Below are 121,896 nucleotides of genomic sequence, written 5' to 3'. Positions count from 1 at the left end.
ATTTTATAGCTCCCCCGGGCTGAGCTAAAGGCAAACCACAAATTCACAAATGCTGTGGTAGCACGTCAGGCTCCCTTTGTATCTGGCACCGTGCACTTCTGTGTGTGACCTATCCTGAAGGCAAGAAGCCCCAAGTTCTGGGTGAAGTACGGGGGATGCTGCCGGAGGCAAGTGCGCTCCCTCTCCGTGGCAGAGCAAGGCAGAGCTGCCTGCTGGTGCCGTGATGTGTAGACCAAGGGGGACCACCGAAACCCAGTCTGAGCAGCTCGCAGGCAGCTGGACACGGGTTAACATTTCTATCCCCAAGCATCTGTCAGCCAAGCGCAAGGCATCCTGTACTGGGAACCGTAACACAGGGTCAAAGTTTGTCTCTTCTGTCAATATTGTGGATAGTTATTGAGTGTTCATAATCTTTATTACTGGGAAAAGCGCTATATTCCGCCATCTCAGGTAGGCAATGTTGTGTGCATTACGCTTTGCAGCGCAGCCAGGAAGCAAAGCAAACGCCGCAGAGCCGGGTGAGCGGCACCGCCCGCTGCTCAGCAGGGCAGGGCGCCCGCCCGCCGCCCCCACGCGCGCCTGCTGCCCCGCCGCCCCCACGCCCGCCCGCCGCCCCCACGCGCGCCTGCTGCCCCGCCGCCCCCACGCCCGCCCGCCGCCCCCACGCGCGCCTGCTGCCCCGCCGCCCCCACGCGCGCCTGCCGCCCCGCCGCCCCCACGCGCGCCCGCCGCCCCCACGCGCGCCTGCTGCCCCGCCGCCCCCACGCCCGCCCGCCCGCCGCCCCCACGCGCGCCTGCTGCCCCGCCGCCCCCACGCCCGCCCGCCCGCCGCCCCCACGCGCGCCTGCTGCCCCGCCGCCCCCACGCCCGCCCGCCCGCCGCCCCCACGCGCGCCTGCTGCCCCGCCGCCCCCACGCCCGCCCGAGAGGTCTCCCGCCGCGGCTGCCGTCGCATCGGGTGCAGCTCCCTCTCACAAGCCTTGAGGGGGTTTTTTGGGCGGGGGGAGATTCCTATGCGGGCAGTTATCAGCGGGGGAGGCGGCGGGGCAGCAGCGCGCTCCCAGCCCGCCTGCCCCTTCCCTCCCCCGCCGGCTCCCTCCGCTGCTGCTTTAGCCAGTTCAGTGAGTTTGGGGCTGACGAGGGAGCGCGGCGGGGGGCGGCCGCTCCGCTCCGCTCCGCACCGCTCCGCGGGCCCCGGCCGCCCGCCTGCTCCGCGCGCGGCGGGAGCGCTCCCGCGGCCGCGGAGGGGCTGGCCGCTGGCCAGATTATCGCTTCCCCGAGCTTTAAATGCTCGGCGGGTGGCCGCGGGGCGGGCGCTGCCCGGGCCCGCCGGACGGGCAGTCCCGAGGCTGCGGGGCGGCTGCGGAGGGGGCGTTTTTCAAAGTCTTAAAGGTAATGCATATAGGTATGTATTTCTATACACGTAATCGGTGAGGTGGGAGGGGAGCGCGGTGCGGCGGGCCGGAGCGGCGGCTGCCCCGGCGACAGGCGCAGGGTCTCGGGTCACTCGTGCGGTTCCTTCTGCCTCCCCGCAGAGCGGCCCCGTCTCTCTCCCGGGCCTTTGTCTGGATGGGAAGAAAAAGGATGGAGGAGCAGTGGTGGAGAGGGGAGCTGGCAGCAGACATCCACCAGACCTTGAGGACGAAGGTTGGGTCGCACTTTGTTCCTTTCCCTCCTCGCTTTCGCTCCCCGCCTTCCCCGCCTTCCTCCTCCGCGCAAATGCCCGGGCATCGCTGCGCCGTAAGAAGGGCTTTTAAAACGCCCGGGCTGAGGTTTTCCGACTGATATCGGAAAATTCACCTCAGCTCCCCTGAGGGGAGCTGGTTTGCCTAGCGCTCTTTGCCATGCTCTCTGCTCTTTAATCGAGACTTGTTCAAAAGCAGATCTCTTAAAAAAAAAAAAAAAAAAAGCTCAAATGATGAGATTTGAGTTAACAGTTGGATCTTGTTCTCTGATAGACCCTACGAGAGCTGAAAGATGTACAAACATGGCTTGTAATTGCTTTGCTAGAAGCTAGTGTGTCATGTACCTATGGGGTAGAAAACCCCAGTGAAATGTCTTGCACTAAGCAAAACAATCTGTTGGTGAACGGGAGCGGGTAGAGCTAGGGCTGTCCGTTTACTTTCTGCGTTTCTTTAGCTAGACTGCCAGCTTTGAAGAACCTCTAAATGCAATTAGTTGGGAAACATGAAAGAGCCCCCAGCAAAGACTGACCGGCTGTACCTGACAGAGCTTTTAAGTTACTGCTAGCCAAATTAACACTTTGCACACACGGCTTCCTTTGTCTTCCTTCCAGACATGGAGCAAGTAATTATGTGAGGTGATTTAATTGTTACCAGGTCTGCATGATGGGGCTGTTCTGTTCTCATGCCCTCTGGCTGGAGCAGGTCTTTCTGATTCTACATGATGGGGAGAAATAAGTGGGAGCTTAGTTGATAGGGTACAAAAAGGTGGGGGAAACTTTGCTTTTGTTTTGTCAGTCTCCAAGAAGTGCCTTTTGAATAAGCTTATTTCACTTCTCAGCCTGCTTTTTGGATGTTTTTGACTAGATTGCTTACAACTATTCTTTGTTTATGAGCGCTAAGCCAAAGCCAGCTGAAGTGACAAGAATTGGATCATCTGAGTTTACAGGAACCTGCAGAGAAAGAGAAGAGTCCCTGGGCTGCTCTTCTCTCTCTGCTGTGAGAAAGGTCTACAACTTTTTCTGTCTGAACAAGTTTTATGCTAATTCTGCCTACCTTGTAAGGATGTGTGGTGGGTTCTATGGTGTATTTTTTTTGTTTGGTGGAGTGTTTTGGTTTCTTGGGGGGGTGATTGGAAATACTATTTAAGAATGCGGAGTGCAAGTATGATGAGGGGAAAATAGTCATAGTAGTTGCCATCTAAGATCTGTTGATTCACTTTCTGTGAATTTCTACTAATACTTTCTAGAAAGCAATCTTAAGTGTACTTATGAGATTCTTTCTTTGATGTCCAAAACGAAAGAATTTACAGTAGGACTTTGTGAAACTCCTCCACAGGATGCTCCAGCAGAGTTTGCGAAGATAAGTTTTGAGCTACTTGACCATCAAGTGTTCTTAATACATTAAACACAAGAAAAGTCTGGAAGTTTAAAGAAAAAAAGGCAGAGGGAAGAGAGGAAGAGCATACTTTTGGTTTTAAAGAAATCATACAAAATCTTTTATGGAGTGGATAGGAGTTTGAGAAAGCGGTAATATGGAGATCAGTGGTTGAGTAAGTGTAATACCTGTCTTCTATTATTTCCTTAGGCTAGCACAGGTTTTGTCCTTTAAAAACAAAACATATGAATTTTGTGACCTATAGCTAATGCTGTGCCTGAAATGCTTCCCCCCTGCCCCAGTCTGATCAGCTAATCTAAAAAATCATAATCATTTTCCATCACTTTTATATACAGCCTTGGTACGCTTCTAACCAAAAAGATGAAATGGACCACTGATGTGTTTTAGAGGGAAAACAGTGCCGTGAACTTGGGGCTTGTAACAGCTGAGCTCTGGTGAATGCTGCTGTAGGTGCAGGTGGCAGAAAGGAGCGCATATCCGAGCCTTGGCCGCTTTGGTTCGGTCAGGGGCTGGACGCTGGGAAGGAGTTGGCGCCCTGCCTTCTGCTGTGGGTTGGTGACTGCTGGGGCTGGGTGGGTCAGAAGCTGCTGAAGCCAGTTTTGTAAACATGAATCAGTTGTAGGGATGTCTACGGCAACTTTACAGAAAATAAACTTGACTAGTGGCTTCCTCTGTAGGGTATTAAAGTATGTTACTGCATTATTAGTGTATTAGAGTGCTAATACCGGGATACAGAAAATTCAGGCAGCGGTGCCCTCAAGCCTAGGTGACCTCTTTGTTTTAAGATACTTGGTGAGGAGTTAGTCTGGAACAACATGCATCAACAGGTCTTAGCTTAAGTGGGTGAATGTGACAGGAAGATTACTTTGTAAGATGCTTGTCCAGGAGGCTGAAATTTGTCTTGCAGGCTATGTTACTTCTTGAAGAACAGATCTGTGTTTAGTACAAGGAATTAAGTGTCCCTTTTAAGCAATGTAACTTTTTTCTTAAAACAACTGAAGGCTCATTAGAAACACTTTTTCCAAGGTAGGCAAGACATGTAAGTATAGGAGATGTATGCCTACTATGAAACAACCCAGATTTTATGTTAACAAGTGCAAAAATATTATGCTACATTATTTCTCCACAAAACTGGAATCACGGGTTCTTCTGAATCTCATTGGAAGTTGGCGTCTTTCTGTGATAGATGGTCTGCGCTGTATCTGATAGATGTGCTCCGCATGAGAGCAGATATTGAATGCGTGTAGAATACCTGGCTTCTGATGCAGAGAGGGCTGAAAGATGCTGAGAGGCTTTGTGACTTCCCAAATACTCTAGCTCAATGCTGAGGAAACGAAAAGCCTGTGAACTGCCTGACTGGTAAAACATCAGTGTTGTGATTAGTATGATTAATGGGATGTAGTGTTTAGCTTAGCAGAGCTATAGTGCTGACCAAATGGAGCAAAATGATTAAATTCCTGTAGTAATACACACTCCCTTAGAAGTTAAATGAAAGTACAAGTATTTCTCTGGATTAGGCCAGAACTTTAACCTTTCACAAGACCGAGCCAGGAAGGAGGGGGGGGGGAAAAAAAAAAAGCAGAGGCAGAGCCTGCCATGCCAGCGTGTATTAAGAACGCTGAGCCAAGAAAGGTGAATGCATGTTCTTCTGGTACTTTAATAGTGCAGGGTAACTGCAGAAGTAAATGGTAACGAGAAGGTACTGATTGTGCTAGACGGCTAACTTCCAGGTCAAAAATTGGAGACCTATCTGAATGGACATGAAACTACTGTATCATATGGCCAACATCTATGCAAAATTCTCTGCCTCAATAGCCCTGAATGCTCTAGAAGTGTGTAAAGCTGATTAGCAAGTCAGTCCCGTCTCCACCCCCTGCTAAGAAGCTAATATTTTTTACTTTAGAAGGCAGTCTGAGTGTCCAAAGGTCTGAGATAGCTGGTTGCTTCTCATTCCCCCCACCCCCCCTTCTGTGGCTAGGTTGGGCTGTTTCCTTCCAGGATATGTTCATTTCCTGCAATTAATGAGAATTACTAGATCTGCCTGCGTTTCCTCTTTTATTCATCTCTTTGCATAGCTTCTCAGAACAGGGCCAAATTTTACAGGACTGTGGGTGAGCTTTAAAGGCTAACATTGCAACTTGATCTTTTAAAGGCAGCCTGAATTACTTTGTGAATGCACAGGCCTGCAGTTACTTTCAGCCAGGTGAGGGAAGCTGATCCTTTTTCTGCTAAAAGCAAACAGTCCTTTGTCTTTTAAGTGGTAAAAATGTCTGTGGGTGATTTCCTGTAGATGAAAGCTCCTCCACACCTGTCTCCAACCTCCTCCTAGGCCAAGTCCTTCCACTTGGCATTCCACAAGGGTTGTCTGCTCCCCAACTTCAAACATCTGAAGAGGAGATGCTGTTTACCACCGTGATGCATTTCAGTTGGTTGACATGCAACTTCTCCCTCAAGTTATGTCCGCGGTGTCAATTCAGACTGCTCTCTCTGAAGTAGGATTGTAATCCGAACAGAGCTCGGTGTGAGGGGCCCTGTTCCTCACTGCTCTGTGAGTACTCTCATTATAAACACATTTCTTGCAGTTATAAAACATGTTGCTAGAAGTAATGCAGGATCCTGTTATTAATTATGTTTATGTTCCCGTTCTTGAGTAGAAACACAACCTCTTCCTCTCTCTGCCCCCAGCATGTGTCCCTGTCTTTAGCATAGTTCTGCCAAAGCATCTGGTTTACTGGACCTACTGATAGCATGAACTTCTTGCTGTAACTGGTTCTGTTTTATCTTTTAGTCTGTACATCTGCTCTCATCCCTGCTATTTAAAAACTCCTCATTCCTTCAACACTTAACTAGTATTGATGGTAAATTTGATCTATCTGCCTGGCCCACACTGGATTCAGATTAGTACAAACCAGACAATTGCAACTGCTATGTTTGAACAGAGGGAAGGCGTTAGGGCATTGTGTATGTGGTGCTTTCCCTTTTTATTTTAAAAAGGAGAATCTAGACAAGAACTTTTGGGGTCCAGGATACATAAGGAAATGCAAATGGATTTCCTTTGTTTGTTTGTTTTCCTCATCAAGAGGATAAAACATTAATCTTTTGTTCTGATGCGCTCCTCCAGTTTGAATCAGCTGTAAAAAGAGCGTAGGCGTAACAGGCATTAAGTAGTATTAGTATCAGGCTCTTTTCAAGACTAGCAGTCCAGCAACAAAACATAATCTGTTCACTTAGAAAAACAAACAAACAAAACCAAAAAAAAACAAAACAAAAAACCCACTCACTCTAGCTTTTGAAAATCAGTAACAATAGCATTACTGGTTGCTAGCTTTAATTAGCTTGTTATAGATGGCAGCATATGTATGAAGCTGAAAGGAACAGGTGGCCTAATAAAGTACATGGTTTTTCATGGTCTCTTTACTTTTTTCCTCAAAGCTGGAATTCCAATTTACTCACTCCTTTCTCTGATCCTTCTCAGAGTAGCTGCCGAACTTCTGAATACTTTAAACTGTGTGAGGAGGACTTAATGAAATGCTTGATAAAATACCACGGAGGAACACGTGAAGTGATGGATTTTTCAAGCACAAAAGTAATTAAACCTCTCGGACTTGGAATGCCTGGCGCTGTTGTGAGGACGCTGAGCAGAGTGGATTCAAGCACAAAAGCTTTGAAGTACTGTTGAGATACTCTTCTGGTCTGCCTCATGTTTTTTGCATCTTGGTAGTATGCTGGAAGCTTAATGCATTTGAGTAATGGAGTCTGCATTCATCTGTGGATATTTTGAAAAGGAGATGTGGATCATAGGGGAGATGCATGAAGAATATGTAGTCTGAGATGTCCTTTTCTCTGGATAAAGAGGTGGAGGGAAACTATTGGAGATGCTGCTGTGCTTTGAAAGAGTCAGTAAAACAACTTAGTATAAGACAACGTGACCGAGTGGGTTGGAACTGGAGAGACGGGTCCTATTTGCTGTTGCAGTTTTGTTTTGTTTGTGTGAGTGTTGCTTTTGAACGTGCAGGAACAGCGGTAACACAAAAGAAAAGCTCAATTTATAGTGTTTCATTCATGCATCGAAGGAATTCATCATAAATCAGTAAGGGTAGCTACTGGCAGCACCAGTCTAGGCAGTGTAATTACTGGTTTTAAGCTGTCGCTTTGTCCCTACCTGATTTGGCACTGCTGAATAATTTTAAAAAATTGCATGAAATTTTGTCCGTGTGCCCTTCTTAGAAAATGTCCTCTGGATTTTAAATTTTCACAGGAAATAATGAGAGGAACTGTATGACGCTCTTTAAAATATGGTTCAGTCAGGCTTATGTCTCTTACTCCTACATGTTGAATCCAGACACTGTGCAAGACTGACCCTTCTCCTAGAGCCTGATAAAATTTGTCTGTTAGAACTGAAGGGGCTGCTCACACAACGGGGGAAACAATAACTTTTGGATCTCTCCGGCATATGTAGTTACAGCAGGGCTAAAAGCTAGAGTAAAGGATCGCACAGTGAATCCTAGACTGTCCCTTTTCACTTTGTCTTTTAACAGTTGTAATCATTGGTCTTTCTGTGTTGCAAGACAACGTGGCTTGTGCTTGCATAGACAAGGCACGCTGGCTCTCCGGGAGGCTTGCCACCCGTTTCTGCTCCGTGGGGGAACGCTTCCTGCTGGCCACATCCGCGGAGTGCTGCCCCGACTGTTGTCCTTCCCTTTCCCTTTGAGCCTGAATTTGCACGGCCGGCTTTGAGATTAGTAAAAGCCAAATGCACCAACTGTACTACTGGACTACTCACAAACACACTAACTCTTAACCGTTTTAACCTGTTCATTAAACTGCTGTCAGCTGCCTCACCACAGAAACACTTGCCAGGATGTTTCCTCCAAGTGGTTTTGTTATTTAAAGGCACAAGCACTGCAGCCTGCACAGGAGTAGAAGGACTGGTCCTGTGGGAGGGAGAATACCATGCCATTAGTTGCAGAATTAAACTGGTAGCATGCTACATATCCTACTGCAAATAGGCAAGCAAAAAGCTCTGAATTTTGAAGCTAGTATAGAAAATAGCAGAGGTTAAACTTCTAACCCTCTCCCAAACCTTGTTGTGTTCTCAATATTCCTGTGCACAGCCTTCTCACCTGCCTAGATAATGTCTTAGAGAGGAGTTAGCTTTTAGTGATTTCTCATGCTCTGTGCAAAAATTGTATCTAGGAGACCAGTTTGGCACCGTTCTTCCACAGCCGGAGGACTGGTTGGTTAGAATGTAAAATAGGAGGGAGTATAACTTTTTCCAGAGAAGAACTGTGGAAATAAAAGCATCCTAGGTAAGTTTTCCCTTTATTTTTCATGTGTGGATGTTTCTTGGATGAAGAAGGATCACAGAGATCTCTTACGTAACAGCTGCACTTTCAACTTCTTTTTTGGTTAATCGGAATCTTTTTTCACATTTCAGGCCAGGATGAGTGATAAACAGTCACGAGCTGAAGTAGTAGGAACTATCTTCTGGGTTCTGTTTGCATATTGAGAAACACAAGTGGGTAACAAGGTTAAAAAAGAATAAAAATGATAAGGATGAAGTTGATATTAGTAAATCAAGCTTGGGTCCATGGAGGGAAGTATTGCAACGGCTATTTCTAGAGGAGTGGGTTTCACTGCAGCTCTAGGTTTAGATGCTTCATTTTGTCCTGAAAATGACAAGGTGATTTGCCAGACTCTTGGCAGCAAGAGAGCACAGCTGTGGCTCATTGGAGATGCCTATGCGCTGCAGCTGGGTGTCTTGTGGTTGAGATCTCCGGGCTGTGGGGCATTGCAGCCTCTCCAAGGGAGAGATAGGGAGGACAGTAAGAAACACAGAGCTGCTGCAAGGAGTCAGGACACATTGCATGTTTGACCCCTGGGATAGACCAGACCCTGATGAGTGTCAGAGCTTTGACATGGTAGAAAATCAGCTTCCTTGAACATCTCCTTGAATTTCAGAACCCCAGGAGTATTTGTTACGCAGAGTTTCATTTTTCTTGTCAAGATGCCTGTGAATTGTTCTAAAATACCTTGATGAATTCCACCTTTGTTCCCAGAGCTTATCATTATGAGTATGACTTAATGCCACATTACTTGCTAATTTTTCTACTGCTTATCAGTTCACTGCTGGCTTTATATGAATGTGGGAAGATCCTTACTGAAAAGGAATTGGACAACAGAAATCCTTGTATGAAATTTATTGCCATATTGAACATCAAACTGCCTAAGACAGTATGCAAACAAAATAAATGCTCGGCAAACTGGTACATAACACAACTGCTGTCTTAAGGGAGCTGGAGGATCCTGTTAACTTTTCCTCATCCTCTTCAGTCTCTGGTTGGCTTAGTTCAGACAGAGAAAGCCTTAAATTTCACGTGGTTGCTCAAAGATTTTAGGCTTTTGTTGCATAGCTTCTCTGGGGATGAATTCTGAAGTGCCTTTGCTCAGCCCAGCTACAGAAACATGCTGAGCACAGACATCATCTCATCTGTGAGCCGAGGTAGCGAATAGTTGCCCACTGAAGTGGTCAGGTTACTTCTTGATGGGCTGTGATGAATGAATAGCTAATGTCTGGAGCCTGGCTGTCTTTCACATGTGATTGCTGAGGAAGGTTTGTCTTCTTTAACACCACTTAAAAAATGTTTACACTGATTCCTGCCTTTTAGGAGGTCAAGTCTTGAGGTTGGTAGGAGATGGCTTATAAATTGTCTTTGTCCTTAAGCTCTCTTTTGCAGTCCATGATACAATCGTATGAGCCTTCCTTTTCAGTTTTTGAGATTAAGAGGTGATCCTTTTAAATGCTGTGCTCTGTCTTTCTGAAGGGTTTTTGTGGAGAGACACTAATCAATATGTTGAGTAAAGCTTGTTAAGTAATTTCCAAGACACCTGTGAGCCTCTTAGGCTGCTGCTTTTAGCATTTCAATGTGGCAGTTTTCAGTAGCCCAAAGCAAAGTTGTTGAAGTGGATAAAAATGAACAGGTCAAAGAAGTGGAGAAGGAGCATATGAAAGGGCCATTCTAGCAGACAGCTGAACACCTGGTTTCTTCTTTTTCTTTACTGGAGATGGGGAAAGTTTTAAGCATTGGAGAGAGAAATGGTTTATTTTATTCCTGTTCTCCAGAATATTTTCCACTGAGTTGAGGTTGCTGATCCTGCATCAGCATCCCCAATGTATCAAAGGCTTTTTTTTTTTTTTTTTTTTTTTTAATTTAAAGGAGTAGTTCTCTTCCTATTCCTTGAAGAACTTAGACTAAAGAGCAGTGGGGGAAAGAGTTGCTGGAAAGGCATGCCTATCCACAGCCATATTTCTAGCACTTCTCATATTGTGTAGATATTTGAAGCTTCACAAACATAACTCTGTAAGCCTGCTATCCAGCCGCATTGTTTCGCTGTGTACCACCACCATTTGTTTGAAACTGTCTCATCAGGTGAGACTGATCTGTCAGTATAAAAGCAATCCTGCTGAAGTACTTGTTAGCCGCTTCAGCCTGCGGGCGGGTAAACCTCTGCCTTGTCTGCACACAGATAATTACCCTGGATCAATTAAAACCTAGGAACTTGACCTTGTATGAAGCCACAGCACATGGCTCTCGCACTTCTGCTGTTGCTCCTCCTAACATTGTTCTTGTAGTTGAGCCTTGTCTGTACTGTTACCGACCCCCATATGGTTTTATTTTGGTGCACAAAATCAATGCCTTTTGTTTTCACTTACACTTTTACTAAAAAAAGAAAACGTAAAAAACATTTAAAAACAAGATGATTTTATATAGGAATAAACGTCTCTGTTAGACTCGCAGCAGAATAATCTTATTGGCTTAAATTCAGGGGCTTTGACTGGTCTTGCAGTTTTCCAGCAAAGCAGGCTGAGCAGGGGTAATTCTGGAAAGAGGTTTCTGAGGATCCGGATATTTGTGTCTGGCCCTTGGATCTCTTTCTCATTCTGAGCTCATTTTTAGACCTGTTGGGTTTTTTTGGCTAGACGTGTAACTGGAGTTACTCTTGGTTTCTCGCACTTGCTGTTATGGTCTAAAAAGCAAGTTTCATTTTAAAAAAGCTGAACTTCAGTTTACCTAGCACTTAGGTTTTGCCGGGAGACTTAGGTGTTGAAAGAGCAAAGACACTTCAGAAAACAAAACTTGAAACTCTTTGTCACCAAGAATGAAACTTTTCAGAGCTGGAGATGCCACCTGTTCGTATGATAGCTTGGACTTTGTGTTGATGTAATATGAAATACAGCTGTTTTCCTTGATATGAACCTTGAGCTTGAAACCATTCCTGCCAAAATACTTACAGAGGTTCAGAGCAGGAATTCATAGCATATTCATAATGCATGTCAGTTGTATTGACACATTTAAATCTCAGTACATAAGGCAATTAAAAAATTAGATTTATGGGAGTTCTCTGGGTATGAAACCACAGGAGGGAACATGTTCTATTGTCTCCCTTTTTATAAATTGTTACTGATGGGGGATTTTTTTTATAATCTCCCCAGTGAAGGCTGCCCCAGGTTTCAAAGGGCTGTTTGCCTGTCCACAGCATGTGTCTGTTCAGTCCGGAATATGGTTTTTCACTGGCTCTTTTAAAAAGGCCTGGGAAGCAACCATCCATAACAGCGCTCTGCTTGCTGTCTTTGTGAGCTGCTTTTGGTGATGGAGGCTCTCCGGTTTCCAGTTATCTGCGCCCCTCTGCGTGTGATTGTGTTGCTATTTTCTCCTGATAAGTTGAACCTCCATGGGGAATGTCCGGTAGGAGGGCTACAGGGAGCGTTGGCAGCCGCTGCGCCCGCTGCAGGAGGTGGTGTCTCTTAATGCTGGAAGTGCTGTAGCTAGTGCAGATGCTTCCCCGAATGCTTTTTTTAAGGCCTGATTTGTTTAGCGGAATTAACTGCTCTATGTGCCACTTTGTATTACAGTATAAAGCATGTCTATTTTGTAGCATTCTATTACTTTATTTTTGTACATGCATAATGCAAAAATGACATGGTAATTATCTTCCGCTTAGGAGATGTACCTTGCTGAGACGGTGCTTTTTTATGTACGTATATATGTGTGTGTGTCTATCAACATGTACTTATCCCTTTTCAATTTGAGTTTGTCCAGGACAGCTGCATTAGTATATGACCACGTCTATAGTAAAAGTGTCAGCTTTTAAAAAGCATTAGCTTGGTGTGGGTGTTCCCGAGTTCTTTAATCCATCCCTTAACCTACTCATTGAATACTGGCTGCAAACTTGTGTTTAAAAACCTTTTAGCTGAAGTGATCTATTTTCCCAGCATAGAGGGACCAAAATCAGCAATAATTCTGCCTTTCATATGAAAATTTTCATATTACATGTGAAATAAGGTCTGTCAGCTCATTAGTTAGCTTTTATAATGCTAAAATATGCTAGTACAAAAAATGCTAACAGACATGGTATTTGTTTCAGTGCCTCTCTTCCCTCCTGTTATTTTTCCTATAGGAACTTAAGCTGCCTATGTATAAGGCCCATTCACCACAGATTGGGATGCGCCGTTACTTCATTGATCTCTTGGCTGTCCTCAGCAACCGTTGTAATCTCTGTCCTACAGCCCGGCATCTTGCTATCTACTTATTGGACCTCTTTATGGACCGCTACGATATTGCTGTCAAGCAACTGTATGTCATTTCGATTGCCTGTCTTCTTCTAGCAAGTAAGTTGGCTGCTGTCTATTATGGCATGCATATTTTTTCTGAGCAGGTGGTTGTTTTCATTAGGTATGATGTACTTAAAGTGTTACAGTATCATTAGATATAGATATTAGGTGTAAGGCCTAATGAAGTCCAAGGAAAGGCATGAAATAGGCTGTTAATAAAACTGCTTGACTTCATAGCTTGGGTTTCACATCTGTGTGCTGGTGTAGAGGAGGTTTTGACAGCTGAAGCTGGGTCACAGGAAAGGTTCAATGAGGATTAGGGGGTGACAGGGTGGGAAGGAAGTGGCAAGAGCAGGAAAGTTTCATTTCAGAGAAGAGCTGGTAGTAAGGAACGACATTTGTATAATATGCAACCTTTCGTGGAGATCTGTCCTTGGACAGTTAGTGCCTGTGTTGTGGTCACAGAGTATAACCAGTTCCCTGCAAAACGGATATTTCTTGTACGTGATCCAAAAGAAAATTGCTTCTTGAGGCACTTAGCAGGTGTGTGTATGCTGGGATGTGTATCTCTTTTCTAGGCTGTCAAATAGCCCCTCATTGGCATGTAATATTAAAATCTCAGTATTTGACATACATTTGGCAAATGGTCTTGAACATATGTCATCAGTACTTTCTTGAAACCCTTCCAGCAGTCAGTGCTGTGGAAGTGGGCGAGAGCAAGGCTGGTGCCTCAGGGACTTGCAGTCTATCCTTGCAGACTTAAACTAAGTTCCTAGGTAATGAAGAAGTCATCTTGCCGTATGGGAGCCAAGTAGAGCAATACAGTATTGTTATGGGCAACAAAACTTGTGCAAACTTAGTGTTAACGGCTGAAAAGTGTAAACAGCCATGTTAGCTAAGATAAAATATTGTGGAGAGCCAGAAGCTATTTGTTGAAGAAATACAGTGATAGTATATGTTCTCCTTGCAGAACGAAGGATTGGTACTGCTTTTTCTTGATAGGTGTTTTCTGAACAGCTTAATCTGCAGAGATAAATGATCATTTTCTCATCATTTTACTGTTAGTATATTTAAGGACTGCTGTCTTTCTGTCTCCAGAAAAGATGGTCAATTACATGGATCACTTTCTACAGAAAAGGCCAATATTAAAATGAGAACAAAGTGGAATCTAAGTACTTGCTGCCCGTGCAGTTCCATGACACCTTTAGTGAATCTAAGTTAGGGCTATTCTGCAGTTCTGCTGTCCTGACCCTTTGGTGAGCTGCTTCAGGCCTGTAGATTGCCAAAGAAAACTAACCCAGCTGAGGAAGTGACTACTTTTCTCTCCGTTTATCAGAGAGGTGTTTTTTCTGAGGGGTCAGACAAGCTTCAGGGAGGGAAGAAGGTGGAGGAACTTGGGTTGATTTTTAAATTGTTGTGAAACCACACCACGTTTGTTTCAAACATGCCAGACTGAGGGATTGTATCAGGTTTAGGTAGCCTGGACACTAATACCTATTCAGAAGTGTGCTCGCTCAGCTTGTGGTCCATTTCTTATTTCTTTCTTGTGAAACTTCATAATTGCAACCTGCCTCACAGCATTGCTTAAAGTTGTGAGGGGGTGGGGGGGAGGAAGGGGCCTCCAAATGTTTGAACAAAAGTGACCTTCAGGGAAAGAGCACAGGATTTACTTGAAAGCATCAGACATATTTAAAGAATACATCTCCTCCATTTTTCCTGACCTCAACAATTATTGTAATAATTCTTCAACTAAATTTAGAGGAAGGAATGTGTAGCCATAACTTAAATTTCCACTGCTATGCAAATAGGATAGGATGAATATGGTACCCTTAAACTTTGTATAAATTGTGAAAGCTAGGGATGTACTTGAAAGATCTTGGGCAGAGGTTTGCTATAGGAGCTTTGGAGGGCTGAACTGCTGACTTCTGTAGCTTCTAGGATTTAAAAAGAAGCAAAAAGAAACCTTTTGAGACTGTCCTTATGTAAACAGGAAATGTCAAATGCAACTTAAGGTCACCTCTAAGCAACTGTGAAGCAAAAGGAAGTTCATAAGCTGCCTTAGGACAGTACTAGAGGGAAATATTTTGCAAACCCAAGTCTAGTAAGCTCAAGGGTATGAGAATCTTCCTAAAATTAAGATTTGAGCAATACAACAACATTCACACACCCTGGTCTGGAATTAAATCAACTATTCCCTTACAGGAGAAGGGCCTGCTGTTATAAAGGCAGCTTTCCTACCAATATGTAGAACGAAACATTAAGAATTGTACCAAAGCAGTTTTGTACAAAATTAATGCCTAACTAACTTGTGTAGATAAGGCTTTAAATGTTACTACAGCTCTGAGGCTCAGTCTGGAGATTTTTGGGAGCATAGTGCGCTCTATTTACTATGTGGATCACCTTAATGTGCACTAAGGATATTTGTTTTTGGTATGTATTGCTGTGGGAGTGATGCAAGTCAAATTAGGAAAAGCCATTTTACAGTAAGTGGGATTTCCTGGGTTTGTCTTAAATTACTCTCAAAATCATATGAAATGAAAGAAATTCTGCACTATGATTTTTCTTATATTTTGTAGAAAAAGATTCTGAGTAGGTAAGAAGAGTTAACCTAAAATAGCATGAAATTTCCTGTTGTATCGAAGAATACAACTGTTCCTCGCGAGTTCCTATGGTAAAATTTTGCAGAAAGTTCTGTTTGCTACATCTGCAGGAAGTTGCATAGCTTTTCAGCAGAAGATCGCAGTAAAAGGACTCTTCAGTCTGTGTAGTAAAACACCTATACATCTAACCAATAAGATACCTTTACTGTAGAAAGCAAAAAAATTAACCTTTATAAAAAGCAGTTCTGTTAGCTATTTTTTTAAATTTTGGGTGTTACCTCATTAAGATGAATGTTTAATGGAGAACGTCTTTGAATAAATAGCATAAACACATATTGAGAAATTTTTTGTCTGGGACTTCTTCCTGCTCACTTCTTTAGAAAAGCAGTTGAGCAAGAGTACAAGGGTAGTGCACCGCCCACAAACAAGATGAGTTGTAGTTAGAGGTAAGATTTCTTATTTCTGCTAACTACTTAAGTGTCTGTGCGGTGGGGAGGAGAATAGAGAATCTTTGGGGCACACAAACTCTTCCTTTAGCTCTGAAATTGAAGCAGGAAACTTCAAAATTAAATGTAAAATTGAGGACAATTGTTTAAGCTCAGCAAAACTTGTAAACTTGTTTTTAGCTTTTAATTTTGCTGCTTCTATTTCAGAGCTAAAGGAAGAGCTAGTGTGCCCAAAGCCTTGTCTGTTTGTTCTTGGGTTGTTTTTAATTCCCCCTATCGCAACATTGCCTTAGCCTGTCTTAGATCCGCGTGCAACAGGAGCGTTCTCATGATGCAGATCCTAGCATTTCCCTAGATGTCTTTTAGTTAGAGAGAGCTAATTTCTCTTACTGTTTCCTAAAACGCATTTTGACTGGCTCAGTAGTTTCCCTAGGCAGGGAAATGGGATTATGAAAGTGGGTCTTTGCTTCCCAGTTCAGTAATAATTGCAAAAGAGGTTAGGGAATGGGAAGATAAGGCTATTCCAAACAAATTGCGCTGGCAGCCAAGTGATGTTGAAGCCTGAGCTTGCTACAGTTGAGAGCAATATGGGTGTGTGTCCCTTCACTCATCTAGTTGCTCACTAGCCAGGAGATGTGTGTTTCTTTTGCAATGTAGGCCTTGGAGAAGGCCTCTGGAAGTTCCTGCCAGATAGCTGTGCTGAGAGGCTACACTGTAAAAGTTTTGAAGTTCACTAATGTCATCAATAGTTACTAATTCCTCTGAAAGTGAATGATAAAAATCATTCACAGTAGCGTAGAGGTAAATTGAAAGTCATTGGTGGTGGGGAAATGTTGCTGGAAAAATTGCTTCCAAAAGTTACTTTAGGAATAGATTTAGAGCAGTCCTTTGAATTCCTTTGCATTAAAGGAAGCAGCTTGCTCCAAACCAGAATTGTAAACTAAACATGTTTTTGTAATACAGTAAGACCAGTCCATATGCATGCTTTGGCTAGGTATGCAATTAGAGGACAGAGGACCTCTTTTGAGGTCCAGCTGTGCTAATGGAAGGGTTGTCAGTCCCTGCTGCTTTGAGATGATCATCAGCCAAGCCCAGGAGTTTTAACTGCTCAGGACAATTCATCTGCCCCCTGCCTGAAGCAGGCTAGCGATTACCCAGGTTGACTGCTTTGCTGTTAGGTCAGGGAGATGGCGGCTTTTGGTGAGGGTTAATGATGGGCAGCAGAGACTGGTCAACCTCAGGCTGGCACTAGAGCAGGATAGTTACTAGTGTACCCGCGTGGAAGCCAGAGCGGTGTCTCGAGCACTGAGGTCATGGACGAATGCTCGTTTTGCAAACAGCTATGCTGGCTGGAAATGTTACTGCCTTCCTTTTCCCCCCAGCATCCCCTGTTTCCCACCCCAACGATGTGTTGAGGAATCTGACTTTCTCTAGAGAAGACCAGAGATGATGTTTAAATAGTTTCAGCAAATGGATTGAGCTAGTCTGGGTAATGGTTTGCCTGAAGTGTGAGCTGAGGAGCTGACATTGCTAAGGGGAAGGCCGCCCCATGCAGAGGAGCACTGTTGAGCAGCAGCAGGCTGTAGTGCTGTAAACTGCATCTGGGTCAGGGAATTATCACAAAAAGAGGTTATGGCATGTTAAGGTGCTCGAGCCCTAACTGCTCCATTGGAAAAAAGGATTATATAAGGACTTCCCATCTGCTGTAGTGCTACTTGGCTCAAATTGCCAAGTTCAAACCAGCTGCCCCAAAGTAAGTGAGATGCATTGACACAATCCATTCAGCTGGTCCAGCTGCAGGAGCAGTAAACTCTCAGGAGACAGCAAGCACCTGGGGGCAGTACGTTTGAAACTGCTGCAGCTATATCTGCTGTGAGTTTTATAACTGTGGTACAGGTGGACCATGCCTTCATGGTGTATCAGAACAGTTAAAGCAGTGCAGCTTTTGCCAGTTGCTGTAGAATCCTACCTTGCTCTTAGAGCTGCTCCATTCTTCCGTTTCTTGAAGAGCTAACCATCTTCAATACCTGATAAAAGCAGGGGCTCCATCTGTGAGCCATTCGGGCTGCTTTCAGTGTTCCTGCAGTTCACGTTCTCGTGGCTGCTCTTCCTCAAGAGGGTTCTGCTGCTATGGAGACACAACAGTTCTTGGATTTGAATATTGTTTTAAGCAAAGCTCACTTACTGTTCAGTGTATAAATATATATATATATAGTGCTTCCCTGCTTTACAAAGCACTCTAACTTTCTTGTGGCTTTTCTTGGCTTTATTTTATGTCCAACTTTTTTGCCCTCTAGCGGATTAAAAATCCAGTGAAGTGGTGGATATTCCAGTAGCTGAGCTAACTAAGAACAATAAAAGAAATTAGAGTGAGAAAGACATTAGTGGGCTTGATTTAGGGCATAGATAATCATTTCTAATAATTCTCCATTGAGTATGTGGAGCTGTTGTCACCCATCAAGAAGCTTTTCCACTGGACTGTGCTTCATGATCTGTTCTCCATGTGTTCTGCCACTATCATCAGCCGGTAACTGTTTTGGAAAAAAGAGTTGAGGTACTTATTTTTAATAAAAGATTACGATGGGGGTAGTCCAGGAGATAGAGTAGTGTAACACTTGTTCAGCTTGTGGTTTTAAATTTTTCGATTTTTTGGTGCTGTAACAGGGACAGAATATTTTTTTTTAGTAGTAATTAAACTTTACTATACAAAGGTATTAAAAACACTTGAGTGCCCTGAACTAAGTGGTTAGCATGTGTCCTAGGTATTGTTCAGGCAGAGGAACAATCCCTGACAGCTCACTCTGCAAGAAATTGCAGAAGAAGGAATTAAGCTGGATATCTCTAAAATATTGGCTATGTCTTTTTTGCCCTGCTTAGAGGACAGTTAGAACTTGTGTTTGTACTTGGGGGTGGCAGGGGAAGGAATCTCAGAAGTTTGTTTTAGCACCTTTTGGAACAGTTGAGCAAGAAAGAAAATCAATCTTTCGGCTGTGTAACATATGTAGCCTTCAGGTCTTTCCTATATGCTAGGCTAGACGGGTTTGACTGATCTGTACTTCTTTTAGATACATTTTAATTGTTAAAATGTATGTACTCTGTCCCATGAACAACTCCTTAAATTGGCAGTCCGTTTTTTTCCTCCTCTTTTCAAGGACCAGGAAAATGTAATAAAACAAACTGCCTGCATGTCCTGCTTTTATTTTGGCCCTCATACAAAACCCTGGGAAGGCCATCTACCCAGTAAACGCCAGTAAGCCCTCTGAACCGCACGCTGTGCAGCTAGGCATGCCAAGCAACTCCCGCTCCCTCGAGTGGGTGAACCAGTACTTCCAGGTACCTTTGACAGCTGTAATGCTCCTCTTAAATGTTCATTTTGTCTTGGTTAAAAGCTGATATGGATGGATAAGCTGTTCCGATCCTCTTGTGACAAAACACTCTCTTTATAGCTTAAGTCTATTCCTCTTGGCAGCTGCACTTGCTCAGGTTTTCGTTCATCGAAACAAAAAGCGTGAATGTCTAACTTGGAGCATGCTTTTTCATTCCTGCGGCAGGGAGGGTGGAGATCTGATTGTAAAATTCGGCGTGGGACAGAACAAAAGCTACAGTAATCTGAAAATTTGTGTATCGTTACTTACAGCAACATTACACTGACTTCTAAAAATGTCCCAAGTAGTGTGCTGTCCTCGTCTATTTGGATTTTACACAAAGAGAGGAAAACAATGTAAACCTCCATTATGTTCGTCGTGTTTTAGTGATCCTACTAACCCCAGGCCTACTTGTGTAAAACACTTGCAGCATCCAGGTAGTTCCTAAATTAGCCATTCCTTTAAAGGCTTTAAAGGTTTTTGTCACTTCAAGCACAACCAATTTTGAGGCCAACAGTGACAAGTAAACGTCTTTATCAGTAATGGGGACTCTCAACACTGCAGCAAAATTAATTTGAGGCATCTACAGTGGCATTTCAAAAGCATGTAAATGACATGGATACACAGTTCTTACGAACTTCAAACTCTGAACTGCAGGTGAAGGCGGAGCTGGAGCTGAAACTATTTATTTATCCTGCCCCTTCCCAGTCCCCCACCCCCCAAAAAGGGTGGTGTTGATTAACTAATCAATGTTATTTGCTTGCTCCACCCTAGACTTGCAACAGTCTTGTTTGAGTCTTTAATATTCTTGAAATAGTTGTGCTGGAGACCCTGGTTTTCTGAGCATAAATATTCGGTACATAGAATCTGAATTTCTGGTATGATGCTAAAGTAACAAAAGTAGGAATAACATATTCTGATTTTTAAATTAGAGAAGAAAATTAACAAACTGTATTTTAAAACTTGTTAAATTTACCCTTGCCCAGTTTGTCTCCGATCTCTTTGGTCAGGCGCAATGAAGTAACTTTTGCTCTCTTCTCCAGATTTCAAATTTGAAATAGATGTGAAGTGTTCAGTAAATTTGGAAGTGAAGTGTTTCGATCAAAGTTGAATTGAGAAAGTAGGAGTGATCAGTTTCTGGTAATTTGCTTTGGAAAGGAACTCACATCCTCAAATTTTACAGTTCATTTGACATGAAACTTCAGATGTGGCTGCCCTCTCCCGCCTTCAGCTCAGAGTTTTGGAATTTTTCTTCAACTTATCTAGGTACAATTATACTCTCTATCTCCAATCTGCTGCAGTGGTCACTGTCATATTGGACAACGAAGCTAGGAACTAGCTAGTGTTGAAAAGGAGAAGGGAAAAGTAGTAATCAATATTTAGTAATCTTAAATCACTAAACTTTGCCGTTGTCAATTAGTCTTAACTGTGAAAGAAAAATTATCTTGACTAAAGCAAAGAGCTTTGCCCTGTGTTGGCACGATACCTTCCCAGAAATACTGTGGGGACTGTGCTCTCCAGACTGCGATTTGACCTATGGAGATTTCCAAGGCTGAGTGGAAAGAAAGGAGGAGCTAGGACTTATGGAAGAGAGAATGACAGATCTCCTCCTTAGTTTCCTGAGCACATGGCAGTTTCTCCTACTTCTGCCAGTATACTTCTAAACATCTGTATTGGGCTGTAACATCATTCTGTGAAAGAAAAAAGAATTAATTTTTCTGTCAAACTTTTTTTTCCCCCTTAAATATAGGTGACAAGGAGATTCGTGAAGCTGTGTGTGAACTCCTGAATTCTAAGGGTTTTCATTGGCAGCATCCCTGTACTCCTTTTCTGTTTTACTTCGTGTGATGCCTGGATTTTGCTTTTTATGGTTATTGTTAGGCTATTTTGTGGTGTGGTGACCTATGTGTCTATGCATATGTCTATGCACTTTTAATGCATTCCATATCTGTGAGAGCTGAACTAGATCAAAGAAACTTCATCTTTAAAAGTGTTGAGAAAATTTTAAGCTGATAATAGTACAGAAAATTCTGTTGGGTTTTTAATTCACTGGAGACTTTGTTAGATGGAATTGCTACCTTAAATGGATAGCAAGAAATTACTTCCTTTTAAAATAATTTTCTGGTATTATACTGGTTTTGATTCTTTTCAGATTTGACAACAAAACTCTGAAGTCACATGACACTAATATCTAGTCAATAACTCTGTCTTGGTAAAGGAGGACTCTTGCAGAAGGGTTGGAAGGACCACTGAAGGACAAATTAGTTGTGGCATTATATGTTTTCAAGAACAAAGAGGAACAATAACTGCAGTGTGCCTTTAAATAGCCATACTCCAAAATAATGGTTTTGGATTTTGTAGCAAGGAAGTTATCTAAGCAGTACTAGAAGTATGTATGCATTATTATTACTGAATGCTTGTAACTAGCTCTTGAAGAAGGCAAGGCTAGTAGACAGGTCATCTATGGTTTGATAATACTGTGAATTTAAGAATACTTACGTGCTTTCTTAGGTTTGCAGCAAAGTAACGCTATTGCTTTCTTACTGATAGATCTAACCCTGGGAATCAAATCTGATATTGCTGCTTTCCTTTTTTTTTTCTTTTCTTTTCTTTTTTTTTTCTTCTGACAACGCTTTAACTACTTTGAAAAATGGAGTTATTTGAGAGACTGTCGCCGTTCCATAGGCTGGTAAATGCAGCCTTAGGAAGGAGGGGGGCCCTGCTCAGCTGCCTTGATCCTGAAAATAGATATTCTCCTCTTATCCCATAGGAATTATTTATGGTGATCACTTGGTTACAGTGTACTTCTCCCAGCCTCTCAGTGACCTGAGCTAATGAGGCCCTCCAAGACAGGAAGGAACAAAGAGTAATTCTGAAGCAGCAAGGGCAAAGGTGGTGTTGCCTGAGGGTTTTTAATGTCTTCCTTTTTGTAGCATGTGCAGTTAGCTTCCAAACGACATACCCAAAGGAGCTTTCTGTCTCAATATTAGATCTTCCTTTGCTGCCGTGTTTTCCCCAAACTGCGTTCTTTCTCCACGCTTGACTGAATGCCTTTCAGCAAATCTCTTTTGGTTTCTATCAGAAAACTGGCCTTTAAAATGACTTGAGGAGGGGAGACGGTGTAGGAGAACTGATATTGTAAAGAAAGAACTCTGATTTGGGATTACTGGGATTTTATTTTAGTTTTAAAACCTCACTTGATAGGCTTCTTAAGAAGAGAAGGGACAGCAACTTTTCTGTCCTCTATTATCCCCCAGCAATTTTGATGGAGGAATGCATGAGGGGACTGTGGCTTCCAGGCTGCCTTGGTATGAAGGCCTCTTGGAGTATGTCTATTGTAAGACATAGGTATAAAATAAAACTAAGAGCTTTCTCTAGCTTAGTATTCAAAGTGGGCATTACAGTTCTGTTTCAGACGTATCTGAGGTTATGCTAGTTGCTTGTAATACAGCAGAGTTTGGTTCTACCTCTAAGTAGTCATCTATTAACTTGCATTCATTCGTATGCTTGTGAAATGACAGAAATGGCTTCTCCTGCCGTGCATTAAGACTACAAAGGGATTGAGAGAAGACAAGCTGATCCTGTGTCCAAGAGGAAGTTTGCAATCTGACATAAATGTTTTCTCTAAGTCATCATATTACTTAGTATTTTGGCAAGTTAGTATTTGGCATTCCGTTTCCAAAAACTAAAAAAAAAAAATCCCCTGAGTGTTTAGTTTAAAATATTGCATTTTAGTGTATTAAACTACATTTGCTATTAAGTAAGTTCTTAACTTCTCCAGCTATGGGAACTACTTTATTTTTTGAAGATAAAGACTCTCAATTAGAATGTTTTTAGGATATCTCTGAGGACTTTTATCAGTGAACACGTATGGCTCAATTTGGGATGGCTGCAGTGGCATCTACTGTCTGGTGGAAGCTGCCTCACTTGTCTTCAAAGTCTCAGTATCAAGCAGGATTTAAAAAAAAAAAAAAAAAAGCCGTTGCAGTTCGTAAGCCTAATGTAGGGAGACAAGTATTGGGTTTGATTTTACTTTTTATTTATTTTATTTTTTTTCACTCGTTTTGGGTATAGTTGTACTGGTTTGCCAACTGTTGTGTAAGTAGCTGCAAAGTTTCTGTAGCAGAAACAAGATAGACAGCTGTAGAGGATGGAACCTCTTGCCCTATTTTCACTCACGATTCACAGCCCTGTAATAACGTGGGTATGTACCCTACTTCTGCACTGGTCTAAAGCTGCTAGTCTACTTCTACAGTGAGCTGCTGCCTGTATGTGCTGGTTTTACCAGCTGAGGACAGACAAAAAGAGAGAAAATAAGCCACTTCTGTGTAAGCATTAGTTCTTTTTTTAAAAGGATTTTTACCTCCTTATCTCTAGGCAGCAAAGTAGTGAGCTCTTCCTTGAGCTTCTGTGAAAGGATGGTGAACAGTGCGGGTGCATGCAGACAAGGTGTTGTGGGAAGACGTTTGCACTTGTTGTAAAGAAGATGGGTTGCACCCCAGGATGAAGTAGTAGCAGACAGGGTAGCCGAAGTGATAGTAGCTCTGCTGTGCTGAAAAAAGATGGCCTTACTTTTGTGAGCTGGTTCAAACAGCAGATTACTAATTCTGCAGAAAAACTACAGGAGAAACAGTTTCCTGCGGGTTTAGTGAGCTGAAGTGACGTTTGGAGGGGAGGTCAGCTGTGTCCCAGAGCCAATGCAAGGAAAAGGCAGAATCACAGCAGCAGTTTTAGCAGAAGAAAAGTGAAATTTCACAGGATTGTTGAGCTGACCTAATGGCTCGCTTCTGTTGATGCGTGCCCTCTGTGGTTCTGGGTCTCCTGACTAACCTGATGTGCTGCTTTAACAGTTTCTCCTTAAATGAAGTTAAGTTACCTCAGGCAAGTGCTGTCTTTTGCAAATGGCCTGAAATGACATGACAGTCTGCCTAGAAAAGATGAATATCTTTAATTTGCCTGTCAAGAATAAAGAAAATCAGTAACTTGCATCTTAGTCTTTGAGATTTCTGCACTAAAATGCCTTCTACTTTCTAAAGCATCTCCCTCTTACAGTGGATGTTCATGAAAACTAAATATAGTCAGGATTGCTAGTCAAGATTGCTACATGCAAACCTCTCGCCTGGAACATGGCTATTTTTTCCTACCTAAAGCCCGTGTTTTGAACTCGATCTGAAATATGCCAAGTATTCAATTGTCAAGCTAGTGAAACTGGTGCCAGCAGTCTCATTCACCCCTTTAATAGAAATATAGGGAGGAAAGTCAACTCTGACTGGCCTGGGAGCCTGTTGATCAAGAATGATAGAGACTTTAAGGAGTTGTTGTCAAGTTTAGAGTTTGTTTGACCTAACCTGTAGCAGTGGAAGCGTTCCTACCGCTGCTCTTCTGCTGACCAGCGCTCCAGAGGGGCTGAGATTCCTGTGAACAGGACATGTCAGAAAACTGTTCAAAATGCTGCTGGAAAATACAGTTTCAGTATATTACTGAAAAATTGGTTAAAATGATATGCAATCCATCATTCATTGAATATTTCTTAAGTTTCATATTCTTAAAATGAATTTCTCCTTCATATAACGCATCTGTTCCGTAGTTATGCTTCCCTTTTTTTTTTCTCCATGAAAAAGATTTTTTTAACAAAGACGTTGCTCATTGTTTAGGCATGTAATATATTCAAAAAGGTCTTGGGAGAAGAGTGTGACTTGTGCATCATAACTTAAGTTTTTTATGACCTCTTTATGTACATAAAGATACAATAAAAATGACAATATATAAATCAGTAGTGCTCAACTTAAGCACAGTATATTTTAAGATGGTCTTGTGTTTAAATAATCAATGTTTAGTTCAGACTTGGATATCTTATTTAAGACCATTTGCAATGAAAGGGCTTTGCAGGGTATGCTATGATGAAGTTTCACTCTGAAAATTTAAATATCAGACAATTTGTAACCTAGTAGACAACTCTGTCTTCCAGCACAAGCTTATGCTAGATTTTTGTTTACTTCTACAACTCCATATAATGTAAAACTATATCTTGAAAAGGGAATAGTTGCTTCCTTTTCATATTAAAATACTTTTCTTACAGGAATGTATTAGCATCCCTCAGATTCAGGTGCCAAACTTTCTGCTATGAATAGAAATGCTAATGAATTCTATTATCTGTTTCTGTAGAGTTCTTAACAAACGTTCCATAGCTACATCAGTGTCAAGTCGATGCAATAGATCTAATTCAGGATGTCTGCAAAGTGGAGATGCAGCTTTATGAAGAAGAAAGAAAATGCTATTGTGTAAAAAGCAGATGGACACTTAAACTTGCAATAAATTGTTTGGTCCACTCCATTTCAAAAATATACCTGTGTTGAGAGTACTAACGTATATTGATGTACATCTATGAAGTTATGGGTCTTATTGAAACTTACATTTCAGCCCTACTGCTCAACTATCCTAGTAAGTTTGTGTTAATCTTGGCTGTGGCATCAATGCTATATAAGCAATTGAAAATCATAAAAGGATATGGGAAGATACCAACCAGTCTGGTGACTTTTTTTCTTAGTTATGTCACTGTACTTTCCTGTCCCTCTTGCTCATCTTTAAAAAGCATCTTTCATGGCTAGACTTTCTCATTTTGGAGGTATTCTTTGTTGGCTTTTGGACTCTTGATCATAACCCTAAACCTTATCTGAAAAAGATCTTTTCTGGCAGGCAAATTTGAAGAAAAAGAAGATCGAGTTCCAAAGCTGGAGTACTTAAATAACCTGACGTATATGTGCAGTGTGAACACGGTGTTGAACAAGAAAGACTTGCTGAGAATGGAACTGCTGCTTTTGGAAAGCTTCAACTGGAACCTCTGCCTGCCCACGCCAGCACACTACATTGACTACTACCTCTTTGCTTCTGTTGGCGAGAATGACCTTCACAATGGCTGGCCGATCACCTCATTGACCAAAGTCAAACCTTTCATGGAGAAATATGCATATTACTTCCTTGATTTCTCAGTGCAAGGTAAAAGGCTTAATTTTATGCTAGACTGATCTTCCGTTTGCCAAAAGGCAAAAATCTGAAGGGAAAGAAGGACTTAAAAATTTGTCATAATATGGATTGCACAAAATCATCTGTGCAGAACAGTATCTCACTTTGGAGTTGTTACAGATGGCAAGCGGCACGTTGTCCTCTTTTTGAGGATAAACCTCTTGTCACCCTTTAGAAATCTCTAGGTGAGGTGCATTGTTTGTTTGTTTTTTCTCTCGCCTAGAACTCTAATTGGAGAGACTGTCAGAAAGAGGAACTGACTTCTGATCTGCCACTGACTCTGAACTGCTGTCAGTCAGTTACCGGCACGATCCGTCGTGCAGTTCCGTGAATGGATTCTTGATTTTGGAGGGTTGTGTCCTGTTCTGTACGACATGAAATCATTAATGATGGGGCTTTCAAGGATTTGGTTTGCAGCACAGCTTCCAATATCTGCCCATGTGAGAAGCAATGAACTGCAGCATCCTCATAAGCCAGTTTCAACATTAATGTGAATGTCCATACCTGACTTGAGTTCAGCTGAGGCCAAACGATAATTTTCAGCATAGTGTATTTTATGGCTTTTTTCTGAAATTAAACTGTAATGAAACCTTTATAGTAGTACAGACCTCTTCAGGAAAGCTTCATCCAACTTTGAGAGACTTTCTGGGAATGAGTTACTGCTCTGAGATGTGTGGAACAAAGTCGAGGGTTTAACCCTGTCCTGTTTTGCCATTTATATACATAATAGGATCACTGCAGTGACTAGTAAGAGTCTTGTGTTTTGTTGTGTGTGTGTTTCGTGTGTGTTTGTTTGTTTTTTTGTAGATCACACTTTCCTCAATTTTCGTCCATCTTTGATTGCTGCAGCTTGTGTGTGCGCCTCACGTATCTGTATGCAGATTTTTCCTGCCTGGACAACACAGCTTGAATTGCTAACATCTTACTCCTGGGAGCATCTTTCCCAATGCACTGAAATGATGCTCATGTAAGATCAGAATTAGAGTAACCTGTTGTGCTCCTAGTAAGATGTTAATAGTTTAAAAAATATATATATCTGTATGGTGTTTATTTAGCTATAATTAATATATTGGTACATCTCCATCTTCAGTTTAGGGAGAGGAATAAAAGGAGAAGAGCAGTTGATTTTACTAAATTCTGTATTTTTTAATAATATTTTCAATGGGGGAAGGAGAGCGCAGTTCAGTATTTGTTACATCTGCTTGTACCAGTTACTTATGTGATTGGATGGAAGCTTTTACAGACAGTTGTTGCAAGCTTTCTTGCCTTTGTATTCTCATTGTACATGCACAATAACTTGCTGCAGAGAGACACCAGTATATCTGTAACATCAGGAATGCAGCAGGGAGAGACGTTCCAGCACTATTCTTGACCGCTTTTCTGCAGCAAAGACATGCCTGCAGTACATCAGTACTGGCCTATTATATGAGTACGTACAAGTCCTAGCAGAAAATAGTAATCATTTAAAAAAAGACTGATTTAGGTTAGGAGGATGTTGAACCCTGGAGGTGACTTCTAGAATTTTTTGCTCAAAGCAGGGCCAACTCTGAAGTTATATCAGAGTGCTCAGGACCTTTTCTAGCCAAGTGTTGACTATATCCAAGGATGGAGATTTCCCAACCTCTCTGGGCCATCTATTCCAGTGTTTGATCATCTTCATGGTGAAAATGCTTTTTCCTAATATATAACTAAAATTCCCCTTGTTCTTTCATAGCTATGCACCTTAATTCTCTGCCGGTACCTATGCAGTGTATTTTAAGATTTTGTTTTATATTGTGGACTTAAGGTTCCAAGATCCTTTCCATTCTTAAAATATATTTGTGATGCAAAATGATCTGTAAACCTGTTGTTAATGTCTGAAGATCCCACCAGGATAGTTAGAAATGAATTGTGATAGCAAAGTAACGTGGGTTTATTGCTGATGGTGTTTATCTATCGAGGGCCTCATCCATAGTCCAGTGACAACCTCCTCAGTAGAGATTCATACAGTTTATTCTTGGAGATCTGGAATAAGGGTGCCCATAGGTGAAAGTAATCAAGATTTGTCATATATAGCTAAGGCCAAAAAGCTGATGGCGTAGCCTCACTGGTGAAAACTTTGGGATATATGCAAGCCGTAAGATCTTCTCTCTTTGATAAATCTTGGTTATAATTTATTTCAGATGTTACGAAAATGATGTCAAAGAAGCCAGTAACATAAAAAAACAAGTAACAATGCAACAGCAAGTAATGGGAAATCAGAGCCATCAAACCACTACTCAAGTCCTATTTCAGCAATCCACCTATCACCCTCTAGCCCAACATTCATCTACTCTTTCCCAGTTTCAGTCACCAGTGCAAGATTTGTGCTCTGCTTATCGTGACTCCTTACAGGCACAGAGGCCCAGCAACCTGCTTGCTGGGAGTGCTAACAGCTCACTGCACTCTTGTGCTGCTCTTCAGGCCAGCCTTCAGCCATCTGCTCAGACTCTGCCCATCCAAATGCCTATCGCTATGCGGGTGGCCATAGGAACAGAGCCCAGACACTGCATCTCCGTGGCTTGTGGCAGTAGCTACTTCAGTGCTCACCACTCATATGCAGGTGGGTGTTTTGACAGCTAAGTGTTGATGGTGAGGAAAAAAGGTGATATCAATAGAAGCTAACAATCCTGTGTGTAAGCCAAAAATCTATCTGAATGAAAACCATGAAGGAACAGAATCCTTACTTGCTCATTCACAGGATCACAGAATCACCGAACGGATGTTGATCTGGATCCTTTGATCACTGGAAACTGGGTACCTTTCTGCCAAGGACTGTACTTTCGGCTCTTAATGAGAGAGACAAATAGAAATGCAATAACATACTCGCTTAATGTCACTTTGAAAGTCACCTGCATAGAAACCCCATGGAAATTACTTCCTGCTAGTCTTCAGTTAGTGACTCATCAGAGTTTGCTGAAAGCTTGTGCTGAAGTGTTAACTCAGGCTGAAGTGCTTGTTGGATTTCTGGCTAAGCAGCTGTGCAGTTAGAGGATGTTCTTGGAAGACACATAGTGTTCTCGCTCTTTCCCAGGGACATCTCTCTCGAACAATGGCAACTTATACTACTGGAAGCTTCTACTAAAAATATAATGAAAATGGTTGTTGCTTAGATGTTAATACTGATATTCTCTGCAAGAAATTAATGTGTAGAACACTTTCCATTTCTTTGACCAGGAGCAATAATTCGGGAGTAAGACTTTAAAACAAAGGAAAAAAGAAAAACAGGCCAGAAGACCATCGGAATCATTTTTGCTTTAAAACCCTCTTGGAATCTAGATGTGGTGCTGCTGAGCAGATCATGGCTCTGCCTTCACTTATTAAAGAAAACCCAGTCTTAAATCATCTTTTAGATCTTTAACATGTTGCTGCTTCTTGAGACTGTAGACTATTGTTAGTAAAATTGTTTACAAGCTTTATCAGGGATTTAATGTTACTTGAAGAGATCATCTTGGGAAAAACTCTTAAAAGAGGTTCATTGTCTTCAATTATTTCATCTTTTGGGCTCAACGTCTTGTGGTAGAAGTTCAAGCTCAGGACAAAGAAACTTGTGCTAATGGGGGGAGAGATAGGGAACTGGCTAACTTTACAGTGGAAATTAGAGTTTATTCGATTACAGTGCTAGGTAATGATGACTTTTTCAAAATATCATCTTGGCACTCTTGAAAATATAGCTGGTAAGCTAAAGGTCATGTTGCTTCTTTGCAATGGACACATGCTTACTGTTGCATATCCAAAGGTTTCTATTTTAACTGAAACCAGAGATACTGGCTCAAAAAATTCTTTGTATGGTAGTGTTTTTTGTGTTTTTTTTTAATATAGTAATGTGGATATTTATAAGAAACAGACTTCTGCAAATGTGAAATTTTAGTTTTGATATGCAACCACTATTGTGAATTTCTTTGAAGGCAGTATTGTTTGTTTTAAGGTTCTCAGGACAGCAATACAGGTAACGTGCAATATGCTTTTACTGACTTGAGGCAGGTTTTCTAAGTCACATGTCAGTCAGTGCTGTTTGAAATTATATTTTTAGAAAACTATTTTTAAGGATGTTTTAGGATGGAGGGGGAAAATTGGCCTGCATGCTAACGTGTGCTTCTGTAACTGTCTTCCCAGAATGCAGTTTTTGGTATTGTGGTAATACATTTCCTCTGCGCAGCGGGCTAGAAGTATTTTTTTTAAATATTTCATTTTTTTAAAAAAATGCAAACTGTAAGGGAAGAGGCAGCGCTCTCAAGAAATGAGTATTGACATTTAGAGAATTTAATTCATTGCTTATTCTACTGGTTTTGTATTTATACTAAACTTCATTTTCAGAAGGTTTTACTGTATTTTTTATATAATTTGTCATTCAACAAATGTAAAGAACCACATATATGTTGCAGTACTTTACCTGGTTTTTCTTTTGTTTTTATCACCTTTATAATGCGGGTCATGTGCCGTGTTATACTTTGGACTGCTGTCACAGTTGTTGTGAAAATACTTGTGAAGTTCCTAATGAAAGTTTCCAATAAACAAAAAAACTAAGTGCCAGTCTTAACTTTATAGTGTTTTTTCCTTAGCTTTTAAGAGCTAACAAAGAATATAGGTCTACACCTTAAAAATACGTTATCTGAGCATCTGCAGTGTTTTACAGAACGGAAGAGTAATAAGACTAATGTCATGGAAAGGCTTTGCCAAACTGACGGATTAGGAATATCAGGAAGCTGGTCACTGCATAGGAAGTGAGGTCCTATTCCAAATTTAAAGTGTTGGTATATAAGGAAGTATAAAGTGAGCTGAGGTGATGGCTAACGGTAGGTGGAAATTATGCAGACATGGTGGGACATAAGATAATATAGGAAGTGATTGTTCCAGCTGATGTGGCTAGTATTTCTTAAGAGATGCCATTTTACTTCATGAGATGGAAAGACTGAACAGGAGAGCATGTGTCTGTATGTTCAACCACCTTCTGGTGACTGCACGTTCCACACGGCAATTGTTTCTTTGCTTCTGTACGTTCTGCTTGTGGCTTTGCATCAACTATGGACTTGAGGCAGGAAAAGTCCAATAGTAGCCTCTGAAAGGGATGGAAAAGACTTCTGAGAACGTAGAGCTGACCTACTGTTGCCTTGATTGAACATCCTCTTTGGAATGCTTCAATGTTACTGGGAATTCCACTCATTTTAATTTCCAGATAATTTTTTTTTATGTGACTATCATTTCTTGTGTGAAGGCATGCCTCCTCATAAAGAGAAAATGTGGAAGAATTCAGACAACCTAAAAACATTTTTCTAAACTTTTTTTGCCACAGTTCCTCTTGGAGGGAGTTAGAGGCACGTGCAAAGGTGAGTTCCCTTTTTTAAAAAAAACAGATGGATGCAAAATGTCCTGCCCCAGGCTTGTGCTGCTTGATGCTGTCAGTTGCAGCCGGTGCAGAGACCAGAACTTTTACAAGCTGATTAACTTGTACTTCCCCAGCAGCTTTGTATGAAGTAATAAAGGCTGCTGCAAAAGCAAATTCAGAGAGACTGGGTGGGAATGGAAAGAGATGAGCTTAATTTACAAAATAGGATATGGCACTAGTAATCTCCCTAGAGGAGAGGGAGTTGCAGAGGTACCCAAGCAAATGAGGAGGATGACATTAATATAAAAAAAAAAAAATTGTATTAATGAGTCCTGACAAGAGCCCCAGCAGGGATATGGACAGAAAAAGGTCTTCTGATGTTGATCAGGTTTCAAAGATTAAAATGAACTCATTTAAAGATCTTAGAGCTGCAGCTTGCTGCTTTAAACAAGAAGAAATACAATCTCAGTTTTGTGAGAAAGTCACAACTTAGTAGCTCCGGCTACTTTGCAAACACAGTTCGATCCTTCTGTTCCAGCAAGTCTTAAGTACTGTGGAGAATGATTTCCATTAAAGTCGATATAATACCCTTCGATCAGTTTAATCAGCTCATCAGTGAAGCATACAGATTGTTGCTTAATAAAATGTAGCATAGTGGTGTTCTTGCTGAGAAGTGTCTCTAGATACTAGCAAATGTCTCCCGAACACTGATGGATTCTTACTGATGATTTGACACCCCCCCACCCACACACAGCTGTTTATTTTGCTTTCTGTGCTGTCATTTCAAAATAAGCCTTAAACATGTCCTCAACTGCACAAGTACTAATATATATATATATATATTTATTTATTTATTTATTTTTCCCCCCATGTGAAAGCGTATTTGCTCTCACTTTCCCCTTCTCCTCCCCGTTCCCCCCCGGCTAAAATCCAACCAACAAATACCCACAGACCAATGGAGTGGGAAGTAGTTTGTGCTTGTTCTTGTAAGCCTGCTCTGTGAGGCTACCAAATGTTTTAAATGTACTAGGAGGACTGAAAAAACAACATTTGCTCCTCAAATTAGAATTTTCTTTTGTGCTGTGCACTTTATCTTTGTACTCTTTGAGTTGGGCAGTTATGCTGTTCTTCGGATGGCTGTGAAAACATGTGAAATTACAATACAAACTTTCTTTGGCAGCAGTGCTGGCTCAACCATACTTCCTTTCTAAGTTGTTCCTTTTCCTGTGCTGATACCACTGCTTGTGGATCAGAAAGTGAACTCGGCCAACGAACCACGCAAAGTTAAATAACATAGTTAATTTAGCATTTTTGGTGGCATATATTATGCTGTTTAGACAACAGCTGTTACTTACCCTTGCTCAACACATCACATAACTTCCAGTAGGCAGGCCAGATTGGTGGCAAACTAGTATGGATTCAGATTCCTTCCCTCCTTCTTCCTGTACGTTATTACCCGTGTTCCTGAATGGTCCAAAAACCTATAAGAGGACTTTGTAGTCTCTGGTGCTTCTGTCATTACCCAGAATTTAGGAACTGAACTTGCCATCCTCAGTGAAAAAACTTACATTTGCCTTATTCACTGGCCAAAACAGACAACAAAGGGTCACCCTTTGAAAGGCAAAATAAATAGTAGATTGTAGTAGTAGATGATACTCCTAAAGAGGAGTATCATGGATCAAGGTCACTTAGGCTGTCTGGATAGTAAGCATCAAGCTCCCACAGCAACACATAGCTTTCGTTTGCTCTTTCAGAGCAGCGGCAGACCTGTAGTCATATGCAATAGTTAGTTTGGGAATAGAGGAAATTGGCATGCAGCATGAAATGCACATAGGTTTTGCTGGATTGATTATTGCATTTAGTAGCTGTCTAGATGCAACCATGAAAGCAAGAGCACTGAACTTGTAAACTTTCATGTTGCCTGCTGTCACTGCTTGGTAACAGAATGTGCGGATTGCAAGCTACCAGACCAGCATAGCAGTCTGTGCACAAACGTATTTCCTGCAAGAGGTTACAGGTCATGTTTTAAGTGTTCTCTTTTTTATAGCTTTGCTGGAAAGTAGAACATCATAATTGCCTATGCTTTCAGTAGTGAAAGTTTGGGGGCAATAAAAGGACTTTCATGCTAATATGTCCCTTTCCTATTTTTGAATTTGAAAGTTGTATAATTGGATTTGTAGCAAAGTATAAAATTTTCTAGCGAGTCTAGATTAAAATCCCACTCTTCCTTTCAAGGTTTTGGTGTCTGTCTAATGGCAATAGCCATTTCATCGGATGCAGAACATGAAAAATGTGCCAGTTAGTTAGTTACACAACACTGAATGTAATCACTTTTAGAACTGGAATTAATGTCATTTAGCTGCTTGTATTTTGTTTTCGAAGCAGTGGATGACCTGGTATCTGCATCTTCTCCTTCGGAGCAGATTGTGGGTATGTTTGACTTACTTAGACCAAATAGCCCAATCTTTAAGAAGACTAATGAAAAATTAAAAGAGGATGAAAGTCATGATTAGTACAGTGAGAATGAACAGGGGTTATCTCTCTAGTCAGCTAGCTGTGACCTGTTAATTGAGTGTGCAGAGAAAACTACCTTTCTCCCCCACCTTTTAAAGCTATATCCCTGTTGATGTTGTTTCTTAGCACGGTTTGTTTAGGGCCAGCGTGAGTAGTCTGATACATTGCTTTTATTGTTCAAAAATTTGGCCAACTATTTTTTCCATAATCAAAGTTCTTTGGGTTTAAAAGTTCTTTTGATAACAAGCTTGCCTTTCCCCCACTAATCTTCATAGAAGTCTATATAGCTGTAACCATTAAATGACAGCAAAAGTCTATTTACCTACAGTCATTGAGATTAATTTTACTCTGAAGAAAACATACTGACTTACCAATGAGTATAAGAGCAATCTGACGCTCTCAATCCAACTTCCATTGAGATGTCTGATGTAGTAAGACGTTTCTCACCTCTTCCACAGCTTGTTCCACTTAGCAAATACATTTTTGTGCATGTCCCTAAATTTAATATACTTCTTGCAATCCTAAGTTCCATATTTTACCCAAAATATCCTATGATCACATTCCAGTCATTCAGTGTCACTGAATGTTCCCTTCCCTGCACAAACTTCAGTAACGTCAAAACAGGGTCTTTATTTTGTGGTTCTGATGATAACTTTTCTATTTTCCTCTGATAGCAGAGATTTAGTTGACTTTGAAATACATAAAAAAACTGAAATCATTATTCATGGCGTGCCAAATGACTTTCCACTGGGGTTTACAGCATTGTTTTACGTTTCCAGACAGCTATCTGTGAAATTAAGCAAAAGTTTGTGCAGCTGGCAGAATGTCTCAGTGTGTGCTCCAGAGGACCCAGGCTAAAGGGCTGACTTTGCAGCCCTAGGATGTTGTGATGGTGATTTATTTTGACAGTTTTTCTCAGTGTTGCTTTCAACAAGATCAAGACTATAGGTAGGGAAAGCAGAACCCAAAGAAAGTGCTCTTGTTGAGAGAGGACCAAGAAAAAAACTAGTAGTGCTTATGCTGTTCACCAATATGACTGAAGAGGTTTAATTTCAAAAAAAATTTTGCTATATTAGATCAAGTTGTTGTATTTACCAAAAGAATGTTCTAAGATTGAAGAGGTTTCAGATTTGACTCATCCCTTCCCAATTTAGGGTTCACCACCATGCTTTCTAACAGAGTACTTGGAATCAAAATAAAACATTGAGTAACGCCTGGTCAGAAACTGTGTGCAGCGTGTTCTTTCAAACCGGTGACTGATGGCACCTGTATGAAACCTTGTCTTTGTTCAGAAAAAAACATTAAAAAGCAGTTAGGAGCTTTTTTTTTTAAACTAAGATACCCAGAATGAATGGGATTATGAGTCATGTACATGGCCTATATCAGAAAACTTTTGTGTACACAAGGCACATGCCCTGTGGTAGTCACTGATTAGCAAAAGGTGTTTATGATTAGCTAGATCAAGTATTCAGAAGGCAGCTTCAAAAAGCACTTTACAGTGGGACTCTGAAAACGGAAAGCTTTGTGGACCAGATACTGGCTAGAAATGATCTGGAACTGTGAACTCAAAAAGCGTGTCTATTTAATTCTTGTTATGTTCAAGAAAAATAGGTTTTCATAGGTGTTCTTTGTAAATAAGGAAGATTACATTAAAAAAAAAAAAAACGGACTCCAACTTCTCCCCCAAGAATCAGTCTGCAAAACCTTAAATGTCCCCCAAGTACTTAGGTCAAGAGAATATACTGATGAGAACAAGGCAACCATGATAGCGGTACTCTGAGAAAATCAGTGCTTTGGAACTGATAAAAGCATGTTTTAATGATTGGTTAACCAACTTTATTTGTTTTAAAGCTTTGGAATTTCTGCCGTGCAGCCAGCAATGAGGTGAAAGACTTTCTTTAGGTCGTACATTCTGACGTATGCCTTGGGCAGAGTGTTGCCCTATTCTCTAGGGCAAGGCTGAAGAGACCTATTAAAGTAGTTGGTAGACAATATCCGAGTATGCCAAGTACGAATTATATCCTGAAATATTTAGACTAAAGCAACATCATAAAATGCTCTTTGTACCTTGTGATTTTTATTAGGCTTTTTTATCAGATCTATAGGAATTGAGTAAGTACCAATGTTGGAAATAATATTATTCTGAAAAAAAAATCTTCATGTTTGTAATGCAAAGAGAGAGCTCAGAACCACATTTTATTAATTTGCATTGTGGCTTATTCCTCAGTGCACTGGACGACTGGTTTTACTGCCTTAAGCAATCCTTTTGCTGATTCTTTTGTAGGTTACATCACCAGCAGTTGAAATCTGGAACAAAGAACAAACCAAAAATTTGGTCGAACAGAGTTGGAGCTTCAGTGTCATAAATGAAAGGACGTGGTGGCTAGCTCACAGAGCCTACCCTTTAGTGGAGCAAAATTTACCCTTTAAGTGTCCTGATCTACTCTGAAATATATTGTGCAAGACTATTCTTACATGACAAAGAAGCACAATTTCTAAACAGGGATTTAGGGATAACCTAAATGTATTCTGTGTTGGATTTGGCTCTCACCAACTCCAAGATATTACTATTGTGTATGCTTCTTTTTAAGACTAGGGAGATACTGTTTTTGAAGATCAATCAAATGATTGACAGTATCACTTTCAGTGATGGTGAGAATCCTTTCTTGATTCACGGAGTAGTTTATTTCTGGGTAGTCTCTGCTGAAGACACAGTCAGACATATGTCACTAACACACACATCCATCACTATTCAGGAAGATAACTGGAAGTCAGCATGTATCAGAACTCCGTCTCTTGCAAGTTTTAGTAAGTATTGTTGTAGTTTTGGTAATCTTCCAATTCCATATTAGCTTATTGTTTATAAAATAGGATCCTATGTGAAATCCAACCTCTTCTGAATTTATTCTTTCCTTTGGTAAGACTGAGGAAATCAATAGGGGTCTACAGAAATTACAAACATTCTGTTAGGAATTAGCAAGGTAGTTTTCCAGATATGAAACAAAGTTCATGAAGTCTTATAAAAAGTACTTGCTATGTAGCAAGTTAAAAGTTTTATATATTTTTTTCTATTCCTGAGGCATATGCATAATTCATGCAGTCAAAGATACAGCTATCTGGGAATATTTCAGACTAGACACTCCAGTCTCTTATAGCTGTAAAACTGTGTGTCCCTGGGCACTTTGTGCGTTTACAAAGCCATTACAAATACATGATTAAAAGTTTGTTCACTTGGATTAAACTCAGCCAAAATTTTACAGTATTATCTAGACTGAAGTTAGTTAACAGTCTTGCTTTGTTTTTTCTAAAGGTATATGCTCAAAGTTCAGGGCTGTTGATCTTGACTCTTTCAAGTACTCTGGGTATTTGAGAACTTACCTCTACCAGCTTTCCTCCAGAAATCTCTGCAGTATGATGATAGTTGGGGAAATCTGCTACTATTTTGCCATCTTCCAGTTTAACAGTTGCCTGTAATAGAGAAAGGTTTAGTGTTCTCTGGCCTGTAATAAAAACAGGTTTAATGTTCTCCGGACTTACTGGTATTTATATTCTCAGATGCACTGTAAACATCTGATGTTTAAAGTTCTTACTTTAAAATTTATCAAATTTGTGTATTACAGATACAGCTTCATGAAGACAACTAAAAATCCTTGTGCTTCAGTTCCTAAATATAAACTTTCACAATTTAAATAGAAAAATATTGGAACTAACAATACATGCAAGTTTCATATTTACACAATAAATCACAAACAATCCTTATTCATAAACCCCAAAATGATCTGGCTACAGACTATGCTTCTCATGTGCAGTTCTCAAGGGTTTACGTGGTTCTTCTGTTTTGACAGCGAAGTAAAAGGTGTAATTTTATGAGTTAATTTTTGGCAACATGCCTGCAGCAGCACAGAAGTCACTGTGGACTAGTAACACAAATCTTTAGCCTAGATCCTTACTTTCATACCTATAATTACATGTGGGTTCACCTAGCACATTCAAATATAGATAAACACGACTGCAGCCTGCAGTCACATCTTTATATCATAATATGTGCCAGTTGCTGTAAGACCTACTTTTGTACGGAAGGAGTATGCCAGGATGCTAATATGTGAAGTTCACAGGTAGTATAGCAGTTCATCTGATAGCCAAAATAAGCTGCACAGTTTGATCACAAAATCAGTCCTGCCTGTGCTTTCAGTCATAGAGGTTAGCCAGTCATATTAAGAAAAAACTTTACAAAATGAATAGATGAGTGGACATTTTTACCAGATATAAGGAAAACACCTTACTAATTTATGTACTGTGCAGTGGCACTGTACTAAAAGACAGTGGTTTCTCTGTTAAGGCTCATTTACTCTGCCTCCATCTTTGGCTATGTAATATGCTTCAGACTGCTGAAGTGCCCAGGGGCACAAAGAAGAGGATGGAATTTGAAACGTTTTAAAAATGTAAAGTTTGCAATAAGTTGATACAGTAGTTGATACAGATCTCGTTCCATATGTTAAGTTTCACAAAGATTTCTCAAAGCCAAAGACATGCATCTCTTTTTTTTTCTTCTCTTAGTAGAAAGGTGTAACTAAAAGAGCACCCTGGGCATCACGAAATGCAATTGTGTCTGTTTGCCACAGTTCCTATTGCAATTGCTAGCTCTCCTGTCTCTTCAATATGTATAAAGCATCTATCCACTGATCTGTTGTAGGGTTCTAGACACCTCACACATGCTGAGTTTAGCTTTCCAAACTGTCTGATCCCTTTAAGTAGATTTATCCTAGTAGAGCAACCTTTATGCTGCAGGTCCTAGAAGCAGTTTTTGGTCATGACAGGAATAAATCAAGATCTTCTGTTTCATTACCCTAAGTATGAAAACATTATGTAAGCTTCATCGTAACTAGAGGCTCCTTAAGTTGCAAATTGCTCCATGTTTCCAAGAGGAAGGATAGAGAGACATTTTTTCTCTTCACTTTCCACAGTCCTTTGCTTAAGGCTCAGACACAGGTGACTTAAAGGTGAGCGCTGCCATCAGGCACTGGCATGCTCCACTCACGGTATGGTGCTGGGCAAAGAGGACAGCTGTCAATCAGTTATTTGGAATTGTAATGAGCATTATGTTTGCCTGAGCCATGAACCAGTAAATGCTTGTCACTACCCTCATTCTTTATTACTACATACAGTTCTGAAGATCTAGCTCTCTAAAATCAGATTTAGATATTTTGCTAGGGCCATTTAGGAAAAAAATATATATATACATTTCTAAGCTATGACAAACAGGAAAAGCTATAGCAAACAGACAAAAACACAAGGTAAGGAAAAAAATCCCTAAGGCCCTTGACTTTTTTTACCCCATATTAAGAAATAACAACTCAGACAGTATAGAACTAGAGCTAAATTAATTTACCTTGAACTTTTTACCACTCATTGTCTCCAGGTCTGCTTCCTGGCCAGTTGTGAATTTGTTGGTCATGGAGTGGCCTCCTGGATAATGCTGTGACCAGGTGAATTCATTTCCATTCTGTACCACCTCGGAGATTATTTTGAAATTCCTTCCCTTTTCTATGACGTCACTGGGGATACCTGAATCAATAAAACCATGCAGTTTATCAAATCTAATATCCTACTAACTATATTTGAATTGAAGCATACTAGTGGTATATGTTTCTCCAAAACTGATTTTTTTTGTTTTTGGCTTTTTTTTTTTTTTACAGCACTATCAAAGATCAGAGGTTAAAATGCTGGTATACAGGAAGATATAGGGATGTTAATATATTTGCTAATATAACAGGTTTTGTTCTTGCTTCCTTTTCCCTTAGAAACTACATACAGAATATATATAGAAGTATAAGATATATAAAAGATAAATGTTTACTTCTGCTTAGTCAGTCTACATAGGCAGATTCGTGAACACTCCTGTGTATGAACTTGTGCCTGTGCTACAGAGCTACAACTACCTATTCAATATTTGCAATTACTGTTTAAATAAATGAATGCAAGCACCAAAGTTATGGCCACAGATCCTCGCTTTCCATAGAGACTTTACAAGGGTAATCTCTGTAATAGGCTTACAGAGTCAGTCTTCTGAAAGCGCTCACAAAAAATCTCTTCTTGTGTAAAATAGTGGCAACTATTTTCATATTCAAATTTATACTTTCACTGATGAATACTGAGGACAGAAAAAGTGATCTTCACAATCATTATACTGCAAATATCTTAACACTTCATTCTGCTGCCACTGAAAAGGAATACTATTTCTGCAGAACAGGACCATCAGGACCCTGTGGCTGACAGCGCTCCTCATAATAAGGAGCTGAAGTAAGCTCCTCTCCTTGCTGGAGTAAGAGTGTTCTGCAGAACAATCTTACCAGTCTCAGCTTCTGCTGATCCCAGCACACTTCAGGAAAAAGGCCTCCCCCTTTTCTTTTTCAGTATTTTAAACTAATGTATAACAGTTAAGACTTACTCTCCAGGATATACTTACCAATCTTCCTCATGAAGTCATCGTAGTTCTCATCACTTTCTACTTCATATTTGCCTGTGAATGCCATTTTGCCCTGGTGATATGGCTGGTAGAGCAGAAGAGCTGCTGGGACAAAGAATGGGTAAGTGCAGATGGCCCAAGGCTCTTGTTTATAAAGCAGCCCAAGCTGTTCAGCCCACCTATATTCCACACCCTGTGGAAATGTACGTTTATGATCTAAATATGTGAGTCACTAACACAGATGGCATTGACCTGTATGACAGTTAGGGTTATAATTCAATTATAAATCCTTGTCAGTAATTTGTAGATAAGCAGAAATAAAGGGCAAATGCTGTTTTTTGGTTCTAATGCTTATTTACACATACATTTAATTTAAAAATTCTAGTGATTTGCAGATAGGATGCAATAAAGGTAAAAATCTGTTATAAAGAAGTAGGGAGAAAGTGGCTTCAAAGCAGTGACCCAGTATCACGACCTTGCTATATTTGTAAGGAGATCCTATATTAGTTAATATATGAAAGTAAGAGGCAAGCTGCACAGATTTCTAAGTAACTCTGTGAGGACACGGGCAATACCAAGGTTCTGGGGAAGTTACTGCATCTGCACATATCTTGTCTCTACACAGGGAAAATAATTGTGAAATATTTTACACTCATTGGATGTACTATGTTAGATTACTGCATGGCACCATCTTCCCATATCTTATTTACTATCAAGAGACGGTGTTTCATATTTTCAGCAAATGTTTGCACAAAGCACAAAAAGTATATTTATGTTGGAAAAGCAGAATCAGAGCTCTGATTCGAATAAGATAAGTGTATATTAAAAGTCAGGCAGTCTGCTGGGTAATTTAGAATGCACAGAGGAGATGTCCTATGCTGAACAAATCATTTGCTACACAGAGAGAGCAGGGTAGGAAATTCCCAGCTGCTATACATTGTAAATTGCTCTGTTGGCTGAGGCTACAGACCAACAATTTTTCATCTGAATAAAAACCTTCCTAGGGGGATTTACATGCAAACAGTGTCATAGTATTGGAATTTTATTTTGTTAATTAAAATAATAAATTTGGGAAGCAACTGAAAATCTACTTTTACCCAGTTGTATAAAAGTATGAAGAAATATATCACTGCTTCCAAAAAAGTTCTGCTATATGTAAAGTTGGCTGCTTTTCTTAAAAGCAAATATTTTAATGCTAATGCAAGAAGGTATCTGTCTAGGGTCAAGAAACTGATCAGAAGAAGAAAAGAAACACAAACTAGACGATTTAAAACATGGAAAACAACAGCCCACCAAACTCAGTCACTACTCGGCATTATGTACTCTCTACAAAAATGGTTACATAGAATACATTAATTTACTTCTAACTAATAAACTTATCCATACTCCGCTGTGCCAGAGAAGGGGAGATACAACAGTTTTAATGACCCTGTGTGAATCTCAGGATGAAATTCCATTATATTCTCAAATAACTGTGTAACTTCATGGGATGGAATTCAGGAAAACATTAAATATCATAAATCATGCTATTGCATCATTACTGTAAAACTGTACAAGTCAGAAACATTGCTACATCTAACAGTTTTATTACCAATAACATTGTCTTCGAGTTTACACAGTCAATTGTCCACTTTCTCAGCTGGTGCTCTAAATCCTGCACGTTGTAAACCAAATATAGTCTGTAAAGTGTTTTACTGTATTAAAACAGAACTGTGCCTTCTAGTAAATCTTGCCTCCTAGAGGTCCTTTTTAGTATGGGCACCTACTGGCTACATCTTGATGACATAATGCAGATTGTGTCATGCTAGCATTAAATTCAAGGGGAGCTAGAAATAAGACAGCCCGTACTGACCGTTTTGTCACACTATTCTATCAGCATACTAGTGTGAACAGTAACTCCTTAAATTAGCATCTGTCAATTGTTTTTTAAGGTTTTTTATTATTCTTAAATGAATTTGCTATATATACATAATAGGTACATGGCATATTACTTGTCAGAGCATGCTGCAGCTAAGGGAGAAAATCCTTTCTAATTCCTTTAAGGATGTTTTTTAGTTATTGAGCAGCTTTCTTTTATATAATGCCTGTGTTGTCCCAAAGTTACACAGCTGTTAAACCAGTTACAGAATGCATATGAGGTTTGAATAGGAAAGTGTTTCCTGTACTATAAAAATTTCTGCAGTTTCAAAATTTTTCCCTACAGAGGGAAAAATGAGAGGGATCTCAGAATAGCATATTGACTGGAGGATGAAGAGATCTTAATCAGGTGGGAAGGGAACTTTTAAAAGAAAATAATTTTCTGACCAGATAAAGCTTCACAAAATCCCAAGTCAGTTTTGTGAGAGATTATATCTGTAGACTGGAAAAGATCCTGCCTCTTATTTATTAGCTGGAAATTTATGTTTTTTCTGTCTTTCTTTTTTCCACCTACTATCCTCCTGAAGTCTGAGAGAGAAAATAACTTCAAAATCTTGCATCTTCTTATAAAAGAAGATACAAAATTTTCAGATGAAGACATGATTTTTGAAGTTGATAACAACCTTTCTAAATTATTGGTTTTCGTATATGTTCCTGGCAGTAAAGCAATTTTCTAGAACAGATGCAGAAAGTGAACATGAGGGAGGCATAACAAAATCATGGTCAATTTGTAAAATAAAAATGGAACAAATGTCCCAGGAATTACTGCCTTCCCACCCCTCACCCTTCACTCCCCCCATGTTTACTCAGCTTTAAATTGTACCATGCTGGGCAGTGGCTGACTAGATCGTGCTAAAGTTTATGCCATCACAAAAGCCGTGCCATCTGCTGTCTGAATGCAATTAAAAGGATGTCTCCACAGTGGAAATAGAGATACCTTCCCTTTGTAAACATTCTCTGTGTTCTGTGATTAGCATTCAAAACACAGATATGGGATAAAAGTACATAACTGGAGATTTCTATATCAGCTGCAAATACTTAAGATTCAGGGACGAAGCAGAGAAATTTGTGTCACTGCCAATATTTCCTTTGCATGTTTAATGTTAAAAAAGTCTGTAAGATGATTCTGTCTGTGTGCAATCATATTTGACACTTATTTAATTAAAACTCCTTCAGCTTAATGCCAAGCTTGCTAAATTCAATGAGTAATTGTGCAGGATCAGACCACTGGAAACATCCTTTATCAGCTGGACTCAGATTCTTAGGCCCTGTGTATAGCGAAAAAAAAAGCAAAAGCTTTTGCATGGAAAACAATGAGGGGGTTGCACTTGGAAAGAAACGTCAGGTCTTAGTGCCATGCTGAGGCTAAGTGGAGACCTGTTAAGCTACAGCAGTGTAAACTCTACTTTATATCATTAATAGAGGCCAAAAACCTAGTAACTTCACTCCTACAGATTTATAGGAACACCATTTATAGGAAGGTGTCAACTCCATTCTATACATGAAAAAGCTGAAACACTAAAGTGACTTACCCAAGGTTATAATACAGTAAATGGGGGGGTGCGGCCAGAAACAAATCCTAGGCCCAGGCATTAATCCATTGTCCAAAGGCTGGCACATGGATTTAAGCATCCTTACAATAAACAAGACCTTAGTAACAATAGAAGCAAACAATGAGAGCTCTGAATGACTGATTACACTCAAACTGACACTAGCTCCGCTGACGGGCTGGGAGAATCCTTAGTACTGTTTAGCACAATTTACTAGCAAATTCTCAGTTAAGATTCTTGCCTTCTCCATGTGGCCCGGTATATTTCATACACCGAAAGGTAACCAGTGTTCGGCCCCAGATGGGCTTCTGGGGCGTGGGTGACCAATGAGGCTGTCCTCAGGTTAGCTGAGCACGGAAGGCCTCTGTCTTGCACTAGGCTCTCAGATACCTGGCAGGAATAACACTGTAAAGGTAAATGAACTCAAGTCATAAACTCTTCTGTTTACACAAAACTTATTGGGGGACAATGTCACTAGTGTAGTAATGCCACAGGGACCTTGGAAGATAGATCAAACTGTAGATAAGAAAAATGCCATAGTTCTCTGAAATAGGAAAGAGATAACCAAATTATATGAACTGTACTTGACTTTTTATGTTATCTCGCTTTGTAAAATCAAATTATTTTGATAGCTTTCTTGAAATGTGATATAAAAATGCTGACATCTACACAACTGCGCAATGCTTAAGAGTTTGTCTGCACTGGGAATGTGGTGAGCACGGAGTCAGTACAGTAAATTACAGAAGAATAGCCACTTGACTGGGTGGGTCAATCTTGGCACACACTCAGTATGAGTTTATTCACCTTCAAGGAGATGAAAGCTCTTCTGTACATGATAGTTCCAAGGCAGTTGAGGAACATCCATACAGCGAATAAAAGCATGACTACACGGCGTTGGTAACTGTGCTTGCTCTGGGGAACAGAGTCAGTTTAGAGTAACTTTTGAGCAAACACGCCATTGTGTGTACCTACCCATGCAGTTGTATTTTTAACATGCACTGTGAATTTGCACCCTTGTTTCTGCTCACTAATTCTGAAATAAATCCTTATTTTTATTCCTGTATGGAATAGTGTATTGGAGAATGACGAATTAAGTAATCTTCCAGATACTGAGTTAGGACAATGTTTATTCCAAGAATAAATGGATGGAGGTCCTATGACTCTCCTGAGATTATGGTCACTTGCATGATTGCTAAAGTTAGCCACCCAATTTCCTACCTTTTCAGTTTCAGCTAAACAATTGTATCCACTTAATAACTTTATACTTTGCATTTAAAGTATTTGTGATTTTCCTGCCTCTTCAGGGCTGTGAGTGTGTAATGTTGCAATTTCTTTGCTTTTATATACCTCCAAAGCAATGCATCATCCTTGGTGGGCTGGACACAGAACTAAATAGTGCAGGGAGCTCCAGAATTATCCAGTAAAAAAAGAATAAATTAAAATAAAATTATCCATGTCTTTTTCAAAATACACAGGATTACATATATTTAATCCATTCCATCTATTATAATCTATTACCATACTGCAGATGGGAATTCCCATCTGCACACTGCTGCAAATATGCTTGGTTATGTTATACTTCTATCTAACAGAACTCAGTTCAAATCCAACTCAATTAAACAGCTATAATTGAGACCAGAGGAAAAATAAAAGTTGTTTACCTGGCACAAAATAAGAATTGCAATGGAGTAAGACAAAAGAACAAAAAGCTTCAGGTGTAAAAGCTGAAAACAGCTTTCAGAACATGGCCTTTATCTTCAGTTTACTTGGCACTATCAATTATTTTCTAACAAAGAAACATGCAGCTGTTCTTTATGTAGGTCAAATAGAGTATCATTTGACCTACACTCATAAGGGACGGTGTCTGCCATCTGGTGGCCAACTCTCAGGGCCCACTCTAGCACTCAGTGTGTTGGTACAGTCCATGCCACCTTCACGCATGCACAATCCCCCTGACTTCAGTTAAAGCATGCCAGGCGTTGTAACGAGCCTGGTGCCACAGCAGAAAACTCCAGGCGGAGTTTCTCCTCCTTGCTCCTTGCTGGCTGGCTAACAAATTTCCCACCTGAGCTAGATGTAATCAGCTTGATAAGAGTCATGTTAAATGTATCACTACTTAGGCAATTATCTTCCTATGTTTCATTTTGAGGCATATGTCAAAAGGATGATAATGTCCTAAACACTGGATTATGATATCATTGAAACATCAGATAGTATTATGCTTTGTTTAAAATATATTTATTTTTAGTGCTACGCTGGCAATCAACAACACGTAGAAGCACTGGGCTCCTTCACAGAAACTTAAATAAACATTATGGATTAAAGGCCGAATGCTGGCTCCCCTGAATTCAGTGGGAATTACCGACACCTAGGATTTCAACACAGTTTAAGGAATCTAACTTTATGTACAAATGCTATTTGTGAAACCCACTAACTCTAAATGGATTCAATTGTCAGAGAAGTACAAACAAGGATTTGCATACTTAGACTGAAAATTGCTGCCCGCAAGGCAGCAGGGTGCAAGGAAGAGGCACAGCCTTATACTGTGAGGCTTCAGGTGCACAGGCTTTTAATACCGAAATTGTCCCTGAATTTGTACCATGGAGTGGAAAAAAAGAAAGCATTCACATTTGTGCTTACCTACCACTGAAACGCTTACCTACCACTGAAACCTTTCTGAGCCACCGATCTAACATCAGCGCACAGCAAAACTTATATTTGGATGTATATTGTCAGAACTATGGGCAGGAATCAAATTACTAGTTAAAATGACAGGTTACGCGGAAATGTTCACCACTGCATTTGAATTCCTCTAGCAAAAGGAACCTGTGAGTGGAAACTGTGTGGTTGTTGTAGACATTTAGCATGTCAGAGTTAGAGAAGTAAACCTCTTGCGGAAGCTTATACCCAAAGAAAAAGTTCATCTAAAGCTTTACTCCCTCTGTCTCTCAAGTCAGTTACCTCTGATATGCAAAACAGTGGAGTCTTCAAATGCCAGTAGGAACAGAGGGAACTTTCACGAATCATATCAAAGGCCTGGGATATCTTTACTTTCAGATTTACTTGCCACAAAGTCATAAATATAACGCCTTTGCATTCTTTTTGTCATGTCGGAGTCACCCTGCCCTTGAATGTCTCCCAACATGCTTTAAAGTTTATTAGATGCGTTGTATAAAGCCAACTGAGAGACACTCAAAGACAAAATGGAGATAAGGAAAGTAATACCATTAGTGAATGAACTAGGATGAGTGACTATCTTTGAAGTGCTTTTAAAACTGGAATGCAACTGAACAAAGGAGTACAGATTTAGAATAAAAGTAGGGGCTCTCCAGTGAAAAGAAAAGAAAGTTACCTTAAAACGATTCTTTTGGAATGAAACTTGGTCAGGAAAGCTTGTAAATTCTTAATACAGCTATATCTGGCAATTATTCAACAATCCTCCATAGTAAATGGCTAATGATTATTAATTCCTTTGGTATTCAGAGTAATCATTCATAATGAATTCAGAATGAACTCATTTGGTGTTAATGTAATGTGTAATTCCATGGGAGTCCTATTATAGTTTTGCCTTATTAAGTATCCATTTAGTACTAGGTGCTTTTATTCTAAACTCATAAGCACTAGAAAAGTAATTACCAACAAGATGTGGCTGAATTACTGAAAAGCTAGTGCTTGCATAGGGTCTGAACATATAACAGAAATGCTCCAGCTGGTGCTACAGGACTTCTGCAGGTTGACACAGAACAGTCTGTCCTTGCCTTGGATGCGGATGCACTCTGAAAGGTAGAATCTGCCTAGAGAAAGCAGCAAGGAAATGATCCTACCAGAAGCTGGCAGGTAGGAATATATACAGGGGAGGGAGGCACAGATCCTCCAGAAATCCAGTATTCCCTAAAATTACTTCCTGCCAAAGCTCCCAACAGGAAAACCTTTAGTCTGTTTGGATCTCCAGAAAGGCATTTTCCGAGATAGCAGGATAATTCATATTAAACTGTACAAGCTGGCATAGCTTCTGCAAGAAGTGTTTCTGCCACCCCTGCTGCTGACGATCTCTAAGTGCCATCTCAATGGGATTGCTGCGGTCCGGTTTGGGCAGCTAAAAAGTTGGAAAGCTAACCCTCCTCCACTCCCTGCCCCCCTAAGATTACTTTTCATCTAGTTTCACTACTTTTCGGCTGCTTTGGTTCCTTGAACTAGCTAAATGAACGTCAGGCTGTGCCAGTGCAAGGGAAGAGGAGGGGAAGACTGGAATGGCACCACCTTCATCAACATCATCATTGGCCTAGCTGCGACTGCAAACCACACAGTGACTGAGAGGGGTCTGAGACTACAACAGCGCCGCTTACGTTGCTCCAGTGAACCCTAGCTCATTCTTGTGTCATCTCTTTCTTTGTGCTGGCACAACTATTTATGTAGTAACATAGCAACCAAATCAAGGGGCTGATTTGGATTAAAAATACCCAGGATAAAATAAAAAGGTATTTTTCAGCTGGATCAGTACTTTGATCCAGTTCATCACATGATCACACAGGCATTTGTACTGGCATAATGGAAGTATTGGCACGGAGAAGAGAACAAGCAGCTGGTGTAATATCTGCACAAGGTGGCTATGCCACTGAAAAATGATCTTGGTAATCATTGTCTGAGCTATATTTGATGATCTATATTAAGAGTAAAGAAATTCAAACTGGTAAATGTAAATACGGTTCTGGAGCAGAAAAGTAGAATTATGCTCATGCTAATTGAGCTAGTAAAGTGTGCCTAGTTCAGGTGCACTGAATGAATTTTCTACAAGCTTAAGGCTCTGTACAAATTCTCTGAACTCAAATTAATATTTTCTATTTGTTCTTCTGAATCCAACACCCAAATAAATCAAATGAGCACCCTTGGACTCAAGGAACAGCTAAATAAAGAACTGGGAGGGACCATCTCTGTTACCAGCCTGCTATTCTAACAGGCAGTTTACTTCCTGGTATGTAAAAATCTTCTTTTAATTTCTAGCTGAAATTAATTCACAGTTATTCTAAACCTGTTTGTACTTGTGCCAGCACTGCCCCTTCTCTGAAGTACTTACTACTCCTTTCTCTCAGGGGTTTACCCCAAAGTGCTCTGCAGAGCACTTGTATCCTCTCTTTGTTTTGCTAGGCTAAATAAACCAGGCCAAACTCAGTTAGACGCTTCTCAAATTGCAGATTTTGTTGTCCTCTTATCATCCTAGTACTCCTCTTGATGTACCCCAATTTCAGATCATCTTTTTGGAACAGAGGTGGCCAGAACCCATAGTGTTTTCTAACTTAACAACAAATTTTTTGGCACACTTCAACCTTTTATATAAGGTCATTAATGAATATACTGAAATATTTTAGTTTTGTAATACAATTGATGCCAGCAACTTCTCTCGAATCTAATTTCCACCCTCCCCCCCCCCCCCCCCCCGGAGTCTTCCCTTTAATTAGTTCCTTCACACCTTATACTAATCTTACCAAGCGCATTCATTTCAATCATAATAGGGACTGGCAGTAGAAGTGGGCAGTTATCTTGATTTTTAAGTTTTAGCAATGACTAAAAGAGAAGATTTTTGCAATGTCAATTTTGACTCATGTAATCTGGCAATACACGGTAACAATCATTTTGGCTACTGTCAATTTGGCTCACACAAAACTGTCAGATTCCTTTGAAATATCATCTTTGGACTAAGAATTACTATGGAACATTTTCAACCTTAAATGGTTTTAGTCTAATACAGATAGAAACAAATTTAAACAGTCACTAAAATGGAAGATATAATTTGAGCTTATCTGCAGAATCTTCTGCTGGCAAAAGCACACTGAGCGAAAGACACTGGCTCTATATATTTGTGTTTGTTCCACATATTTACACCAAAATACCTGATGTCCCTAACAGAGAATAACTATGGTTCTAAAGACAATATCTGACATTCCTAAAGACAGGAATCATTACAACTGTTCTTTCTGCCACTTCTGACTAAACCAATAGTTATCTCCCCCTTTATCTGTGTAGTGCATGTGACCTGTTATAAAGATTTTATTACTTGATAGTATCTATATGATTGTACTTGCTGATACATCAGGACAACATAGCTTCAAATGGGAGCTTAGCTTAGTCTTCAAGGTAATCCAGTCTAATTTGGAGACTTCTGTCACATGGTTGCAGTATTCTAAGCAACCCTCAGTCACCACCAAAAGGGAAGAGAAAGCTACATCCCAATACAAAATGAACCTGTACTGTATTTGCAGTTAACATGAGTAGTAACTCGATGGCAGAGAGAAGGAAATGCAGGCTTCTGTCACAGGCTGTCACCACCACCCAGCAATTAAAAAAAAAAATGCAATTCTTTCTTAGCCACAACGCGCTGGGAGGGTATCGGCCTCTAGGATCTTTCTCTCAACAGCTACAGTTACCTGCAGGATTTGTACAATCGTATCAGTACTCTGCTCAAACGAGGCTTAGAAAGCAGAGGGACAAGTGTGGACTCATGGTTCAGAGATCAATCCTGCTTCTACAGCGTAAACCTGAGTTCTGCATGGACGTTGGTGGCAGCAGGCCTGCCACGATAGCTGGACAGCTTACTGAAACCACTCCCAGAGCATCCGCATTTTCGAAGGCACTGAACCGATGAATCGACTGCATATTTTACAGCATTATTCCTGTTTCTCACACACCTCTTCTGCAGTACCCTACAACTGCATTCCAGCAAGTAGCAATTAATTGCACCGTAACACCCACACAGGGCTTCGCTCCGCCTAAGCAACTAAGCAACTGACAGTTTATTCTACATGATGTTGGGCTACGTTTCCTTGGAGAAATGCTGTACAGAGCTTGCCTTTAACTGAGTTTACTCAAGTTAAGAAAGAACAATACGTAACAGCATGTTTTAACATGTTCTTTCTACAGGAGTTCTGTTAAAAGTTGCTGTTTCTCACAAACAAGTCATGTTATAAAATGTTGCAAGTCTTTAAATGCTATATAAATGTTATCTGCCGTTATGTGCTGTTTTCAAAACGCACAATGATACAATGTCACAAACACTGAAAATTAAAAGTTCTTAAATGCAAATTACAAATGATTGGCCTTTTACAATTTACTAGCTTTCTGAAAACGTTATTGAGTTATTAACCATAGGCTACAAGTATGCACAAAGAAATGACTTTTAATGACAAACATTAAATTATCTAATTAACATCAGACTACCAGATAGTCTTACAAGACAATGTATTTCCTTGTATTAATTGAGAATCTGATGGGAATTGGGGATGTTTAGGATTTCGGAGGACTTTGTCCCAGTTTGTTTCCCTTTGGGTCACATTTATTTAATACAGAACACTTATTTGCAGTGGTAAGGAAACATTTAAAAAGATGGCCACGTTTTGAAGCATAAGGACATTGGATTTTTCTGCTTGTCTGTTTCTGCCTTGAAGTGTTGAGAGGAAAACTCCTTAGTTTTAAGTACTGTTTCAAGGAAGAACAAAGACATTAAGAGCTTTTGTAATTATCTTGTCTTTCCTTTACTTTAAGGGATCAATGTGTTGAAAGAGAGGGACAGGCATCCAGAGAGACATGCAAGGGCCTCAGTAACCTCATCACTGACTAGTCTGAATTGCTCCCATACCCACAGCCAACCCGACTTAATAGAATGTAGAACTATAGCCACCCCCATAGAAAATATGTGCAATTTGAAGTGTGGATGCTCAATTACGTTATTGTCTCTATTTAATATACAAGCTTAGATAAAACTATACAGGAATTTTTATTGGAATAATTCTTAGATACAATATTGCTTCTGCAAAATTAATATAAATCTTATTTTTTTAAGAAAAATTCCCAATTTCTACTGAAAAAACACAAATATTTACTTCTCATCTGCTTTAAAACAAGCACATTTTTTAAATAAGTGCGCTTTAATAATTCTACCTGGATAGCAGTTCTTCTCTTCATTCTTTTCCTGTAGCTTGGGCTACCTAGAGCATTTTCTTTAATACATTGTAGGGTTTCTTCTGCAATATGTATGATGATGCAGGCTATCAAGAGATGCTGAGAAAGGGGGTTAACTTATAGCTCCAATAAGTCAACTCTCCACTTAAAAAGTCTGGTGTATAAATGTCTCAAGAGAAAACTCTCTAAGTCATCCCAAAAAATGGAAATAAAATGTACTGACTTTGAAACATACTGTTTCTATTAAAAATACCTATACACAGTATTTTCATATTTCCAACATAGAAAATTTCAAAATCTCATTTTTCTTAAGATACCAAAATGTCATGACTACCTCATTTTCATACACGCTTACTTCTGTAACTTCAACATCTCTGTATTTGCATCATCAGTGGTCACTAAAGCAAATACACAAAGCTGCAGAGCTAAAGAAAGGCCAGATTCTCCCTTTGGCCTGCCAGGGGAACTTCCATAATGCAAGGGTTACTTGGAGTTCAGTATACATGGAATAAATAGGGCATACTTCATTATGCACCCTGCTTTCCAGACTGCTGTTCCCCAGACCTCCATCATTAAAGTAATAGGGCTCTATTTTAAATACAGATTATAAAGTTTGCCTCAGGTCATTTGAGACTGGCTTAATAGCCAAAGATCCTGATTCACTGCTGTTTGTTACAAACACTAGACACCCATCTATCTCTTAGCTATTATAGTTTCTCCAACACATTGCCCGTGTCTCCACTGATTTTCCTGAACTGAAGTATATTAACCTCCACCTATTGCACTTGCGCAGCCTGGTGCTTTATTTGTGCACATAAGCCCCATGCACGGTTAAATTCTGCTGCGCTATAGGATTCCTTCAGCTGCAATTCCTGAATCTCTGTTAGAGAGAAACGTAAAAAATAGATACTTCTTTCTTTTAAGATGCATCTGTTTTGCAGTTGATTTTTCTTTTATTTTAAAATCATGTCTACTAATTCCCTACTATCTCCTTTACTCGCTCAAGTTTTCCTCTACTCTAATCTCTTGCAGCTCACCTCAAGAATTAGGTGGAGCTGACAGCGATCTGGTGATGATGATAAGCTATTTGCCACTCCAATAAGCCAAACAAGGATTCTGTCTTGAAATAAAAATCTCAAAAGCAAACAAAAGAAATCAATATTTGAGTGTATTTTTCCTATGCTAGCAATGTGTTCATAACGTTGTGCCAACTAAAAACACAGGTCTGTTGTGCAAGAGCAGAGAACGTGAAAATATATGATGCAAAGAGGGATGCATTTCTCTTCCTAAAGTACAAAAGTCAATTTTCTTTGCATCTAAACACTTTTTTGGTGTAAGCTATGCTTTGATGTGTATAATATACATCATATTTTGCAACAGTTAAAATTATTTTTATTTGCTTAGATATATTTAATAGGAGAAATAGATAAATAATAAATATATTTTTGTAGTGGAGAAAATATATACAAAGCATGTGTTGTCTCTTCACCTGTTCCAAAAATCAGATCTTTATATCTGTTTGTTCTATTCACTGCTTTTATTGGACCTAGCCTGTAGTATCCCTCTTTCAAAAGTTTTATCCTGGTTTTATTTATTCTCGAGTCAGTCAGCAATAAATTTGCTGGTATTAATCAAATAATGCAGATATAAAACTCAAAAAATAAGACCGTATTAACAACACCTGTGATTTTTTCTTAATTCTTGGAATAAGCACTATTCTTCTTAAAGCTTCCTTCTGGAATCAGAAGGAAAATCTGGAAAATGCGTGAAGATTTGAACTTCCTTTTGGAAGTTTCTCTATCTTGTAGTTTTAAACAATTTAAACATTTGATAAACAAAACCTGTTCTCCTCCTAAATGATGAGAAAGCATTAGGAAATAAAGAAAATTGAATAACGATACTTCATTTAAAAAAAAAACCTTGATTTTTAACCTAAACTTGCATTTTTGAAAGGGTAAATCTGGTAACGCATACAGATTACTAATCATTCTCAGGATGCTTAAAAATCTGGACACTTACTTCAGTGACCTGAGAGAGCGCCAGCTACCTGATACTCTGCTTCCTCAGACAAACTGCACTGACAAAATTTGCATAAAAATTTAAACAGCTTTAAAAACCATCTGGATCCTCAATGCATGCAGGATCCTAGAGGCTAGGATTATCCGCTGGTGAGCACGCGGAGGGGGTTCTAAAGCCAGTCTGAATTCTCCAGAGGTAGGCCTGGCTCTTCAGAGCAGTCTCTGAAAATCAGGTAGAGAAGTTTGTGCCATAAACCATACTGCCATCTAGTGATAAAGCTTTAACCCTGCTTCTTAGTTGAAAAAACAGTAAAATATAGCACAGATGGACTCCTGTGCAAAAAGCTATAGCTTTCAAGGTTAGTTAAAGCTTGTGTCCTGAAAGCCAGGACCAAAAGGCATAAGCTCTTCTAGCACAATAATGGAATTTTTATTGTATTTAGAAAACTGTGAGACAGAGGCAGATTATTAAATATACTGATTGACAACATTATGCCGTCCTTTCCATAAACAGCAAGCCTCCAGCCCACCTCTAAAGCTCTTCTTTTGCTAGAAGGACCTGATGGGATTCTGAAAACAACCCACAATCATCTTTGCTTCAGTTTACTCAGTGCTAACACAGACAAAGGGGCCATGTTGTTTGGCTTCAGGTTGCTAATGACTGCCTTGCAATACAATGTTGCCTTAGCTCAGGGAAGGCTGCCTTTTGCCTTCTCTGTGCTCGATTTTCTCATTTTGTTTCTTAGTAGAAAAGGTTCATGCCGCGTAAAACACGACAATAACTCCTGTATGCAAAGACAGCATAGTAGCAAGACCAGGCTATACCATAAAAACCCCTCTCAACTTGCTAATGTGAAGAAAAGTTTGTTCAGGACTTCCTTAAGGAGATTTGGTTTGCAAGACCTGTCCTTGAGGATTGAAATATAAAATTTTTCAGTTCTTTGTGATTATTAATTACTAATTCTTTATAGTTCTAGCTTCACTTTCTCTTGGAGCTGTCAATATCCTTTACAAAAAAGGCTATGTTGCCAAGACTGGAGGAATAAAGCTCATAGTTTTCTCAGGGTCACAGAGTAAGGTTTGTGGTGCCCACTACTACTTAACACACCTGAAAATTACCTCTCACCTTCAGCTGTGATTGCTGTGATTCTGTTGTGAGCAGCTGCAATTATGGTATAGTCTGCAGCGGTGTGTCAGATATAAACCACTATCCTGCTGTATTCTGAACCTATAAAACAGGCAGAGTCAGAATTATTTGAAGAGATGCTCAGTTCTCCTGCTCCATTCATTCCTCTTGACTGCTAGGCTCATGAAAGTCTACTGCAATGCTTTATATGTCAAGAATTTCATGACTTTCCTTTTGCCAGATGGGATAGCGGAGAAACAAAATAAACTCAATAAAAGAGGGACACAAGTCGCTCCAAGCGGAAGTATGATAGAAAAAGAGAAAAGAAGATAGGAAAGGCCAACATATGGCAAAATTAGAGCTGATCCATAATTGGACCATATCTCCCACTGGGTGACACTGGAATCAGCAATAAAGCACTCTGTAAATAACAGCAGCTAAAGCTCTTCTTACACAATTAAATCTCTGTCTTGCCTACATTTTCATGCCTAGCTTTCCTCTTGTCAGCTGTGGAAACGCTACGTATTTAAGGGCATGACGTACAAGGAGAGGCTGAAAGAACTGGGCCTGAGCAGCCTAGAGAAATGAAGGCAAAGCAGAGACCTTATCGCAGCGTACAACCACCTGAGGAGCTGGAGGATGGAGAAGGGATGGAGATGGACTTTTCTCAGAGCAGCACAATGATAAGAGGAGAGGGAAAAGACACAAGGGAGAATACAAGAGATTCTGACTGGATACCAGGAAATTTTTTTTAATACGAGGTTAGTTGAATACTGGAACAGGCTGTCCAGAGAGGCTGTGGAATCTCTGCCCTTGGAGATGTTCAAGCTTCGACTGGACAAGCCCCTGAGCAGTCTGATCTAATTAGACATGTTTTGAGCTGGGTGTTGGACTAGATGACCTCTGGGGGTCCCTTCCAACCTAGATTATTACATGACAATAGAATCAAGCACTTCTACCTTGGCCCATGAGCCAAATGAAAAATTTCCTTGTCCACAAATAAGACTAACTCTCAACATAGCAGGGAAATCCAGGCATAAACAAGATTCAACTTTTTTGCCCCATCTCTTTTAAAAAATACTTGGCATAAACCTGGAAAATAATTTTCAAATGTTTTCAACTGTTTATAAAGTGAATTCTGTTTTCAAGGATTCAAAATGGTGGCAGTCACCTTGATTTTTTTTGTTTACTACTATGCACATGAACTTTGGAAAAGTTAGTTTACCAAAACTCTTAAGTTTATTGGAAAATATAGTAATTATATAATACCTTTACAAAAATATAAGACCATTTAAAAAAAAAAAAGTTTCCATGAAGAGGAACATCCTCTGAGAGCATATTTGTTTCAAAAGTCTTAACCGGCTGTGAAAAGATGACTCACTGTAAAAACACCTCCAATGCTACACAATGTCTTAAAGTCTTTGCTGCCTCCAAGCACTGACATAGAAAAAATTAGATTTTGCTAATCAAACAAATGAATATACCTTGACGGTGATACAGAACCTGGGCACATAATATAGATTTTCAAGCAAAAATTAAAGGAAAATCTGTTGGTTTCCATTGTTGATTTCAAGAACACCAATCTGCTATAGCTTTTCTACAAGTGATTTTTACACTTAGGCCCTATTTATACTTTCGCTTGTTTGCTTGTTTTAATTTTTCTTTCCACACTGTTGCTCTTTGGCTACAGGCATTTAGACCTTCTGTGCCCTAACTCTTCACAGCTGCACTGCTGTTTCCAGCTCCCTCTCCTAAAAGGAGTGCTTATTAGATTATCTAACATGCTGCTATTCTAGTTCTTGTACAGAGGCAGACCAGAGGGCTAGGTATAAGATTTGCTTTCCCTCCTCTTTAGGTTCCTCAAAGCTGAAAACTAGTTTGCTCAGACAAGGTGCATGGACTATGTAGACCCCTGATTTAAGCAGTAGTTCTTGCAGACAAGCACAGAATCACTGGAGTGGCTACTTACTGGTCAGAGTGATGTACACAAAGGCAAGAACAACAGGAGAGTTTTTTGTCCAGATCCTGTAATTACGGACTGAAGGAAGCCAGAAACGTAGACTGCTATGGGGAGCTGGGGCGAGAGGTAGCTGAAGCTGACCCATATTTCTTTTCTTTATACCTCAGGAGCTATGATCAAGCTGGAATTGATTTATATGGGGCAGCCACAGCACAAGATGTCAGGAAGAGAGATGGCTTGAACCAGCTTCGTACTGTATTGTTGCTGTGCACTGGATAAGCTTGCAAGCAGGAGACAGGCAAGCTGAGAACACAACCAGTGCAGGTCCTCCTCCGCTCAGCCTCTAGTAAAACTGAAAACACTGAAACCAGCAGCGCTGGAAACTGAAACAGCACTGAACAGTGAAATCCTTTCAATACTAATTTTCAGGCTTTTGTTTGAGGAAAAAAATCATTCTCTTACGACAATGTAATTTTTAAAGGTTTTTGTCTGGTCAGTGCCTTTTCTTTTAAGTTATTGTGACCTACATACAGGCATGATCCAAATAAAGCTTTCTCTTTAATTTTTTATGTGACATTGCTTGGCTGAGCCAGCTCTGGAGTTGCTGTGGCCTCTGTTTTACTTTTTTCCGCACAGGGTCAGATATGAGTTTTTACATTTTTTGTTTTTATTTCCTTTACTATCAAAATGAATGTTTACATGTTTCTCTTAAATTCTAGGCAGCTTCCTTACTGAGGGTGGTCTGATGGACATAATGCTTTACTAGCGTTGTTATCCTGAAGTGTTAAAAGAAGAAGAAGCAGCTGAGAGTGATGCCTCTGTATGGATAAAATACAGGACTGAAGCACACAATTAAATTACTGTGACTTAACATGTTCCCACAGAGTCACAGTAAATTATATGCATGCGCTCACAACTGCTTGCCAACATGAGGTACAACATGTTAGCTTAAATCCTTTTCACCAAGACACTTAGTTGAAGTTTGGCTGGCACAAGAAATTACTCCAGGTATATAAAATCCATCCCCTGCTATAAGTTGCATTTAAATCAAGACTGGTAAGAACATTACTACCTGATGACTGTTCATTAAGCCTAGGCAAGATAAATTTCATAGTCCATTCAACTCCCAGCGGCTAGAAACTTGCTGCAAACTGATTTCATAGCACAAAGGTCTATTCCATTTGGAATAACTCAGGCTATGAACTGACCTCTCTGTGGATCACTGGCTGGAAGCAAAGATGTACTGATTTTTCCAGACACACAATTCACTCCCACAGCTAGCACCGTTTTGACAAACAAAAGAATAAACAAGAAGTGACCTGCCCTGAAGCCTCCTCTGCTTTGTGATTTGCCCCTGCAGATCAGAGTTGAGTCTCACTAGCATAGCAAGGGGCAGCATCAGGGCTTGTGCTATACCTTCTTTCTGGGGATAAGTAAAGAAATGCAGATGCCACTGCTGTCTGGCACCTTCCGCTATCTCTACGTTACTCAGCAGTTAACAGAGAGAAACAACAGGCATGTCAGCACAGCAGAGGAAAAGCAGCTGGCTAAAGGATGAAGGAACAGAAAGAAGCAATTATACTATTATGGGTATCAAACAAGCCCACATCATTCTTACTTGCGCTTGGGGGTGCAAGGCCAGCTCATATCCACCTTTGCCGCTGATTGTTTTTTTGACAGAAATTGCTCCCCAAACAGTCATGTTCAGTGATTATTTGTCTCCTTCCTTCTTCCTCTGATTACAGCCAGACTGGGGTATCCCTGATCCGCATAGAAATGAATATTTTAAAAGTCAGTGCTGTCCTCAGAGGGGCTTGTGCACCATTAGGTCTCCAGATTTACTGCACTAGCAAAGAACGTGCAGTAATGAGGCAGCAGCAATAGGCTACAAATGAGGAGAAAAGGGCTAAAAGCAAAGGGTTTTGTCCTGGTACATATCTGACTGAAAATTAAAATGATCATTATGTAAGGAACTCTCATCCAGTTTGGTATCCACACTTAGAGTCAACTCCATATTATAGATTCTTCTTGATTTTTTGACTGAGCACATACATTATATTTTGACTGTGAACATGAACAGCAACAAAGTATTACTATAAAAAAAAAAAAACCAGCAGATTCAAACATGACTCTTCTGAAGTGTTACTGTGTTACAGCAAGTGCTCCTGTTTCCTAGGTCTCTGCATGAAAGGTTTTCCCACAGCCAACTGCAGCTTGTGGAAAATAGTAACTATTCTCTGCTGCGTATGACAGCAGGACAGATTTTCCCAAAACTACTGAAAAAGAGTTATTAATTGCAATATGCATACCCAAGCTGATACAGTCTGCAAGAATGATGATAATGAATGCACTGAATAGTGCTACGGCTGCGTAAGATGTCAGGGCATCTTCACCTGTCTTTAGCCAAAAGAGCTCTGTCTGCTGCCTATTCCTGCTGCTCAAGAGAACACGGAAATCCAAGTTACAGCTGAAATCTGTTCCCTTGCTGAGTTTTTTTGCTTTACATTAATCCAAAAAACAATCATGCAACATGAGCATCAGTGAATGCTTCCTCACGATTCATAGCTCTCCCACCTTTTCTCGCTATTCACCAACTCTGCTAAGAGAAGAGCCCTGAAATCCAGCCACACTCAACCTTGACTCACTGGGTGGACCTTCTCTCCCATTGAGCCATATAAAGCTTTGTGGTTGCTTTATGCCTATGATGACTGTCTCTACTTGCTAAAGTCTCTGTATTGACTCATATTTTCCATCATCTGGGAACAATTCAAGAGCTTATTTTGGCATGACCAGATCTGACTCACCCTGGGTGACTTCAGAAATTAGAATCAAATCAACGTTAGTGTAGAAAAAGCAAAGCTATAGTCAAATTCTAATTAAAATCTCTCTACTGATTTGACAAATACTGCCTGGCCTCTGATCTAAAAGTGTAAGCAGTATTTATCTGGCCTCTCCCTGGTCCAAGCTTGGGTCAGTCAGCCAGCTTGATTTTATTCTGAGGGAAAAAACATAACAGGTAACATGAAGCCCTTTTATACTAGATTTATGCCATGGGGGAAAAAGCCTTACAATTGCAAAAATTTCACAGCACCACAGTGGTAAAAAATTAAGAGGTCCTTTCCCACATATTTTTGAGTTCCAACCCATGATGAAAAACCAAAGTAGCATCAAATTTTCCAATTAAAAAGTATTAAAATAGACAACAAGTTACACCAGTGTTTTGAACTATAAAATACTACTTTATTTTTACAGAGTGGATAACTACCTAACACTAGCATTTAAATCATTCATATTTATGTATGAGATAGTCGCAAAGTCTGTTCTTCTGTGCCTGCAAGTACAGGGTAGGACAGGTTATGAAATATGCATAAAGGGACATTGCCAGGTGAAAACCACTGGGCAAAATTCCAAGGACTTTACTGTGTACTTGTTCAGCTCTTTGCTGGGCAAACTCTTATTAAAATCAATGGGAAATTTGCCTGAGCTAAGACCTCAAGGAATGTTATACTCAAAAACAAGCAAACAATAAAAAATCCTTGTTTGTTACCACAAATTTGGGTTATTAAGTATACAAAAACTCTAAAATATTCAAATCTAATGTACTTTTCATGGTAATGGAATTAATAAGACATAAAATCCCTAGGCTTAGGGTAGTGAAAGTGAATGATATTTTTTCCTTCTTAATTAGTTCCACTCTGTCTGATATTTGCTAAGATGCTAGTATGGTGTGTGGGCTATCAATATCACAGGAAGAGATTTTTTTTTTTTTACCAAAAATAAAAAGAAAATCAAACTAAAATTTCTATTGAAAAATAAAACTTTTAAAGAAATAATGGATTAGACTTAGGTCTGGAAAAAATTTAGTATGCTAATCCTAAAGGAGCCAAAGTTGTTCTGTCTGTAATTTGATGGCAGCACGACATCAGCTAAGCATGTTCCTGCCAAACGATTGCTGCTTTCACTCATTGTCATAACCCTGAGAACTTCCTCTTTTTTTTTTTTTTTTGCAAAGGTGAAAAGAGTTACTCATGGAGAAATGCTAAAGTTTAGATAGGCAGCTCTTCTCTGAAGGCATCCACAGTTTAGATGCCTAGCCTAAAAAAGAGCAACTAATGTTCTGCTACTGATCTTTTTTCAAGACACCCTTAGAGAAAGTAATTTCATAGCAGAAGGCAACTCAATAACTATACCAATCACGTAATAATAAAGCAGAAGTTGCTCGTATACATATATATTTGCTGGAGGCATGGAGGATACTTTGCGATGACTAATTATATTCCAATTGTTGAACTTTAATCACTACTGATTTTTAAATCTTTCATTCTTCTTCTCAGAGAAGGCAAGACAATTTCTCCTTCCTTCTTTCCTCTCTTTCCTCCGTACTGCTAAGATGTCTGGATACTTTTAGTTTGTCTTATGTAGCTCCCTAACTACAACTTCTCTATTATCATTCAGAGATAGCCTGATTTAATTCCAATTTAATTATTTTGGGGTACAGACATACACTTGCATTGTATTGTATGATTCACTATGACATTTTTGCTATAGAAACTTATCACTTGAGAGGATATATCATGAAATACAAGTTCTATTTGAGAGCATTTTTGCCATTCAAACGGATGCCATATACCAGACTGAAGTACAAGAAATGGTATGATGGAACATTCTGTAAACATAACATCCAACCTATATGGTATTCAATGACAGGGGGATGAAAATAATACTGAAATTATAGCGGTACTCCAAATGTTAATTATCTAAACTGCAATCTCAAACACAAAATATGAACTTTGTATGAAATGTGGATTGCTTGGAAGCAGATAACTGTGCATTTTTAAAATCAATCTTAATCTTTTCACACAATAAATAGAATGACATGGCAGAGTTTGTTTGTTTGTTTGTTTTTAACTGTATTCCTCTCTTTCTATTACACCAGTTAGGTTCAGCCTGAGCAGAGGAATCCCATAATCTTGCAAAAAGCCATCACTAATATGTCCGTCCTCTCCAGAAGGAAGTCTCCGATTTGTGGTTTAATTTATTTTTTTTTCCAAAGTGGTATAAAGCAGGCTGGGAAAAATGCAGTCTTAGGTCAGTTTTCAATGGTTTTGCAGCATAACTATGCCTATTAGAAGCATGAAGGAAAAACAACCATACTTCTAACCAACCACTCCAGTGAATAGAAAGATATCAATTCAGGCTAGCAAAGGTATCTTTTGCTAGTAGAGTATGTATTATTCAGCAAGGTGGTTTTAACTATAGCGGGGAAAGAACTCCATCTGTTAAAAAAAAATGTGTTATTCAGCTACATCAGCATATCCTTGGTACTGCAGACTTGGCCCTTATTGTGTGATAAGTCTCCACGTGGGGAATTAGATTAGTGTAACCATTGAGAAATACAGCATAGTTACACCAGTATAATTCCCCATGAAGACCATGAAGCGATTGTTAAAGGCGTGCATTTTTCTTTTATTATGAGTTTGGGGGCGGGAGAAAGGAACATAGCTTCAGTTGGACAACTCTGGAAGCCAGAATTTGTATTATAAAAGATACTACTACTGCATTGTCCCTCATATGTAACTCAAGATCAGAAATACTGCTATTACCCCAGTGAAACAATGTAACATGTTTAACATTCTGCACTATTTTCATGCATCCTACTGCCATTTAAAAATCTGTCATACCAACTGAGCACCACTATTCACGTTTCCTTCCCTAAGGCAGGCATACTACTTTACTTCACACCACATTCTCTAGCATTTAAATTAGCCAGAAGCAAATCCAAATTCTAAAAAACCCAGTGTCATGACACTGAGCATTTGCCTAAAAATGGGATGGTATGTGCTTTAATTACGTTACTAACACTCCTGGCCTACAGATAAGGCACGATATTCTGTGGAAAGTACTATGCAGCCTCAGTAGACTACACACAGAGTTGCTAATTGAGCAGCCAGAGAAAGATGGGACATGATAAAAAATGCAACCATTCCTGATGATCTCAACAATACAAAAATGGAGCTTCTGCAGCTTTAGAAGTCACTTGTCCAAAGTAGGATTTGCAGAAATCTGAACAACCCTGTTTCAACTTGCTGAAGTTCACAAAGTTCTGAATTCACTCTTACTGTCAAACTTTGCGGACTGTGCACGGCTCTGGAAAACAGCATGACATGGGTGAAAGCACGCTGTGAGATAATGCAGCCTTCCTACTCAGATCCTCGTAACGCCCACCTCTGTAATGCAACATTTCAAATACCATCGAAATGCTTTGAAACCCTCTTTGGTGTCCCAAAACAGTCTGTCAAAACCCTTCAGTGATTCCTACTAGGAAAACAGTCCTCTATGAAAATCAGTAAGAACCCAGTTGTACACATCATGCTTACGCGAGACTTCCACAGACTTTGCCTGTCAAGGAGAATACACAATTGATAAAGGATTGACAAATGACAAACACAGTAGCCCAAATTCAACACCCAGCCACTCTTACCTTATGAACTTCAGTTAAAAGGAACAAACATCACTTTTGCAAGATTATCAGATTAGTTCTAATTACATTCTTGTGTGCCTTTAGAGTTGCCAATGGATAGATATGCAGAAGTCATGGCTAAACACAGGCTGAACGAACCACTGTGAGAGAGATGTCATTACACAGTGGTATTTGCAGTTTTATGGACTTGTCTATGACTGGATCAAGAAAAAAAAATATCTTAGAATTTCCTATTTGACTGTATCACTCCAAATCTACGATTCCCAAAACTGTTGGGCAAAGAACAATTACTAACTTGCAAATTTTTCTACTAGCACCATGTATCCTCATCATCAAGAGTCTAATGAAGAAGTCTGTTATGTTAATAATCTCTGATATGATTTTGTGAACCAGTTACCAAAGACTTACCCTGGCCTAGCAAGCCACAACGGTTTGTTTACTATGACATTAACAGCCATAGCCTGTTTTATTTTGGGGATGATGGAATGTTCCTTCTATAGCTATAAGGCTTGAGTTAAAGGGAGTCTATGAATGAAGGCAACACAACAATTTCCCAACCATTGACCACCAAACACACCCTTGAAAGATAACAGAGCAAGCTCTTAGCTTGAAGAATTCTTTCTCTTGATTTGCAAGCCAATTGCAAATCTTGTTTTGTCAAAGTTAGAAGTTATCAGATAACATGGTAAGAGCAATTAAAAAGTGACCTGACTTCATCAAAGGAAGTGAATTGCCAAGGGCCATGCCAGGTATTGTTGATGAGCCCTGACAGGAAGACAGGCTGAGCCAGAATAGTCCATAAAATGATCCTATCTGGAAGCTGATTAGATATCTGGCAAGAAAGCATGCATACCAAGTGAATTGTTTGAAGATATGCCAAAAATAGAGGTGGTGGCATTTCTTGATTTTGAAATACACTTAGCATGAAGGATTCTACAACGTAGGGTCCACAAAAGAACACAATGTTATTCATTGACAACAGCAAAGACCTTCAAGAGAGCACAATATGGTATATTCACAAAAGCAAAGTAGTTTAAGATCTAGAAAGAATTAGCATGGTCAGAAATTGAGATATCTTAGTAACTAGGACATAATTTTCATGTTGTCATTGCACTGTATTAACGACTGAACTTTGCAGTCTCGGGGCCAGACTGCATCCTTTAGGTGCTCTTATTTCAGGCAGCACTGAAAGTCACTGCATGCCAAACATATTTTGCTGTCAATGTGCAGGGAAATGTTTGTGTTCTGAAAGCAGCACAGCATTTTCTCCCTTGCATATTTATCACTGAGGTTTAATACTCACAGGGTTTTAGCCAAAAATGGTCTCTACAAATTTAGGGAAGCCTGGTTACAAGGTGGCACAAATACAAAACTGCTGATGGAACTAAGGCATTTGACAACACAGTGTTATAGCACAGTCACCCTCTTTATTAGGGCAGGGAAGTATTTCCCACCTGAAGCTCCAAGTCCCACACACTTTTTGAACCAAGTGAAAAGCTGCTCAGCATATGGCAAAGAAATGAAGATATTTCTCAAGATCAATTTCACCCCTGAAGATACGGTGGGATGACAGCATTCAGCTCCAGCTGATGAACACTATAAGCATCCCTTCAGGCTACAGACAAGACGCCAACAATGTCCTCAGCTAGTCCTCATTTTTGGGAGAGGAGAGGATGGAAGAGGGAAGACAACCTTCATTTAAACAGCCCAAAATTTGTACTACCTTTGGAAGAAAGTAAGGACATAAGCATTAAAACTATTCTCACCCACCACCACCCTCCCAGAAAAAGGCTGACTGAGAGCAGTCTCTAATCTATTTCCCTGTGATGCACATGCCACCTCAATAACTGTGACATGTTAAAATAACTAAAAAAAATTGACATTTTTCTTAAACACTGGGGGCCGTTCATTATTTTTATCAAGAATACAAAAATACATAGAGGTCATGGGGGGGGCACACAAAGTCTGAGGTACGTTTTCAGCATCAAAAGAGCTGAAAATATTTGTCTGTCATGATATCGCTTCTTGGCTTGGTAAACCATGCATGTCAGATGAGGCCTGAGGAAGTAAGGGGGTGGATAAAAGGGAACTCTGTGGAAAGAAAGACAGAAAGAAAAGAACAGAAACACAAAAAAGAAATGAGTACCAATCCTCTAGCAAAACGCTACCAAAAGAAGTGCCAGGAAAAAAAAGATTGTTTTAAAAATTGCTAAGTGCAAGTTTTTATTATAATTTTAGCACAGAACAGAGCATCTGATAAAGGAATGAAATGTATGCATCAGCCGCAGAAATATTAACATACACAAATGGGCCATGACCCCTCCAACTGTTGTTAGTGCTTTTTTGCGTGTGCTTGCAGATACCGTGACGGACAAAATTCATCTTTGGTGTAAGTGAATTAAAAAGTCAGTGAGATTATATCAAAAATGAATATTACCCGGAATATCTTTATATTGATGTGATTATGTGGTACAGGAAGCTTCCAGCTCAGAGTGGCTTCCCCCCCCCCCCCCACAGGAAAACAGCAGACCTTAAGACCAGCTATTTTATTTTTTTTTAAACTGAGAGCTTAACTGGATAGCATGGCTAAGAAATAGCATTGTACAGCTTTCATTACTGCTGCTGCTGCTTTTTTTTTTTTTTTTTTTTTTTAAGTGAAGTGAAAGGCCTGAAAACTTAGGCACATTATCATTTACTCCACGCTCTTCTCCCCTTTGTGACAAACAACAGAAAAGACAGAAAGACAGAAAGAATCAAGCTATTGTGGAATACTACGCTCCGCAGTGATTTCATTTAATGACTTGCAAAATATGAAAAATAATTTGTAAATCATAAACAAAGAGCAAGACCCAATAACAAAACATAGCTGCTAAAAGTGGCACACAGACACTAAGCCAAGGATAGAAGAAAAAGTTATTCACTCTTATTTGGGCAAACAGTGAAGTCAAAGTGAACTTCAAAGTGGACTGCCAACTATAGACACACTTGAAAACCATCTAGAAAATCTCAATATAATTAATGTTGTTCTATTTTGCTAACTTTATTGTTGTGCCTAGCTCTCTGATTTACAGTCAATCCATATATAATTGTCATGTGTAAGGCAACGTCTAGACAGAAAACACATTTGCCTTGGCCAGCCCTGTTTTACTGAAATACACCCAACTGGTCGTATAAGTAATTAGCAAGAAAGCTGAATGTGTCAATAACTCCTAATTTAAAGATAAAAATTAATTTATAATTTATGAAATAACTAGATGCATTTCAAAGACTAATTATCTGGTTCCTGTGTCTTTGTCAAGGACAACATTTAGCACTTACACAGCACTTTACATCTTTAAGTTGTTTTGTAAACATTCACTATAATTAAATCACATCACACTTCTATGAAGGATATGTTATTGTCTGTATTTCACAGATGGCAAAGTTGAGGCTACAAATAAGTGACAAAGCGAAGGGTACACTCAGACCATATGAGAAGGGCTCTTACAGCTCATGCTTGCTTCAGCTAGTGAAGTACAATGGTTATATATGGTTGCTAGTCAATTCCGTCTCCTTTATTGTCCTATCTTAAATTTTCAGCATGAAATTCTAACTGAGAACAGACTGGATTCTATTCACCTTAATATAAGTAATTTAAGGTCAGTATTTTCCCATCACGGCTATTCCCATCCAACATGATGCTACCCTCAGTGACTACAGTCAAGGAAAAGACATACCTCATATTTTCTCAAGCTCTTACAGCGAATGCACAGTCAACAGTCTAAGTTCTCTTGATCTCGGGATCAACAGAGCTTGTCTACAGATGAAGAACAGAACCTCAGAAACGCTATTGTGCTTCCACAACCCAAGAAATAAACAGTTGCTTTCGTATATTGTTACTGAAGGCAAAAGAGACTTCTGTAACTTGCTGAGACTTCTATATGAAACTTTAAATTCATTGCCATGACAGCTTACCTATACCTGAGTTCAGTCCTCCTGAATTATCCTAACTCTAGTGATAATGTTGCAAAACAACGACCAATGAGAAGAGTCGTTGTGTGTAAAGTCACCAGTGCATTACAGGCCTGAATGTCAGCAACTTATGCAATTCAACCCACAATCTCTGTCAAGCCAACTAAGCCTTCAACAGTACGGCCATTAATTTGAGATAGCTATTTTTGCATGGGGGGAGGGATCAGGATAGTAACAACACTACAGTTAAAATCTGGCCTAGCTGTTCAAGGAGGATAAACTACAACACACATACATGATATAAAATGAGCTTTTTGGTGGTGCAGGAAAAAATGCATAATTTGTCAATTCACACAGTTATTTATTGTATTACGGTGACGTGTGGAAGTTGCAGCCAGGGCTGGGCCCAATTGTTCTGTGCTCTGTACAAACACATAAAGAGAGACCCACATGTCCCTTGCAATCTACATTTCTGAAAGTACTTTCATTGGATGAAGAATTAAACATAATAGCAGCAATATGTTGCCCAAACAAAAATTTCCATCACCTGTAGCCCTGTTTGGTAGTTTGTGCCAGATCAGAGTGAGATGCTTTTGTGGAGCAGCCCTTGAGCTGCTGCGTCAAGGGCCATACTTTGCTGAGGAAGAGTGCAATGCTGCTGCCTGCTTGTGCTGTGCATTTCCATGGAAAACAAAGAGCTAACAGAGTTCACGGAATTCATATACCTGCACATACAAAAATAGTGCAGAAAGAAAAGACTCAGGAACCATTTTACAGATAAAACAAAGTCTGGTGAACAAGCTTCTCATTCAGATAGTGGTAATATTAAATAGCTAATACATTGGTAGAAATAAGGGGAAGCAGTCAGAAAAATCAAGAAAAAAAACTGAGAAGCCCAGATAGGCTCTTTTACTACAAATGCCAGTCAGTCCTGCCTGAGGCACCTTTTTTGTCCTTTCCACTTTCGAAGCACTAAACTCACAAGTTATTTCTGATAAAGATGTTGCAGCAGCCAAGAGATTTCTTGACTGCTTCAGCAACATAACACCCAGAACAACATGGTTTGGGAGGTAATACTGTCAGGAACAACTGTACAGTATGAAAGCTCAGATACCTATTTATATTCAATTCATTGCTGTGGTAAGTCAACTCATAGCTGCAGGCACCTGATCCTAAAGTGTATGCTCTAATCTACAATCTTTTGTGCATTTAATATCTGCTAAAATATGCTAATTTCACAGTCCTGCAAAGCGAATCATCTGTATATCCACAAAACGAGTTTCATTACAGCACTAATATGTTCCATCCCTGCCAAAAGACTTACTGCTCTGTGGGCCTGCTCGTATGTTGAGATGGATGCAACTGCACGTTTGCCCTGCCTTCCTGAACTGGGCAGTGGAGGGGCATACACCAATGCCAATACATGATCTTTTAAACATGCCGGTACCTAACTGCCTTTATACGAATAGGCCTGTCCCCCTGCAAAGTCTGTAAGTAATGTAGCTTCATGGGTTAAACTAGAGTGACACCATCTGAACATGCCTATGTAGATATGCTCTGTCAACAGTCAACTACTGACTAGTCTTATGTCATAAAGAAGGAGCATCTTTTAGACATGGACGGCTGTCTTAAAGGGAATAGATGGTGATCTTCAGCTCAGTTTCTGTAACCATGAAAAGTTCATGATTTTGATAACTGATCAACAGAACGAGGCTGTATTCAGACCTACCATCCAAAGACGATTCCTCACCTGTCCTTCAAACTACATCCATTTCTCCTTCAGAATATTTTAAAACTATTCAGGTAACATACTTGTGTACAGTTTACAATCTAAGGTCTTCTCTAACTTAAAAAGCGCTGTTTCTTTATCCATCGTGAGATGCATATTCTCTAAATTTTTCTCACAGTGATGTTACTGTAGCTACCCACTGATCTTAAAATTAAGTTGTTTTGCTTTGGTCTTAGCTCTCAACTGAAGGCCTGTGTGAACACTTTTCACTTTTGCTGAAAGGACAGGTGGGGCTGGCAGACTGCAAAAAGTATTAAATTAAGACAGCCACCCTACCTTTCCTTCTTTTTCTCTCTCTTCTTTTATGTTGATGTAGAGGATTTATTTAAAGAACGTAGCTTACATAAGTCACTTTTCTACAAAGCACTTTAAGATCCAGTGATTGTAATGAACATTTTAAATGTCAGTTCAACACAAACAATATTTATAGGAGGACAGATAATTACTAATTAGATAATTACTAAAAATTAAAAAGAATTGTTTAAAAAGGATAGTGTGAATAAACAGCTCAAGAATTATGCAAAAGAACTAAATATACTAAATATATAAAATTTATAAAAAACTGATCTTAAAAATGATCTTATCTGATGATTGTCCTGCATGTTATTCATAGATTGATAAGAGAACTATTTATGACAAAAGGAACAAGAAAGAACAAAATGCTGGCCTAAATAAGATCCATGAAAGAGGAAGAGGTATGGCTGCAGAAATAAAGAAATTCCACTTAATATTCTCAGAAAGGAATTGGGATTCATATAGGCTATTACAGCAACTTGGTTACAGTGGGCAGTGTGTTAAACCAATATTACTTAGTTATATGCCCATATCGTTTACAAGTTTTTTTTTTTTTTTTTTTTTTTACAAGTCCCAGACGAGTTCGATAGATGACGACCTTTGTAAAGGAAAGAAACGTACACCAAAACGGGCAAGTAAAGCTCTCAACCTTCTTAATCAACTTACTTATGAAGATTTTTCCTCCTCAGTTCAGACCTCAGACAGAAAATTCCTTCAATACTCAGTGTTATATTGACAAAGAAATACAAAGGCACAGTAGTGTCCTTTTGAAAATGCTTTCCACTTTCACATGCATAAATTCACCCCGTCCCTGACACGTATAAAACACTAAGTTATTGACTAATTGCCTGCTTTCTCACAAAATCAGACATAATCCAACTTGGACACAAGTTTTGGCTACTCTGCCCCAAATAGGACAGATTTTTTCCCCCCATCTTTCCCCTTTTTTATTTCTTTAAATACATATTTGCATGCAGACGCATTCCACTTCAGATTTCAATTTCAAATATTTAATGTAATATCTAACCAACACTCTGTAAACAACTAATACTAAACTAAATTATTCAAGTTATTCAATGAAGAATACTAAATAGATATGATAATATCAGATATTTTAAAACACGAGTACCATAATATTGAGCAGAATTAATCATATTAAATAATATGATTCTGTATTTGTCCAATGTTTCAGTCAAATACCAGCTACTACTTGGTTATTGCTTTTTTAAGGTAGCCACGACATTCAGCACCATTTCTCCTGCCAAAAAAATGGCGAGTGTCAGTAAATAGTGAATACAGTTTTCAGAGGTAGCGAGCAAGTACTTCCGGCTCCCATTTCCTGGTGCAGACACAGAAAGTTGCTGTCCTCATCTCATAAGAAAATCAAGCTGGAAGCGATTTTTATAAAGTAAACCAAACCTACAAACTACTGAAAAACTATTGATGAGCTACAAGGAATTATAAAGATTTGGACTGTCTACATATTTCCAGGAAACATTTGTACAATATATTTTCTTGCTGTTCTCTTTATATAAGACAAGACTTAGAATATTCATTCAGACGTTCATAGTTCCAATATTTTTAAATTCAAATTAAACATATTCCTGCCACATATTTGACTAATATTTATTACCTTGCTTGTTTTCCATAAACATTCCAAGGGGCTTCTCCTTTAATTATTGAAGATGGCTGTTTCTGGAGATTGAGGGAAAACCCTCCCACATATTAATGGAGCAAGGTGACATTATTCAGAGATAAAATAATTGTATTTGTATCCCAATGAAAAAAAAAGTTAAGAAGAGATGCAAGTTGCATGGGTAAGACCTCAAGAGTTAGGCAATGCCAAACATAAGGTTGCACATACATGTCTTTTGTCCCTTTTTATTTACTGGTTTAGACTACAAGTTGCATGACAAGGCCTCACTTTAGAAAGGCTTACTCCATCAGAACAGAGGATCCATAAAGGGAATTGTGACATAAGAGCTTCTGGGAGCAAACTCCTCTGCTGGGTTAGCCACGACTCAGTGCTAGGACACTGATTTAATACTTACTCAGGGAAAGACTGTTACTGACTGTCTTAGGAAATCACTTGGATATTTTGTAGGGATCTCCTACTCAAATTCAGGTAGGGTCCAGTCCTGCTTACCATATCAGGACAGTATTTCAGTTATGAACTGCCACATAAGGTACTGTAAACTTCATTACAAAAGCATATAAATGAGAAATGATTAATTTTCACTCAAAAAGTTCTCTCTCCAACCTAAAATTGAAGTGACAAAGCCTCAGAGAATTCAGTATAGGTATCTACCAACTAATTACTGGTAGATCATCAAAAGGAGATGGTATCATCAGGAGTCAATAAGGAGGAAAGGAGCTAGAATCTAACAAAACACAGGGGAGGTAGGCTTCTGGTAAATCTTTAAATAAACATGGGAGCCAAAACCGCAACAATCTACAGTGAACTAAGCATTCAGCAATGCTCTGGACTCTAAAAGCCATGACTGCGTTTTAGAGCAAGAAGTTATGCCTAAAGATAAAAGGAAACTAAAGACCTACAGGACAGCTTCCTATTTAAACATCTACACAATGATCTTAACCAGACACAGTTGATCTTCCATCCCCTATCAAACCTAGGGAGCTTGATCAGAAATATTTCAGACACTTTGAGAACATGTATGGCTTTCCTATAAACCCACTATCTTGAAACTGAAATATAAGTGCTCGCTAGCAAAAAAACAGTAACTGTGAATGGATGTGTGATCCAGGTGCAAAAGCAGCAGCTAGATTTGGTAGAAAGGAGCATACACAAACATTCAGGACGAGTAAGAACAACTAAATGATTATGCATACAGTACAGTGCAGTCACAAAATTAAAAAACAATAGAAGACCATATGCAAGTCAAAATATACAGGCTTGCATTTCCACAGGAAAGAATACTGTTTAGACTGCTTGAAACAAATTGTTTCCTTTATAGAAGATTTTTTTAATGACCTTATATTTTTGCTAAAACTCCACGAGACTCTGGGTAAAAGGTCATCTAAAATTTGGATAGTAACATATCCTATTCTGTTCATGATAAATCATAGACAGGGAGACCTTAAAGCAGGCAGAGAGGAAAAAAAGAATTTAACATCTGAAGGGAACCTATTTTTAATTCCCCTAGATCTTAAATTCAGCAGCACAGTCCCCAAGTGTGCTGCTCACTTAAGGGAGTCATGCAAAGAGAATATACTAGCTATAGTTCTGTTCTCTACAAAACACAGAAAATGCAAAACACATTGTTTTAGAACAGAAAATTAACAAATCAACTTATCTAAAACCACGGAGGAAAATTAATCAAAATTTGCGGAGGAAGAACACTTGTGCAAGTAACACTTAAATCTGTTTAAAGAATCTATTTGATTAATTTCATCTCTGAACAAGGAGTCTGAAATTGTATAACATTCCACGTAAGCCCTGAAAACAAAGTAAGTACCATTTTAGCCACAAAATAAATCTGAGAGCCTAAGGCCCTTTTGCTTTCAAAAATACATGGCCTCAGCACACAGATTGTTAAGACAAAACGCAGATAGATATCTCAACAGGTTGATCACTTATTTCCCAGACAGCCAGTTGTTAACATTTGTAGACCTTTCCTTACCTCAGGGAATATGGCAGTACAGGTGATAATCACAATCTGGATGTTTAAGTCAGGAAGCTAGCATAACTGTATAGTCCAAGGAGAAACGCTCTTCTGAGGAGGTGATTTCAGAGCTAGTTTAGCATCCTTTTCTGATTCACTCTCTGGAGAGTGCTTCCTTTCTCCATTGACTACACAGAGCTCCTGAACTAGCCATTTAATTTAGGCACCTAAATTAAATTGTGTAAATACTTCCCTCTATGCCTAAACCACTCTTAAAAAATGAACCCAGTCATTTAGGTCCACCCTAACCAATTAGCATCCTGCAGACTGAATCGAGCTGGTCTACCAGAGCAGGGGAATGGAAGGAGTACTTTCCTATCTGCCCTGCTTGCTGGAGAGGTGGTTGGATGGACTGCCACCCCATCAGGAGGTTTGCAGCTGCAGAAAGTAGGAACTGGAGTATTCCACACCTGACACAGACGCAAGACAGTTCAGGGGCTGAGAGACAGGGGTGCTAGCCTCACAGCTGCCTGTAGATAGGTACAGTGATACATCTCCAGCCCACAGCACTGTGAAGCCTAGATTACCCTGACAATACTTTCGAAAATGATGCCCCGTAACCTCTGCTCTTTGATGCCTTGGCTACATCCTAGACTAATTTTGCTTCACTGAGTCTCCAGGCTTCAGTAAAATTGTTGAATCTAGTTGGGCACTACAGAATTCAAACATAGGAACGGATTCACTCTGTACCCACATCTTTTCATTTTGATAGTAAGTATTTGCGAAGAGGATTAGTGCGTACGTGTGGGAGAGGACTGCAACTTGATCTACAAAGAATAAGCTATAATTAATAACTTAATCATTTAATAACAACTATTATGTTTTTTGTGTAGACCCAGTTTTCATGGCACATTGCATTTTTTTGATACTAAAATAACAAAGATCTCTTATTAAAAAGACAGTTATAATGCATGTACCCCAAACTACAAAAGTTTTTGACCTTAAAATACGAGACAATATTAGCAATTCTGCATCTTGGAAAATCTTTTATTTTATGTTTATGCACAAATATGTGGAGATACAAAGTGGACATCACTGGCACCTTACAGACACAAAAATTTAAGAAGATAGCAGAAATTAGTCAGATTCTAAGCTAAGGCAGGAAGTAGTTTCAGATCCACAGCCCTTTAAGTTATAAAATAAGCATGAGACTTGTCAGCATAGAGCTAATATCAGAGCTTCGTCCCAAGGGGTGACTTATATTTGAAAATTTTTTTTTTAAGCAACCTAGATTATGACAGTAGCTTTGGATGAAGTGAATAATAATTTAAATCAATTCTCCAGATGGACGTTAGATGAAGTCCCAATTCTTGACTTCACCTCTTGTTCACAAGAAATTTAGCATATAATTAACTTTTCAAATTCCAGGGTAGACTTCTGGGGCATGTGTGTATACAGTGGGATTTTACAAATCCTTTAAGGATCATTCATAAACTTAACAAAATAAGCTCTACATTCTTATGGCCAGGAAAATCAGCTGCCAAACATTCTGGGAGTGACTGATTATTTTTCTCCACCCATACAAATTTTCAGCAATAAATCAATAAAGATGTTTCAAAACAGTTTAACTGTAAAGTAGTTAACAACTGTTTTAAGCAGTCTACTTTCTTATATTGTTCTAGAAGCAGTAAACTTGCAGCACACAATCAAGACAACCCTTACTTTCGGTTTGCTTATATTCCTATGCATTACTTATGCATGTTTGCTTTTATTAGTTACACTTTTCCTTTTTAAATAGGAAAGCCTTGAAAAATTATTTCAAAACAATAGGAGACCATGCCTTGCCTAGACAAACACTGAATAATGTTAAAATGAATTTATTAACACAGCATAAAACTGTGGTCCCTAAACCATGATTCATAGGAGGCTTTTCCGAGACCGTCGAATCTTGCTCAGGGTCACAGGAAGTCATTGTCACTACGGCAGTCACAGGAAGCTATTGCCACTATGATCCAGATCAACAGGAAGGAATAAGTATGGTGTTTCCTGCAGTAAACTATTTCTCAGCGTTACTGCTGAAGGACTAGCAAAAATGAGGCTACTGCAGTACCTAAAACACAATCCCTTTAACATACGTGGTCAGTCTCAGCCAGTTACTCAGAGTTTCAAATCCTAAACCTCTTAACCTAAAATCCTTACATCCCAGTCCAGATATTGGGAAAAATATCTACTACCCTACCTTATCATCTGTTCCCTCATGAACGCTCGCTATAAATCCATACGCTTGCTTAAGGCTTTTGTATGGCTACACTAAGTCAGATGGGCTGCAGCATGAACAGACAAAGCAAACTTAGATGTATCCAGCTAGCTTGGATACCCGTAACAACGCAAATTCCAGCTAGTAGGCAATTACCTCAGTGCAGTCCATTCTGGTGTCTGCTATCACTGTTTCACAGTTACTGGCAGCTAAATTAGTTAGTTAAGGGAAGTTGAGTGTTTCTATGCTGCAATCATCCATTTCAGCTTCAGTGTGACCTTGATTATACTCTGTTTATTTGTACTGTCCCATTATAACCTTGTAGTATAGATGTGCTTGTACTTTTGTGTCAGCTCTGTCATGGTAGGGCACTTTTATGGAACCTTATGCCCACGGTTATGTTGTTACCACAATGCGTTTTCTTATACTATATAGACCCTAACTGAAGGCGCTTGTATAAATCGGAATACACATGCATGCTGCCACTATTCACATACCTCAAGATTTTCTATCTTTAATTAGTTCAGTGGAGTGATACATTTTGTCATGACAAAACAAATCAGTATCAGGGTACACAGGCCTGCAAATAATCAGGCTGCCAGACTCCATCTTTATCGTGTCCCAGCTTACAAACACAGAAACAACTCTTTCACTCACGTATACCCACGCGTACAGATACAACCATATCTACTTCTTACAAGAACCGCTCAACCACATCACATCCATTTACTTACTCCAGTTTACTACAACTTCTTCTGCCACCCAGTCTGCCAATATGCTGTCAAATACATTTTCTTATATCTTTGCATTTTTCCTGCCTTCAAATTCACCAGTTTTTATCCCCTCCAGTTGTATGAATTTTCTTAGGCCAAATTGACATATGCTCTCTTCTCCCTGTGTGTAAATTTATCAGTTCCTCTCTCTTCAATTTATTTTCTTTTTCCTACTTTTGTCCTTTCTGCCAATCGCTGAACACACATAGACTCATTTTAATTTACAGAAAGGGTGTGCGAGTGCAATTTGTTTCATTAACATCATTCATCTTATTTTGGCAGTTTTTAAAGGCTCCAGGATATAAACAAGGCCCCATCTATGCTAATCACTAGGCAAACCAGCCACGGGAAGACAAATCCTATCCTAAAGAGATTACAGGCCAGATTTAAATAAACAGAAATTAAATGGTGACCAAAGGAGTCTGGGATGGGAAAAATTATATAGCAAGCACTTTTTTGTTCAGTGAACAAGTTTCATCCTGTGTCAATGTGCCTACTGTTAGCAAATTCCTATTTAAAATTAAACCATCATATCATATTTCTCTTGGACATTAGATTAGAATGGCGTATAAATATCTTTTATTTACCTCTTTCTAAAAGCACATATAACCCCTTTCAACATATAAATGATGCCGTGACAAAGCTGTTCACATTCTATTTTTAAGATGCTCTCAGCATTTTAAACTGACTGGGTGAAGCATGTTATCTCCTCTGTTATTACAATGAAACAATTCAGATAGAGTGTTAACAAGCCATACACCCAGGTTTGTTTCTTATGCTTAGCTGAAGGACTGCTGGGGACTCCAGTAGATGTTAAAGATGACAGTTAGCATTTTAATGGTTGCTGTCTGCCATAAGCAACACCTGCTGAAAAGCAGGGTGGATTTCAGAAAGCATTAATCTCACCGCAGTTTTGGAAGAGGAAATCTTCCATTTTACGCCCATCCGTCAGAAAAGTCTGAATTTAGCATAACAAAAAGCCTGCTGGGCTGAGCTATTGGATCTCAATGTCCCATTAGCTCAAGGGCTAAGCAGCCTCTTTGTATTAGTTGGTAATTTCTTGTACGCTCAGAATTTACTGCCATCCTTCTATACCACGCCACGGAAGGACTAGAGAAATGAACTGTGGCTAACTGAACTGACTGGTTAGCACAACTGGAATCAGAGAAGTACAAAGTATCTACACATGCCATGCTGTTTTATAGTAAAGACCATGAGAGTTTTGGCCTCCCCTGCACAGAAGCTGTCCTGCAGCTTTGCTTTTGCAAACTTGTCTCAAGGTTTACTGATACCTGGAGTGCTAGTGTTTGTAACTTGTGAAGTACAGTACTACCTTTCTAGAGTAAAAACAAGACAGAATATATGACAATACATGACATTGCACCCTGCTCACCCTTCTAGCTAACCTGGTGCCTTTTCTTTCCAACATTAGATTTGGGATGAACAGATAGATTACCACTGGTGTGAGGCAGTATAGGGAAAACAGTATTAGAGCAGACGAACATACCTCTAACATGCAGAACAGTCCTCCGCACGCAGGGTAAGATTTGGTTTGCTGTTGAAATATGGCTGGAGTATCTCCAAGCATTGTTTGCGTAGGAGAGTCCAATGTAAAAACAACTCTGGTATTACATCTAAGCTGTCTTCACTAATATGTTTCTATCTATCCTGGGACTCAACTGAATAACGTAAAAAGTTTCCAGGAAGCAAATTTGTATTTTCTAGATGCATGTCATCTATTGTCGCAATTGCACAAAACAAAAATAAAAGACAGGAAGGAACAGCAGAGTCCTTCCTTCAGTCCTATGTCCACTTGTTTTATACCAGGCTCTTTCAAGATGAGAACCCTATGAATCATTCACAATTGCCGTAAACCTTCCGGTGCCACTATTGCCTTTTCCTTGGCAGAATATACAGGAAAAACTCTGACTCGTAAAACTGATACCTCACATCTGATGTAAAACTGAGATCTTTGCACAAGGACAGATTTGAAATTAAGGTAACTCAGTAGCAACACAAATCTCCTCACCATTCTCTAGAATTCTGGCAATGGAAATATTCAGCCTTGGGGGTCCTATGTAGTTGCCATCTTTCAAAACATTATGGCCTCAGGATATAGAATACAGATCTTTTACAAATATGGTCTAACAAAATTGTTTTAAAACGATTTAGGCAGTAATATTAATGGTAGGTAGTTTTGGAAGAGCTTACCGAATCTGATTTCTTTTAAGCCACAGACGATACACTGAATCCATCTGCTGTTTCTCTGCGATACACACTGACAAAGCTGCAATCATGGCTGGGAAAAAAAGAAAACAAAAAAAAATGTAATTCTCTATCTGCTACTCCCTCTCCCAACAAACACATTTTATTCTACCCACTCACACTACCACGCCATTGATTTAACAGATATAGTGGTAAAAGAAAAGAAAAATCTAATAAACAGTTTTATCTTTAGCAAATTTACTTGACTACATTTCTAATGTATTTTTCTCAAGAAACGTGTCTAGCTCTGTTCTTTGTGATGTCCCCATATGTTCCTTATATTCTTTATGACAATGACAATGCAAACTTTATACCCATCATGCAAGGTAAAGCAGTATCAAATCAAAAACAGTATTGATGTCCACAACACAAGTCAAAAACCAATGTTCAGGGCAACAGGGTAGGTTATTCACACCTTTACTGTCTGCTAAAATCCTATAGCTAGCAGTTTGCAGGATCATGTTTTATTTACATAGTTATATGCAGCTTTTTTGTTGTTACAGAAGATCGTTTATTCCAAATCCTTATCATTTGCATTGAAAAGTTTATTGTTTGAATTACCACACTCCTTTAACTGCATGTAAGTCAGTTATCCTGAAAGGAAGGGAGAAAAAGGTGAGTGTACTACTGGGCCATTAATCTGTTCAAGGATTTTTCTATTTATTTCATTAGTTCTTCAGGTTCATTATTTATAAGGGTTTTTTTTTTTTTTACGTGACAACCTGGGGTGTGGCTGTTTCAAGGGTATCGTAAGCATATGGCTAGCAGCAACTTTGAAATCTGCCAATAAAAATAACGAAGTTGAAAGAAATACTAGCATAGTTTATTTTTAAAAAGTCATATAGACTTGGCTTATTACTTTTCAGTAAGTTTTAATTGCTGCTAAACAGTATATCCCTCATAATAGTACTGGGAAGAATAAAACCATCCGTGCTTTAAGATTGCTTTTGTTTCTTTTCTCTTCCTCCACTCACTCACACTTTTCTCATCCTTCCTTCCTTCTGTTCTTTAAACACTTCTCTCCTTTCTCCAAACACGTTCGCTTCAGGAAGAAGGTAAAATCATGCACATAACATCCTAAAATATTTCCTTTTTCTTTTGCTTGGGAAAGCCAAGATTTCCTAGCTGGGTGAAAAAACGCCCAAGACGGCAGGAACTATTGAACCCACAGGAAGAAAACCACTGACTCAAAACGTCTTGAGGAGGAGTGGGTTTTTTTTTCCCTCCCTTTACCACTACGGTATTTGCCTTTATCCCATGGACCTAACGTAGGCAGCTTCCCCTTTCCAAAGCGCTGATTTACCCTACGTAAGACACCAAACCCTCTGCCTCCCTCGCGTTTTCCCTCTGCCGAGGGAGCTGCCCGTTTGCCACGCTCAGCGCTTCGCGTTTTTTTCACGCCCCTCCCCCCGGTGAGGGCCCCGCTCGCCCCCGCAACGCGGGCCCCGCCCCGCCCCACAAGGAGGCACCGTAACGGTGCCGCCGCGGCCCGAGTCGGCGGGAAGGCGGTGGGGGGAGGCCACGCGCCCGGCTGAGGCCTCATCCACCGACCCCCCTCGTCCCCCCCCCCCGCCAGCCACCCTCCTGCCCTCGCCATCTTCCCCCGCGCCCTGGCCCCGCCGCCCACAGCGCGCATGCCGGCCCCCACGCGCCTCCCGCCTCGCGCTCCCTGACCGACGGCAGCCTCCACCAATTACCGGCCTCTCAGGGGAGCGGCTCCTCCCTCCGCCAATGGGGTGGCGGAACAGCCCCCAAGGCCCCGCCTCTTTAATCTGTACCGGCGTGTAGCGCTTTAAGCCACGCCCCTTCTTCCTCTTCCCCACTCTTCATTGAATGAAGTCCCTGCTGGCCAACGGGAAGTTCCCGCTGGGCTTGACGGACTGCTCCGCTCTCCGTTAGCAGTAGAGAATCGCGCCGCCCTCGCCAATAGGCTGCCGGATGCGGCCCTAGGGGGCGGGCCCTCCCACCCAGGCGGGCGGGGAAGGCCGCGGTTATCGATCCCGCTGCTGGAGGGAGGCGGCGGTGAAGCAGCAGAGAAAATGGCGGCCATGGCTGCGGAGGCGGCAGCGACTGCAGCGGTGCCGGGCGATGGGGGGGCCGGCGAGGCTGAGCCCGAGATGGAGCCGATCCCAGGCAGCGAGGCCGGCGCGGACCCTCTCCCTGCCGTCACTGAAGCCGTCGAGTCGGTGGTGCCTGATGGGGAGGAGGCCGACGCGGGGAAGGTTGCTCCTGGCGAGGCCGAGGAGCCGCCGCCGCCGCCCGTGCAGCTCGCCCGCAGCCCGGCCGGGACTCGGGAGCCGGAAGCCGAGGGGTCGGCGACGGAGAAGCTGCCGTCCTGCACCCCGGAGGTGGGCTCGCCCCAGGCCGAGCACCGGCGAGCGCCTAGCCCGGAGTGCGAGGAGGAGCCGCAGCCCTGCCCGCCGCCTGCTGGGCACCCTGAACTTCCCGAGGAGGAGCCGCAGCCCTGCCCGCCGGCTACTGGGGGCTCCGCGGAGCCGGAGCCCGGGGAGGAGCCGTCCCGGCCGGAGGAGGAGGAGCCGGATGCTGCTGATGCCGCCGCTGTCGAGTGCCCGGTGCCCGCGGCTCCGGCCGGAGGGGAGACGGAGGCGGAGGCACCGCTGCTGCCTGGCTCCGAGGTGCGGGTCACCCTGGATCACATCATCGAGGACGCTCTGGTGGTCTCGTTCCGGCTGGGAGAGAAGCTTTTCTCGGGGGTCCTCATGGACCTCTCTAAAAGGTGAGATCTCACGGGGCAGCCGTGCCGAGCCCCCGTCCCCGGCGGGGGCGGGGAGCAGCGAGCTGGCTGGCACCCGCCTGCCGCCGCCGGCCCTCGCCGTGCGGCGGGGCGCGGCCCCCGGAGGCTGCAGCCGGGGCACCGCCCGGGGGGGGCGAGCGGCCCCTGCCCCCGCCGCACCTCGGGCGCGCCAGGAGCTCACCACCGCCTCCTGCCCCGGCTCCTTTCTGGCAGGGTGGGGGGGGGGAGCCTCTAGGGCCTGCCCGGGCCCCCCTGCCGCGGCCCTCCCGCCCGCAAAACGGGTCGGGAGGGGGAGCAAGGCGCTCCCCCCCCTCCCGTCCCCCCCATTGGCGGGATAAAAGGGGCCAGCGACTGCCTGGCCCACGCGTTTTATAGCGCAAAAGTAGTGCCGAGTGGGAATTGGGGAGCGGGGAGTCGGGGAGAGGGACGAGCACATGGGCCCTTCCTTTTAACTCGCCTGGGGTTCACGTCGGGCCTCTGCCGCTGCTGGGCGGAAAAAGACCTGGGCTGCAGACGCTGACATCTGTTCCAGTCTCTCTGTATTCAGACCCAGAGATCGGTTTTTCCTGTTGGCTTGTGTCTTACATTGCCTAGGTAACCTTATATTTTGATATACGTTATCTTTCAGAACAATGATTTTGAAGCCAGGTTATTACAGTCCTGAAGCATCGTTATTAGTACTAATTGCTCCTTGCATGTAGCGTGTGGGGTGAAGTATAAAGGTTCTTAAATACCAGGCTTTTATTTCAGGAACTGATATCTATCACAAAGTAAGTTTAAGCCTTATCAGACTATGAGGTTTGAGTTTTCTTTTTCATAGCCTTCCAAGAACCCTTTGCTACAGGAAGGCTGTGCTACAGGAACTCGTCTGTGAGCATGTAGGTTTATAAACATTCTAACTACTATTTACAGGTGAAAATATCTTCTGCCCTTAGTGTTTGTATTCTGAACATATAAGCACTACACAAGTACATGAGAGAAGTGAAATGTCACCATTTTTTTATTGTTTAAGATAACTGGAATGCAGAAAGTGCAATTTTTTTCCCCAAAGTTTAAACTGCATGTATATTCTTATGTCTTATTCACTACCGTTTGTATTGTTAGCAGCTGTTTAATAACTTTTTAATAATATCAGTGTTGTCAATGCCTTCTAAAAGAGGGATGTTAGTGATCTGCATTTTTGGCCTGGGCCTGCTTCTTGTTTATGTTTTGAAACAGAAGGCCTTTTCTGAAACCAAGTTCTGGATAATGTCATGGAAGTAAGTTCTAAATTTATAAGTTGTTGGGATTTGAAATGAAAACTTATCAATTTATCTTTCAAAGCCAAGTACTAAAATCTACATACAGTATTCATTTCTAGTGTGAAATATTAAATGCTTTAAACCAGGCCAGGAGATGTTAAATCATAATGCTGGTTAACATCTGTTCTTTTGTAGGTCTGAGTCTGTACCAGCAAAATTGTATTATTGCTCTGGTCCCTAATGGTTAACAGGGTGACAAAGCACATGCTGCTAGTACTGCTAGAGATTTGTGTGTCTGAACAAGGAAAATGCCGGCTTCTCCTCAATGAAAAAGATCATATTTTATTAAATGCATATTGACCACAAACATCCCCTTGTTGCCTGAGGTTTTCTTGTGCGCTGAGGATCCTTTTCTTGTGCAGCAGATCTAATCTGGCCCTGTGCAGTAAAGGTCATCTGTGGTGGTCAGACTGTCTGGTTCTTTTGCGTTTTGGCTTCAGTGGAAGCGGGCATCTCGGTTTCCCCTGGTCTTAAACACAGTCCATGGGGCAAGCCTTCATCCTAAGAATGGTGGAAAAGTGATACATGAAGGCTTGTATTATTTCTCTCAGGTATTCTTATGCAATTGAGGGACCACTTATGCCTTCCTCTCCATCCATATGATCGTGGACTTCCTTCAGGGGCCCTTGTTATATGTGAATCCAAGAGATAAAGTTTAAATTCTGAAAACCAAGCTCTTTAGAGTGCCTGGACAATGAGGATTGAGTTTCTAGATATAAGGTTGGTATTATTGGTATTATATTTGGCTGGTGATGAGTAAATATTTGTGGATGAATAGACATCTGTGTTCAGATATCCCAAAGAAGGGAATGCAGTGGTAAGTGAACTCTAGAAATAGTCTAAGAACTTGCTACCTTTAAGTAAGTCAAGTGTTTATCAGAAAACAGGTGTTACAGGAGTGCCCGAGATTTAAATTTTATTCTAGATTTTCAGATTTTGGTGGTAAGTGACTTGCAGTGGAACTAGTCAAGTGTCAGTTTATACCTTTTTATATGTTCACTTTCCTATCGTGTTGCAGCCCTAGATTTATTGGATATTAACGTTTTTCATTAACTTCCTTCTGAGTCTGCCTCTATAACAGAGCCTACCAGGTTTTGGTATTACTGAGAATAAACTGGACTGGTGAAAGCTGAATCAAAACTACCTCAGTTCTAGCATGAATTTGCATGAAAACAGTGGGATTTCTAGTACCGAAGAGAGATGGTTATGGAAGCTGTCTCCCTTAGCTCATCCCAGATGCATGGGAATAATCTTACAAACTTTCGTTATGCAAATTTTGTTTCCTGTTGATAGATACCTTAAGACTTTGTTAAAGAATTCTATCAAATAAAAATGAAATTTTTTTATTAGAATTAACTCATTCACTTATTTCAGAAAGTGGCTGATGTCTTCATTGCAGGTGCTAATGCTGCTTTCATCATATACTCTGAAGAAAATAATTCCTGCTCCTTTTTGGGTTTTACTTTTTGCTTTCCCCTCCAGGGCTACTTCTGTACAGTACTAAGAAGAGTAAGTTTTAATGACCCTTTTAAAAACCTCGGTCTTTTAAAGTCGTGTTCTAAATGACCTAACTTTAAGTTAGACGAGAAGCTAAAATGTCTCTCTATAGTCCCATTTTTAAAGTTTCTTTCCTCTCGCCGCCATTCTGTTTCCGTTGTTGCAGTGATGTACTAGTGACTTCACGTTTTGTTCTTACAGACTTTGATGTGAAGTTGATGGAGTATGTATTAAAGGCTTGATTTCCCCCCCCCCCCCCCCCCCCCCCCCAATAACGCTCTGTAAATAGGATGTCCATTTAGGGGTTTATAATTCACTTCATTTATACAAATACCTCAGTGTTCAGTGGACTTTATTCCCACATATGTTTGAGGTAAGAAAATGTTTTATCCACAGTTATTCTTGGCAGTCTGAGGTACTAAACATCAACCTATCGGTAGTTGTGCAGGAAGCTTTGAAAATGGGCTGAAAATTGGGAGCCGCATCTACTGATTCCTGAGCCATTATCTTGTGCAGTAGAGCGTTCTTTTTCCATGTTGAGTGTATATTCTTTAAAGAGGGACATATTTCCACTTTTATGACTCTGAAGGCTTATTGTACAGATTCAAAATGTGATCCTGCTGCTAAACTTTCCTGTTACTCTTGCCGTTATCTTCTAAGTGCCATGTTGCATGCTAGGATAAGGTTCTGATGTGGGTTCCTTGGTGTGTGACTGATGAAGTTCTGCTGATACAAGAGACAGGAAGTGCAGCCAACCATCAAGCAGAAGGCAAGCATGTCTTATTTTGTCAGAGTGGATAGTGGAATGTTTTTCATACAAGATAATAGTTAACTTTCCATGCCGTTCTTAAACGGTCATTAAAAGCTATTAGTTAGATACAGGGCTTTTAAGCTTGTACAGTGTTTCTCAAAGGCCAGACACATATTCTTAGAGTCAATGAGATGTTAATGCCACCTGCTGGCTCAGAGTTACTGTAAATCCTGCTCTGCACCTGCAGGAAGTAGACAGTAAGGAAATACCTGATGAGCATAGCATTTGCAAACCTTTATGTAGGATTAGAAAGTCCTGCTTTTCGAGCCTGTTTGAATGCTCTTCTGGAGAGAGTATAATTAATTCTACAATGAGTTTTTCTCTGTCCCTTTTCAAAGGTTAAGTATAGGGTGAGGTGGGGGAAATAGATTTATATTTTCTTGTTTTTTTTGCCAACAGGCAGGATTCAGACTTTCTACCTCTTTATCCTTCGTCTAAATGTTTGCTTCTGATTCTACAGATATGATGGACTCTTATGTCTTTCTTTTGTCTTTTTCTCTAAGCTTGTTCCCTTCTGACTTGGGTGTGATCATAATAGCTCTTGGTGGGGAGAGTTGCTTTGTGGCCTAAAAATCTTAGGTAACCAAAAGATACTTAGTGGATTCCTAGTAGAGAGGTGTTTGAAAATTATATCTAAATTGGGCTTTTATTGTGGAAGATAAGGAAAAAGACTTCCTACAGTAAGGTATGCATGAACTATATAATGAAAGTACGCTCACATAGACAGCTTCACATTCTTCTAATCATGGTATCATTTTTTTTCAATTAAAACTTGGAGGCTGCTGAATTCTATGCTTTTCCCAATTTATTCATTTAACTCTCTACTGCAAAAGAGTAAGGATAAATAAATTGTTGCGTTCATCGCCTAGTTTGTGTTGTCTTCATCTGCAGAAAATCTGTTAAATTTTTAAATAATTTGCATTGAATGCTGCTTGAAGCTTGTGATCTGTGTATGCTAGCATTTTTTGTTAATACGGACTATAAGGAGTGAATCTATTGTATTGTTACTCTGTGCACCAAGAAAGGTGAAGAAACAAGGTATTCTAAATTGTGAAAGAGTCAAGATCTGCTGTTGAAGGATGGTATAGGTGGCGTAAAGGAAGAAACAGCAGAAACCTTATGATGTGGCATATTTCTCCCTGCCTAACTTTTTTTCTTTTACTACTAACTTAATTCAATAAATGTGTATATTTTTTCTTCCTTGTCTGGGGAAAGTTTAAGTACTGTAGAACTACTAATGTTCTACAATACACGTTTTCAGCAATAAGGAAATGTCTATGTTACCTTGCAAATTTGGCACAAGTTAAAAAAAAAGTATTTCTAAAATTCATCACCTCCTTTAGTTGATTCTTGGACGAGCTTGGTGGAATGCTAGCATTTACAGAATAGCCGTAACTTTTTTTTATACTTGTTTTTCTCTCCAGGACACTGGAAACAGGTGTGATGTGAGTATGTTTGGCTAGAAGAGTAAATTACATGTGTTTTGTTTGTGACTGACTTAGAAGTTATATTGAATAATCTAGTTTCAAAGTTAGCCCTACTTAGAGCAGAGGGTTGGATCAGAGGATCTTCTGAAGTCCCTTCCAACCTAAATTATTCTATAATATTTGAACTCCTGTGTGTTTAAATAGTTTCTCTTGTGTCTCCACCTATATCCAGAAGTTTACTGAGTTTTATTTGTGGTCGCTTATCAAATGCTTTTTGAAAGGCTAACTCTTTTCAACTTTCTACTCCAAAGTGGCTGATAAAACTGGACTAGCTTTTAGGGTTTTGCTAATTCAAGTAGAAAACCTGTAATAACTGTGGCTTCTATTGAACTCGGACACTAGGCTAATTGCTTCTGTTTCTGAGCCTGTGCTGAGTGTGACTCTTTTCTCATTAAATCAATAAGTTCTAGTCTTGCTGGTAGATGGGGCATCTCTTTGGATTATGCCACAAACTACCCTTTCCTAAAATGGCAGTATTCTACTATTCTTTGTTGGACTGAGATGTAATGGATGATGATAAACCTATCCCTTCTTCTTATGGTATGCCTTTATGTCTTCTGACAGCATGGGCTGCCGTTGTTTCTTGAGAATAGCATGACTTATTTTAGCTTGGAGTGCTGAGAGACAAAGGATGAAGGTGAAATTTTCAATATACTGTCAACCATTGTTTTTTTACATTGCTCTGGAACTGATGAATCTTGTACATCTTGACACTGAAGTGCTTCAAGTTCATCTGTTAATACCTTTCTCTTCCAAATTTCCTGGTTTTGGCTGGTATGTGGTTATTCTTTTAAGCGCATCTTCCAGGTATCCTATCTTAAAGCCTTGCAATTGTGCAACACTTCCAAATTTATCAATAAGGTATTTACTTGTAAGCGTAACTCATGTTTATAACTAGTAATGCTGGCGGGCTTAGCGGACTTCAGTTTAAATGGACCTTCAGCCTTGTGGTTATGTCAGAGTAAAATTGCTGTTCTTAGTAGGGAGCCTAAAGTTTAGAATGTATTCTGTCTTTTAAATAAACTTACTCTTTTGTATCCTTGATAAAACTCTTGATATTCAGGCCTACTAATATGGAGGTGCAGTTGCAGAAAACTGAAGTAGACTCAGAGTTTGCATGTAAATTCAATCTGATGAAAAGGTTAGGGATACCTTCCCACATCTGTGAGGAAAGAGCAGGCATTGGGAACCATGTAAGTGTCATGTCCTTCAGGCTTATCAGCTTAGACAGAGTTCAATTTCTGCAGTGGCTGATTCTTCAAAGTCTGCTTCAGCATCCCAACTACATGGACATCCGTGATTCAGTTTCATGGAAGTCCAAGCCCTTCAAAGAAGGACTTCTAACTTAATGGGAGTGTGTACTGTAAGTTAATACATTCTTTGGATATGTTTGCATATTATTTGGTATCATTAATAGCTTTGCATTTGTATAGTTGTTGCAGAAGGAGACCTGGGTGACAGTGGTTAGGAATGATTTAAAAACAGCTACTACTGTCTTCCTCTGCATTGAAAGTATGCCAGAAACCAAAGCTTTGGTGTCAGGCAAGTGTACTTGCTTGAAAACACTAAGCTCAATGCTGATCAGTAAAAGTCTTTCAATACATAGGCTTCCTACTAGTTTTCTTAGATATGGATTTTCAGATGTCGTTACTTCAACCAAATTTCTTTTGGTGCCGAGACTTTGGTGGTGAGGCAACTGGTATTCTTGATGACGTGTGCTGAGAGTCACTTAAACAGCAGTCTTTTGCCATGCTTTTAGAGCTGTAAATGAAATATGCGTTTCCTAGACAGTTTAGCCTAGTGTTACCTTAATCACGAGATGAGTAATTGCTGAGCTGATAGTTTGGATTCTTTGTATGCTTTTTTCCATAAGGTGCCTGCCATTTAAAGCAAAACATTCCATATTTGCACTTTATCACAGCAACTGAATTCTATATTAAAAATGAGTTATTGCATAATTTGTCCTTCGGATATTTGAGCAATTCCCAAATATGTTGTGTTCAAATAACTATTATCCAGTTGTATAGTACATTACATATCATAACTTAAACCCTAATCCAGTTTAAATACATTTGTGAAATAAATATACTTAGCCCTACAGTATATGAGCATATTGTGATATTCCTAGTATTCAGAGTCTTTGAACCTTGGTCCAGGTGATAAAAATAACTTAAATTATTTCCTGTCTTGGCTTCTCAATACCATCCTTAGGTGTTCTTTAGTAAACAAGAACTCTGCTTTCCTTTTTATGCATTGACTGCTTTAGGCTGACTTAGCAATGAAGATCAGTTTTGTTCATAGTCGTTTACAGCAGACTTGATGTAACACTTATCACAACGCAGGGAGTTACTGTGCTTCATTGACACTGAGTGTGTGCAGACAAACGTGAAATACTTCTGAACCAATTCGCTTGTTCTTTCCCTGGGGTCTTTTTGGCAGAACAAGGTGCTTTCAGTTTTGCTTTTCTTTTATTAGAGAAACAAAATTTAGACATTATAGGCTGAAGATGAGTGTAACACTTCACAGAGCATCTTAACCCTCTGCCCCAGGATGTATTGTTTAAATCTTGTGTGTGCGCATTGTTAAAAGTTTAATCAGGGCTTTTTCCTTATCTCATGTTTTAGACACATGCACATGCAGGCATGCACCCCTGTGATCTGTTTTGCATACAAGCTGAATAGTAATATATATTCATTGTAGTAGTCCTGCTATAGGAATTAAATAAACAAAAGGAGGACACTTTTGTACATGAAGTACCCAAGTTTTACATATCTGTAATGCAGATTTATATTACTTTAAGTGGCAGGCTTCTAGATTTGACACACAAACTAGCTTTTGCATAATTACAAAAGATAACATGGCTACCTATCCATTACTTGCAGTTGGCATGTGTAAATAAAACCTGACTGTTTCTACCATATTTCTGCCCTTGCATACCCTAGTCAATTGAAAGCCCTACCCTGTGTAAAGCTAACTGGACTTGATTCCATCAGAAGGGTTCTCATACATCTCATTACTCTGTTATTTCAATGTAATTCATGCTATTCCTGTTGATATTTATTATATGACTTTCATGCATATGTATATACATTGATATATACAGCAGAAATGTGATTGGATCCTCCTGGATCCACACTGATTACTTGTTCACCCTCTTGGAGAGATGTTTCTTACCAGGGGTCTTGTCAGTCCTCTCTTTTAGAGGTGCCTTTTCAAAACAAAAAGAACCTGGACATCTTTCAAAAGCAGAAGCTTGGCAACACAGAAAAATGGTTCAAATTTAGAGTAGATTTGAAGCAGTGATGGACTGCTTTCTAGAACTGCATTACGTTATTTTTTTAAAGTATCTATTTCTTTCTTTGGCTTTCCTAACAGCTCAGTTTCAGACCCCCTATCAAAGCACCTTTCCAGTCCTTCAAGTGATGTTCTGAGGTAGAACTATATATGGTCCACTCTTGCATAAAATATAATAACCAGCTTGAACTTAGGCACACATGGAGATTCCTGTGTCTGTCTGTCTATGTTTTTCTCTCTCTCCAAACAGTAAATGCAGTATGTCTCTTCAAGAACTGCCTTTTCTGAAGGAAAGTATTATAGTGAGGACAGGTAACACTTCAGGATGAGTATTTTCCACAGGAATGCAATCCATAAAGACAACTCCTTGCAATACTTGAAAAAACAGCATGTTACATACGAAATGCTTAGGGTAGTCTTACTGATGTGGCATAACTGAAATAGTTAGTTTGAGTAGATGACCCAGATGCTAGCTTTTGAAACTTTAATGTCTAAACTACAAATGCATGATACTCGTAGCTAATGTGTAGTTAGCATAACAGAAATGATTATTGGGATTCTATAAGAAGCACTTGTCTTCAAGGTCCACCAACCAGTGGTACAAAAAAATGAGCCTTGAAATTCTAGTACCTGCAATAAATACTTGAAAAGGATTTGCTGTTCAACTCATTAGATGTTCTGCCGTGCCTCATCTTTGATAGGTTTGTCCTGATCACATCTTCGTTCTGCTTTTGTGGTAAGAAAGAGATGCCACGCTCTTTTGTTTTTTCTTCTTACCATTCTCCTCTTTCTGACTTCATATTTCCCCTGATATCATTTACTCTTGCTCCATTCCTAAATCTTCCTGTCCTTGTTCTCTCCTCTTATTTTTTTGTATCATTCTTCCAAGTTATGTAACTGGAGAAAAGCAGCCATACATTCGGCTGTTGGAAGTAATAGTCCCTCTCTGGGCTTGCAAAATTTATCTTGTACTTCACATGAACTATTTCTTGACTGATGATGTGTTAATATACTAACACAATTTATAGGCATAATATCTTAATTTGCTGTTGGCGTAACTGGTGTTAGATAATAATTGTGAATGTTCTCCAATTCCATTAACTTTTAAATAGACAAGGACAGAAAATTCTAGCACATCCATTTAAATGGTACCTCTTGTGAGACAGATCCCAGCTTCAGAGATTCCATATGGGTTGTTTTTCATGTCTTACCAAAAAAGATTCTGAAACAGATTTGCATCTTGTATAAAAATTGCACTTCAGCAGTCCTCTTCTTCAGCTTTTTGACCTGTGTTAAACAAATGCTTGAAGGAAAAGATTACAATCTAAAGTGCAGTAATAATCTTCTTTCATGGTATCAGTTGTTTTCTGCATTTTCCACTAGTGTACTTTTATGTGCTTGGAGTGCTAATCGTGCTGGCTTTGCTCGTGCTTGTCAGGCAGTAGAAGTTGAGAAAATAAATCTAGGGACGGAGGGATGAAGCATTAGAACAGGATACTTCTGGAGACCTCTTTGCAGTCCTCTATGAACTGCTTCTTCCCAGGTTGCTGCTCATAGTGGTTAAGTTCCTAATATTGAGTTAGCATAAACGTCCTCTGGAAAAGATGCTTGTGTGTTGCTGCCTGGAAATGTCTTGGGATAGACTAGAAATACGGTTCCTGAGACAGTGAAGCTGTGATGTCTTTCTGCATGGGTATTGCCCTTCTACATATCACAATCCTGTTCTTACTTTTGAGGTCTTAATGTTTGTTTAGGATTGAAATTTATGCAGTAGAGTTCTTGCCTTGTCTAGGAATTTTTGTTCTCAACCCTTACAGTAAGTTAGCCTTTAAAAAAAAAACTATAATTTTTATTGAAATGGTGAAAGAAAGGATCCAGATTTTATTGCTATAGAAAAGGTGAACTTCTTGATGCCAGTAACACACTAAATATTGCTAGCTTATTATCAGTTGATACTTTCTTTTAAAATCTTACATGGAACTGAATTACTTATTCAGAATAGTTAATGAAAGGGAAAGTGTTTATGGAAAAGAAACTTTTTTTACACTTGGTGGACCTTTGGGACTTTAGGCAATTTTAAAACTTACAATTATGATTCTCTCTGAATTAATGCCAGACTTGCTGTTTTTTCAGAAGCCTGGAAAAATGCTTGCATCTGCTAAACGTTTGTAATTCGTTGTCGCTTTCAGTAGTCCAGTAGACTGCACTTCATAAACGAATAGTGTGCTTGACTGAGGAATAGCTAGAGTGAAATGAATTATTCTGGGATGACAGAATATGTTGTCGTAAGGAGCACACATCGGGCCACCTGAAAGGCCAGAATAGTGCTTAAACTGTTTATGGGCTCTCCTGTGTCTGTCTCCGGAGTTCAAAGTTAGGAGTGCAACAGTATCTAGGTGTATGTTGATACTTCTTATCTGTAAATTGTCAAGTGTTCAGCTTCCTTGTGTGTGTGCGAAAACGAAATAGATTGGGTTGCCCCTTGATTATTCCCTCTTATTATGAAGCGCAAACTGGATAGTTTGATCTTGGATGGGTTGTTTACTTCAATTACAACTTTAAGTTGTAAACAGCGACTTCACTTATTTGTGCTTCTGCATACCTGTTAAGACTTGTTGGCGACAGTATGAAGAGTCTGCTAGCACATAGGATGACCTGTTTCAAAATAAATTTTCAAGAAATAAAAGTGAACATCTAGACACTTGTATAAGCCACCTGTTTCCTGTAAAAAATGTTAGGGAAAATAGATAAGAATTCAGCATTTATGTTTAGTTAAGAGGCAACCATAGATTGTAAATAAATTTCAGTTTAATCAGTTAAGAGAATGTTGCAGTTAAGCAGCTGCAGTGCCAAATGAGCTAGCGTTAACCTGAAGACAAGTCTTTGATAATTATGCCACTCTCACGTCAGGTGGGATATGAGTACCTACAATGCAAATGCTGCTCAGTGACTCAAAGTGGTTGGGTTGGTATTTGTCTATTGTGTTTTTGCTGCGTTAAGCTCAAACTGATCATAATATCGCCTAATATAAGCCAAACACTGTTCTGTGTATCAGAGCTGGACTCGGACAAAGCTCAAGAATGCTGAATGGTATAGTTAAAGCTCTGTGTAATGTCAAATGGTCAGTACTACTGTAGGGCAGAAGAAAAGCTAAACTGTCTTTTATATTCCCTCCTTCCCTGTTCTAGGGACTGAAAAATAATGTTGTTGAAAAATGAGTGTATTTATTGTTTGATTTCCTCTATGAAGAAGGGAAGCCCTGTTTCCCTCTGCGTAAAACTTTGCAAGAACCACTGGTTTCCTGGATGAGCAACATACTACTTCCGTTAGTACAGGAAAGTTGAAATAATGCTCAAGTCTTAGAGGGATTTTTCATTCTACCCTCTTAAAACTAGTCAGGGTGGTTAAAAATCCTGTATGTGTCTCAAACGGAGCAGTACAGATCTTGAAACGCCTAGAGCTTTCTGGAGAAAAGTAGGCAGTAGTTTAAGGTATTATCTGCTTGCAGAACAGCAGGGAAAATGATTTTATGATGAATTAAATGGTAAGGATATTCTTGCTGGAACAATCATAAACGTTGCTAGACTGTTAGTGTAAGCTGTAATGCATCAGATCAACTGCTAGTCTTTCATGAATGTTTCTTATCTATGAAGAATGACAGCAATATCTCTTAAATGCTAGTATTTATTCCGTGTCTGTTTGCAATAATTAAATCTAGAACAACTGCAGTGTTTTGTGCTGTGACAAAAATTGAAGAAATATGTAAAATGATGAAGATGCCTTCTTCATTTAAATTGACTTAATATGGAAGTTAATCTTGTGCACATTTGGAGTTGAGGGGATGTCTTGCTGAGTGTATAGTTTGTGTGTTTTTAAGTATTTTCTGAAAACAGGGAATTTTTTCATGCAGTCTCTAGACAATTTTTTTGTAATATGTTCAAGGCTTCTTTACTATAATTATGTATGCTTGATGCAACAGAACTTGATACAAATGAAGTCGTGTATTTCATGTTCTCTGTTGTCTTGGTTTTGGTATCCTGCTTTTTGAAAACTTAAAATAGGGCCAGATATGATGCTTCAAATTTGCTCAGCACCCATGTCTCTCACGTGGTAGTTACATAATGTGGACAGCTTTTCAAACTTTGCAAAAGATCCCTCCAAAGCTTTAAAATGTTCTTTCTTTTTCTCTTTAAGGTTTGGACCCCATGGAATCCCTGTGACCATATTTCCTAAAAGGGAATACAAGGATAAACCTGAAGCCATGCAGCTCCAAAGTAAACCATTCCAAGATGAGGCACAAGTGAAGTGTGAATCTAATGCTGCAGTCCCTGATGACTCTTCTCCCACGCAGCCATCAGAACCTAGCTTAGCTAAAAGCCTATGGACTTCTAAACCACCTCCTCTCTTTCACGAGGGAGCGCCATATCCTCCCCCTTTGTTTATCAGGGACACCTATAACCAGTCAATACCTCAACCTCCGCCCCGGAAAATTAAGCGGCCCAAGCGTAAAATGTACAGGGAGGAACCTACTTCTATTATGAATGCTATCAAGCTACGACCGAGGCAGGTCTTATGCGACAAGTGCAAAAACAGTGTTGTTGCAGAAAAAAAGGAAATTAAAAAAGGTGGCAATGCAAGTGACTCTTCCAAATATGAGGATAACAAAAAACGAAGAAATGAGAGTGTGACTACTGTGAATAAAAAACTTAAGACTGACCATAAAGTGGATGGAAAAAGCCAAAATGAAAGCCAGAAAAGGAATGCTGTGGTCAAGGTTTCAAACATTGCCCACAGCAGAAGCAGAGTAGTTAAAGTTTCTGCACAAGCAAATACTTCAAAAGCGCAGTTAAATACAAAAAAAGTTCTCCAGAGCAAAAACATGGATCATGCAAAAGCTCGGGAAGTCTTGAAAATGGCCAAAGAAAAGGCACAAAAGAAGCAGAGTGCAACCTCCTCTTCCAAAAATGCACATTCAAAGGTCCACTTCACACGGCGTCTTCAGAACACCAGCTCAGGTTCCCTCCCACCCCGATTGCGTTTAAAGCCACAAAGATATCGGAATGAAGAAAATGACTCTTCTCTCAAGACAGGACTTGAGAAAATACGGAGTGGCAAGATGGCAACTAAGCCCCAGTCTCGCTGCTCCTCCACCCGCTCAGCAGGTGAGGCCCCTTCAGAAAATCAGAGCCCCTCAAAAGGCCCTGAAGAGGCCAGCAGTGAGGTTCAGGACACACGTGAAGTGCATGTAACTGTTGATCAGGATGAACACCAGACATTGGGCAAGAGAGGCAGCAAAAGCAATATAACGGTTTACATGACCCTTAATCAAAAGAAATCTGACTCTTCCAGTGCATCAGTTTGTAGTAGTGATAGCACAGATGATTTGAAATCTACCAACTCTGAGTGTAGCTCTACTGAAAGCTTTGATTTTCCTCCAGGCAGCATGCATGCACCTTCTTCCTCCTCCTCCTCCTCAAAGGAAGAGAAAAAGCTCAGTAATTCCTTGAAAATGGAAGTCTTTTCCAAAAAAGTCTCTAAATGTGTCACACCAGATGGCAGGACCATATGTGTAGGGGACATTGTTTGGGCCAAGATTTATGGCTTCCCTTGGTGGCCAGCCCGTATTCTTACCATAACTGTGACCCGGAAAGATAATGGCCTTTTAGTTCGACAGGAGGCTTGTATATCGTGGTTTGGGTCCCCAACAACATCTCTTCTTGCTCTTTCACAACTATCCCCCTTTTTAGAAAACTTCCAGTCGCGCTTTAATAAGAAGAGAAAGGGCCTTTACCGCAAGGCCATCACAGAGGCAGCTAAGGCTGCTAAGCAGCTCACTCCCGAAGTTCGGGCCCTGCTGACACAGTTTGAAACGTGAACATGGAAAGTAAGGTAGGCAAGAAATCTGAAGGCTCCACAAAATTCATAGCCTAGTTAGAGAACTACCATGAAGGACTTACCAAGTCAGAAGTTGCACTCGGTTGACTGCTCTTTTTATACTAAAATTGTTCCATTTGTAGCGGTTTCTTGAAAGTTAAACAGATTGAACATGCAATCATTATTAGCCTAAAGTAAGAATTTCAGTATTTTTCAAGTCAGTTTTTTTTTGTTTTGTTTTTTTAACTCCTCAAATACCCAATGCATAGGAGCCATAGCCTCAGCTGAAAGGCAGCTTATTTGCAGGGAATTTTTTAGTAGTTTCTACCCAGTATGTACCTAGTTGCTATGTGGCAAAGGGTTAACACAAGGGATGAAAGTAGTAGCTGTGACTTTTTTTTTCCTTTTTTTTTCTTTCTTTTTTTTTTTTTTTCCTAGCCCATCAGGGAAGTATAGAAATGTAAGCCTTGTCTAAATGGTCTTTAAATGTTATTTGAAATGGTTTCTAATGTATTTAGTCTGGCCAGTGCAAGTGGGTCCAAAGCGTGTGTAAACATCTTAAGACAGCAAGTCCCAGTCCACATGAGCCAGTTTAAATGCCATTAGACTTGACTAAAATTTTTAAGGAAGAAAAATTTGTGTAATTTAAAGACCAGATTAAATGGGGTTTTTATCTTAGTGACCACTTCTTAAACACTCAGCCTTTCTATGCACATGGGGGCACAAACATAACACTTCAGGGTCTGAGAAGTTGAGAGGGATGCCTGTAGCTCTAAGACAAAGCTGAGAAGTTGCTCAGTGTTTGGGATCAAGGGCTGTTAATGCTGCATAGGTGTGAATCATAACTTCTGGTCTTTCTTCCTGAAGAAATCTTTCAGGCCATTTGCCTGGAGGTTTAGATTAAGAGAGGCTTTGTTTTGAATGTGTAAATAATTGATTGCTTAAATTGGTCAGATTTTCTCCTGACTGGTTGTTCCTAAATTCTTAGGATACGTCCTAGTAAATTACACTTTGTGAATTGTCAGATGTGTAATTGTTGCATTTTTGGATGTATCTAACTTTTTTTTTTAATATTTCCGTTTAAGGTATCTGTTTGCAGGTCAGAAAATGAGAATATGTAATTGTGTAATGCTCTGAAATGTAAAAAAAACGAACTGTAAATAAAATTGACTAAATCTGAATTATTTGTGTGTGTTTCTCAAAAAGCTTTGAAAAAATTTCAGGATGTTAGAGTATTTTATATGTATGCCGCATATAGAGGACACCCTTTTAAAAAGTAAATTGTCCTTTTTCACTCATTCTTAAAGATAACTGCTTGATATAAAGTACTAATGATATACTTAAGTCTTAATTTTGAGATTAAGCAATTATCTGTCCCTTTTGTTTCGAAACTAGCTCTGTAGAGGGCTTTGTTTTAGCTGAGGTTCACAAAAATTTTCCCTTAATTAGGTTTTATTCCATATATTTGAATAAAGACTGTGGATAATGTTACTTGTGCAGTGGGGAAACGTTTTCAATTTTTTCCATCTGTCAGAAGTTAATCAGACCCGCTCTCCATTGTTACTTCAGCTTTTCTTGCATGCCTGTTGCTCAGTGTTGGGCATTTTCATGCAATTGATTTCATTCCCCTCCCTCCCTCCCCTTCTAGTTTTGGTCCTTATCTGACCATATGAATTACCCTGTCTTCTCCCACCCACTCCTGTTTCAGCCTTGCACTGTCTTGTGAAGAATTTGTCAACCTTCATCCTAGAGCAGTTTTCATCCAGTATTTTTTTCTGTAATTGCCTGTGTAGGCAATCATGACAGATGTAAAAATTTAAGCTTAGATTGAAATTAGATTTTAAACAGACATGAAAATGAGGGAAAGGATTTAATCATCAAACCCTTAAAATCTTTTTAACTTAATCTTAAATTTTGTACATTCATGCTACTATGTGGTCTTTCCAAAGCATTCAATTTCTTTTAACCGTTTTAAATTGTTCTGTTGTGCCCACAGAACTATCTGAAATCTAAAGTGTTGAACCCATGGCAGCCCAAATTTCCTGGGAAAAGTATGGTAATCTCTGTTAGGTGCTAATTTAGCTTCCAAATATATTAGCTTTCCCTTGGCATTCTAACTTACCAAAAAAACCTGGTCAATGCTTTTTGAACATATAAACACACAAATTTCATAATGTGAAAAATCCTATTTCACTCCTATGTATTCTTTCCTGCAAACAGAAACAGTTAACTCTATTTAAGTAAATAAACCTTTGTTACTAAAGCAGACTACTTTTTGGAGCCAAGAACCCATACAACATGGTTTAGATGTTTGTGCTAGCTTCTTCAGGTTTAGAAGCTCAAACAAACTGGTTGTAAGTTACAGTTGTTTTGAGCTAAGTAGTGGTAAAAATTCTTACTTTTTTTTTTCTTTCTTTTTAAAAAGACCTGGAAGCTTTGTACACTTACCCTATATAGACTTAGAATAGTGCTACAGCGTACCTAGTCAAAGTTTGCTCACGTGGTCACAGCTGAGATAGGAGAGCAGCAAGTATTGGGGGAGGTTTCTTCTTCATGTTCAAAAGAAGTATTAGAAAAGACACTTATGAGTCTTAGTTATTACACTTGATCAGTCTTTTGAGGAGTCATTATTAAGCTTCATAGTCTGTAGGGAATGTGCATCATCACTTTAGACTTAACTGGTCTCAAAACTGATAGACTAATTTCTTTCACATGACACCATGTTATGTTAGGTCAAGAATATCCTGTTCATACTGTCTTACTAGGTATGTTTTTTTCCTTCCTTTCACTGAAGAGTAGCTGCATGTCTAGATGTAAGAGTTGACAGTAGAGTAACTGTTGGGCTTAACACAAAGTCTGGTTGTTACAGTAAGTAACCTTGGTTATAGAGGTATGGATACTGCATGTAGTTTTCAAGATTTTAAAGCTAGGCCACAGCTTGGTGTTCTTTAACTGCAAAAAAACCCACAAACTGTTATGTGCCTGTCTGATCCCAGCGATATTAACAGTTTGAATGTGAACTACTGTTCTTGCAGTTCAGTACATGTCTACATCTCTAAATTAGATTGGCAATTTAAATGACTTATCAGATAACTGATGACAGCAGCATGTCTTTACGGTGCCAGGACAGTGCATCTGTGTAATTAAGCTGTGCAACTGTTGCAAGCAGCATGTCTTGTGAAGACAAGCATCAAGATAAAGAGTGACTCTAAGTTTGCTATCAGTTTAATATAGTAAATTGCAGATGATATGTTTCTGAATTAACGAAATTCCTCTGGGTAGTTGGTGAACATGCATGGTATTTCAATTTTGGCAGGGGGCGGGGTGAGAGAGAGTGAGTCTTTAATACAAGCATACTCTTCCTTTGAAGATCTTTAAATTCAGTTAAATGTTTTGGGGAATAGTTATTCCAGTGCTTACGAACGTGATCGCTTCATGAATGAAGCTAGAAGCAAATGTTGCATGCTTACATTTCTCTTAAGAGAAAGTAAGAGTTCTGTGGGAAATTGAACCTTTTTTATTTGTCTAATCAGAGTTATAATTTTATATGGCAATACTTACATAAGCCAATCATCTCTGATCATACTATATTTTATTTTACACAGTGTTATCTTTATTTTGGAAGCTCAGTAATTGAGAACTACCTCACCAAGAGGGCTGTTTAGGAGGAATGTGAAGAGTTCTTCACTTTTAATTTAGGCCAGCTGTGCAAGGCCTAGCAGATTTGTTTTTCAGTATGTCGTAGGATATCAAAAAAAGCAGCAGTTTCTAAATGTGATTAGATTTAAGAATTATCATATCAATGGAAGCGATATGAGTGTTTTTTTGCATTGCTAGCCTCAGATTCTTTTCTAGCTGATGCACTTAAGTCTTGAAACTAATATCGACTCACATTGTCCGTAAACTTTTGTATAAGTTGTCATTGTAGAATAGGAACATGAACCTTGGAAAACAAATCTTAGTAGCTAGTCCTCCATAGCATTATTCACTGTTCTCAGGAGCATTCTCTGCAATACAGTGGGGAAACAGAGCTGACTGCTTGGCTGAAGAGTTCAGGAAAACTAATAATCAATGCAAAGCAGTTTCAGTTCCTCTCCTCTTTCTTTGTAATTGCATTCTAACAAGTACAAGAGCAAGCAAATTCGGTCAGTGCAGCGGCATCGCTGCGTTCTAACTATTAAATATTATAGATATTATGAATTGGAAGAAAAATATAGTAAGCTTGTAGTTACAAGAGTAGCAAGATGACAAAATTTTTGTCGTAAGCCATTTGGTAAGAGTGTAGGTATCCTATGTAAAAACAAACAAACATGAAAGTGATCTTAAAGTACAGAGTTTATAGTAGTTTAAAGGTTGAGATGCTGTATCTTTCCATTTTTATCTTCAGTTTAGTTTTGTAGGGATATAAATAGAAGAGTCTTATGGAACCTGAAGGAAAAGAGAAGAGATACTGTAAGGAGGAGAAGTATGAGTTGGTTGCCTGAGAATAATAATATGTTGCTCTCCATATTTGGAAGGAGAGAAGATGTTTTTGTAGTTTAAAAGCCTGCAGAAAAGTTCTAGTGAAGTGTGTGTCACATTGGTCAACTGTTCAAACTTAACTTCCTTCCAGAATATAAGCCAAGCTTATGGAAGTTGAGTGGCTTGTTACAGGATTTTATGTCAGTTTAGGCTATGCTTACATTAATTATCTGTTTTATTTTTTATCATAGGACATAGTAGCATACCTTTTGTGGGTATATACAGGCTATACCTGCAATAGTATAATAAAATCACCCCTATGAATAAAGCAAGTTTTATCAGTAGCAACAGAGGTCTCCTTGGATAACTTAACTAGCTTAAGGGTTTCTTCTAACATGGCTGTATTGAGCAGAGATTGTCCATGTTTAACGTAAGGGCAGTTAGAAGCCTGTAATATTGACAACCTTTGTAGTAACTATCAAGCTACAAAAAGATCCACTAAATCTTGTTATGTGAGATGTGGATGCAAGAATTCAGCTTCAAAGCATTTTTCATTAGCAGTGAGAAGAACCTCTATCTGGATATGTGATCATTAACAATCATGATGACAATTTCCTATACAACATTTAAAATACCTCGGTTGCTATTCTCTGAGATATTTTAGTTTAAATAGTACCCTTACTGTGGTGTTTATCCTCCTAGTGCGTTTACAGAGTGCGGCCATTTAAGTAGACAAAATAACATCCTCTTGTAAGATGAGTTTTCTCTTCCCTGCTCATTTTACTGGCATTTCTTTACACCTGTTCTCATTTGAACTCATCTTTCTTGGTTATCAGTGGTAAGAACTGTATACAGACCTGTACGTGGGGTTTTTTATAAAGTCTTCTAGAATGACTAGAAAAGACCTTAGAAAGTCTTCTAGAATGCCAGTGATTCTTTCCTAACTCAGAAATATCCCTAAAGACTGTGTGTGTTTTGTGTTTTTTTAATTGTTCTAATAGTAGCTCATAGTTATCCTATCGTTTACTGGAACATTGCAGTCTTTTTTTCCTATAATAGCTCTGAAATGTGTACTAATCTATACTATAACTTAGACTAATTCATACTTTTTTTTAAAAAAGTTAAACTATGACCCAGCTGCACTTCTGTGAAAAGAGCAGGAGGAAAACAGCAGTTCTGAGGCATGATTGAGGAGACAGTGGTGTACAGACTGGCTTGGTCGCATGCTTTATCCATGCACAGTTTTGTTGGTGGTATCAAGTTCAGCAGCTGAGGATAACTGTCTTTGGGGTAGAACTGCAGCATTGGCTAGCTTAGCCTCATTTACCGAAGTATGCAATGAGCTCAGGTCCATGCCCCCACTTATTTCAAGAAAAAACATCAATGTTCTTGGTATGAAGTAGGATAAACAGCATGGAAAATAAATGTCATTGATAAGAAATGGTCTTGTATATATCGGAAATCATGAGCCACCTTATGCTTCCAGCAGGGAGGCAAGTGGGAAGAAGAGGTTGTCTTGCATGTCTGCATAACTTTCTCAGATAGTCTGCATATGCACAGTGATGTAACTTGCTGTTTTCTGTGCTTGTGCTGTTGGAGATGAACGGTCTTGTTTTTTTCTATCTACTTAGCTATGGCCCAAGAGGATAAAGTTCAGAAAATAGCCTGCAGGTAAAATTTGGAGCAGAGAACAATTGATCCCGTGTTCCAAGTTTAAATTCAGGCTTTGCTCTTCCAAACAGTTTATGAGGACAAATGGCTCTGTGGAGTTTATTTGGGCTACATGTTAGACTAGTTAATTTCAAGATCAGGGCCACACATAATTTTAAACAACTCTAATGTGATTTCTATGGCAACAATTTTATTCCTCAATCCAGAGAAGAAAAGGCTATCGGAACTGCAAATATTGGAAGTCTGTATAATTGAAGGATAGATGTGGAGACAAAGGGGAAATACATTTCCATTTAGATGGAACTAGGGCAAGAAATAATAGTTAAAATTAACTAATTAATCCAAGAAAGGGATTTAAGATTAGGCCCTAGAACATGTCTTCTGGTTATAAGAGTGAAACCCTGGAGGTTGTTTGGCAAGTTCCATTACAAACATAATTAGAAGCTTTTAAAACAGTAAGTTGGGCAAACCTCTGTCAGGAATGGGTTAGTTAAGTTCATCCTGCCTTGGGTATGGGATAGAATAGGTGACCTATCCAGACTATGTCATGGCTCTGCTTTCTGTAATTTTCTTATTAACGATTCTGACTTTGGAAAGACTGAATCTTTGTATAAATGTGCGCATACTGAGGTATTCTGCCCCATGTGGTCCTGTTCTCAGCCATGCAGGAATCACACTTTGCGTAATGGGTGGTACAGCCCTCTAAAAATATATTCTTAGCTCCCATGTGTAGTACAACTGCACTCTTATCTCCTGCCAAGGGGCTGCTTCTACATAAAATGATGATGACATCGTTTATATGAAATGTCATCTTGAAATGAGCTTTTTTTTTTTTAAATAAAGCATTTTGGTCAGTTTTCATGTCTGATTGCTAATGGTTTTGATATCAAATATGCAGTATGAATAATAAATGTTCTTATGTGTGGCAGCCATGCGCTCTGAATCTGTGATTTGGAAGGCAAGCTGTGTTCTTACGGGCATGTGTGGTGTTGCCGGGGAGAGATGCTGTAAAGGGAGTGGAGTGTAATTCTGGTGACAGACTCTGCCCTCCTGTCCTTTGCCTCTTTGCTTTGCTGTTTTAATGGGTGCATAAAAGGGAAGAAGGTACTTGCTTTGTCAGTAAGTAAGCAGATACAATTCCAAGCAAACATTTACTAAGAAATGCAAGATTTATGTGGTTTTTTTTTTAAACTTTAATAACATTTAGGATTTTTTGGATCCTAACATTTAGGATTGTTCAGCTCTAGAAACCACTAAGTATATTACTAGTATTTAATTATACTGCTGCAGTGGTTCAGAATTTCAAAGCACATCATGCAAGTTTTGGTAATTAGTAGCTCTTGTGAAAAGGAACTAAAACTGTAAATAATGGATTTCTAAAATAAGTTTAGTTAGAGTAAGAACCTCTAGCTGTTCTGCATGACCTGAACGCATACTCCTGCTGCCACGCAGCTAGCTATCTGCGTGAAGGGCCTTTCCTGAATACCGGTGGGCTGTTTCATGTAGTCTGGTGGTTTGATCAGCTTTAAAACTGGTCACGCTGATGTTGATTTTAGTAAGGCATATCATATCAACTTTTCTAAGACATTAGCGCTAAAATCAGACCTAAAACCAGTTAGTACTGTTTACAGAGATGTAGGTGAATGTGGTAAGGTGTAGATGCATAGTTCATTGTGTTTGCTGGAACGAGAAATGGTCTAGTTCCTTTTTGCTCGCAGAGCGTATGCTCTTCAGTTGATGACACACGGGGAACCTTAACGGGCCGGTGACTGACAACAAAATCATTTTCTTTTAGCCCTCTCTAATGTTTTCTTAATAGACATACATTTTGTGCCTCCCTTAAGCTTTTTCCTCTCCCCTTTTTATTAAAAAATACCAGAAAAAAATTTTTTTTTTCTTGCTAGGGATTGTAATACTGTAATAGCAAGTGGCTGAAGCCTGAGTAGTAAAAGGAGGACATTTTTATCCGATTACTGTTACTGGTTTTCTAATGTGCGTTTAACTTGGATGCCTTGAAAGACGCTGGGAAGATATTTGTGAAAGCTCCCAAATCTCTCTTCTGATTCCCAACAAGTCCTTCAACAAAAACAAGAGACAAGTCCTACTTCTAAAAATAGCTTCCTCCCCAGAAAAGAGAGAAATCAAGAATGTTTTCCTGTATTTCTGCTAGGAGGAAAAAAAAAAAAAAAGAAGAAAATTTTTCTTTATAAGTTGTCGTTAATAATTATATCTGAAGGTTTTGAGCGTTGAATATTCTTTGACTGGAATATTATGCTGGCAGTATTATTTTAGGGGGAAAAAAAAATCCTTTTCATGAGATTTTCCAAGCATATTGAGGGATTTAGGGACCCAATCTCTTCAGAAAAGTTTCTTCGTCTTCAGATGCTGGTTTTGACAGGTTTTTAGAAATTATTGATGCTGTGTTATAAATTTCAGAGAATTGGGCACATTAACTGAGGAATGTATTATTACTCTTGGTTTTCCTGGCAGTTAAGGAAATTCCTGTTGTTAACGATCCTCTTAGGCTGTAGAGGAGCGCAACAGCTCTGGTGTCTTTTTAGTCATTCATTACCTGGAAGATAAACCTTTTTTTGCTCTTTAGAACTGGGTAGAATCTGAATTTGTAGCGGTTACATAGCATTTGCTGTTCCTTCTGGTGCATAGTTTTGTATATAGAAAAAGTGTTAGTCTCCTGAAGAAGTTGCCTTTATGTCATTGTAAGTATTCTTAAATTTTGGGAAGTCTACCTTTAAAACTGTGTCTTTTCCTTTAAAGTATGTGATGGGAGATCTGCTGTTTTTACTTTCTTTTTTCCTTGCGGGCTGTCTTTTCTTCTTCTCCATGACTTTGACTATTGTCTTTCTGCTTTCTCTTTGAAGAGGGAAAGCAAGTACTTTGAAAGGCTGTGCTTCTCTTTGGCCATGGGTGAATACGCAGGTACCTTGAGAATTTTGCCACTAAAAAAGCAGAGTCTGTGTTACAGTGATAACTCCCAGGAAAGCAGCTGTGTAAACTGGAGTTCAGTGAGGCAGATTTTCATGATATCAGGCCATAAGCCATAAAAGGCCCATAAGCCCTGTTGATGCTTGTCCTAACACCTGTGCTTGCCTTTATAACGGGTGGTGATTTTTATGGTGAATCCATAGTCTCCAGAAGTTGAAAAAAAACTCCTTGAGAATACTGCCTGGAGCGCATGCTGCGTACCGGCTGAGAGCTGGACCCTCAGAATTAGGATTCTGCTGTCACCGATCTGCTAATCATGGATTATACAATGAAGTGAATGAGCTCGGTGAGTGAACGATTGATAAAACAGGCAGATTGCTGCGCTCACTAGGGCCAGGGAATTCAATGACACAGATACTGAGCTGACAGCGGCCGCTTGGAAGCATCGAAGCTTTGTTCTCCCAGGATCCAGGGACGCTTTATTCTTTGTGGCAACTTCACTCTTGGTACCTTTGGTTCCCTGTGCTCCTTGTCGGTGCTCTGCGTAGTTCGCACTAGGGAAATCCTCAGGATGAGAAATGTTCCTCTGCGCTATGCTTTGTGGGCTTCAAGAAGAATAAAAAATACGTGACTGTACGTGTGCGGTTTTATTTTACAGTTAGTGTATCTGAGGGCCTACTTCTCTATATTGTTCCTCCATCAAACCTTCTCTATACAAAACACTGCTATTGATCCAAATAAAACAGAAAAACTAGTATATTTTAATTGGGCAGCTTGGATCCAATCCAAGCTTATTCCTCACTGGTCTGTCCTAAATCCGTATCTAGGGCACTCGAGCCATCTTAATTGTAACAATCCAAAGATTCCATCACAAAATATTCTATATTCATTAATTGTGACAAGCATGCAAATAACAAGTGTATGTTGGTATGTATTGGAATAGCAAGTTTCTGCAGTAGTTAGAAACCTTCTCTTAAAATTAATCTATTTTTAGTCAACTTTTTTTCTATGAATTTTGGCTTCAGAATCATAATTTCCCTGAGAGCAGCTGGTCTGTTTGCTTTTTCACCTTTTGTTGCCTTAGTTTTCTTCAGTACTACAGTCACTTCAGTCAATGTAACGTCACTGGGAAAAAGGCTTTGAAAATCAGTTTGTAGAGTGTGTGAGGGACCAAATGCGGATTTTTTATTTTATTTTATTTTATTTAAGTCTTGAGGAGCAAGAAGCAAAATTGAAAGGAACTGCAATCTACTTTATATAGTGAGCCATCTGCTTCTCTTTTAAGCAAATTAATTGCTGCAGTAAAGTTGTTCTTGGTAGTTTGTCCCAAACTAACGTTGTGTGCACTACTGTGCATTGTTTTATGTGAACATACAAAGCCGAAAGAAGACATGAGTTCGACTCCTATCTTTTTTTTAGTTAAAGGGGAAAAACGGTGTCTCATCTGAGAGTCAGGTTTTACAAGCGAAGGGACTAGCTGGTATTCTTCGTGTCCATTCTTAGGAAGCAAGACAACTCTAAGACATGGAAGAAAGTAATGGTTAACTAGAGATTTGTCTAAGAGTTGAATTGTTGCAATGGCAAGTAGTCTGCCTAGCTGCCAGCCTTGTGCTTCCGTTTGTCAGTATATGAAAAAAATGTGGTTTTGGACTGCACTGCAGAATGGATGCAAGGTGCTACCAGTTTAGAATAGATGGTGCTCTAAATTTGTTTTCTACTGTAAAATGCTGGAAGGGTAATGGTCACCATGAACTGAAATCTATTACTTAAGTTGTCACATATTCAAGACAGTTGCTTTGTCCAGCAGAATTTCATAGGATCGCTTTGGCTTTGAGCACCAGTTCTTTTGTGGACAGTACAGCGTGTGTGTACGTATGGCATATACTGCTGGTTTTGTTTGCTAAATGCTGTGTTGTTTCTGTATAAGATAAACTCATGGGTGTCAAGTCCAGTTTAAGCTTGAAAAAGTTGACATCTGATTTTTCTGTGAATTTTTAGTATTTTTTCATGGTATGGTATTTTCTGGAAAACAAAATAAGTCTACGTAGTAGGAATTTAGGGAGGCAAACGGGTTAACTGTTCTATTTTGTCCCCTTCCCCTTCCCCTTCCCATCATGAATGAATTCTTTACTTCTGTTAACTGGGTATTTTCTACCTTAGGACTCAACAAATGGCAGCATTTTACATCAGACTGACGAGTCCTGCTGCTCCCTTACAGTGTCTGACAGACCACTGTGGATTCAGACTGGGGGCACTGAAGTTATCAGGGAAATTGGCAGGTCTGTCTGTCTGTTTTAAGCCCTGGCTTAAGTGAAACGGGGCGCTATGTTATCAATCAGTCATATGCAAAGCAGGTTAGGACAGACGTAATGAACTACCTGTTATTTTATTTCTCTCTTCTTTTTGAACACTTCAGATAGAGCTTGTTCTCCCTGACCGAACCTGATGTCAGGATTGACATGTGTTTTCTTGAAAAGATCTGCAATAAGTTTCTCTTCAGACTTGCTTATTAAATTTTACATTGCACAGTCAGATTGAATACCGTTATAATGTAAAAGCAAAAAAGAGTGATTTCAAAATAAGATTGTATTCCCTAAACCAGCAGTTCTCAAACATTTTTATGTGGATCACATCTTAGTAGGAACCACTTTGTGGGCAATTCATTTATTATCTGTGATTATAGGCACTGATTCTTGCCTTTGCTTATGTGCAAAAGTAAAATTAAGAAAGAATTTAGTGACATTTTAGTCTTTCTAATGAAACTTTGTAGCTAAAACAAGGAGGAGAATTGAAAACATGAGCAGCAAGATCTCATGAGAAACTCGCAAGTGGCATACGGACTGTAGTTAGGGAGCTACTGTTCTAAGAAAACGAGGTGGTTTTCTTCTTCCTGTCTTCCTCCCTTCCCCCTTTTTTTTCTTTTCAAAGCTCTGATTTGAGTGGAGTACCTGTTATTTATGTTAACACTTAATATACATGCTTAACTTTCGACATGTGCCAAAGTCTGTAATGGGACTCGAAACACGAGCAGATACTTAAGGTTATTGGGAATTTGAGCCTAGATGTGTGTTTACTACTTAGTTTTCACAGGGATGTATGTATGTCTTTATCTTTTTTAAGCTGGAGAGGAAATAGGACAGTGAGGAAAACTTATATTTACTATAAATGGAGTTTGATTTACATGAAGAATTCATTATTTTTTTCTTTGCTGTTTGAACATAAAAGAATTTGATCCAGTACTATCCCATTGCATTAGGTTTGGGATTAGATATGTATTGGGTTTGTTTTTTATAATCTGAGATTTGTTGCTGGTAAAACAGAAACTATCACTGAGGATGTGAGACAAGTAACGTTCCTCCTGGAGTCGCTAAAGCTGGCATATAAACTTGAACAGGAGAAGCTGCCTGGTAGTAAATAAGGGTGTTCTGGCATCTTCTAATGAAAAGAATCAAAAAGTAGCAGAAGGCTGTAGGAACTGGCTTGTTTAGTAGCGCGAGTGCCTTGTTTGTACCGATCATTTCTGCCAGGTATTGATTCTGAAAAGCACTGTGGCTTTATCACTAGCTAGGTTGGTAGATGATGTGTGAAAAGTAAAACTGCATACCATCAGAATGAGTAAACACTTGTGCGTGTTAACTGTACGTTTATTTAGACAAACTAGTAATTGTATGCATGTTCAGATAATTGAACCGAGTTCTTGGCTTGTTTATTTCTTGGTAGATCACAGAAGTTTGCTAGCTAATAATAGTGTCACTGAGGTTTGAATTTAGAAGTGCAGGTGTTTGGACATATTGGCTGAACTGTCATCCTGCCTTTTATAGGATTTCTGATATTTCTGAGTCGAGTTAGGTTCTGTGACATGCTATAAAAGCTTCTCTTTGCAGGACTTCACGGATACATGGTACTAATTTAATTTTGGAGAATTTCATATTGGCTATATGCTTTAATGACCAATATCAGATGTTTTGCAGCCTGGAGTACTGTGGTGTTTAGTTACCAGCACCAACAGTGAGTGCTATTTAAAAGAGGGAAAAATATAGTAGTTCTTCCTATGTGGAGCTTTGTCTAGCCTCCTCTTTACAGAGGTTCTGCACGTTTATCTCCTGCATCTTGGAATGGAACGTAGTTAAAAATGGGCTTAATTATATAGCAATTCTGAGCATCATACCCAAGTGAGGATCCATTGGGTATTAGAACAAATGTCTGCATGGTTCTTTAACTTGACTGTCTGTGTATAGAAACTAGCTGCATCTTTGCCTGGATCTGTTAAATTTCATAATTACTCCTCATTTCCTCCTTTCTGTATCAAGTTTCCCAAAATTTCATTCCTGTTTTAATTCTTTCCACTGCATTATATAGGATATAAAATGATGTATTTTTCTGTGTTTTATGTTGTCCTTTCTTGGCACAATGAGCAGCTGAGCGATTGGGAAATTCCAGAGTTTTGCCCTTCTCTTCCTGGCCCCGTCTTGTGTTAGGACGGTTTTCACAAGTTCCTCTCTCTGCTTCTCATTTTTTGTATCTCTGTTGGTTATAATTCAGGAGAGTTGTCTGTTCTGGAAAGAACTTTGGGGTTTTCATGCCCGTGTTCCGAGTCCCTTATTTTAATTGTGCTCTGCTATTCGCAACGCTGTTGGCAGTGCTGAAAAATGTATATATACATCTAAAGTAATTTTGGCAGTTTGAGGCTCAGCAGAGTTGTAAAAGGAATCAGTGTGACTGGCCTGCTTCTACTGGAACTTTTTTTGTTCCCTTGTATGTTTTGTGAGCAAGGGGTTGGTGGTCTCTTACAACTTATATTATTCTTTAACTCTGGTTTTCAGTGTTACAGAAGTGGCAAGTCAGTGTAGACTGTCCTAATTGTGTACTATGCTAAATGGTTACTGACTGTTGGTGGTCTCATGCCGTAGTTATTTCTTGGACTGTTTTTATCTGCTTTATCATTATTTTATTAGAGTTGTATGGAGAAAATAGGGAAACATAAGCAATAATTGAAAAGAAACATGATTGGCAGCTTTTTATTTTGGTGCTCCCTTGCATTCTTTAGGTCTCGGTAGCTGTAGTACCCACTGAGTGCCGTTACAGTGACAGCTCTAGTTTTATATTCTAAACTATATGTTATTGTAGGGACTTTGTACATCAATCTATCTCCTTCATTAACTATCTCTAAGCTACTTTAAAAATTGATATTCTCTTGATGCTGAAACGGGGTGAGACATAGCATAGATTAGTCTGGTAGCTTCTCCAAATCTCCAGTCGACTGAGGAATTTTGTTCACTTGTATTTGTCTTATAATAATGTAATTTTTTTTTTCTTTTGTCTTCTGCGCACAATGCACAAAACTGAACAGGAGAACTGGTGACTTTTTTGGCCACCTCAGATTTTGTTTTCCTACTTTTGCAATATATACTGGAAGACATTTAACCATTTTCCCTTTCTCTCCCCTTTTCAGCTCAGAGACACTAGTCAACTGCTGTTTTTATGGAACCTCACTACACTGCCACGAAGAGCACCAGCTCATCAGGACTGAAAGAAATCTGAGACTGAATTGTCCTATTTTTCCTCTGAAATCTTCACCAAGTAGTAAACATTTTTTGAAGGGGACAGGGGGGAAATATGTTAAAGCACCCCCTCATACCTTGTTAGGGCACCTGTACCTAATGTACATTTTCTTTAAAATTTAAAAAGATGTTAGGAAATATTTTATAAAACTTTTTTGCAATAAATGACGCATGAAATTATTAAAGACTATATGACACTTACATGCAAGGAACCACTTGAATTATTAGTATGAAGAATCACTGCAAATAACTGGGTTTTTTTGTAATGTGACAGTCAACGTTTGTATGTTTTGATAGGTGCCAGTGATGGAGCCAATTGCCTGGGAAGCTGACTGTAACTTTTGAACTTTTATTTTAATTCTTAACTTTAGCGTTGCAATTTTCCATTCTATGAGGCTTAGTTAGTATTTAGTGCAGGTGTTAGAAGAGCTGTGACCTGTGATCAAAAGCATGTCCAAAACCAATTGTATTGTAAAATATGAACAGTCCTGCTATATGAGACCAATATTTCCCGCAGAGGTGATGGAAAGGACAGTGACCCCATCTCCATATATCTCTGTATTATGGGAAAGCTCCTTCTGTGTGAATATGGTTGCATTTTATTTATGCTATTGTAACACTTAGGGAATTGAGGATTGTGGGAAAATGTTAAGAAGGTCTACAACACAGAGAGTAGCATTTTGCTTATGATACTATAACAAGAGGGGACTCGTGAACGGACGGTGATTGAGTGGAATGGCATTTCTATTTCCAATCATGGGTTAATTTTTCCTTTTGACATAAATATTTTTCACATAGGTAACTAGTAGAACAAAGGTTTTATCAGTGTTTCTGATGGTTGTTGATCTGAGTTGCATTGACTTCTTTGAATAGCTGTAAATCAAAATAAGAAAGCCAGTGGATTTTATCCATATTATTCCCCTCCCCCGAAAGGTGTTTGGTAATACTTATTTCAGTGAGCCTAGTAAATGCTGGACACACTGCTGAAAGACTGCGTTAGTAAATATTAATTTATTTGCCACTGATTATTTGACATTGTGTGCACACTTTCTCAGCAGTATCACTTCTTACAATAAATCCCCTGCTAAGAGCATTATATAACCTGGGAAAATAAATATTTGTTTGAAAGAAATGAAAATGTGCACATAATCTAATAAAAGTCAAGTTTTTGTTTCTGTAGAAGTAGAAGGACTTGTACTAAACTCTTTTTGTCCTTACTAATATGCTGATTCAACTGGAGAAAATTAAAGTGTCTTTGTCCAGATCATGTAAAAACAAAGATACCTTTCTGGAGGTATCTGTGCCAGCACAAAGACAATTTCACACCCTTCGTGTATGGAGCCTGAATTAAGAAACCTTGAATTTGAAGTTAGGATGAGTCTGCTGTTTGGCTGTGAAATTGGCAACAGGTTCATCCTTTTTAAACTATGGGAGAGGAGAGAAGTGAGAGGCTGGAAGGTGGTGGGACAGTGATCCAAGTCCAGAAAAGGCGTATCAATGATGCATACGCACAGAGGCAGTTCAGCCTTAGTATTTGTTCAAGTTCTTTTTTTAGAGGTAATTTCTTTATTTATAAACCAGAAATTAAATACTTACTGCCTACTTCTTAAAAAAAAAAAAAAGTTGTTTAATGCTGTACAGTAGGTTCAAATTGTACCATTTTTTGTAATAAACTACAAATACTTTGTATTTAATTTGAGATTAATATTTGTTCTACAGGGCTCTTCCTTTTCACCATAGTAAGAGGAGGATCAGCAGTCTGGTCCTGTCCATGGCCTGAGATTTGACTAGAATTTCGAAAGATCGAGACATCTGATTTGAAGAAAGGGGAGATTAGTTGGTGCAGCGAGTTGGTGTGCTAGCCTTTTACCTCTGGAGACCAAACCCCAATTGTATTGATAACGAATTAAGGTCTTGGCCTAATAAATAGCGCCTTTATTCATACAAAAAAAAAACAAAAAATAAAAAAAGAAGCCACCAAACAACATGGCACAAAACCATTTCTGCTCAGGAAAAAGGCCCAGGACTGTAATAGCAGGGTTATTGCACATTGGGATTGAAAAGTGATTGATGTTGTAAGTAGAAGCCAGTAGTGCCTGCCTGTGTGACATCTGACTCTTAACCAGTGCTCTTATTCCCTCACCTTCACGAGCACTTGTGCACAGCAGTTGAAATATATATTAAAAAAAAAAAAAGCTTAAGAGAGATGCAGGTCTCTGCATTGGAAAATATGGGTATATAAGCAAATAGCATAAAAATAGACAAGGTAGCTAACTGTATTTGCATTTGTTTTCAGAGAAAGTATTGCAGCCATTTTGTTTGAAACCAGATTTTCATTTTGAAATGAAATTGTCAGGGATATTCTAATGATAGAGAATTACAGTAATGTATTGCTTTTCACTTTTTTGCTTTAGTTGCTTAATATTTAAGCTTTGCTCCGTGCTACCTTCTTGTCTGTATATTGAATGGTCACTATGCCTCTTTCATTTTGTAGACTTGAATGAGGAAAATATGATTCACCTTTTAAGGTTTGCTGAGAAGTAAATGATAAAGAATGTTGTGTAACATTTATTCAAATAAAGCCTTGATTTTTTTCAGTGCTCTTTTAAAGGGAAATAATGTTGAATAATGTTTTTATGTCATAACTTCCTTGTTTTATTCGTCCTTAACCCGCAAGCCTTTGGTTTATGTTTAAAGTTTTTGGGGTTTTGTTCTGTTGTGTTTTTTGGAATTAAATAGAGATTTAACCGAGGCTACTAATCCACTGTTGGAAGTGTATCATCTGGACAAATCTCTCTCCGGCCTGCCTTTCACCACAGTGGCTAAAACGCATCAAGTCCTCCAGCAGCCAGATATTTTCCATAAAAAATAGGAAAAAGCTTTCCTTTTTGTTCTTGTGTAAATAGCAAGACAAGATCGTACGTGCTCTGTAGAGGCGATGCAAAGAAAGCAGGATGGCTCTGCTGCATGGCTGCAACGGAGAAGCGCTAAGTCCAGGTGAAAAGGAGGCAAGTGGATGTCCTGGTGAGAGGTTGCTGCCCCTTCGGATGTGCTTGCAGCCCCGTCCAGGGGCGCCGAGCGTGCGGCGAGCTCGGCGCTAGCGTAGCGTCCCTCGGCGCCGCCGCACGGAGGGCATGCGACTGCGGCCGGACGAAGCCTGGGCTGTCGCTGCAGCAGGGAGGTGCAACGCAGCTGGAACACAGCAAAAGCGTCGGCCTTCGAATACCTGCGCTCCGCCGGCTGCTCTTTTCTTTGACTCGTTTTTACTTGTCACGGTAACAGTTTCAGACAAGTCTGTCCAGTGCAGGTAAGTGTAATAGGGTATTTCTCCGTTTAGGTAAGAAATGCCTGGCGCCCAGTTGCATTATCTCCTGCTTGCGCTTCAGGGCACGCTGCTCCCTCAGCGGGGCGCAAGGCACGCTCCGGCGGCTGCCTGCCCCGGCCCAGCCTGCCGCCCCGGCGCCGGCTCCCTGAGTACGTCTTCCCCGGCAGAATCTGTAAACATAAACTAGCATTTATATCGATTGCTTCCACTGACTTTTTTATTACTTTAAAGAAAAGGTATCCTAATTTTACTTGGGCCCTTAGGTCAAACATCAAACAAGCTGCTTTGGTAAATTTGATTTTGAGGAAGTTCTTACTTCAAGGAAATATTTGGGTTTTTTGGTTTGTTTTTGTTTGAGTTTTTTGTTGTCGTTGTTGTTTTGAGGTTCATGGTAGCCAGGAACTAGCAGCTGATACAGAAATACCAGCCCTTTTGTAAGTGAGGTGTTTTGTTGCAGTGACCTGTTGGCAGCAGTCAGAAGACTTTCCCAAAAATTGAATGTGGAGTGACAGAGTGCGTGTATGCAGGCTGTAGCAACTATCTTGGCCCTTTCATGCTTTTAAAAATCAGTTTGATGCCTACTATAACTGTGAGCAGAATCTCCGTATCTGTCTTTTGCTTGGAACGGGGATGCAGCATACTGGTTTTTTCATTTGCTCTAGAGGGTTGTTTCTTATTGCGTCCGGATTACAGGAACCCCCATTTTCTTTCTCCCATTATTCATTCATTCTTGAAGCAGTTCCTCCTGAATTGGTATTTCTCATTAGAGTTTGGTGGAGAGGGGAAATCCTGCTGAAGTGTAATTGCTCCCTAATGGCTTTTCCTTTGTGACATTGTGCCGGTAGCAGCTCGCTGTGGGAGCCCGCTGAATTTGCTGCATGACTACGGCACCCACAACAGCCCGTTAACCGAACAGCTTTCAGAGTGCTGCAATTACTCCACTGATTAATCTTCACTCCAGTGGTTGGGTGACGAATGCACAAAAGTAACCCAGCCTTCAGAGACGAAGCCAGTCCTGCCCAGTGCCGCCCAGTAATAGTGTTTACTGCTTCCCTGAAGCATCAAACGGGTGATACTTAATGAGGGCAAAAGTGCAGGCAGCGGCTGCTCGCTGCAGCTTCTGGTGCAGGAGGGTTTTGTGGTAACTTGCCAGCTAGAATGAGAGGGACCGGTACAGGGAAGTAAGGTTTGTTTTTTGTTTTTTTGTTTTGGGGTTTTTTTTAAGGGTGAGGGCAATCGGCAGATTCCTTAAGGAATTAGGTAAATCAGTAACAGAGAGATGAGGTGGTAAATTCAGACAGTGTCACATGCTCGTTACTATTAGGCACTATGTGGTGAAGAGCGGAGTGCGAGACTGAAAGCAGTCATCTGCCCGGAGCCTCATCTGTAATTAAGGAAGTCATGCGAGCGGCTACTCTCACATTACCTTCGTGCTCCCTGGTGTTGGGCTGGCTCATTTTCCTGACTGACAGTATCCTCCAGAGCTATTAGGAACATGAGGGGCTGCTGAGAGTTACACGAAGTCCTTTGCATGCTTTTGTGCTGACAGGACAGTTGGGGACACAACAAGGTTGGAGTGATTGTCTGATGCATAAAATGGCTGTAGCTGTGCTTTGCAGGGAGCCCCCATAATGCAGCAGAGAAGCTGGACTGTTTAAAAAAGCAGCTCATCCCTCTGCTCAATCAATGGCAAAGTAATGCTCAAACTGCCAAATGCTAATGAGTGTGCAAAGAGGCTGTCAACAGAATGACAAAGTAATATCAGCAGGCCTCTGAGCAACTGCAGGGATAGTAACAAGCAAATGTGAACATTGCGTTGGTATCCACTGCCACTCACTGTTGTCATTTTTTTTTTCTGTTGTTCACTTGTCCTCGCTCAAGTCCTTGTAAATGGATTTGTCACTCTCCCTCTCCGTGCAGGAAAGGCTGAGCGGAGGCATAGCTTTGGAAAGGAAGCGCGCCTTGCGGTTCTGCACATACTGGATGGCGGTAGAAAAAGAAACACTTTTTTTTCTCATTCATGCAGTGCTAGCAGCATTTTTTATTTACATTCTGTAGCCTGTTTTTATGGTTCGTTCATGCCTAACGCTTGTGTGTTTCTGTGGTTTTTGTTTTTATTTACTCACTGGATTTGGAGCCCAAGCCAGGGGCTGAGGTGGGCAGACGGTACACCAGTGCCCACCCATGGTTTGGGGGCCATTCTGAACTTGGGATAGTTTTTCAAAGCCACGCAGGGATAGCCTTAACTTTGAAATCCATAATTTCAGCTAAGAGCTCTCAGTCTAACAGCTTAGGGACTTGAATTTCCAAACGTGATCATCTTGCTCATTAAATATTAAACTGAGGCTGTGTCTACTTGCTGCTTCATTCAAACATGTAAGTACTCTGAGCCATCAGAGAAAGGGACTGGGACTGTTGTTTCCAGAGTGTAAAAGGACCATGCTAAATATAAGATCCCAGAAATACTAATACTGTTCAGATATGGATAATCCTTTCGTGAGTCACTGAGTTTACTCTGTTTACCTTTAAAAAGATAACGTTGCAAATGAGCTCTGAGAACAGGGGCTGGCTGAATCGTACATTTGTATTAATATGATGAAACTATATCAAGAGCCATTAGTTGCATTTGGCTTAGTAAACTTGATGCAGGCTCCATGTATCACAGCCTCAGTTGTATTTTTGCATGGACTGGGAACGCACAAGCACATTGGGTCCCAGAGGGAACTGCTGCTTAAAGGGCTAGGGGACAGGTCTGCAGTGGTATTCAGTGCCACGGGGTCATGCTTCCCACCTCCTTTTTCCCCCCAAAGTTTCCAAATCTTCCAATTCCTCCTTTTTTGCATAGAAAAGTGGCCCAGCATGAAATGCCACACCCACATGAGCTAACGGAAATGGGTCAATCTTCACAGAGATAAAGAGAGATGCAATTGTCAAAAGCTGTGTTCAAACGCAATTAGCTGAGCTGAGCCTAGCAGCCCTGCAGCCTCTCCAGGGCCCATCTTGGCACTTGCCAGCACCACTCCAGCAATACATTTAGGAATCTACTCCAGCAGCTGGACACAAAGCTATTGACTAGACTAGATAATATTGTTTCTTTTTTCCTCTTCCTAACATCTCACTTAATTGATGCATCAATCTGCAGCAGGGGTGCTGTTTGGTAACACCTCCAGCCTTTCTGTGCTCAGGGCTGTACCTGAAGGACAGGCTGTATTTTTCATTCCAAAATTAGAAATGGAAAAGAAAAAACCCACCGAACAATGTATAAATATTTATACCAGATTAATAGACATGGCTAATGTCTCAGGGCTTAGAAGACTCTTACATCGTAGTTAGCTGCTGCTGAAGGGTCATGTTCTTGGTCAGCAGTAGTGCGAGAGCCACGGACAGGCAACCAAATACCAGTGCTGATCCAGTCACTAAAATGCAGCTGAAAGATGTGGTGCAGGCAGTAATACCAGAATCCTGTTTTTTTAGGCTAAGAACACATCACATTATCATCAGTCTCAGGAGAGCTAAGAAAGGCTATTTCTATGCTGTTCATTTAAGGAATACTGGCTTTGTAGAGCTCCTTCTTGAGGACCACCTGCTAATGAGAAACAGGCAAGCATGGATACTCGTTGCTGACTACAATGTTGAGTCATAGCTGCAAATGGTGAAGTTTCCAATTGGAAAGATTACCACGGAACATGCAGAATCAGAAAAAAGTGCTTAATAGTTTTCAGCTGTTCTAAGATGTTTAATCTATAAATGACTTTGCCCTGTCAGGGTAGGCTGTAATGACTCTGGCGTAATGCCACAGCAGCCCAGAGCCTGACAATTTACTGTGCCTCGGGAGACTGTTTCTTTGACAAACAGGCTAACCAGAGCCTCTGCTGCTGAAAGATACTCCCTAGCAATTACATCCTTTCGAGCAGGAGGCTGCACAGCTTTAAGCTGCTGAAGAAGAAAATGCTGGGGTTCTTCCAAACAGGGAAAGCATGTGAACGACCAATGTATTAATGCTGCACATTAAATGTGCCCATACACATCTCACCTATTATTAAAAAGAGGTAGTACTCTAATATAATTGGTTCTTGGCTGCAGCAGCCTGCAATAGAGCTTGGCTATTGTGATAATCCTTTAGGAATAACACAGCTAATGAGAACATAGGACCTGGTGACTAGCAGCTTCTTCTGTTTGTCTTGTCTGTGCTAGTCAGCAGAAGGTAGATCTCAAGGAAGTTTTGTGTTGAAACGTACTGATCGGGGAAGGAAGGATTCAGCTTCAACGCCTGGTGCTTTATCAAATCCTAAATATTCCCGTGAAATGAGCTGAGAGATTATTTCAGATTCCTGCTTAATAGACAGGGGATCGGCAGCACTGCGGGGTAAGTCAAGAGCAAAATATGTGAGTACCAAGGCTGCTGCTCCTGATGGTAGAGGCTTGCCTCCTGCTGTGTTGCTTAGGACTGGCATTGCAGAAGACAAGGATCACAATATGAAAGGAGAGTTTTGGGGGGGAAGTGTTGTTTGCTTGTTTTCAGAGATGCTAAATCCTCCAAATCCTTGGTGAAGTTGAGGGAACAGCAGGTGCTCAGCAACTCTTGCAGTCAGAATCCAAAATTAGCTGAAAAAAATGCTTTTGCCCAAGCTGTCTTTCCCAGAAACACTGTGTTCCCATGAATTTGGCAAAGTTCATGAGATCCACGCTGCCTAGGTTTTAGATGCTTTGCAGGCTGAGCTGATCTCATAGACCTGGTTTTGTTCTTTACTAGGAGGAAATTGATGGCCTTGGCTTTTCTTGGTTAATCCTAATTTGCAGCTGCATGGGATATCCTCCTTTTCTTTGCAACTCTTCTCCTGTGTTCTGTGGACCAATTTACAGTACCTGTCTGGGCCATCAGCACTTAGGTAATCAAAGTTAGTAGGGAAGCAGCTGGGTCTAGTGCAGCTGAGCTGCCTGCGAGTCTGCTGCTTACAGCAGCAACCACTAATGGTCACAGCTGCAGCTGGTCTAAATCGATAGCTCCTTGCTCAATAAAGCTGTGTTAATTTGCTGGCTGAGGAACCAGTCCTAGAGGAACTGGGAAAAGGGGGAGGAGGAGAAGTGGGAGGCAAGGCAGGAACATGTCTCTGCTGTCCAAGATGCTCAATCCTCTTGTCATCCTGCTGAGTGAGGGAGGATGAGAAAACCGTTTCATGGGATGGGTGCAGGTAAGGTCCTGCTACTTGAATAGTGGGGTTGGTGCTCCCTTAGGGCTAAGTAACTCCTATTGAGCTGGTGGTTTGAATAGCAGGTCTCAAGGGACACAAGAACAGGTGCAGGTGGGTGGCAGGAAGAAGGGATGGTGTCTTGCGTGTTGATCAAGGCAGAAAGCATGAAAAGGGCCAGGGTAGCTGACGTGCTGGCAGCATGGTCTCTCTACAGACTGGGCCATCAAGCTCGCTGTCAGGGCGTATGGCAGGATACTGCAGGAGGTGAGACCTCCTGAGGCCTATGGCAGCACGCTGCAACATAGGAGCTCAACTGAAAACAAAAAGGAATTGGCCAAGGTATGAGGACACCTTACATGTAGCTGTTTGGACAGCTGCACCTTGTTGAGGAGCCTGTAAGACAGGGCTTCTTCTGGGGATAAATAAAGTGACAGTGTTTGCCTTTTCAAGGTCCTGTGTATACACCTTAGAGCTTTCTGAAACGTTAATTTCAGCAGCCCTGCGGGTCTGCCAGTGCAGAGCGTATTCATCACCACAGCACGTAACACGAGAAAGCTCAGGGCTGTGTGCTGTGCTGTGAGAGCAAAAATGCAGGCTACAACCAGGAAGCTGGGTGAGTTATAGAGCCCTGGCACACATCTGCTGCCGGGGAGAAACGCAGCAAGGAATACGGGCTGAATTACGAACGAGGAGGGGGGCTACAAGGATCCCGTAAAGAAATTTCTAATACCTTAGTGATTCTTCTGATCTGTTGAATAAATGAAGACTGACTCCGGAAATAACCCTATTTCACTGTATGCTTTGCATTTATGGCCTGCAAAGCTGCATCCTCTGGAAAGCTGTCTTGACTGGCTTTGCTCTGGTCAGCAGCGTGAACCTCCTCCAGGCCTGCCACAAGCGCTGCTGGGGGAGCGATCGTGCCGGTGGTGGTGCCTCTGGCTTCTCAGTGTTTTAGGTAACGTTCTAACCCAAACCCCCACTCTGTGAGCTTGCTCTGCGTGTCCAGGTCTGACTGGGGGGATGGTGGTGGAGAAACACAGGGTGAAGACTCCTCTCGTGGGTATCCCACTCCCATCACACGTGAACAGTGATGAGATAACAAAAGCGGTATAATCTGAAATGTAGCATGTTGCAAATAACTTGCACTAAATTATCAGAGAATACAAAGCGGTTTGTGGTTTCTTTTCATGCTCTAAATGTTCCTGTACAATAAGGAGGTTTGCAGTCTCACTAATGAGAAAAAAAGGTAAGCTTTGGAATATGGTGATGTAGATGACTTAAATGACTGGACTGACAATTACTGGGTATTATCTATTCAGGAAGGGTGGAATAGGTAAGAGAAAGAGAGAACAGCAATTCTGGAGGTAGATAGCTTAGAATAAAAAGGCTACTAAATGTATACCAATGAACACGCTGATAAAGCTAAGGAAAGAGTACTGCCTGGCATACCAGGAAACAGATGAGCTACTTTCTAAGTGCATTTGTAATGAAAAGATAAACTGCTAGAGAGACATTGGGCACTGAGTTTTCTAAAACCTCCCCTAAAACTGGAAGGAAAAATTGGGTAAACTAGACTTCTTTACTTCTAAAACAATCCCTTATTTCTAAGAAATTGACAAAGAAAAATGTAGATTTCTAAGTAGCTAGATGCAAAAGAAACACACAATTTAAAAAAAAAATTACAAAAAGAGGGAAGGTTTCACTTAAAAAATGAAGAAGGTACAACAGTGCTATGAAGGTAGCAATTAAAAAACAAAAGCAATGTGTATATGGGGGGAAAAGACGACAAAAGTGGTAGTTGCTATAAACTTGATACCAGAGAACACAATATTGATGAGGAATGCTTAAGGGGGGAAAAGACATGGCTAACAAAGGTAAGGACAAGAGAGGAGGAATTTTAATCCATGAGGAACAAGAGAAATGCACAAAATGCAGTGAGCCCATTACTGTTGCAGATCGTAAAAGTACTGGTGCTGGAAAGAAAAAAGTAATATTTAAATAAATATTTCTCCATTTAAAATAAATGGTGTGATGTATTTGCCATTCTGTTGGTACCTGGGCAAAATAGCAGTCATCTAAATGGACTAAGATAGGTCCAGATATTTCGCCTAAAACAGCCAATTGTTTCACCCGCTTTAATACATGTTGGAATACAGAAATAAGGCCAGTGGAGCAAAAGAGGGCAAAGAGGAAGACCCAGGTAACTACAGGCTGGTTAGCCTGACATCAGGGAAAGGAAGCAGAAAGCAGGATTAGAAATCTATCAAAAAGAATTGAAGGCAAACACACAATTAAGATCATCCAAAACAGACCCTGTTGTTCAGCCAGGCTTAGTGAGGCAAAATCTAAAGATATATTGCCTGGTATTGCACTCTATAATATGAGTGATATTTACAGATAAACATCTGTAATATAGAAGATGAACGTATGCATTAGGATGGTCTCCCTGATAGATCTCAAACAGTCTGTTTCTGTCCCTCAGGTAGGGATGTTTGCAGTGAGATCCTGCTCAAATCACTGCTATAGGCCTGGTGAACAGCGTGGAGGGACATCACACTGAACAACATATCTTGCTCAGTAAGCTAGGCCAATCAAAATATAACTTGATTTTGCATTTACCTGCATTAACACAAGCAAAAAATGTGGTCTGTAGCTATAGAAAAGGGGGGGGGGGTATCTCACCTCTGAAAACAGGTAACCTAGAAAAGGCTTAGGGGAGGTCTAAAACATGGCACATCTGTTGCCAAAAGGGTTAACGCAGTCTTTATGTCTCCATAAACAAAGGAGTCGGTGAGCATATCCTGACTTCTGTGCAGCAGAAGGGAGGCAAACCTCACAGCACCGGTTCTGATGTCCTTTTCTAAATGTCATAAAATGGAAGGTCAAAGCCACAAACAGTACAGCAATCCTGGAGAAAACTCTCCAAAGGGAGACACTTAAAGAAGCTCTGTCTGTTCAGCTTACAGAAAAGATCAACAGGGTATTACTATGTAAGTACATCCATGGAAATAAAATGCTAGATACTAAAAATTTTTTAATTTTACAGAAAAGGAATAAGAAGGAACAAAGGCTGGGAGCTGAAAACAGACAACTCAAAGTGGAAAAAAGGCACATGTTTGTTAAAAACAATAAGGGTGAGTAACTATTGGAACAAATTAACAAGGGAAGTGGTCAGTTTAGAGCACTCACATTTAAGAAATTAACTTTCATAAAACGTTTTTTCCTATTAGAGTTTGTAAACTGAGCAAACATGATTCAAAGTACCCTAGCAACGTGGTGAATTTGTGGTCAATTACAACAGGAGGAAGTACCGATTA

At 39.9% G+C, this 121,896-nt stretch overlaps 3 protein-coding genes across 28 annotated transcripts; 2 read left to right on the top strand and 1 right to left on the bottom strand.

The window, feature by feature from the left end:
* Positions 1-974: 974 nt before the first annotated feature.
* CCNJL (cyclin J like) lies at positions 975-30,676 on the top strand. Of its 7 annotated transcripts, none has more exons than XM_068960148.1 (6): positions 975-1,391; positions 1,535-1,646; positions 12,648-12,749; positions 25,800-26,099; positions 26,934-27,093; positions 28,289-30,676. In XM_068960148.1, exons 1-6 carry the CDS (start codon positions 1,287-1,289, stop codon positions 28,725-28,727), a joined length of 1,218 nt encoding a protein of 405 aa, XP_068816249.1. In that variant the 5' UTR covers positions 975-1,286; the 3' UTR covers positions 28,728-30,676. The 7 variants fall into 7 exon arrangements, with proteins under 7 accessions (XP_068816249.1, XP_068816255.1, XP_068816253.1 ...); XM_068960149.1 differs by having other exon boundaries at positions 1,047-1,404; positions 12,539-12,749; XM_068960155.1 differs by having other exon boundaries at positions 1,048-1,404.
* Positions 30,677-35,801: 5,125 nt separating this feature from the next.
* FABP6 (fatty acid binding protein 6) lies at positions 35,802-80,910 on the bottom strand. 18 transcript variants are annotated; one of them, XM_068960159.1, is made up of 7 exons: positions 80,082-80,113; positions 79,386-79,449; positions 78,354-78,441; positions 40,451-40,552; positions 39,374-39,549; positions 37,363-37,452; positions 35,802-36,291 (listed from the first exon to the last, which is right to left on the bottom strand). In XM_068960159.1, the coding sequence occupies exons 4-7, from the start codon at positions 40,515-40,517 to the stop codon at positions 36,238-36,240; spliced, it is 387 nt and encodes a 128-aa protein (XP_068816260.1). In that variant the 5' UTR covers positions 40,518-40,552; positions 78,354-78,441; positions 79,386-79,449; positions 80,082-80,113; the 3' UTR covers positions 35,802-36,237. The 18 variants fall into 18 exon arrangements, with proteins under 18 accessions (XP_068816260.1, XP_068816267.1, XP_068816261.1 ...); XM_068960166.1 differs by having other exon boundaries at positions 40,451-40,555; positions 80,082-80,109; XM_068960165.1 differs by lacking the exon at positions 80,082-80,113 and adding an exon at positions 67,172-67,251 and having other exon boundaries at positions 35,825-36,291; positions 79,386-79,941.
* PWWP2A (PWWP domain containing 2A) lies at positions 80,416-112,309 on the top strand. 3 transcript variants are annotated; one of them, XM_068960147.1, is made up of 3 exons: positions 80,416-81,144; positions 93,747-94,714; positions 109,954-112,309. In XM_068960147.1, the coding sequence occupies exons 1-3, from the start codon at positions 80,447-80,449 to the stop codon at positions 109,965-109,967; spliced, it is 1,680 nt and encodes a 559-aa protein (XP_068816248.1). In that variant the 5' UTR covers positions 80,416-80,446; the 3' UTR covers positions 109,968-112,309. The 3 variants fall into 3 exon arrangements, with proteins under 3 accessions (XP_068816248.1, XP_068816247.1, XP_068816246.1); XM_068960146.1 differs by having other exon boundaries at positions 93,747-95,441; XM_068960145.1 differs by lacking the exon at positions 109,954-112,309 and having other exon boundaries at positions 93,747-96,607.
* Positions 112,310-121,896: the final 9,587 nt, after the last annotated feature.

This window comes from Struthio camelus, chromosome 13 (genome assembly GCF_040807025.1).
Source record: "Struthio camelus isolate bStrCam1 chromosome 13, bStrCam1.hap1, whole genome shotgun sequence".
NCBI classification, from domain to species: Eukaryota; Metazoa; Chordata; class Aves; order Struthioniformes; family Struthionidae; genus Struthio; species Struthio camelus.
The sequence above is the reverse complement of the archived record's forward strand: the minus strand, read 5'-3'. Positions and strand labels throughout refer to the sequence as shown.

Coding starts and splice junctions, on each gene's coding strand:
- PWWP2A (XM_068960146.1), top strand. CDS start 80,447: ATGGCGGCCATGGCTGCGGAGGCGGCAGCGACTGCAGCGGTGCCGGGC. Junction 81,145..93,746: donor CTCATGGACCTCTCTAAAAG/GTGAGATCTCAC, acceptor TTTCTCTTTAAG/GTTTGGACCCCATGGAATCC.
- CCNJL (XM_068960148.1), top strand. CDS start 1,287: ATGCTCGGCGGGTGGCCGCGGGGCGGGCGCTGCCCGGGCCCGCCGGAC. Junction 1,392..1,534: donor CGTTTTTCAAAGTCTTAAAG/GTAATGCATATA, acceptor GCCTCCCCGCAG/AGCGGCCCCGTCTCTCTCCC. Junction 27,094..28,288: donor TGCACTGAAATGATGCTCAT/GTAAGATCAGAA, acceptor AATTTATTTCAG/ATGTTACGAAAATGATGTCA.
- FABP6 (XM_009685600.2), bottom strand. CDS start 43,999: ATGCTTAAATCCATGTGCCAGCCTTTGGACAATGGATTAATGCCTGGG. Junction 39,550..40,450: donor TGACTTCATGAGGAAGATTG/GTAAGTATATCC, acceptor TTATTGATTCAG/GTATCCCCAGTGACGTCATA. Junction 37,453..39,373: donor TGAGTGGTAAAAAGTTCAAG/GTAAATTAATTT, acceptor TCTCTATTACAG/GCAACTGTTAAACTGGAAGA.